General features: G+C 34.7%; 1 protein-coding gene, 1 long non-coding RNA gene and 2 pseudogenes across 2 annotated transcripts; 1 reads left to right on the top strand and 3 right to left on the bottom strand.

The window, feature by feature from the left end:
* Positions 1-8,934: 8,934 nt before the first annotated feature.
* On the bottom strand, positions 8,935-11,223 carry LOC122195199 (uncharacterized; annotated as a pseudogene).
* A 50,366-nt stretch (positions 11,224-61,589) lies between these two features.
* LOC122195200 (uncharacterized) lies at positions 61,590-62,332 on the bottom strand (annotated as a pseudogene).
* A 3,048-nt stretch (positions 62,333-65,380) lies between these two features.
* Positions 65,381-67,763, top strand: LOC111900852 (uncharacterized). The gene is made up of 2 exons (XR_002853292.2): positions 65,381-65,578; positions 67,377-67,763. It is a non-coding gene; the product is annotated as an uncharacterized LOC111900852 (long non-coding RNA).
* Positions 67,764-80,921: 13,158 nt separating this feature from the next.
* On the bottom strand, positions 80,922-93,430 carry LOC111900853 (cytochrome P450 CYP736A12). The gene is made up of 2 exons (XM_023896729.3): positions 92,614-93,430; positions 80,922-81,900 (listed from the first exon to the last, which is right to left on the bottom strand). Exons 1-2 carry the CDS (start codon positions 93,286-93,288, stop codon positions 81,073-81,075), a joined length of 1,503 nt encoding a protein of 500 aa, XP_023752497.1. The 5' UTR covers positions 93,289-93,430; the 3' UTR covers positions 80,922-81,072.
* Positions 93,431-144,179: the final 50,749 nt, after the last annotated feature.

Genomic DNA, 144,179 nt, shown 5'->3' with positions numbered 1-144,179 from the left:
ATCTTTTCAAAGCGACAAGCAGAACAGTCGGGTCTAGTACATTCAATAGAAAGGGACCATAATGCTAACCTTATGATTCCTTAGTGTATACATCAAGGAATATATATTAATAGGATCCGGCAAGTAATAGGATGTGTGTTTTCCACTTCATTTCGTGTTCCTTGTTTGGTTGTGGGCTTAGAGAAGATTCACCTAGCCTATTATCTATTCGATCTTAGTTATATATATGTTCCATATACATTAAGTCGTCATAAGGGGTACCAGGTATGGGTCAGGTCATAGGACACTAATTCAATGCACATTTTTCTAGTACAAAACATACTTTTTCAAATAGAACATTTGGTGTAAAAAAACTAGAAACTTACCGGTACAGGGTTTATCCATTTTATTAAAACAGTATAACTTAAAGGATCTTAGGTGATTAATTCTATAATACCTTAGTTTATACATTAGGGTTATATATAATTAACACCTGATAGATAGTTAGATGTGTGTCTTCCGCCTCATTTCCTGTTCCTTGTTTGGTTTTGGGCTTAGGGTAGATTCACACAATTAACTATCTATTCGTTATTAGATTATATATAGCTAGTATAACCTAAGAGATTATAGGAGAAATCACTGTGGTTACTATTTTATTATAAGAAATAAGGGTTTTCTTAAAAGAATATTTTCATCAAAAATAAAGGAACTATTGCAATTGACTCCGTGAGTACCAAGTGAATACACCAGGGTTATATACAACAATGATCTAACAACCAATGGGATGTGTGTCATCCGCCTTATTTCCTATTCCTTGTTTGGTTGTGGGCTTGGAGCAGATACACACAATCAATTGTTTGTTTACTCTGAGTTTTATATAACTTGTATCCATTTAGTAGTCATAGAAGGGATTGTAGAGTCATTTTTACTTATCTTTCATCAAAGCAGGAAATATAGGATTTTCTAGAGGAACAAGCGAACTTTTCTAAACGAAACATACAATTTACTACAACTTACTAAGCTTTCTACAACTTATTCACATCTCTAAAATCTTATGAACTCACCAGCTTAATTGTTGATCAACTCTTTCAAAATAACTTGTATTCTCAAGAAAATTGTAGACAGGTACGCGCGCTGGGAATTCAGAAGATGGAGCAATATAGCTTCAAGTCTTGTTTTGTTATTTGCTTATGTACTCTATGTTTTGTGAACACATACTTTGTAAACACTTTCTTTCTAATGAAACGGTTGTTTATTACTTTGATTACTATGATGCATGTCTTGTGATACTAAACACGACGTCCTCCGCCCCGAACGTTTCTGCCGTTCCGGTTTTGGGGTGTGACAGTTCAGCATAGTAAAGAACCGATCATGGTCCTGTACAACGTAAGTTCAACAACATGCTTGTCCAACGAAGGTCCTAAGTGTGTGCCGACTGCCATTAGTACTTTTATTTTTTAACTCTTCGTCGTGATAAATTTCTCAAGAAACTTACGAGAGTACTTTTCATGATTAATGAAAATCCCATCTCTGCTTTGATGAATATTCTTACCCAAAAAATTATTAATCTCACCCATCATACTCTTCTCGAGTTGACTTTTCATCATATTCTCAAATTCTCTACAAAATGAAGGGTCAGTCGAGCTAAAAATAACATCATCTATATAAATTTGAACTAGCATCAGATGATCCCCCACTTTCTTTCGAAATAGAGTGGTATCAATAGATATGTGTTTTAATTTAGAGAGTTTGAAGAAATTGGTAAGAGTTGCATACCAGACTCAACTTGCTTGTTTTAATCCATAAGCAGCTTTATCGAAAATATAGCAATGATCAGGGAATTTATCAATTACGAAACCTGGTGGTTATTCAACATACACAGTTACTTCTAATATGCCATTGAGAAAAGAGCACTTAACATCCATTTGATAAACATCGAAGTCCTTGTGTGCTGCATAAACAAGAAATATTTGAACAACCTTGAGTCTCGCGACAGGGGAAAGGATTCATCATAGTCAATACCTTCTTGTTGCGAATATCCTTTAACAACCAACCTTACTTTGTTTCGAACCACATTACCTTCTTTATCAGTTTTATTCTTAAAAATCCAATTTAAGCCTATGACTAAAACATCATCAAGTTTTGGAACTAATCTCTAAACCTTGTCTATTTCAAATTCAGCAAGTTCAGATTGCATGGAAACAATCTAATCACGATCTTCTAAAGTAACCTTTACTGTTTTCGGTTCTATATTCAAAATAAAAATATTAAACATCGAATATTCTTGGTGCACATTCAATACCTCATTTTTAACATGAATTTGAGCCCTTTTCAAAACTCCAGCTTGAGGATCACCATGAACTTGTTCTTGAGGATAAATTTTTGTCCATCGATCCAATGGTGGATATGCAGGATCAAAATCTATAGGTACATCTTCGAACATTTCAGCCGCCTCAGAACCTTCACCTGCATTGGACACATTATGTAACACCCGGAATCTAGAAGGTTAATCGTGGAATTATGCTAATTTCTAGTTGAACTCGATGAGTTGGAGGAGCCAACTCGGAGAGTTGAAGATGAAGAATCGTGGAATTAACGGGTCTACTCGACGAGTTGAGGAGCCTCAACTCAGCGAGTAGAAGTTGGCTTGACCGTGAAGTTTAATGAGGCAACTCAACGAGTTGAGGAGCCTCAACTTGGAGATGTTGGCCACTTAGATGTAAACCCTAAATTTTAGGGTCTTGCGCCTTATTTAAAGGCCTTAAGTCTTTCTTTTGGCCTCCTTATGAGTCTCCTTGTCCTCCTGAAACCCTAAATCGAATTGTGAGCCTCTTGTTGGGAAACTTGCAGGTTTGAGTGGATTTTTGTGTGCTTTTGGTGCTCGGTAAAGGTTTGAAAGAGCTTGAAGTTGTTTAGCTTGGAGGGAAGCTTTGGGATTCAGAATCTATCATACTTTTGGCAACCATTTGAGGTAAAAAGTCTAGAACTTGGTGATTAATAGCTTAGATCTTCTCATTTGGGTTTTATTGTGATTTTGGCCTCCTTTTAGAGTTTATGGATAAGATTGGTGGTGTAAGGTTCATCCTTTCAAATATGAGTTTGTTTTGCTACCCTTGAGCTTAAAGGTGTAAATTTTAGGAGGATCTTGATGTCATGCATGCATTAAATTGTGTGTTAAGTTCATTTGGAGCTTAAGAGCTTCAACTAGACATGGATGGACGTAAAGTTAGCAACTTTATGTGGTTTTCCAGCTCAAGGAAGTTAGACCTATGCTTTGTGGCCATGCCTTTATGGATTAGGTGTTTAATGAATTAAGTTGCTCGACTTTGAGCGAACTCGGCGAGTTTATGGATAAACTCGACGAGTTGACTTGGTTTTCCCTGATATTTTCATATTAGTAGAGGAACTCGACGAGTTGGTAAGTAAACTCGGCGATTTGAAATGGGTTTTCTCGATCTGTGCAGATTGATGGAGAAACTCGATGAGTTGAAGGACAACTCGGCGAGTTGGGTCAACTTGGACCGTTGACTTTGACTTTTGACTAATTTCTTTGACCAATTTTGTCCCAAGGGGTGTTTGTGGTAACCTGTTTTGGATTTCAGGAAAATATGGGCTTTAGATAAGACCCATATGGGGTTGGACCCAATTTGGAAAATTGGTCCATTAGTGGGCCTTTATGGATCTTGTGGTTTGGGCCTCAGTTTTGGTGCATGTTTGGTTGGGGGTAAAATGTTCATTTTACCCCTAGTATGGATTATAGATTATGGCATGGAACCCAATTGCCAATTGGGTGTGTTGATTGGTGTTGAAAGCTCGGAAGCCGGCAGGGCAGCAGCTAAGGACTTTCTTTCAGGTAGTTTCTGCATTCTAGGTGAGTTTTCCTCATTGTACTTTCGGGTCGAAGGCATCAAGGTCGGACCTTTTGGTTGATAGCCTGATATGGTTGATATGTCGAGTATGGAATAGATATGCACGCTAGTATGGTTATACTGGTCTTCATATGTTAGTCTGGTAGATCTGTAGGTCTACCTGTGACACCGTCTACTTATCTATATATGATAATTATCTGTTATATGACGAAATATAGTGCGGGTTAGGTTGAGGTAGTATTGCTTTGTGTTGTAGCCAACAAACCCTAGAGTATGCCAGATATGAGCTGAGGGCCAGGGAGGGCATGCCAGACTCATAATGAGGACTCATTAGCATTCCAGATATGAGCTGAGGGCCAGGGAGGGCATGCCAGACTCATACTCAGGGATACTCATTGGTATTTTAGTAAAAGGATTGAGGGAGCAAGCCAGACATAAGTTGTAGGCCCGAGGGTAATCCAGACATACGTTGTGGGCTCGGGAGCATGCCAGATATGAGTTGTGGGCCTGATAGGCAAGCCAGACTCACACTGTGGACTCAAGGGGTAATCCAGTCTTTTAGTTGTGGACCCAATACATGTTGTTATTTGAATAGTTTATCTGCTTGAGTCTTATACAACCGGTGACTCAACCATTCTCGGTGAACCGGTTCAACCGACTAGTTCTGTCCGATTTTCAAAACAGTGATTATATCTTCGACTTCAGCTTTCAAATTTAGAAACCAAAACCATAATTTCTCAACCAAAAAACCATGGAATGATATCTAGAATTCTAGTTCCATAAAGATTGAACAGACATAATCCAATACTCATACCTCAACCCAATATTAAGATTTATGGAATAAGTCAGGATTATTTATATCATTTTCAATAACTCTCACTATCACACATCATAATAAAGTGGAGCCAAAGCTGCATATCAAGAAAAATACATCGAAAAAACCTAGGAAACAACTCTTTTCACCACATAATAAAAGTATTGTATATTAGGTCATTATTTTAATCTCCATGAAGCTTACTAACTCGCCGAGGTAAACTTGAATAAACAACAATTTCATAAGCAGCCCCCAGTAACATGATCACCACAAACGATACAACCCAAACTTCCATGGGTTGGTGGCCCATATCTTCTATCGGGCACATGACCAAATAACCATACATCATATGAATCTAAATGCATTGACTGAGCTATTTCTTTTGTAGTCTTAAACATACAAGTAAAAATAACATATAGCAGTTTATTTATATCCAACACGTAACCAACATCTATCCATTTCACAGATAATACACAGAAACACCACGTCCCAAACGAATGAAATACAAAAACCAAGGCGAAGCGAACGAAGGAACAAATGTCAAAAAAGCAGTGAAACTATTTGATCTTTTCAGAACATACATAGACTTAAATTGCTCTCCCTTTGTTGTATCACTTTTCGTCCATACTACATACTACACAGACTACATTCAACACATTATCTTTATTAACAATAATCTTTAAATATTTCAGTAAAACTCTGCATCTTGGGACAAACATATACAAAACAGTTATTGCCATCTATTGTTGTATATATGAATTTCTTTGATATCAAATAATATTTACTTTTCAGTATGTTATCTTTAGTGTATTTACTGTTCATGAACTTTATAAAATAACCATTCTCGTCGGTGGAAGCAGTTAGCATATATTTAATAAGAAAAAAAAATAATTGAATGCATTTACAATTTACGAAATTATGGCAAAAAATAAGTAATTATTAACGTAACCCGTAATTCCCCACGAGTTAACACACTAGTTAAATTTAATTATCATTTATACATAAAAAAAATCCCTAGAAAAGGGTGTTACATAAGGTGGATGTAAGAGACTCGGTGATGTAAAAATGGAAAGGGAGATAAAAGGGAAAATGTGTGGTGAGTTTGTCAATTCTTTTTGTGTTCAATATAATAAAAATATAAATAATAAGAATAAGAAAAGTTGAAAGAAAATACGAAATCATACTATATTATAAAGGAAGCATTTTTCCTTTCACCATATTCATTTGAAACTCCCATGACTTTTCAATTTCTTTCAAATAATAATTATAAGTTTATTAATAAGGTTAAATAAATATCAAACCTAAAGTGTAATCATATATAAACTAAATTTCAATATTAAAAGAATATTCTTACTTCTACTTATAAAGTTATGTTTTTTAACTTTTAACATATTGTATTTAATTTATTAGTTTTAATATATTGTTGGATGTAAATCATTATCATTTTAAAGATACAAATTTGGAACAATTTGTATAAAATATTTAAATTATTAATTTGAATGTAACATTAAAGGGTCAACTTAAATATAAATTTTAGTTTAACTTAAACAACCCAAAGAATATTTTATAAATAGTTAAAAGTGATTAATTCTAGTGTTTTTCTAATAATGATTATAAGTTGGTTAATAAGGTTAAATAAATATCAAACCTAAAGTGTAATCATAAATATACTAAATTTCAATTTTAAAATAATATATTTACTTCTACGTATAAAGTTATGTTTTTAACTTTTAACATATTATACTTAATTTATTAGATTTAATATGTTGTTGTATGTAAACCATTATCAATTTAAAGTTACAACTTTTGAACGGTTTGGACAAAATACTAAATTGTTAATTTAAATATAAAATTACAATGTCAACTTAAATATAAATTTCAATTCCACTCAAAAAACCAAAGAATATTTTGCAAATAGTTAAAAGTGATAAATTGTTGTGATAAATGCAAAAAAAATTATAATCTCAATTTAACTAAAATATTTCCTAAAGATATTTTTATAATCGTTAAAAGTTTTCAAATAAATTGCTTAAAATAACTTACAATAACAATAGTTAAAAATAACTCTATATAAAGGATTATATTGTTGTCTTTAAAATCAAAAAACAATGTTTGATGTTTTAAATAATTATAATGATAGAAATTAAAACTTTAAGCAAATAAATTTTAAAAAATTAATTAACAATAACAAAAACTATAAATAACATTAAACCATATATTATATTTAATTTTATTCATGTGTAACTCGCGGATAGAAGTTATTCAAACGATTGAGATTATGCAGTTATAATAGATGTATATATCATCATATAACTCAAAAAAATCAATATATTATATTAATTTAGTATATGAAGACTTTAAAAAACATATATTTATAAAGACTTCAACTATATAGGTGTTTTTACGCAACGCGCGGGCATTCGCCTAGTTAAGGGTAAAGTAGTGATTTTCTAAGGACTTAATGGATCTTGGTTACTAGGGACCAAAATCCACAATGAAACGTAGAACTTTTTTTCAAGTCAAAACTACTTTGTATTTTATCAAAAGAAAAATGCAAACCATATGGATCATTTTTACAGTTTTATTTTATTATTATTATTATTATTATTATTATTATTATTATTATTATCATCTATTTTATTTTTAAATTTCAAACATCATTACTATTTATATGTAAATTTTAATTTCCCCTAAAAATAACTCTTTTTTTTTTATTTTCCCTAGGGATTTTCTCTATTTGGTCTTTTTCAAGCAAGTGCTCACTTTATGGGGGAAAGAAAACATTGTTTCTAGGTCCAATTAGTTCTCTTTATGTTATACTCTTCATCTATATTATTTTTCACCCTCACCATATTGCTACGAATGCTAATGTATGAGCCTTATTATATTTGTTTATCGCGTTTTATTTATTCTGCAATTTAAAGGACTCACATTTGTTTCTAATCACACCAGCTAGATGATATCATGCAGTTGTATATTCTTTATTCACTTCGGGGCATGTTATCATTTATGTTAGTGACTTCAGTTTTCTTCAGGTGTACCTTAGTTGATTAAGAACATATTCAGTTAGCAGTCAGTTTCTTCACGTTGATGTCCATTCATTCCAAAGAATCAATAACCTATGAGTGGACATAATAAAATAATAAGGCACTATTGTGTTTGATTTTCATGTTTTATTGACAGCGGAATTTTATTTAACCTCTTTATAATTGGATATTCCTTTTTAAATAAATATCCATACAATTGAATACTTGGTTTCATAGTCATAAAAATTTGAATTTATATATTTATATATCCACCTATTTCTCGGTGCATGATTTCCATATTGATCTTTAAATTAGGGATTTCATTTTTCGAATAAGATTGTGGCCTTATTGACATCAGAAACCATTATCCATAAATCACCCGACAAAGGAATGGTAGAGGCCAACTGAAGCGAACTGGTTATGTTATATATATATATATATATATATATATATATATATATATATATATATATATATATATATATATATATATATATATATATATATATATATATATATATATATATATATATATATACACACTAGCTGCTTACCCGCGTGATGCAGCGGGGCTATTAGTTTCATTCGTCAAATAGTTTCAAACGACTATTTTTTTTTTTTGGCACACTATTTCTAGTTTAAAATAAAAATACATTGCTTTAGGTTACAAGCAATTCCATTATGATGGGTTTTGGCATATACAACGAACAAATTATATTTGTTTGCAGTGAAGAACCGTTTTACCCTTGTGTGTGAAGCTACCTAAAAATTATTATTTCATTAGATAATTTTTAAATATCAAAATTCTCAATTACATAATTTCAAATAACATTTTGTTGTTACATAGTCTATTTAATTGGTTAACAAAATTTCCCATTCAAATTCTCAATTAGCAATCACCATAACTACACCAAACTAATAAACAGAGTGTATAACAGTTTTGCATCCAAACATATTTTATATTTAAAAAAATTGTGAGGACAAGATATAAAAGTTTTGGTCATAAACTAAAAGTCATTATAGATATCTCACTATTACTCATTAAATAATGTCATACTAAACGTGATATTTATTTGAATCATATTGACTATTACTCATTAAATAATATCATTTTTTTTCTAGTTCTTATGCATTGCAAGTCTCATTTAGTTATCGAACACATAATATCTGTTGAACTATCAATCTTTATAAATACACTTTCATCCTACAACTTGTGCTCATCGATCAACTTTCAGGACAGAAAGAAAGTAAAAATGGAGTCAAGAAATTTCAATCAAACTCCACAAAATTTCCAAGAATTGCAATAGCATTTGGTATCAAGAAACACCGAGCAAACAACCAAGCAAATAACTTGAATGAATATAAACAAACAAACAAATCAAGAAAGTGGAGAAGTTGCATCATCTTGGATAGGCGGCGGATCAAGGAGTCTGACTGTTCTTGGAAGCATGAATTCAACAAAGATTGGATAATGAGAATACGGATATTGACCATCCATATTATCATTCACAACTTCACATGAAACAGGCACCAATGATCTTCCTGTAAACAGGATCCAATCTACATGCAAATCTTGAGTTTGTCGATCCCAACACAGGCAAAGTGCACGAAAAATCAACTTAAAGAACTCAACAGCTCCTTGTTTGTTGCCTACAATATGAAGTTTTATATGTTTATAAAGATTGAAGGGTAAGATGGTCATTTTCTCACATTCATAGACTTCGTTCGGTCCAGACACAAAAGTCTTTGTGCGTACAAAAACGTACTCCTTGGGTTGACTTAGGTGTAGTTTCTTTTTTACTTTACGAGGACAGAAGGGTAAAATGGTCATTTTGCTCGCATCTAGATAGTTCATCCCCGTCCCAAAAAGAAACAGTCTTTGCATACAGGACTTACTCCACAAGTTGACTTAGGTGTTTGTTTCATTTTAATTTAATGGACTTAATGATGACAAAAGGGTAAAATGGTCATTTACTCACTTAATAGTAAAAAGAAAGAAAAATGGGAGTTGAGATTGATATAAATAATAAAGAAAAATATATGATACCATTAAATCCATGAAAGGTGTGTGCAAGTGACACATTTTTCCTCAATCGGGCATTATGCCATGCATCTCTCATATCACCTACCACACCATGTTCTCTAAACAAAGGGAAAAATGTTAGTTCTTTGACTTTTTTAAGGTCAAACTAAAAAGGTAATATGGATTTTCTTAAATATTTGAAGGGTTAAAGGCAAGAAATAGCAATGTACATTTTTTGATTGACTTATTATAGCTATCTATTTTCATTTTCTTTATAAGATTGTACTTTGAAGAATCTACATAGTTATAACAATGTCATCCAAATACAAAGCAATTTTCACAGCTAAATTGGTAGATTCTTCCATTAAATTCGTTATCCCATTACTCTACCTTTGCCATTCTGTTCCATTCCATTCCTTCGTCATTCCATTCCATTCCATCCAACCAAACAGACTTTAAATAAGGTATAATTACCTTGATCTCCCCAAAAGAAATCGTCATGTGGTTGACTCTTTTTGTGTATTAAAACCTCCACAATATACAACTGGCAAGCTAGGAGGTAATGAAGCAATATGTTGCCACGTCAGCAATGCACTTCGCCTACGAGCACGAGGGCTAAATTCGTCTATGTTTGTATTCACTATTTGGAATGAAAAACCAGGCGGCTCTACTCCTTTCATTTGAAAGGTGTAGAGATTTTTTTGTTAAAGAAACGAATGAAGTAAAAAAACATTTATTCAAATGTTTTTCAAGATTTAATCATCATTATAATATTTATATTATATGCTTGAAAAGGATATTGCCCATGTGGCTATGGAAGGAGATTCACTCCCCCATGACATGCTTCCAGGAACAGAAGGAGATTCTGATAACCAAAATGTTCCTCCTTCTAATAACTCCACCTTTTTGATAAAAGAAAATATGAGAGAAATTTTTTTGATAATAATAAACAAAAGTAGAGATATTAAGCAATTATGTGAAAGTAGTACACAAAGTATTACCTTTTACTTGTCATAGAAAATGGTGCAATACTGATCTGAAACATCTTCAGATCCTTTTCTTGAAATCCCAAATTGCTCATACCCTTGTATGTTTAACAACAATTTATGAGGGCAAATTTGTAAAAAGTTAGGGCTTAATGGAAAAAGTGTCATTTCTCTGGCTTTCTCTAATAAGCAAACACCACACTATCACAATCAATTTGGAAAAATCATAGTTAAAAGATTAGAGATTAGATTGATTAAAAAATTTAAGCTATAAATGGGGATTGATTTCAACTATATGCAAAAACTACAGAATTTAAAAATTTGTATAAATATCAAATTAAGATAAAACAGTAATCAAAATGTAACTGGAAGTATTACCTCGCAAGCATTGTTGAAGATACTCCAATTGAGATTTCACACCTACGAATTCAAAAAGAAACTATTTCAAAAAATTCGTAGAAACAAACCCCATTTCGAAATCGAAAATCAATCATATTTCAAAATCGAATGAATCAAGAACAGGCATTTTAAAGATCTGCAACATACATAAACAAACGAAGGAGCTCACCTCATAAAATAGTCCAATATCTTCCCCAAACTTTTCCTGATTTTAAGATTTGTTTGACCATCTACATTTGCAGTATGATACATAAAAGAATAAAAGAGATAAAGTTAGTAAATTATGGTTTCATGTATCATACAACATAAAGTTGATATTAAGAGACCTTGGTTTAACAGACACCAACAATTTTTATACTTTCAGGGAGTAGCAAATAAACTGGAATGAAGGTGTCATGCTTGACCTGAAACAAAATAAAAATTAAATTTGCATCGACTCTAATAACAAATGTGAGAAAAATATGATTTGTAAGTATCATAAAGAACCATTCCAAGGGGGCTCACTCTGTGAAGAAGGAACGACACCATTAATGTGGGATAACACTACTTTCGTTGACCTTTGAGACCCTATTACACAATCTTAACTGGTTCTAATTTCTCCTAATTTATTATTGTCTTTCAAGGAACAGGGTCTGGTTCAAGCATTTCATCAAGCAGCTGGGGTGCATAGTGAAACTCTCTTTTAAATCTTAATATCAAGTGGTTGGGGTATAATCGATCTTCTTCATGGGTGACTTGGACATACGGATCACATTCCCTACACAAATGAAGACAAAACAAAATATAGAAAAGTGAAAAAAGTTCACCAGGAATACGAACAACAAAAGCAGATGAAAAGAATTTGATGACAATATGTAAACCTGAGTTGGTACATGGAACGAATTTGATAAAAGGGTGCACGCCACCTATGTTTCAGAAAATAGGAATTACAAAACATATGTAAATCCGTTCACGAAAATAGTCCATTTTAAGTTAGAAACAGTAATTAGGGAGAAGTTGTAAATGAACCGAGAGAAAATTAGATAGATACACTTGTTATTCTTCAACATCTCGTTACATAATTAGGGTTAGGGAGATGTACATGTTTAAATTCATGAATAGAAATATGTAGATACTTAGATACATACAATAATCAATATGAAGTTAGTAGACTTACTAATAGTGACTGTGTCTCCCGGTGGTGCCATTAGTGGTTCCTGTTGATCGAATCTGTGTGAGCTCATCCATTGATTGAATCTGTGTGAGCTCATCCATGAATTCTGAAATTTGAAGACAAACATTGAGAGTAAGAAAGGAAAAAAAAACAACAACCTCAAAAACAAAGTAAATACCTGCAAATCGGAAGACTCCAAAGTTTAGGGTTTCCATCCAGAAAAAAGACATATAACATGAATCTTTCATAGAAATTGTGTTAACACCAGCTAAGAACGAAAATGACAAACAAAAACAAAAAATCATTCAAGTAAATTGGCAAAAAAAAAAAGACAGATAGAAAAATCCAAGAAAATAAAAAATCATAGGAAACAAATCCATCTAAAATCGACCATGTTACAAACCCTAGACTATAATCACCCTTACCAACAGTAAACAGGTTGAGAAAAAAGTTATAATTTTGTATTTCACCTAATCTATACATAGAATCATCGTTTCTTTGTTCCCTGTTCATTTTCTTCAAGTTAGGCAGCCCCTTTGATTTTCCATGTATGAGAACAATCTAACCTGACATCGATCAAAACAAAAGAGTTAGCCTGAGTGACGACGGTCTGTATTTATGTGTGGTGGTCGTCCTCTACATCTTCTGCAAGTGGGAGTTGCTCACCGATTGAGAAAATTTAGAATTTTAGGGTTTTAATTGGTTGGGAGAGGAGATGCGTTTATATAACATGTATCTCGTATGTATGAACACCCATGAGCAATGAAGAAAGAGAAACGGTGGTGGTACGCACGGCGTAACTGAGTGGTGTTAGAGTTTTTTTTTACTGAGAGAGGAAGAAAAATCGTTTAGTAGAAAGAGAAATGGGATTATTTCTGCGAAGGAGAAGAAGAACAGATATAGGGGAAGGGGGCCAAGAACTGAAAGATTTTTGCCGTGATCTCATACTTCTTCACAACTATCAGAAGACTAAAGAACTGGGTCAAACCCGCATAACAACTATCAGCAGACTAAAGAACTGGACCATTCTTCGGGCCTTCGGCCTGACTGGTACACCCCGCTGGCCTTTAGCCTATCCAGGCCACCCTGGGTCTGTTGGCCTCCAACACTAAGCAGGACCGCCTCAACCCAACGACACACAAACCATGTCGACATATACATAACATATAAGCATATATATATATATATATATATATATATATATATATATATATATATATATATATATATATATAGATATATAAAACATACCAATATAAATATTATCGGGTTTGCTTACTGGCAGCACAAAGCAGTACAGTCTCAACCCAACCACACTACATTAACACATGCAACCGGTAAACATATAGCAAAAACAGATAACAGACAAATCTAACAGTTCACTACTGTACTCAATCATACGATAAATCAGGATAACAATCCAAAGGGCCAGCCTTAGTGCCTTAGACCCTTAAGTACAGTGAGGAAAAACTAACCTTAATCCGCTAATATGAAAATGACTACTTAAACCGCCGAACCGAATAACCTTGCAGAAACTAACAACAAATAAAGCCCAATTAAGAATTATGGATTAATCCATTAACCGTGGTCTCAACTCATAAGTCCCGAATCCTAGGGTAAAAGACCATTTTACCCTTTCCTTAATGGACCCAACTCATACTTGGCCCAAGGCCAACTAATGGCCCAATAACACAACACAAGGCCCAAACCAAACCTAAGGCCTAGTCAAAGTCATGAGGCCCAACCAAAGCCCAAAGAGATAATTCATAGCCCAAAGAAACAACCCAACCAAATCAAAGCCCAATTCAAAGACTCCAAGTCCATAAAGCCCAATACCCATTTGATCAGATGAACGCATGGCGTTCATTGGCTTGACGCGCAACGTTCCCGTCAACTTCCAACATCTTAGTCCAATGGCTTAATCCCTTAAGCCAAACATCCAAAATCTCATAATATCTCAAAATAAGCGACTTAATCCATAAAGTGGAAGGATTTAAGCATTTGCATGACTTAATGATGCCCAACAGCAAAGATGAGCCCCAAAGGCCAAATATCACACCCCCAAACCAGACGGTGGAAAACGTACGAGGGTGGAGGACTTCATTTGTAGTATCAAAACACATGCATTATAGTAATCAGAGTACAAACAACCACTATAATTAAAAAGTAAAAGTATTTACATGTGTTTCATCATAGTATACTGAAACCAAATAGTTATTTAAAAGAAGAAGACAAGACATAAATAGCTCCATCTTCTCAAAAGCTCGGGGAGTACCTGCCTACTGCTTCACTGAGAATACAAGTAATTTGAAAAAAGAGTATCAACATAAATTTGACTGAGTGCATAAGTTTTATATGTTTAAAAGAATGTTTTTTGTTTCTTGAATATTTAAACTGTTCCAGAAAATTCTATATTTTTTGTTGTAGATGAAAAGTAGTTTTTGTTACATAAAATTGTTCTATTTGTAAAACAATGTTCTGTATTTGTAATCCTTTTGTAAGCTTGTATCTGAGAGTATGTCTGATTTCGTCAACTGTTATTGTATACTGTAATGTAATACTGTAAACTGTATCTTGTAAACTAGTACTTTGAAAATGTACTTAAGTTTAGTTAATTATACACTAACGTATTGTTAATATATATATATATATATATATATATATGAGTTATTATAACCACACTGACTAGATGGCCTGACCCAATGATATAAATGCGTTGAAAACATGCTGATAATAATTTTTAACTCATAGGCGTGTACACCTGACTGTAGCTAGCAGTCCGAGTGCAGGGTTGTCAATCCCAATATAGATCTATACACACATTGTTTCGATCCCGGGCTGGAGATTCTGGTTATAATGTCAGGACTTTACTATATTTTTTAAATGAATTAAACAACATGTACTACTTGAGTCATAAAATCATATAAACGTTACATGTATAATAATTATGAAAAACCCAATCATTCTGAAATAAATGACTGACTGTATGTTCTTGAATTAGTATCCTTAACATGTATCTGAAAGATGTATACTCTTGATTAGTTTTGAATCAAACCTTTGTTCTTGTAAAACAATGTACTTTAGTATATTTGAATCGTGAATTAATGTTCTGTGAATCATAAATTATACCTATTATAATTTATATGTACTTTTCGTATGGATACCGAGTATTCATGAATGCAACCCCTTGCTCAACATGTTACAAAGGGTAATTGAAACTTAATGAACTAACTTTTATACTTGTATACATATACAATATATATATATATATATATATATATATATATATATATATATATATATATATATATATATATATATATATATATATATATATATATAAGTAAAATTTAAATGACACTCGGACAAATAACTGATGCTTATAATCCCACATCCAAACAAGGAAAAGGAACCAAAGTATGTTATCAATCCTAAGTCTTTTAAATCTTATATATATATATATATATATATATATATATATATATATATATATATATATATATATATATATATATATATATATATATATATATATTTATACTAGTATGATTTTTGGGAGAAATATAAGTTTATAAAACAGTTAAAAGAAGTTTAATATTTGAAATTCATTTTAGTGACTTGATGTCATTTTGATACAATCATTGAAAACCATTTGATTTGATGATAGCTGAAATCCATTTTGATAATATATTTGAAACCATTTGTTTATAACACAAAATCTTTGTGTTAGACTTGTATCCCCCCTCCCCCCCCCCCCTCCCCTAAAACAGTAAAAACTATGAAAATACGAGGGTATGAACTCACATGTAGTAGGTTATTCAAATGTAGGATCAGTGTAGGATGCTAAGCGTCAAGTGAAATCTTGAGCACAAACAAATCCTAATAGCATATAATAACACATATATGAATATAATTAGTGTTTAAACAACTAATTATGCTAAGAAACCTTCTTAGGGACTAGGAATCACTTAGATTGAAATGTTACAATCACATGTGATTGAATCAAATGGAGTTTACGGCCACACCTTTGGTGTTTACGGCCAAGGGGAGTTTACATCCCTACAGAATGACTTTAAGTGGTGTTTAGGACCCTAACTATCATTCACTAAGTGTTCATGGTCCTAGGCTTAGACTTAAAATGAGTTTGTGGCCAAGGCATGCACCAACACAAGAGTTTACGGCCATGCAAGGGTTTACAGCCGTAAACTCTTGATGATCATGTATTTTGTGATGATTTAAGGCTAGAAATCAAGATTTTACAAGCTTAACTAGGAGATAGAAGAGATACTCACGTTTTTGAAGCTTGGGAGGCGGTTCATGATCTAAAGAAATAGTGTGTGTTCTTGGTGTTCTTGAAGATCTAACCAAAAGAGATGATTTCATGGATGAAATCATATGGTTTAACTAGATTAAGCAAGGTATCAACTAATAAATGGAAGAAACACTTACTTATTTGAAGATCAAGGTGTAAATCTAGATGATAGTTGAGAGATAATTGGATTTCTTGAAGTGAAAGTGTGAAAAATGGTGAAAAATAAAGGAAATCTATATATATGTGCGAGGGTTCACGGTCCGAGTGTTTACGGTCGTAAACCTCGTTTACGGCCCGAAGTCGGTTAGAGTCTACGGCTAAAGTAGTTTACGGTTGCGAGGAGTGTATGGTCCGAGGAGTGTACGATCCGAGGAGTGTACAGCCATAAACTCTTTGAGGTCCGAAGTGTTTGCGGTCCGAAGCGAAGGAATAATTGCGAAGTTTCTCGGTTTTCAAGCCTTTTCCTTCCAAATTCAATTGTAGATGTTTTAAGGGTTTTAACAAATAAAGGTTATTATTACAACCTAAATAAAAACCCAAACAATAAAAAGGACTTTATTTGACCTTTGTTTGACTTTGGTTTACTAGAGTTGACTTTACAAACAGAAAATAACGGGATGTTACCCCAAAATGTCTTAAAAACTTCTTAATACCTTAAAACCTCAATCCAAACTTCCAGATCTGGTTTCAAGGGACTTCTTAAGTCATAAAGTTTCCAACTTTATGACTTAACATAACTCAATATGACCCAAATCAAAACCCTTAGTCCCAAACATCATCAAATGACTACCAAATCATGCATGGAAGGTTTATACCCATCAAGATCCAAACTTTATGACTCCATAACCTCAACAAGGACCAAATATGAAGATCAAAGTTTCTGGAGTAACTTCTACTCACAAGAACCACCTCAAAGGGACCAAAACCATAACAAAATACCACTTAGCGAGATCTACATGAAAGAATTGTCAAGGTTGAGACTTTATACCTCCAGAAGATAGATCTAGGTGCACAAATCCTAGATCCAAAAGCTCCAAGTGAAGAAATTATTTTTCAAGAAGTTCCTTCCTCTTCCTCAAGCACCAAAAACACACATAAATCACTTTCAAGCTCAAGAATCATTCAAATGGAGGCTAGGGTTACGTTCTTAGGGTTAGAGAGGATGGATACCGAAGGAAATGAGGCTTAGAGGTTAGTTGAGGTCTTTAAATAGGTTCCAAGACCCTAAATTAGGGTTTTAATCTGGCCCGACGAACACAGGGCATTACCAAATGCACCCGCGTCCAAATTCCTATGTACGCCGTGCGTATCCGTTTTGGTCCAACACCCCTCTAACTTCAAATGGTCATAACTTTTGAATCCCTCATCCGTTTTCGACGTTCTTTATATCAACGAAAATGTAATGAGAAGCCCTATACTTCTATAAACTTTATTTAGTCTAAAAACCAACCGAATAAAATCCAAAATTCATAAAAGTCCCAAACCAACGCCATTGCCGATACCCTTGGGCTCCAAAACTCAAACCGAATACCCGAGTCATCCAAACTACATCATCCACCTCCAAATGAGCCCAAACTCAATTCTTCAAGGGTTCTAAGCCTGTTAATACCTACTCCTTGATCACCACCCCACAATGGAAACGACTCAAAACAGGGAGTTAGAACTCTCTCCCACTTAAATTAGATTTCTTCCTCGAAATCATTCCTTATCATGGTCGACACGCCAAACAACCTAAGCAACACGACAATGACCCGGGGCATACCATAGCCTTCCCACAGCAACCGAAACCAACCCTAACAGGGATCTCCAACCCAAATACGAACAAATCATCTCACCCTCAAACAGTCCCTTGCAAAATAACTACGTCTACTCAACCTAAAATCTAAAGTCTCGAATTAGTCTGACTCCCTAACAGACCGTCCAAACTGAACCAATGCTAAAACCATGACACTAATTTATCAAAATTTTTACTCAACTCCTGATGATAACAATTCCATGAACACAATGAGTTACGAGATATTGATTTCTTTAACTTTCGGATCGGTACATTAATAATATAATTCTGAAGTCCCCATAACTTGCCCGACCTTCCCACAAGTAGAACCATTCCAAAGTACAATCACATAAGCCTTTGCTACCAACCGAAATGAAACATCCCTTTTGACCCTGAATCCTCCAGCTGATGTCGTTAACCTATAGATTTTTGAACTCACATCCTACTAAAATACAGACCCTACACGAATACACTCGTAGTTCCCAACGCAAGTTCCACCAAAAGTGCATTCGAAAATTGCAATTCATAATATCTTCTCGTGAACCCTTCCCTAAGATCGATGAGCATCGCTTGTGAATCTTCCACCAGTCCCTGACTGGTGACATTACAACCACATGAAGACATGATCATCCCAACATATCAATTGCGAAATTTACCCAAATCCAAATCCTTATGATGTACTACAACCTTAATTAACCCTTGATTCTATGTCATGCCATTACCAACCACTGCTCCGACGAGTAGAGGTGATCAATCCAAGAATTTTTGCATTGCATCCCACTCCTAACAGCTCAGGTGCACCCCCATGAATGATCGGAATGAGACCCCAGACCTTGGTTGAGACTGAATCGATTCGACCAATATGTAACCATCTTATGGAGACTTCCAATGTGGTCCTGAATGCTACCAAGACCTAAGTCGGATACAAACTAGAATTCCAAACCACCGTCATTGAGGCTAAACATACCTAACGACCAAAGGAACATAGAACATATTAAACTTGATGATAGGCTGACCCATCCATTGAAATTCAACTAACACAACTTGAACTTTCGGAGCACCTCCGCTGAATGACGAATGAAAAGACCAATGATCGAAGACGCATTGTCATTGATCTAATGAACCAAAATTTGCACGAAACTGAATGCACTCAACTCCGAAGCTGAGTTCCTGACCGACCGCCTCCAAGCTAGACTATAATTAGAGATCCACACAGCAGGCTGACAAATTCCTCAACAATTTATAGTCAACTTGAGTGATTCCGGCGGTCCATCATCTATTCATTGGCACCTCCAAAAGGAACCAATGGCTGCTATGAGCCCTTGACCAAATCTTGAACCGAGATCCCACACACTTGCACTTCAGATCCCCGACAACCATCCTCCCAATACCACAAACCCAGACAGATTGATGATCATCCAAACAGAATACCCAGTTCTCCCCCACTTAGGGTTCAAACTGCCACCCACTGGTGCTAAATCCAAGCCATAACTCAAATTGGCTTAATCACGTACAACCATCCCTGATCCTAGAATAAATAATACACACAGGATGATCCTCCAAATACGAATCAAATAAATCCCAAGAGAATCCTGAATTTCAGCTGAAGACCTCTAAAGTCTCCAATAATAACAACTTAACATTAAGGATTTTCACAAAAGCATAAGGTAGTACCGACTTACGATCCACAACATGCCCTCCTTGACTGCAATCCCAACCATCATAAGTAGATATTTGTGTAAATGTATGCCATTCGAAAGTTTACGTTTGTTTTCTAGAAAATCCGATATTTTCTTTTAAAAAGAGTTATGAATCATTGTTTGTATGAAAGGAGTGTATCAAACCAGGAAAAACCTATATTTTCCTAAAAGTGATGAGCAGTCTTAAATGCCCAAGACTGTAACTTGTAAGTAAATATGTCATACTTAAAATAATGATGTATAGTTTTATTAGTAAACGAAATTTAAAGAAGTTTGTATTTTCACGTAAAAATAATTGTAATATTACTTTTCCCGCAAAAACATAATATCATAATAATTGTCTATCCTGTGAGTTTTCATAACCATACTATGATGGATTTGCTTGTAGCAACGTTCTTCAGGCGTCGAAGTGTTATGATATTTGTCACCCCGTGGACTATAGCTAACAGTCAGGGCGCGAAATCATCAGTCCCATATAGATCTGTACACACTTATCATGTTCTTCGGACAGAGACTCTGGTTATAAAACAGGGCTTTCTTGTATACCTTAATAGGTACGATGAAGACGAATGACTCACATATTCTCAATAGTATGAAAAGTATAGCAAAAGATTGATGTTTTCACACGACTTTAACCGTGTGTTTACTTGTATCTCCCCCCCCCCCCCCCCCTTAAAAGTGTTTAAAAGTATTTGAAAGTATAGTGATAGGGGTATGAACTCACTTGGTAGAAGTGACGATTTGATGAAAACGATACTTTGCTCGGGCAACACTTCGACCGGAAAGAAGTCGATTTCTCGGAATTCTTGGGGCTTCGAACTTCCGTAAGAGCTTAGATATGAAACCAGGATGTCGGGATAATCTCGAGAGGGTAGAAGCATGAAATTTGGGAGAGAATGTTTAGAATTAGCAACCAAAACCCAAAGCCTTCGCATCCTTTTTATACGGCTGGAAGAGGCCTCGAACGCAGGGCGTTCCCTCGTATGCACCACGCTCCGGAGCCTAGTGCATCACTGCTTACGAACCTTGGATTGGATGGCGTTGGGACTCGGTTCTGATCTGCGAACGTGGGGTGTTCCCTTCAGACCAGCCTCGAGATGTGTGCCCAGTTTTTTGAAATTCCATAACTTTTGCGTACGAGCTCTGTTTTCGACGTTCTTTATATACACGCGTAAGTGAGAATATACTCTACAACTCTCGTTTAGATTTCGTCGGCTAATTTTGAGTTTATTTTTAATATTATATTTTTAACAGGTCGAGACTGGAAAAGTCCGTTAAAAATCCATAACTTCTTCTCCGACGTCGTTTCCGTCTGTCTTGTTACCATTCTATCACTATTGCCGAGATCTTCGATTCTCATTTAGGTTGCTTTGGCTAAAATTTGCTCAATCTCTATTTCGAGTTTTTAGCTGTCTACTGTTATATCCGAAATTTAGAAAAATCATAACTTCCTCATACGAAGTCAGATTTAGACTTTCTCTTTATGTTTGTTTACGGTTTAATGATATCTACAACTTTCATTCAGATACCTAAGGCTAAAAAGTGTTCTGTTGAAATTTCGCATTTTATGCTTAATAGTGTTTTACCGGTTTTATTGCGGATCTTAGATTGGTCATAACTTCTTCGTTATAACTCGGATTTTAGTGTTCTGTATATTTCTGAAAACATTGTCACGATATCTACCACTTAGTACACTTACTTGAGATTATTGAACATTTCATTTTTGTGACAACCGTCAAATCCAAGTCAAAGTCAAAGTCAACAAGTCAAAGTCAAGTCAACAAGTCGAACCAGTTAATCTTGTATAATACTTGTATGATTAAAAGTTACTCTATGACAACGTACAATTATGTGTCAAGAATTCGAGTGTATCGGTAAATCTATGTGTTTATCAAAGTGAAACCCTAAGAAGTGAGTCGAACACATCAAAACACGTCTATGAACCCTTTTGGGGACTTAAACTAATCATAAACGAAGTATAACGGGGTCCACAGACCTTGCATTGCAAGATTAGTCAACGCAAATGGCTAAAAGTGAATATCTCTCAAATCTCTCCCAAATCTCTCTCAACTTTTTATAGTCATCCGGGTCACCCCGACCCTTAACTTCGCCAAAAATCCTCTTAGGAACCAAACCCTCTTAGAGGGAACCTCTCAGGGCTAAACCTCTCATAAGGACCAAAGTTGTCAGAGGCGAACTTGTTAGAAGCGAAGCCACCCTTCGGACCGAACCCTTCGGGCCCGAGCCTCCACCTTCGGTTCCTTCTCCTACCTTCGGTCCCTCCTAGTGCCACTCTCGGTCCGCTACCTTCTCCCGGTTTTCGACTACTTTCGCCTCCTAAGCCCGTTTTTGACGTTATTTATGGGATTTTTTTCACCAAATTCATATTTTTACTATTTTAAACTCCCAGAACTCATATTTTATTTATTTCTCAAGGATTTATTAATTTAAAATCATCATTTTATATTAAGAGGATGATTACCCCACAAGTGGGTCAAGTATGCCCACTTGCCTTCCATGTGTCACCCTCTCACTTGCCACCGTATCCACATCACAGAAACCAATGCACACATCACTTAAAACTCACAACTTGCTCCAGCAACTCTCCTATATAAAGAAATCCCTGGACGATTTCTTGATTCACTTGATCATTCTCACACTTTTACACATTTCTTACCTCACAAAGAAAGCTTAGTTTCTCTCAACTTCCAGCCACTTTTGGAAGTGTTCTTGGGCTATTACTTCACTTTTTGGTAATTATTTCCTCTAAACTCAAGTTTTATTCCATATTTTCATAACATCCTTGAATCATCTACACACACTCTAACGCCAAAGAATCGTTCTTAGGATCATTCAAGCTTTCACGTGTTCATCAAGTGTTCTTGACTTGATACTCCTCGTCTTGACCTTCCACTCTTCCAAGAATCACTAAAGGTGAGTTCATACCCCTACATTTTCTAGTTTTCTTTAGTTTTCAGGGGGAGGATACAAGTTAAAACACTAAAGCATATTTGAAACTTAACTTGACAGCTTACAATAGAAAAGTTGTGACCTGTTCACGAACTGTTTTACCCCACTTAAACTTAATATTTTTCAAAACTGTTTAATATTCAAATAGTTCAGGTTTATACCTTTAAAATGACTACTTGTACATCTCCATACTATTTTCCTACAAATTTTGGTGATTTTTACAAAACTGTCTATCACTGCAGCAACGAAATCAGACCAGGTTGTGAAAATGAACATTTTCACACTAGTTTGAGACCACCAAAAATTATAAGAAAATTTGTGAACATAGTAGACTCTTTTTCCAAACTCTTTGAGTTTACGGATTTAGTTTACTACTTACGATGATTTTTCTATAAATAATCTAAAACAGTGACAGTTAAGAATAAATGTTAAAAAAAGTTTAAGAGTTATTCACACCTTGTAACATGTTGAGCAAGGTGTGTAGGAGTTTATACTTAGCATTTCCAATGTCATTTTATTGAAATACAAAGTCATGCATAGTAAGGTTCCATTTACAACATAAAACATTTTGATAAAACTATAATAGGTATAGTTTGGATACCTCAAACGGTAATACTATCGAGTTATAAAGCGAGTATTTTATTACAAACTACGTGAACATGTTAATGAATAAATTTGTGAGACATTCATCTTCGGGGTACTCTTTAGTACTACTTAAAAGTCATGTAGTTATAGCCAGAATCTCTTGTAGAGAGAGCGTGATAGCTGTATATAGATCTATATTGGGTTTGACAACCCGCACCTAAGCTGCTTGCAACAGCTAGACCGGCAGGTCTGGGGTGACAAGTGTCATAACATTCCGACGCGTGAAGAACGTCAAGTACGAGGTCCTCAAGTCATAGTATGGTAATAACAACTCACATGGGAAAATTAACAAACACACCGTTCACGGGAATTTAATGATTTCACGAAAAGGGGTTTTATTTAATTATAAAACCACATACAAGTATGATGATTTACTTACATATACTAAGTCTTGGGTCAGTTAAGACTACACTAAACCTGTTAGAAAATATTGGATTTTCTGGAAACAAACTTATAACAAACTTTAAGTAACAACATGCATTTTTCATTCATAAATTTCTTATGAACTCACCAGCTTAAATGTTGATACTCTTTCAAAAACAACTTGTATCCTTAGTTAATCAGTAATACAGGTAACCACAAGACTTTTGAAGGCAAGACGCTAACGCGTAGATTTCTTTTGAACTATTTTGACATCATATGTAATTTATTTGGAAACATGTATTTTGCAACGATGTAACCTTTTAAATTATATTTATGATGGTTGTGTTTACTTTCTTCCCTATGGTTATGATATTGAACATGACGTCCTCCGCCCCCGAATGTTTCCGCCGTTCCGGTTTGGGGGTGTGACAATTTTTTACGCTATTTTTATTATCTCAAAAAGATGTTACAATATTTGACTTTAAATCAGTACGTTGACCTGAAATATCGGGTTGTTACAGAGAAGAATGAAATGAACTACCGCAATTTCTTGGGGCACTTGTAAGGATGGCTAACCTTGTTGGAATACAATATGAAGACTCGAGAAAGCTTCCCATGCATAGATTTTAGACTTACTAAGGTTTATTTTTTATTTTTTATTTTAAGACGGTTGTATTTTAAATATATTGAGATATTGTTTTTAGACAAGTTTGAATTTATGTAATGATATTTTTTTTTTGATCTTACTTGACCTTTTATTATTTTATATTCTATTTAAAAAAAAAAGAATAGACCTAATTTATTAGAATGTTTTTTGGATTAAAATATGCCCTAAATATATGAAAATAATAATTATATTTGCAGTTAAATAGTGTCATAAAAATAGTGCCACTAAAACTTAAAAGTGCTTTAGTGGCATAATCATAAAGTGCCCTAAAAACCCATTTAGGCTGCAGCTGCACAACCAAAAAGTGCCACTAAAAGTCTTTAGTGGCAGCATTTTTAGCGACACTATTTTTTTGTGCCGCTGATTGCCTGAGGGGTTTTTAGTGGCACTTTTTCTATGCCACTAAATGTCATTTTATTTGTAGTGACACCTTGACCCCCATAAGTTGGCCTCATTTACAGCCTCCATTGTCCCAAACCATGGCCACGAAACCCTAATCCACTTTTGAAAGTTTTGAGCCATTTTTGTGCATTCTTTGTGATTTTTAAGAAGATGATACTAGAAGAAGGAGCAAGGACGTGTAAGAGAAGAGTAGATCCAGAAGTTGAGCTTCATTTCTGGTTCATCTGAGGTATAAAGCTCCTACCTTGCTTATAATATGTTTAGATCTAGTTTTAGGAGGTTTTCTCCATATTATTCTACAAGGTTGTTTGTCTTTGGGACTTGGACGTCCCATGGAGGCAAACCTTTCAGATCTAGGGTCTATAGGGGACTTCATGGCATAAAGGTTCCAACATTATGGCCATGGAAGTCCCATGCAACTTGTGGACCATCTTTTTGGCCTTTTGAGAAAAGTAGTCTATGCATGCAAGTAAAGATAGGAACTTTATGTGACCAAACTGTCTCTAAAGTCCAGATCTATGACCCTATGGGTTATCTTGAAGTTTTGATGGTTTTTAAAGTTGGAATTAAGCTATTTTTAGGTAGGGTTAGGGCTCATTTCTTCTAGGATAGGTCTTAATGGGTAAAGTCGTAAACTTTACCCTCTTGGAGGTGTATTCGACCCAGATTTGGAATATGAGACTTAGACAAGAAGAATAATGGCTTAATACATTAAAAAATCTTAACAGACTGAAGAACTCGATGAGTTCATAGAGGAACTCGAATAGTTGGGTCGAAAAGTCCCGATTCTGTAAAAGGAAAAACTCGGCGAGTTGATTGGGGAAGTCCCGATTATGTGGATAGGGGGAACTCGACGAGTTGGATCGCGATTTCAAGGTTTTATGATTTATGAAACTCAGCGAGTTAATGGGCCAACTCAGCGATTTGAGTCAACCCAGAATGTTGACTTTGACCAAAATCTTAACTTTGACCAGGGTGTTGACCTTGATTTTGACTTTGACTAAAGTTGACCCTTAAGGGGTCACAAGTATGAAAGGGTAATTAAGGAAATCTTTTATGTATAGGACTTTGAGTTGGGTGGATTGTCAGAGCCGAGGATTTTTGTCACACCCCCAAACCGAAACGGCGGAAACGTTCGGGGCAGAGGACGTCATATGTAGTATCACAACACAATGCTCATAGTAATCAAAGTAACAAACAACCATTGTATTAATATTAAAGTGTTTACAAAGTATGTGATTCACAAAAGATTGACTCCAAAAGTAAATAACAAAACAAGACATGAAGCTACTATACTTCATCTTCTGAATCCCAGAGCGCGTACTTGTCTACTAGTTTCCTAAGAATTCAAGTTAGTTTGAAAGAGTAGATCGACATTTTAGCTGGTGAGTTCGTAAGTATTTTGGTGATGAAAAGTAAACTGTAAGTTCTTTAGAAAAGTTCCCCCGTTCCTCCAGAAAATCCTATACTTTTTGATGTGATGAATGAAAGTAAAAATGACTCTACAATTCTTTCTATGAGTACTAAATGGATACAAGTTATATAGAATTTAGAGTAAACAGACAATCGATTTAATCTTCCCTAAGCCCACAACCAAACAAGGAACAAGAAATGAGGCAGAAGCCACGCATCCCATTGTTTGTTAAATCTTCACTTTATATAACCCCGACGTATTCATTTGGTACTTACCGAGTTAATTGTAATAGTTCTTTATATTTATTGAAAACCTTCTTTAAGAAAATCATATATTTCCTTTAGTAAAAATGGTAACCACAATAGTTTCTTCTATAATCACTTAGTTTATACTAGCTATATATAATCTAATATGGAACGGACAGTTAAATGGGAGAATCTGCCCTAAGCCCACAACCAAACAAGGAACAGAAAGTAAGGTGGAAAGCACACATCCAACTGCCTATCAGTTATTAATTATATATAACCCCAATGTATAAACTAAGGTATTATAGAATTAACCACTAAAGGTCCTTTAAGTTGTACTGGTTTACTAAAATGAATTAAACCTTTTACTGATAAGTTTCTAGTTTAGCCTACTAAATGTTCTATCTGAAAAGTATGTTTCTGTACTAGAAAACGGTATATTAATTTTTTTTTCTATGACCTGACCCATACCTGGTACTCCTTATGATTACTTGGTCTATACCGGATATATATATATATATATATATATATATATATATATATATGTATGTATGTATATATATATATATATATATATATATATATATATATATATAGCTAAGATCGAGTAACTAGTAGATTGGGTGAATCTGCTCTAAGCCCACAACCAAACAAGGAACAGGAAATGAAGTGGAAAGCACACGTCCTATTGTCTGTCGGACCCGATTAATATATATCCCTAATGTATCTACCAAGGAATCATAAAGTTAGCATTATATGCCCCCTTCTAACTGAATGCACCAAGACCCGACTGTTCTGTTTGTTTGTCTTTTGTAATATTGTATGTTTTCCCAAGTTTAATGACTATCTTTACTAGAAAATAGTTTGCATTACCTTTTATGTGAGAAGGTCACTATATGAATGTAATGGGAAAATGTAAGTGTACAATAATGTTGTATAAAGTAATTACTGAAGCACTAACTACCTTAAAACCTATTGTTTAATTAAGGTAAAATATGATGAGATTATAACCATACTGATTGACGAGTGTTTAACACGACGACTTGCTGGCGCCGAAACTGATGTGACATTTGTCACCCCTTGGCCTGCCGGCCAAACTATAGCGAACAGTCGGGATGCGGGATCGTCAGTCCCGTATAGATCTATACACACAATGTCCGCTCTCCCTCCAGGAGGCTCTGGTTATAAAACGCAACATAACAAGTATATTTCTATGTCATGAAGTAGTGGATTCACATTATTGTTATCTTGTTCTTGTTATCATATGTTCCTTCTGTTCTTGTTATTGTATGTTTCTTTTGTTCTTGTTATTGTATGTTCTGAAACCCTAAACTATACCTATTATAGTTTACTAGTATGTTTGTTTTGTATTGTCCCTGATTTGCAGAAAAGACTCGGTTACCTACTGAGTTATGATTGTACTTTAAAACAGAGCTTTATAAACAACTATGTAACATAACTTAAAAGAGTTTTTGAATTGATTTGATTACTTATAAAATCATAAGAAATCATTTAATGTGATGGTTATCAAAGGTAAATATTAGCAGAATACAATTGTGTTCAACTTGTATCCTCCCTTAAAAGAATTTTAAAAACATTTAAAAGATTGATTATAAGGGTGTGAACTCACCTTATGTGGGTGATTCAATTGAAGATTCGAGTGAGGATGAGAAGTTCCACGAATGAAGTCTCAAGGCAAAAACGAGTCCTAATTGACATATGTTGATACATATATGTATATAATTAGTGTTTTAACACCACTAACATGAAGGGAAACAACCTTAGGGACTAGGAAACACTTGAAATAAAGTGTTACAATCACATGTGATTGATTAAAGGGAGTTCACGACCACACCAAGTGTGTTTACGGCCAAGGTAGAGTTTACGGCCAGAACACATGATGTGATTACGGCCCAAACTTGATTCTGTGAAGTGGTTGCGGTCATATTATTGGTCTTAAGAAGGTTCACATCCAAAATCATGATCTTATGAAGGGTTTACGGCCAAAGGAAGAGTTTACGGTCATAAACTCTTGAAGATTATGCACTAATTAGTTGTTTCATGGCTAGGAATCGAGTGTTTCTTATGGATAACTAGATTATAGAAGATATACTCACAATTTGGAGGTCTTTAGGGTGTTCACGGCCCAAGAACAAGTGTGTATTCTTGGTGTTCTTGGTGAAAAGATGAAGATTTGAAGATCGAACCCAAAAGAGTTGAATTCATGGATGAAATCAAAGGGGTTCACAAGATCAAGAAGGATATTAAGAAACAATGGAAGAATCACTTACAATGTTGAAGAGAAATGGAAGTGTTCTTGATGATACTTGAGAGAGAAATGAGTTTCAGCCTTGAATATGTGAGGAATGATAAAGAAATGAAGGAAATCGATATAAATAGGGGAGGGGTTCACGGCTGCCAAGAGTTTACGGACGTAAACTCTAGTTTGCAGCCATAAACTCCTTGTGATGGAGCTTTCGGCTCTTTTGCAACCCAATGAACTTTAGCTAACACATCCCTACACCCCTATCCTTGAAGGTTCCAGGCTTAGAACACTCAAACAGACCCTTTACTATGCTAAAAGATAGGAGAAAAAGTCTAACTTTTGATTGATTAGCTTGTCTTTACAGATAGGAATTTATGGGTTGTCATAATTTCCAGCTACTTTACAGCATTTGAGGTATGTTACCTTCTAGTAGAAATGGGTCGAAGGCACCAATGTCGGCTCACTAGGAGTTGTTTATAGTTGAGATGATTGTCTTTGTGATAATTGTTTGGTATGCCACTATTTGTTATGCTTTATGTGCTAGGTGTTGGGTTTTGAGCATTCTAACACTCCTAAGTGTACATGCAACCCTAAATACCTTGGATCTATGTTTTCTCTATTATACATGCAAATAAGAACTTCCAAGGTATTATCCTAATCTAGCATACAAAACAATGACTATAGCAAGATAGAATACATACCTCTTTGATGTAGAAAGTCTTCATGAAGCTTGAGTGCCTAGTGCCCCAAGTGTGACACCTCAAATGGAATCACAATCATCAAAACACTTGGAATGATTTGAGGGAATTCTACACTCTTCAAAATCGGCTAGCCCTTTCTTCACTATCTCTAGTGGCCGATTTTTCCTCAATAATAAGATGCTTATATAGTTACACAATTAGGGTAAACTCTTAATTGTCATGGCTTTCCATTTCCTTGGATCCATGGGTACAAATACACCATGGAGCATCCATGGACCATCCTATGGGTTTTAGCCCAACTTGATTATCCATGGAGCATTAGCCCACTATACAAGTATGGATGATTTACACAATCAACCCATATATTTAATTAGTCTTCTTTTGATCACTTAATTAATCCTAGATTAATTCTTGATCAATACTAATTAAATAATCTTATTATTCTTATTATTAATATACTAGAACTTATAATATATTAATAACCATAAGTGTCTTATTTCTCTCATTCAAGTGCATGATGGTATGCAACCCAAATGGACCATGCCGGGTCGGGTCAAGTCTTACCAAATATAGTTATGGACTTAGACATTAATCCAATAGTCTCCCACTTGGATAAGTCTAAAACTATTATTGCGTATGACTTCAGGAACCAACCGGCAATCGTAGCTCTCAAAAGCTTCTGTCGAACTCTGACCTTGTCGATGAACTCTGACCTTTGTCAATGACTTGTCCATTAGATAAGGGATCATATATTCCTCCATTCTAGATATCATATGGACTGAGACATGGATTATAATCATTCTCTCTGTCCATTTGTTGTTTCCCGATTTCCGATTTATGACAACTGACTAATTGAACAAATCAAATCAGTCCTGGCCCGGCCGAGCACTTCCATTTGTCATCATCAAATCATCGAGGGGCCCACAGATATCGCTTTTATCCCGAAGGTAAAAGGAACGGATAAACTTCGACTCATATGGCTTGTTCTACTACTTGTTGAATCATACACAAAGGCACGTTTTATAGCACCGAGTTACCAAATGCGTTTTCGTGCTATCAATGTACTATCAACTCATAGTAACAACTCATATCTCTAGGTTTGAAGAATATAAGATATTATCGTCTCATGATCACTCGTGATAAAATCCATGAAGTGATTCCAATGAGCGCAGGTTGAATCCAATACTCAGAACTTATGAGCACTCATGATTGTTGTAGCCTTGTCCAACACCTTAGACCTCTACAACCCATCATGACAGTCTTAATTCATATCTACTTCCAACATATGACCGACTGTGGATGGTTTGAATAACTTAGTCATTCCGGAAGAATAACCTAGTTTATTCGGGAAGTCAAAACATGCAAAGTGAAACACAATAATAATTGAATCTAATATGGTATCAACCCTTTGAACATAAATAAAACACCTTTTATTTATCACCATATGATTACACATTATTCATTGTATACTGTTTCAGCTATCAACTTTATTCTTGAATTTAAAACAATAGTTGTCCCATGCTCCAAGCATGTACACTATGTTTTCTTAAACACTAGTCATGCCACACACCAAGTATGCATACTATGTTTGTCTATGATCTTTACTTTGTGAACTAGATCAATTGAACATAACTTCAATGATTCTCTTTTCACACTCCCAAATCCTTACTGCAAATGCAAGAATTCCAAATTCATGCCATTTACTGAAATCTGTTAGATTCTAAACTTATATGCATTGATCCTCTTGTAACGATTATGCACAAAGTCAGAAAGACTTGCCAAAAATCATTACAGAGTATTCCAAAGGAGATCAACTCCTTGGAAACATCCTTCTTGCATTAAGTTTCCTAATCTTAAACAGATTGAAAATTCTAACTTTGAAACATTTCCAGATTCCATTTTGACTATCACTTCTGAACAAGAGTTGCCTCCTTACAGATTATGTCAATATGGTCCTTCTAGAATTATCACTATACTTCCAATTGTCCTTGAGCAACCAATCTTTGGTAAACCTTATATTGTTCTCGACAATTGTTTAATCCTTTTAGTCATATCCAGTTCTAAACCTTTTTCCCTTCTTAATGCCCTAGGCATTTGGAAAATTTTTAGAAAGGATGAATATAGCACATGTAATCGATCCTATATCCGAAGCATATGGGACACGATTCATGATGTCTCACATAAAGACTAAACCAGTCTTTTGCTATAACATTTCCATTTCTATTTGCCAAGTTCTCATATTTCAGATTATGAAAAGAGATGCCGTAATCATAATCGAATTTTAGAACGCAAATAATGGACCCGTATACAGAATTTCCTTATGTTGAGCCATTCCAACATGAAATTCATACATATCCTTGACTAAATGATTAAAACCTCACGATCTAAGCTTATAGATTTGAGATGAAGTATAATTTCCTCTCCCTTAATTATAGCAAAACAACTCTTTCCCAATTGAAACTTTTTGTTTTCTATAATTAACATTGCTAACTTGCAATACTTATCATAATTATCATGCTCCCACTAACATGATGATTATTAGCATAACACTTATGCTCCCACTAGCTTTGACATGTACTCAGAAATCAGCTGGACTTCTAGAAATCAATACTTCATTGACTTTCTTACCAAAGTTCAGATTTCTGATGCTAGATTGTTTTGATAAAGTTGTATCAAAATCATACACCTTCCCTTAGATAGCACACTTGTGAGTCTAAACAATTATGAAGAGGTATGCCGTAATCATAATGGTTAGACCTTTTTGCCACTTCTCACAAGTCCAGGTTAGTGTGCCGGTTAACCACACGCGCTCCACTAACGACTTTGAGAATGCAAATATCACAATTGCTATCTAGATAAAATCTACTTAGTGAAAGTGTTTCCTCACCATCATTTTCATGAATCGGAGAGAAACCTTATGACACTTATATTTATATGGTGTATGTGTTCTTATCCATGTGAATTGTCAAAAACCATAATCACAAGACAAAGATAATGACAAATCCAAACTCATATGGACCGAACTCAATCTTAACTTCTTGCCACCTGGCAGCTCAAGGGCCTGCCATTGCTTCCAAGTTGTTGTGCAACAAATTGAGAACTCTAAGAACTCATATGCAAAACCAACTTTAACTGGAATGGGCACAGAATATGTCAACACAATAGATTATAAACCTCAAATTGTGTGCTAGAGAAGAACTTTAGGTTTTATTCTTGATTAGTTCTTGAGACTTTCAAGACCTTTAAGACTCCCACTGTCCTCTTGACCTATAAGACTCCCTTGTCAAATATCCAAGAGATAGTGGGGATTCTAATCAAGACAAACACTTCACACAATTGGCCTAAGTTGGTCTTTGTTTTATCCAAAACATCACAACTTACCAATTTCAAATGTACAAGAGTAGAAAACTTTTACTCTTACATTTGACAAGTGTTTTAAACCTTCTTTTGAGACATGTCACTCAAGTTACAATCTTGGAGTATGACTCTAAGACTTGTATTGGAACGAAGTATGACTCATCTTCTTGATTTAACCATTTCAACAATTCAAGATCCCTCTTCTTAGTCATAAGAATGCACTAAGATTTCCTTAGAGAACTAATTGTGATATGGTTTCTTAATCATTAAGATGATCACAAAACTGATACTAAAGTACTCTCCTATCTTTTCAGATTTGAGAGACTTTTATCCTTCTGCCTAATTTGATTCTTCTTATTCGCTCTGCCTTACATTGGAACCTTTTTTCCAATGTCTCAGAGTTACACTTAAGCTTGTAAGTATAATCATATTTACTGAGCTTTAGTAAACTATGACGAATAGTCTTATCAAACTTTTGTGGTGGACTAAATCAGTGAACAAGACTATGTACTCGATCCCTTAGTCCATTAATTGACTCACACATCCATGTGAATAAGTAATTAATCTTAATTTTTCCAAAACTTGAAAGTTCTCATTCATCATGCTATACAACTTGCATGATTCCAAGTTCCGGTCCACTTGAAACTTGGGTGATGAGAATCTTTCCTTATTTGGTAAATTTAGACATTACCACAAATGAAAGAATCAATTTCATATTTCCACTCTTGCTCTTAATGGAATCATATAAGCAACAATTTTTCCTCAAATGCCATTGTAAGGATATTTTAAAATAAATAAAATAAAAAAATTTCTTTTATTTTAAAACTTTGCGGAAAAACTTATCCTTACAATCCATATGAAAACTTGTTGTTATCTATTCCTTAAGCAACATCTCATAACTCCTAAGAAGTAGCTCAAGAATCCGATCTTCAAACTACGCGATAGAAATCCATCTACGCCATCAGATTCCGCATATTCTTTCTTTAAGTTTCTTCACTTTTCTTTCATTCTTAAAACATCACCATATGACCCAGTCACATCATGTATCAAGAATCTCAGAATAGAAACTTAACAGAGTTAGATAGTGGACTTTACCTGAAGTAGAGTCAAACTTATTGACTTTAACATCCTTAGGTAAATTTTGGCAGCTTCGCAACCAATGCCCCTTTCTTTGGCAATATAAACATATGGACCCTTTGATAATGGTACACGGGACTATCACAGACTTAGTTTTTCTCTTTACCATTTGGTCAACCGAGTTGACTATGGCCGATCCCTATCCACTGGGAAGAGAATGCTTTACTGGATAACCAATGTCATCATTATCAATGTCCATAAAGTTTTAGGAAGTTGATCTTAGCAAATAGATAAGATCATTAAGGGTCTTGTCATAGTCTGTTTCATAGGTGTCCCAAAGGAACTCACTATGTGACTTAGAAAGTGATTGAACCACCAACTTTCTCAAGACTTTGACACCCAACTCTCCCGGCTTGTCAATATGTGACTACATCTCCAAGATGTGATCACACCTAGACCTTGCCTTGCCAATAGGGCTTGAGTGACCTTAAACTTTTCAAGAACTTGTGGGTTGGGGAGAATAATTGGAGGAGGTGAAAGAAGTATGATTTCCAAAGGACATCATCTTCATTTAGGAAATCTTGTTTCACTAGATTTGGGAAGATCATAGGTGTCCAAACCAGACATCTTTTGGGAGATATTCAAGATAGTTGATTTAAATTCCTTAATATGACACCCAATATGAAATATTAAGGCTAGGACCCAACAAACTATTTTATAACCTAGAGGAGGTATGCCGTAATCCAAGCTATAAAATATTTGAAGGTAGGTGAATGACGATTCACCAATTTCCACCAAGATAAACGAAATGTATTATTAGGTTTTAATTGGTTTTGAAACTCCTAGATCTTTGAGATTCATTGAACTTTTCAAAGGCATGTTTCAATCTCGAGTGTGCCCTTCAGGTTTTGTGACTGGGATGCCGAGGATCACAAAACAAGGTGTGAAGTAACCATGCAAATCACTTGGTACCCTTAATAAATTACCCCTCAATCGATGTGCCGGTTAACCACACACGCTCCATCGATACTATGATAAATATTAAGTCACCCTTTACCTACCTTGTTAAGTCCAAGTTAGTGTGCCGGTTAACCACACACGCTCCACTAACGACTTAGACAAAGTGTAAAGTGTAATTTCATGGATTAGCACCTTATTCACATTTTTCCTAAGTAACTAAGATTGGGTATTATTAAGAGTTTAGTTACTTAGTATTATCATTAATACTTTTAATGAAGGGAGAATTCTAGTCCTGTCAAACCCGTTCGGCTAACGACCCTCCACCAGTCAAGCAAGCGGTGGGTGAGAGTGGACACCCATTAAGTTGCCATTTTATAGGCAACAACCTTATACCCACCTTATAGACCGGCTTCGTGAATGAGGCGTACTAGCGGTAAGACTGACTTTACTCTTATACATATATATTATTAACTTATAATATTATAAAGTATAAGGGTTGAATTTTTAACTTTTAAAATTCTAAGGGCTAACTTGGAATTAAAGTATTCATAAGTGAAAACTTTACAAATTCCAAAACTTGAGGGCAAGTTTTGAAACTATTCAAAACTAATTAATTCCATAACTTATGTGTTTAAAGTAGTTTTAATCCAAAAACTCTTCAAGTTCCATAACTTGAGGACAAGTTATGGAAGACTTTAAACTAATAAAAGAATTAACTTTTCTTTATTTTATAACTTATGGAATTAATTAAGGTTACACCTTTTTTTTTATTTTATTTTATTTTATTAAATGAAGAGACTCTTGGTCCTCCATAACTTGAGGACAAGTTATGGAGTCATAAAACCATTTAATTAGAACTAGACTCTTTATTTTTGTAACCTTTGCCAATTTTTATGAGTTTTATGATTCTTAAATGTGACTTTTCATATAACTTGAGGACAAGTTACAAAAACACATTTTAGAATCAATTCTTAGATTAATTTGGATTTACACCAACTTTTGTAACTCCAAAAAAAAACTTTGAATCAATTTTTTTTTTAAAAACCTTTTCATATCCATAACTTATGGAGGTTTCAAAAAATAAAACTCTTTAGATCAAACTTTTAAAACTAATAAAATAATCATATTATTTTATCTTTTATTAAATTTGACCTAATTCAACTCATAAAGCAAATTATTCAAATTTTACAAATAATTAGTTTTTCACAAGAACAAGTAATTATCTTAAAATTTGACAAACTTCATGGTTTTTTTTTTCAACTTTGAAAATAAAATATTTGCATCAATATAATAGAAAACAACCCGTGGCTCTGATACCACTGTTGGGTTTTGAGCATTCTAACACTCCTAAGTGTACATGCAACCCTAAATACCTTGGATCTATGTTTTCTCTATTATACATGCAAATAAGAACTTCCAAGGTATTATCCTAATCTAGCATACAAAACAATGACTATAGCAAGATAGAATACATACCTCTTTGATGTAGAAAGTCTTCATGAAGCTTGAGTGCCTAGTGCCCCAAGTGTGACACCTCAAATGGAATCACAATCATCAAAACACTTGGAATGATTTGAGAGAATTCTACACTCTTCAAAATCGGCTAGCCCTTTCTTCACTATCTCTAGTGGCCGATTTTTCCTCAATAATAAGATGCTTATATAGTTACACAATTAGGGTAAACTCTTAATTGTCATGGCTTTCCATTTCCTTGGATCCATGGGTACAAATACACCATGGAGCATCCATGGACCATCCTATGGGTTTTAGCCCAACTTGATTATCCATGGAGCATTAGCCCACTATACAAGTATGGATGATTTACACAATCAACCCATATATTTAATTAGTCTTCTTTTGATCACTTAATTAATCCTAGATTAATTCTTGATCAATACTAATTAAATAATCTTATTATTCTTATTATTAATATACTAGAACTTATAATATATTAATAACCATAAGTGTCTTATTTCTCTCATTCAAGTGCATGATGGTATGCAACCCAAATGGACCATGCCGGGTCGGGTCAAGTCTTACCAAATATAGTTATGGACTTAGACATTAATCCAACACTAGGATGCTATGATAATATGTGATAGTGGTAGGAGGGGTGAAATAGTCCCCGGTTACCGGTTGAAAGAGACCGAAGGGCTAGACAGTACCCATATATGCCTAGCAGTACGGTTATGATATGTTATTATGTGGTAGTGGTAGGGGTGAAATAATCCCCATAACCGGTTGAGAAAAACTGGAGGGTAGGTCGGGCACCCAGATATGCCCGACCGGGGTAGGTCGGACACCCTGGTATGTCTGACACGGGTAGGTTGGGCACCTCGGTATGCCTAACATGGGTAGGTTGAGCACCCAGGTATGCTCAGCAGGGTTGGTCGAGCACCCAGATATGCCTGACAGTATGTGTTTATGTGGTATGATGGGGGAACTCACTAAGCTTCGTGCTTACGGTTTACAGTTTTGGTTTCAAGTACTTCTTCTTTGAAAGGAAAGGAGTTGGCATGAGTGCAGCGCATCACACCATGATTCTCTTCACTATGATGTTCTTGGGAGTTGTACTCTGACATTATTATCTTATGACATTTTTGATACATATGACTTATGGGTTTTTATGATATGAGATAAATTAATGATGTTTTCAATAATCTTTTTTATGAATTATTACATCAAAAATGAAATCTTTGGTCTTGGATTTTGGGATGTTACATCCATTTTGATAAAAGTTTGGAGGCTAATTAAAAATTTTATGCTGCTGGTATCCTCCAGTGGATTTCACTAGATCGACATCCTCTTTTAGTAGTGGACACATACCAGTTGGATGTTCGGTCTTCAGGAAGATTCCATATTGTCTCTTTGCAACTACATTTTCTTTTTTCAGTAATAAAACAACTTTTGTCAGCTCAAAAATCTAGGCGTCTAGGTGATGGGAGCTTACTTGTTTGACTCCTCTTCGTTTCCAGAGTGTTTTAACTTAATAACCTGCTTTTCTATCAGCTCCCGGATTTCAGTTGGTGTCATGTCGCCTAAGGAATCGCCACTTGAAGCATTTATCAGACATCTCTCCATGGGTGTTAGACCTTCATAGAAACAATTATACATCTGATAATCACTTATCTCATGTTGTGGGCACCGAACAAGCAGCTTTTTGAAGCGATCCCAGTAGGTGTGTAGAGCTTCTCTTCTACCTTGTTTGATACCAAGGATCTCTTTGCGAAGGCTCGAAACTCGCGTTTCCGGAAAATATTTTTCTAATAATAATTTTGCGAGTTCAGTCCACATGGTTATCAACCCAGATGGGAGCTCATACATCCATTCTCTCATTGAGTCTTGAAGTGAGAAGGAGAATGCCCTTGGCTTTATTTGTTCTTCAGTAATGGCGTGTGGCTTCATTCTAAAACATAGCACATGAATTTCCTCAAGGAATTTATGTGGGTCTTTGTTTTCTAAGCCTCTGAACGTATGAAGAAGATGTATCAGCCCAGATTTTAGCTCGAAGTTTTGTGCTTCTAGAAAAGTGATGCAAAGAAGTTATTGATTAACCTCTTATGCTACTCATTCTCTAAGAGTTTTCTCTGCTTCATCACTACTCATGGCTGAAATTTCAGATTCAGTTTCAGACATCATTGTGGTTTCAAAAAATTTAGAATTTGCTTGGGGGGGTATGTTTTTACTGGGTTTTGGGAAGGTGGGGATGGGGGTACTTTCGGGAAAGACAGAAAAGTTGGCTCTGGTTCGTTCCACAAGGGACTTACCTTATGGTATGGTGATGACTGGAGGTAGGGAAGGTGATGAACCAAAGAAACCAACTGATTGTTTTTGTTTTGTTGCTTCTTTCTTCCGTTTTCTTACAGTTTTCTCAATTTTTGGATCAAAAACTAGAGGTGTACGTGTATGAAAAGTTCTTGGCATACAAACTATTAGAAGCACCGTGTCACTGGAAACGACACAAATTTGTTAAACCGATGTCGCGTACGATTTAAGCAAATAATTTTTTCACTGCATGGTTGCACTAAAGGATAGTACAGGGAAGCAGGGTCGAATCCTTAGAGACACAACCTAATGGTCAATGTCTCTTTGCGTAAGGTACATACTAGTTATTTAACAGAAAATAATAAAGGTGGTTTTTGATTTAAAACTAAAACTAAAAATTACAATGAAATTAATTAAATGAAATCAGTAATAAAAACAAATTCAGTTCGGTTGCGACTTTCCTAATCATGCTATCAGCTCAGATATGGTTATTCAAAATGCGTTCTATCTGAGCTAGTACTATGAAAAACTAAAAAGCTCTAGTGTAATCTCTTTTACCTAGTTAAATTAACCAAAACAAGGTCTACAGTTAACCCTAACTTTTTACTGTCTAATTAACCAACCTCTTAATTCAGATCAAAAAAGTTGCATTAAGATCATTGTAAAATTCCCAACAATGCCCAATATTTTCTCACAATATTGGAAGCATAAAGTTATGAAATTTCAGTTTATATCATAGTTAAATCCCAACATGGAACCAATCTGATACTTGTTTCTTATTACAAGTTGAAAAAAAATTATGGATTCTATTAACTGATTAACTAGAATGATTAAGCCCTAGTTAGGTGATCAGACTAACAAGAATTAAAATTCAAACATACATTAAGCTCAACAATGAAACAACTAGATAGAAGCACACAATGAAAACCAAATCTGATAACTGATCACATGAAAAGTACTAGTCTTTTGCAGAACTGAAAACTAGGGTTTTAGTTAGACATGGCTAAACTTCGATTAAAACTAATAAAAAGAGATATTAAATGATTAATCTTGCTAAAGTAAGTGTAGGAGATGATTAACAACCTTTTGATCTTCAGAAAGTGATGAAAAGTAACAGAAATCGCCTTGAGAAGGGTTTTTCATCGTCTGGCATCGTATTTGATCAGAGAGGTCGTATTCATATGCAAGTTAGAAGCTTCCGAAGCAAGAAAAGCAATTCCACTATCCTATATATCCACAAATGTTATTGCATTTTTTGCCATTTTCTACTGACTTGTCGTTTAATGAAGTACGATGCTATTTTTGACCATTTTGAGACTTCGACATGAAAATGTGATTGCATATATAGGGAAATGCGATCGCATTTTTGACTTTTTTTCCTTCAGATTGGTATTTTTTTAACCTACATATGATTAAAATTTCTCGATTTAAGCTTTTAGATTTCAAAACAAAGTATAACATTCTCTCCCTTAATTATAGCAAAACAACTTTTCAACCCCTGCAACTTTGCAAAGTGAAACCTTTTGTTTTCTATAATTAATATTGTTAACTTGCAACACTTAAAATAATAATCATGCTCCCACTAACATGATGATTATATCCATTCCAGCATAACATTTATGCTCCCACTAGCTTTCACACGTATTCGGAAATCAGCTAAACTTCTTAGAAACAATACTTATTGACTTTATTTACAAAAGTTCAGATTTCTGAAACCGAGACGCTTCGATAAACCTTTATCTAAGCTTCTCAAACTCATACACCTTTCTTTAGATAACCTATATGTGTGTTTAAACAATTTTAGTACTTATAACAATAAGTCTAAAATGTTCAGACCCATTTTCCATTTCCCACAATTCGAACTATGTAGAGGGATGCCGTAATCATAATCGAATTTGAGAAATGCAAATTACATAATGCAATTGTGACATCCCCAAAATCACGGCCAAAAAAGACCGGTTTGTTTATGCTTTATAAAAATCAGAGTACTTCATTTTATAAAAATGTTGCGGAATTTGTTCCCAGAAAAACATGGTAAATACGTTATTAAAACATTTTCGAAGAAACGTATTTATTTCATTTTAAAACGTTTGGGATGTCATCGTTAATACAGAAACATAAGCATAAACAGAACTTACAATTATTTACACTAGGGATCTACATCTCTTTAAATCTCTTTGTGTAATATGACTTCATATCAACACATGTGATATAAATAAACTGAGTGGGTCAGGTTGGGAAACCTGGTGAGTACATAGGGTTTTCAACCCACAATAATATAATTATTATTTTTAAACATCAAACAATCAACCCAATTACCCATTCCCGTTATCCTCACATTACGTCCCTAAAACATCTAACACAAGGGACCTAGTCAAAGGACTATCATTGGGATGGAGTATACCTGGTGAGCACACAGTTCACACAGTTCGAATAAACACACAGTTCGAATAAACACACAGTTCGGTTAAACACACAGTTCGAATAAACACCTACAGGTTGCGAGCCTGCTAGTGTTCCACTGGACTGTCTAGAATAGTCCGTGGTTGTCATCTATACTCCGCTAGATGACTAGATCATCAAGAACAGCTATAACGAGGCCTCTCATTATTTTATTTTGTCACACAGCAACTATTATATCTACCCGTTTTTTACCCCGCACATTATGTAGATATAAAATACTTATACAGTTTGAATCACTGAAAACATGAATAAAACGTTCTTCCAATATAGATAGCAAGTATACAGATAATATACACACACAGCACGTAAAATACTTCATATCTATGTGTAAGCTGAAAGTAACTATGCACTCACCTGAGTAGGTGGTGACTCAGCACTCGGACAGCGCTTCGATACTCTCAAAACGATATTCCTTCGATAAAACCTAGTACCGATACCACTAGGGTTTAGTTTAACGATAACCGCGACAAATTAATTAGTCTGACTATTATTAAGCGTTAATAACGCTCAATATAACTCATAATAATAGCTCAAATAATTATTTTAAGGACCTAATAACATTCCTATAATTATTTGAAAGCTATATAAAAAAAATTGCGTAAGCGTAGCACACTTACAGCGAATTTTATCGAAAACTGAGACTTAATTGGAGCGGCGTTTCAAAACCGAAAAACTTCTTTTTCTCGGGACTCTGGGAGCCTCGGGGCTTCCCTAGGGTGCTAAGGGGTTTTTCTAGGGTTTAGGGGGGTTTAGATGAGCTAGAGATAGAAACTAGTGAGAGAAAGAAGTGGATTTGGAGTGAAAAACTCGGAATGGCTCGCATGCTATTTATAGCCCCAGCAGCCTCGGACTACGCGGCGCGTCCAGCAGCTATGTTGGGCGTAATCTCGGATTGGGTCGCCAGCTCGCACCAGCTGGCTCGCACTTCGGAAGAGGATAAGGACCGAGGGTACGCTGGGCGTACCGAACTCCGACGCGGGGCGTAAAGCGAAGCGAGGCGACGTGGCGAGATCCGAAGGGCGCTCTGTTGATCGACGATGGACGGCTGCGATGAGGCCACGTCATCAGATTTCGCAAATTGCATGCCCATCTTTAAAAATTCATAACTTTCGCGTACGACCTCCGTTTTCGACGTTCTTTATATCCACGCGAAGGTGGGAACGTACTCTACAACTTTCGTTTAGACTTCGTCGGCTAATTTTGGCTCGATTTTAAATTTTATATTATTAACGGGCCGAGACACGATTGGTCCGTTAAATCCTCATAACTTCTTCATCCGACACCCGTTTTCGCCCATCTTTTTCTCGTTACGCTACTCTCAACGAGATCTTTGATTCTCTTTTAGGTCGTGTCGGCTAAAAACCGCTTGATATAATATTCGAATTTCGGGCTGTACACTGCTAGTACGAAACTTCGAAAAATCATAACTTCTTCATACGAAGTCAGATTTGGGCGTTCTTTTTATCGATGTTCTTAGTTTAACATATTCTATGACTTTTGTTTAGATTGCTAAAGCTAAAACTCACTCTATCGTAAATTCACTATTTACGCTTCCCGGTATTGTGCCGGTTCCGTCGCGAAAATTCAACGGGTCATAACTTCTTCGTTATAACTCGAATTTCGGCGTTCCTTATATGTACGGAAACCTTGTGACATACTCTAAAACTTGGTTAAGATTATTTATTCTAAATAATCTTTTGTCGAAAAGTCGTTTTCGACCCCTATTGCCTCTAAATTGACTAGCCCGGATTCGCGGGCGTTACAATTATCTCCCCCTTAGGATGATTACGTCCCGGAATCATCAACGAAACATGGCCGTATAATGACTCCATACGTCGTCTCTTCATCCTAGGTAATAATTATAACTTCTACATTCCTTCAAGTCTATCTCTCAGACTTATTGACTGTATGTAGTACTCGATCGTGCACCTGCTCTCTACCTCAGGCTAGACTCCAAATTATGATCTTCAAGTCAAAATCTCGATCCTTACTGGATACGAACTTGAGATGACTTCTTTTATTACTACTATGGATCGATGTGTCATATTCTAATGACCTATCATCGTATGTTGCAACACTTAGACTTAGGTCTCTTAGAGTTAAATTCTAAAACAGACTATGCCTTCCTTCATGTTCTAATGTGATATAATCACACTTTAACATTAGGCATTTCTAGCTACCAACTTCTTTAACAACGAGCGCGATATTTCTATTGATCGCTCTGATTTCAATCGTTTGGTTTAATTCGGACGCTACATCAAACTTGGTTCTCTGAACCACACAACATACTCATCGTAGTCGGACTCGATTCGATATGGCCACTAGGGTCGGAATATCAACAATCTTCTTAGTCATTACCGAAACGATGGTAACAACACACTTAAAACGAAATCAATTACTAGCTTCTTGGTAACCTTGTGACTTTCCCTGATCCAAGTGTGAGTCCTGTGCTTCCGGTAGTATAGGCCTCTACTACCATTCACACCTACTCATACTCGTCCCAAGTATTGTCTCGCAGTTTCCCAAGTCACCATGCAGCGAATCAACTTAACACATCAGATAACGAAACAAAGGTTTTATATTATTTCTTGAAATGATTACATAGGTGTTCAAGTTCACCCTAGGCTATGCCTCTAATAGGCTACATCATACAATACTATGGCTACTGCATAACTTGATCTTCGGATATGAAGTCCTCATCCTTGATTCCTCGCACGGTTTTCTGCTTCGTCGAGGATCATGTGAAATGCCCTTGGTTTCGGCGGTGCATTTGGTCTTGCAGCTTCGTTTTTCTTTGGACAGTTCTTTGAAATATGCCCATCATTTCCACATTCGTAGCACTTCTTGTTGCCGAATGTACAATCTCTGGAATAGTGACCGGTCCTACCACACTTATAGCACGTCACTTCACCATCGCATCTTCCGAAGTGCTTCTTCTTGCACTTCTCACACCACTTGGCTTCATTCCTTCGGTCGTCCAGGTTAGACTTCGAGAACTTTCCCTTATTATCAGGTCTTGAGGATCCTTCCGACTTCCTCTTCTCACCAACTTCAACTTTCTCCAGTCCCTTTTCCCTTATTTGGGTCTCAACATTCTTGGCTGCCCAGATGGCGGCTTTCAAAGTGGTTGCTTGTTTGACCATTGGACCAAAGTCTGCTGGTAATCCATGGGCAAACTTATTGACCTTGGAGAGTTCAGTTGGAACTAGATAAGGAACAAGCTTCATTTTCTCCGTAAAACTTGCAGCATACTCGATGACACTCATCTTTCCCTTCTTTAGATTCTGAAACTCGTTGTTGATTTCCAGAAGATCCTGTTCAGAGCAGTACTGCATTTTTAGCTGCACCAGAAAATCCTCCCACGACATCTTGTTCGCTTCTCCTTTGGGCATCGAATCAGCTAGTAGCTTCCACCAGCTTAGTACTCCAGATTTCAACAGAGGAACCGCGAGAGCGGTCTTTTACCTGTTGCTACACTCACAACTCTCAAACATCGTCTCCATCTCAGAGATCCAGTTTATGACTTCCACCGGCGTCGGGCTTCCAGATAGACTCGGTGGTTTGGACGCCATGAAATCCTTGTATTTGCATCCACGTCCATCATTTCCTCCATCCTGGTGGTTTTGCTTAACCATTGGTGGGTTGGCTTGACCAACAGTCCCACTGTAGTTTCCTTCCTCAGTCTGCCCCTCGTTCAACTCGGGCCGTTCGATCTGAATGGTCGCTTCCTCTCGATTTTGCGGGAGCAAACGCCTGGTTTCCTCCATTTGACGATCCAACATCGCTTGGATCATCGCTTGCACTCCGGCCATTGTGACTGGCTCAGCAGTGGCTTCCATCACCGGTATTTGCTCAATCACTGGGGGTTGGTTTCTGTTCCCATTTGTATTCACGTTTCCGCTACGGGTTCTTACCATCTTGATCTATACACCTAATGAGGTGAATCTAGACCTTTACTTAGGATTGACGTTTAAATCATCCTTATCACTCCGAAACGTTTACATGCTAGTTCTAATATCGTAGTCGTACGTTTAGAATCCTAAACACATAAGGTTTCCAGATCCGGTCGGCAACAGACCATAGATCCGATCAAACTATAGCATAACAAATCATTTAGCACATAAAAGCAATTTAGGCATCATTCCTAAAATAAGCTAGTGCTCACACCTCACAATCATCGCTTAGCATTCTAAGTTTAAGTCTAGAAATAAATCCATATTCCTAGTTCGCTTAAACTAATGCTCTGATACCAACTGTGACATCCCCAAAATCACGGCCAAAAAAGACCGGTTTGTTTATGCTTTATAAAAATCAGAGTACTTCATTTTATAAAAATGTTGCGGAATTTGTTCCCAGAAAAACATGGTAAATACGTTATTAAAACATTTTCGAAGAAACGTATTTATTTCATTTTAAAACGTTTGGGATGTCATCGTTAATACAGAAACATAAGCATAAACAGAACTTACAATTATTTACACTAGTGATCTACATCTCTTTAAATCTCTTTGTGTAATGTGACTTCATATCAACACCTGTGATATAAATAAACTGAGTGGGTCAGGTTGGGAAACATGGTGAGTACATAGGGTTTTCAACCCACAATAATATAATTATTATTTTTAAACATCAAACAATCAACCCAATTACCCATTCCCGTTATCCTCACATTACGTCCCTAAAACATCTAACACAAGGGACCTAGTCAAAGGACTATCATTGGGATGGAGTATACCTGGTGAGCACACAGTTCACACAGTTCGAATAAACACACAGTTCGAATAAACACACAGTTCGGTTAAACACACAGTTCGAATAAACACCTACAGGTTGCGAGCCTGCTAGTGTTCCACTGGACTGTCTAGAATAGTCCGTGGTTGTCATCTATACTCCGCTAGATGACTAGATCATCAAGAACAGCTATAACGAGGCCTCTCATTATTTTATTTTGTCACACAGCAACTATTATATCTACCCGTGTTTTACCCCGCACATTATGTAGATATAAAATACTTATACAGTTTGAATCACTGAAAACATGAATAAAACGTTCTTCCAATATAGATAGCAAGTATACAGATAATATACACACACAGCACGTAAAATACTTCATATCTATGTGTAAGCTGAAAGTAACTATGCACTCACCTGAGTAGGTGGTGACTCAGCACTCGGACAGCGCTTTGATACTCTCAAAACGATATTCCTTCGATAAAACCTAGTACCGATACCACTAGGGTTTAGTTTAACGATAACCGCGACAAATTAATTAGTCTGACTATTATTAAGCGTTAATAACGCTCAATATAACTCATAATAATAGCTCAAATAATTATTTTAAGGACCTAATAACATTCCTATAATTTTTTGAAATCTATATAAAAAAAATTGCGTAAGCGTAGCACACTTACAGCGAATTTTATCGAAAACTGAGACTTAATTGGAGCGGCGTTTCAAAACCGAAAAACTTCTTTTTCTCGGGACTCTGGGAGCCTCGGGGCTTCCCTAGGGTGCTAAGGGGTTTTTCTAGGGTTTAGGGGGGTTTAGATGAGCTAGAGAGAGAAACTAGTGAGAGAAAGAAGTGGATTTGGAGTGAAAAACTCAGAATGGCTCGCATGCTATTTATAGCCCCAGCAGCCTCGGACTACGCGGCGCGTCCAGCAGCTACGCTGGGCGTAATCTCGGATTGGGTCGCCAGCTCGCACCAGCTGGCTCGCACTTCGGAAGAGGATAAGGACCGAGGGTACGCTGGGCGTACCGAACTCTGACGCGGGGCGTAAAGCGAAGCGAGGCGACGTGGCGAGATCCAAAGGGCGCTCTGTTGATCGACGATGGACGGCTGCGATGAGGCCACGTCATCAGATTTCGCAAATTGCATGCCCATCTTTAAAAATTCATAACTTTCGCGTACGACCTCCGTTTTCGACGTTCTTTATATCCACGCGAAGGTGGGAACGTACTCTACAACTTTCGTTTAGACTTCGTCAGCTAATTTTGGCTCGATTTTAAATTTTATATTATTAACGGGCCGAGACACGATTGGTCCGTTAAATCCTCATAACTTCTTCATCTGACACCCGTTTTCGCCCATCTTTTTCTCGTTACGCTACTCTCAACGAGATCTTTGATTCTCTTTTAGGTCGTGTCGGCTAAAAACCGCTTGATCTAATATTCGAATTTCGGGCTTTACACTGCTAGTACGAAACTTCGAAAAATCATAACTTCTTCATACGAAGTCAGATTTGGGCGTTCTTTTTATCGATGTTCTTAGTTTAACATATTCTATGACTTTCGTTTAGATTGCTAAAGCTAAATCTCACTCTATCGTAAATTCACTATTTACGCTTCCCGGTATTGTGCCGGTTCCGTCGCGAAAATTCAACGGGTCATAACTTCTTCGTTATAACTCGAATTTCGGCGTTCCTTATATGTACGGAAACCTTGTGACATACTCTAAAACTTGGTTAAGATTATTTATTCTAAATAATCTTTTGTCGAAAAGTCGTTTTCGACCCCTATTGCCTCTAAATTGACTAGCCCGGATTCGCGGGCGTTACAGCAATCTTCAAAATCTCTTTTAGTGAAGTCGTTTCCTCACAATCATTTTCTTGAAGGGGGGAAACCTTATGACACTCATATTTTGTGGTGTATATGTTCCTATCCATATGAATTTGTCATAACCATAATCAAAAGATAATGTTTGTGACAAATTCAAACTCTTATGGACATAACTTGTTCATTCTTAATTTCTTGCCATCAAGGGTCCCACCATTGCTTCCAGGTTATATACTAGCTCACATATGCCAGTCAATGTACTTTCACTGAATAAGGTGCTTGCCTTATGTAGTCTATTGAGAACTTGTAGAACTCATATGTATAATCACTTAATAGGATTGGCACAAAAGTAGAATTTTGTCAACACGATAGGTTACAAACCTCAAATCGTGTACTAGTGTTTAACAGGTTTACTCTTGATTAGTTCTTGAATCTTTTCAAGATCTTCAGACTCCCATTGACCTCTTGACATATTAGATTCTGTTATCAAGAAACATTTCTTGATAAACAAATATCCAATAGTTAGTATGTGTCTATATCAAGACAAAACATTACACACATTTGGTCTTAGTTGGTCCTTGTCTTCTCTAAAACATCACAACTTACCAATTTTAAACGTGCAAGAGTAAGAAAAATAATTTTCTACTTCACATTTCATGAGTGTGTGTCACTCAATTCACAATCTTGGAGTACGATTTTAAGACTTGATTTTGGAACGAAGTATGACTCATCCTTTTGATTTAACCATTTCAACAATTTTTTATTCCTATTCTTAGCCATACTAGTGCACTAATATGTCCTTAGAGGATTAATTGTGATATGGTTCTTAATCATTATGACGGTCATAAAACTGGTATAAAAGTACTCTCCCTTCTTCTTAGATTTGAGAAACCTTTTATCTTTCTGCCTTCATCGATTCTTCGTATTCGTTCTGCTATTCATTGAAACTTTTTAATGATTCATAATTACACTTAATTTTGTAAGTATAATCATATTTACCAGACTTTTGGTAAATTATGACGAATCTCATTGTTATTTGTGGTGGACTTGACTAGTGCACAACATTGTGTTCTAGTCCTTTAGTCCTTGACTTGACTCACATACTTGTGTGATCAAGGAATTAGTCTTAATTTCCTAAGTACCAAGATTTCCATATATCACATGATTCAAATCATAAGATTCCAAACTTCTGTCCAACTGAAACTTGGGCGATGGGAATCTTTCCTTACTTAGAGAAATTTGACGCTTCCATAAATAACATAACTAAGAATCACATCCATTTATAGAAATACACAAACATTAATTTTTCACAACTATTTCATTGCAAGGATATATATATATATATATATATATATATATATATATATATATATTTATATATATATATATATAAGACAAATCAAAATTTTATTTTATTCATAAAAGCAGCAGAAAACATGTCCTTACAATGCAAAATCAACTGAAAAACTATGTAATCAAATATTCCTAACAAATCTATCATAACTTTCTAAGCTCAAAATCTGATCTTCGAATCCATGCGATCGTGGTCCATTTCTTCGTGATCAGACTCATCTTGCTCTTCCATCAAGCTTCCTCTCTTTTCTCTAATCCTGCAAAACATTCAAATGAAATCTTATCACATTATGTATTAAGACTCAATGTATAGGAACTTAATGGAGTTAGATAGTGGATATCACCTGAAGTAGAGTCATACTCATTGACTCTCCCATATCTTAGATTTTTTAGGTCCTTTGGGCAGCTTCATAGCCAACACCCCTTCTCTTTTCAGCAGAAACAAGTGGCTTCTCCAGGAGCTACCACGGAAGCATGGTTGGTTGAGTTACCAGATAAATATGCTCCATTACTTTGCCAATTCATTTCTGATTCAACAGTAATAAGCACGTAAGTTAGGTCAATGAGGGTCGCATCAATGTCCATCATATAATACTGTCTTATGAACTTATCATATGATTTAGGTAGTGACTGAAGAACCAAGTCTACAACCAACTTCTTTGGAAAAGATGCACCCAACATTGTCAACCTATCGATGTGTGATATCATCTCTAGGACGTGAGCACTCACGGATTTTCCATCTTCATGTTTCGTTGCCAACAGGGCTTGAGTGATTTTGACCTTTTCAATTCTTCGATCTTGTGTGTTTAGGAGAACAACAGGAGGAGGTGGAGGAAGTGAAACCAAGCTAGTACACAATGTAGGGATCGATCTTTCACCTTCATTGTGTAACAGAATTTCACCTTGAGTAGGAAAACCTTATCCTTGGGATTCGGGAAGACCACGGTTAGATTCAAACATCTACAAATTGGGAGAAAAATCAAGTTAGTTGATTGATTGAGTCCTTAATAAATCACCCAAATGAGATATTAAGGCTGGACCTAACACAATACTCTACAACTTGGGAGAGGGATGTCGTAACCCAAATTACAGAACATTTGAAGGTAAGTGAATGACGATTCACTAATTTTCCACCATGAAAAACGAAAAAGAGATTAGGTTTTAAATGTATTGAAAAACTCCTAGATCCTTTGAGATTCATTGAACTCTTCAATGACATGTTTAAATCTCGATATGCCCCTCGATTTGTGACTAGAATGTCGAGGATCACAAAACAGGGTGTGAATAACCATGCAACTATACATGATGCCCCCAATGTTACAGTCACCTATTCGATGTGTCGGTTAACCACACACGCTCCACCGAACTATGACAAACATTGAGTCACCCTTTGCTACCTTCACTTAGAACCATTAAGTGTGCCTGTTAACCACACACGCTCCACTAACATCTTCGCAAGGGTACAAAGTGTAATCTCATGGAATTGCATCAATTCACTTTTACCTAAAGTAACTAGGATTGGGAATTTTGTAAAAACATTTAGTTACTTTATACTTCATTATACTTTTAATGGAAAGGGTTTGCCCTATCCTACCTGTTCGGCTAACGGCCCTCCACCAATCAATGAAACGGTGGGTGAGAGTGGACACCCATTAAACAACCATTTTATAGGCCATAACCTTATACCCACCTTATAGATCGGCTTCGTGAATGAGGCCTAGTAACGGTAAGACTAGCAGTTTAAGTTATACAAATATAATATTAGACCTTTAATGTTATATATAGTATAAGGGTGTATTTTACACTTTTAAAATACTAGGTTGTCTAATTTAATACATTACACTTTTAATTTAATTAAATGTAAACCATATCACTATGGATTTATTAACTATCTTTTAATTATACACTTAATTAATTTAATAAAACCATAAGGGTGCAATTTGAACTTTTTCAAAAATTTGGGTTTTAGAATTTAAAATTTCAAAAATTAAACTTTTAATCAAACAATTTTAAATTCCAAAACTGAGAGCAAGTCTTGAAACATTTCAAAACATTAGGGATTAGAATTTAAATATTTCAAAATTAAACTTTTAATCAAAAATTTAAATTCCAAAACTTGAGGTTGAAACTTTTCAAAACATTATCAAGAATATTCTAGATCAACAATTCAAATAAGGCAATTAACAATTAATTATGGTTATCTAATTTTGACCTAGTCCAATTACTTGCTCTAATTTACCAAATAACTTAAATAATTAAACATTATCTTATAAGGCAACAAATATTTGATTAATTGGCAATTATCTACTATTTTGGCAAGGATAATCACCCAATGTCATAAAAATCCAAATCTTATCAATAAAAATCGTTTTGGTAATTATCCCACAACAAAAGAGCATAAAATCCCGATATTCCCTCTGTCTGACCCCGGGACTCACCGAGTTCATCCACTGACTCGCTGAGTCAGTCAGGCAGAGAGCAAAAAATTCGGTTTTCAGGCCATAAACGATCAAATATGCATCAAATTTATTAACAAATAGCCCTAGGCTCTAATACCACTGATGGTTTTTGAACACTACATCATTCCTATGGTGTACATGCAAACCCTAAAGCTTTGGATCTAGTTTGTCTAATGAACATGCAATAATCATCCAAAGCCATAAACCCTAGATCTATCATGCTATGAACTGAATTAAGGGTTTAGAAATTACCTTTGATTGTTATGTAGTAATAACAATCTATTCCTCGTTGTAATTAGCTTTTGAAAGCTTAGTGTCACAAATGTCACACCTCTAATGGCTCACAAACACCAAGAGCATGAGGATGAAGAAGGAGAAGAGGAGAGGCACCCAAAAACGTCCAGAAACCCTAAGGAAACTCTTAGCCACGTTTTTGGTGCCCTAGGGGTCCTTATATATAGTTAGGATATTAGGGTTATCTAACAAGGAAACCCTAATTTGACTGCTTAGGCCCTAAACAACCCATAGACTCCCTCCTTAGAGGCCTTGGACGATTTCTAATGGGTTTCCACATAGAATTCGTCCACTCCTCTAATATGGAGTCCATTAGCCTTGTATTCAACTATCACACAATTGATAGTTCTAGTCCCCTAAGTTTAATTAATCTCTTTTAGCCACAAAATTAACTCTCAATTAATTATTGACTAATATTAATTAAACAATATGATTTCTCCATTAATATATTATTCTCATAATATATTAATAAATCATAATTAATCTCCTCTCTCCATAATTCATCCTATCAAGTTGCTTTGGTGAAGGCAACCCAAAAGGACCATGCACCATCGGGTCAAGTACATACCAAAATAGTTATGGACTTAGACACTAATCGAACAGTCTCCCACTTGGATAAGTCTAATAACTATTCTGCATATGACTTCAGATCCTGATCCGCAATCGTAGCTTTCAAAAGCCGATGTCAACTCTGATCTTATCAGATAGTGTGTCCTTTAGATAAGGGATCATATATTCCTCCATTCTAGATATCGTATAGACGTGAGACATAGATTGAAATCATTCTCTCTGTCCATATATTGTTTCCCGGCTTCCGATGTATGACAACTAACAAAACACTACAATTGAACACATCAACTTAGTCTCGAATTGGCCAAGCGCTTAGGGTGTCATCACTAAATCATTGAGGGGCCCACAGATATCGCTTGTATCCCACTTTAGGTAAAATGAACGGATAAACTGCGATTCAATTATCGCTTGTAGTCACTCACCGAATCACACACAACAATACGTTTTATGACACCAAGTTACTCATGCGTTTACATATTATCAATGTGTAACCGACTCGCAAGATACAACTCACACATCTTGGTTTCAAGAATATAAGATATTATCGTCTCACCAATCACTCATGATAAAATCCATGAAGCGATCCAAGTGAGCGTGGGTTTAATCCAATACTCTAATCTTATAGGAGCACTCATGTACCCTACAACAAACTTTTGTTATGTCTAAAACACTTCAGACAATCTACAGTCAGATTCATGACAGTCTTCTTTTATACCTACTTCCAAAGAATGAGCGACTGTGGAGGGTTTAAATAATCTTATTATTCGGGAAGTCAAAACATGCAAAGTGAAACACAAGAATAATACTACTAGTATATGGTCCCAAACCTTTGAGAATAAATAAAGCATTTTATTTAATCACCATATTGATTACTCATTATTTGTTGTTTTGGGTACTCAACTTCTTACTTGAATTATAACAACAGTTGTCCAATGCTCCAAGCATGCACACTATGTTTACCTATGATCCTTACTTTGTGAAATAGATCAATTGAACACATTTCCAATGATTCTCATTTCACAATTCCTAATCACTAGTGTAAGAATACAAAATTCTCGCCACTACTAGAATATGTTAGATCCTAACATTTTATGTAACGGTCCTTTCGTAATGTCGCGGCACAAAAGTCACCAAGACTCGGCCAATGAAATTACAAAATGCTCTATTGGAGATTGTTACAAGACAATTCCACAGATGTGAAGTCTCGCATTCAAAGTACATTCCTTTGAACATCCTTCTTGCATAAAAGTTTCTAATCTAGACATAAATTTTTAACGTCCAACTCCCAATATGGAAACATTTCCATATTTGCCATATGACAACTTATTCTAAATAGAGTCTTATCTATTCATAATAAAGTCAATATGGTCCATCCATTAGTATACTTTCAACTGTCCACAAGCGACCAATCTTTGGCAAACCTTAGATTGTCCTTGACAGTTGTTTGATTATTTTAATCAAATCCGGTTCTAGTCCATTTTCCCTTTTAATGCCCTAGGCATTTGGAGAATTTTAGAACGGTCAAATATTACAGAATATGCAATCGATCCTATGCCAGAAGCGTATGGGACACGATACATAACGTCTTACATAAAAGCATGATACTTTATCATCCATCTGCCATAACACTTCTATTTGCCACGTTCTCATAATTCGAACTATGAAAAGGATGCCATAATCATAATCGAATTTTGAGAACGCAATTAATATATCCTTGACTAAATATGATTAAAATTTCTCGATCTAAGCTTTTAGATTTCAAAACAAAGTATAACATTCTCTCCCTTAATTATAGCAAAACAACTTTTCAACCCCTGCAACTTTGCAAAGTGAAACCTTTTGTTTTCTATAAATAATATTGTTAACTTGCAACACTTAAAATAATAATCATGCTCCCACTAACATGATGATTATATCCATTCCAACATAACATTTATGCTCCCCTAGCTTTGACACATATTCAGAAATCAGCTAAACTTCTTAGAAACAATACTTATTGACTTTATTTACAAAAGTTCAGATTTCTGAAACCGAGACACTTCGATAAACCTTTATCTAAGCTTCTCAAACTCATACACCTTTCCTTAGATAACCTATATGCGTGTTTAAACAATTTTAGTACTTATAACAATAAGTCTAAAATGTTCAGACCCATTTGCCATTTCCCACAATTCGAACTATGTAGAGGGATGCCGTAATCATAATCGAATTTGAGAAATGCAAATTACATAATGCAATCTTTAAAATCTCTTTTACTGAAATCGTTTCCTCACAATCATTTTCTTGAAGGGGAGAAACCTTATGACACTCGGATTTTGTGGTGTATATGTTCCTATCCATATGAATTTGTCATAACCATTATCAAAAGATAATGTTTGTGACAAATTCAAACTCTTATGGACATAACTCGTTCATTCTTAATTTCTTTCCATCAAGGTTCCCACGATTGCTTCTAGGTTATCTAGTAGCTCACCTATGCCAGTCAATGTACTTTCATTGAATAAGGTGCTTGCCTTATGTAGTCTATTGAGAACTTGTAGAACTCATATGCATAATCACTTAACAGGATTGGCACAAAAATACAATTTAGTCAACACGATAGGTTACAAACCTCAAGTTGTGTACTAGTGTTTAACAGGTTTACTCTTAATTAGTTCTTGAATCTTTTCAAGATCTTCAGACTCCCATTGACCTTTTGACATATTAGATTCTGTTATCAAGAAATATTTCTTGATAAACAAATATACAATAGTTAGTATGTGTCTATATTAAGACAAAACATTACACACATTTGGTCTTAGTTGGTCCTTGTCTTCTCCAAAACATCACAACTTATCAATTTCAAACATGCAAGAGTAAGAAAAATAATTTTCTACTTCACATTTGATGAGTGTGTGTCACTCAATTCACAATCTTGGAGTATGATTTTAAGACTTGATTTTGGAACGAAGTATGACTCATCCTTTTGATTTAACCATTTCAACAATTTCTGATTCCTCTTCTTAGCCATACTAGTGCACTAATATGTCCTTAGAGGATCAATTGTGATATGGTTCTTAATCATTATGACGGTCATAAAACTGGTATAAAAGTACTCTCCCTTCTTCTTAGATTTGAGAAACCTTTTATCTTTCTGCCTTCATTGATTCTTCGTATTCGTTCTGCTATTCATTGAAACTGTTTAATGATTCAGAATTACACTTAATCTTGTAAGTATAACCATATTTACCAGACTTTTGGTAAATTATGACGAATCTCATTGTTATTTGTGGTGGACTTGACTGGTGCACAACATTGTGTTCTAGTCCTTTAGTCCTTCGCTTGACTCACATACTTGTGTGATCTAGGAATTAGTCTTAATTTCCTAAGTACCAAGATTTCCATATATCACATGATTCAAATCATAAGATTCCAAGTTTCTGTCCAACTGAAACTTGGGCGATGGGAATCTTTCCTTACTTAGAGAAATTTGACGCTTCCATAAATAACATAACTAAGAATCACACCCATTTATAGAAATACACAAACATCAATTTTTCACAATGATTTCATTGCAAGGATATATATAAATAAGACAAATCAAAATTTTATTTTATTCATAAAAGCAGCAGAAAACATGTCCTTACAATGCAAAATCAACTGAAAAACTATGTAATCAAATATTCCTAACAAATCTATCATAACTTTCTAAGCTCAAAATCTGATCTTCGAATCCATGCGATCGTGGTCCATTTCTTCGTGATCAGACTCATCTTGCTCTTCCATCAAGCTTCCTCTCTTTTCTCTAATCCTGCAAAACATTCAAATGAAATCTTATCACATTATGTATTAAGACTCAATGTATAGGAACTTAATGGAGTTAGATAGTGGATATCACCTAAAGTAGAGTCATACTCATTGACTCTCCCATATCTTAGATTTTTTAGGTCCTTTGGGCAGCTTCATAGCCGACACCCCTTCTCTTTTCAGCAGAAACAAGTGGCTTCTCCAGGAGCTACCACGGAAGCATGGTTGGTTGAGTTACCAGACAAATATGCTCCATTACTTTGCCAAATCATTTTTGATTTAGCAGCAATAAGCACGCAAGTTAGGTTAATGAGGGTCGCATCAATGTCCATCATATAATACTCTCTTATGAACTTATCATATTATTTAGGGAGTGAATGAAGAACCTAGTCTACAACCAACTTCTTTGGAAAAGATGAACCCAACATTGCCAACCTATCGATGTGTGATTTCATCTCTAGGACGTGAGCACACACGGATTTTCCATCTTCATGTTTCATTGCCAACAGGGCTTGAGTGATTTTGAACTTTTTAATTCTTCGATCTTGTGGGTTTGGGAGAACAACAGGAGGAGGTGGAGGAAGTGAAACCAAGCTAGTCCACAATGTAGGGATCTATCGTTCACCCTCATTGTGTAACAGACTTTCACTTTGAGCAGGAAAACCTTTTCCTTGGGATTCGAGAAGACAATGGTTAGATTCAGATATCTACAAAATGGGAGAAAAATCAAGTTAGTTGATTGATTGAGTCCTTAATAAATCACCCAAATGAGATATTAAGGCTAGGACCCAATACAATACTCTACAACTTGGGAGAGGGATGTCGTAACCCAAATTACAGAACATTTGAAGGTAAGTGAATGACGATTCACTGATTTTCCAGCATGAAAAATGAAAAAGAGATTAGGTTTTAAATGTATTGAAAATCTCCTAGATCCTTTGAGATTCATTGAACTCTTCAATGGCATGTTTAAATCTCGATATGCCCCTTTGTCTGACCCCGGGACTCGCCGAGTCAGGGACTGGACTCGCCGAGTCGACCTGGCTCGCCGAGTTCATCCACTGAATCGCCGAGTCAGTCAGGCAAAAAAAATCGATTTTCAGGCCAAAAACGATCAAATATGAATTTAATTTATTAACAAACAGCCCTAGGCTCTGATACCACTGATGGTTTTTGAACACTACATCATTCCTATGGTGTACTTGCAAACCCTAGAGCTTTGGATCTAGTTTGTCTAATGAACATGCAATAATCATCCAAATCAATAAACCCTAGATCTATCATGCTATGAACTGAATTAAGGGTTTAGAAATTACCTTTGATTGTTATGTAGTAATAACAATCTATTCCTCGTTGTAATTAGCTTTTGAAAGCTTAGTGTCACAAATGTCACACCTCTAATGGCTCACAAACACCAAGAGCATGAGGATGAAGAAGGAGAAGAGGAGAGGCACCCAAAAACGTCCAGAAACCCTAAGGAAACTCTTAGCCACGTTTTTGGTGCCCTAGGGGTCCTTATATATAGTTAGGATATTAGGGTTATCTAACAAGGAAACCCTAATTTGACTGCTTAGGCCCTAAACAACCCATAGACTCCCTCCTTAGAGGCCTTGGACGATTTCTAATGGGTTTCCACATAGAATTCGTCCACTCCTCTAATATGGAGTCCATTAGCCTTGTATTCAACTATCACACAATTGATAGTTCTAGTCCCCTAAGTTTAATTAATCTCTTTTAGCCACAAAATTAACTCTCAATTAATTATTGACTAATATTAATTAAACAATATGATTTCTCCATTAATATATTATTCTCATAATATATTAATAAATCATAATTAATCTCCTCTCTCCATAATTCATCCTATCAAGTTGCTTTGGTGAAGGCAACCCAAAAGGACCATGCACCATCGGGTCAAGTACATACCAAAATAGTTATGGACTTAGACACTAATCCAACAATGATTACGTATCTTCGAAGGCCAAGTAAGCTTTTTCATATAGTTTCTCTCTTTAAGTGTTTTCAGATCTTTCCAAGAGATGTTCGAGTTGTGGCGGGTAATGTAAGAAATAACTATGTAACTGCACATATTTTTGTATTATAGGCTTCCAAAATCTTATTTTTACTTGTTTTTTTCATAACATTGCACATTTGATTTATTTTTTTCTAGTAAAGGAATGGCGCATCGAAAAACCTAACTAATTATGGCATTTTACTAGGAATGTGTGATATCCCTTTAATCTCAAAACTATAAGTATCTAAATCCCTAAAGTAAATGACTTTAGATCTAAAAACTTGTTTGAGTTTTAGTTAGTAATAGAATTCTTCAAATATATTTCATCACTGTATTAAAATGTCGCTCCAAGTACTTTATATTTGGAAAATGAAAAATTCATTATGAAGTTGTTCAAAGTCTTAATTTTTATATTTTATGTGTCCAAAGAAGAAATCCATCTAGAGAAATAAAAGACACAGAAGCATAAGACGTGACGAAAAAATGCTACCAATCTACATTATCAGGCCCGGCCCAAGGGCATGGCGAGCCGGGCCAAGGCCCAGGGCAGCAATGGACATGAGGGCGTCATATTTTGTTTTGGTCTTATGGGTAGACATCTTATTTTGGCTCAAAAAATATGATGAGTTAACTAGGGCACGATTTTGAGGTTCTAAGAATGCAACGGGAAAAAAAGCACGCCTCAATATTTTGATAAATGTACCTCGCACTTATAAATCAAAGATTCAGTGAGAACCGAAGAAGATGAGGAGATGGGGGAGCAATATTTAATCACAAAGACAGATATGGCAGCTTCGAAGATGAGGATCCAGTTGATAATCATGGCTTGAGAGTTAAGAAGGCAACAACGACCTTACATGATGAAGGAATGCCTCATAGAAGATGGATGCACAAAATCCCTACCTGTATCGATCAATCCAATCAATTAGAAATGGTAACTTGTTGATTTTTTAAATGGAAGTGTATAAATTCGCCCGTGTATGATTCTATCTGTAAGCTTCTTAATCACTAGTGAATCAGTGAACCTTTTTTTCAATTCGAATTCTCAATATCTATATTGATTTTCGCCATATTAATTGGTAAATTAGAAACTTAGAATCAATTTTTGTTAATATCTAAATGTGGGCAATTCGAATTAAATCACTAAATTGCTAATTTGTTTCTGAGTTGATTAATTTCATTTTAGTAGTTGCTAAATATTTGTTTCTATAATTTAAAAAGAAGAATCTAAAATTATTGATAAATTAATATTTTTTAGTTTGGAATTGCTAATTTGATTTTAATTACAGTTTATTAGAGTTAACTGAGAAATTTTGTTTTGAAATATTTATGGTGTTTTCTTGATTTGAATCTTGTAGTCAAAATGAGATGGATTTAGATATCAATGGAGAATAAGCATCGGATGGTTGATCAATGCACAATACAAATAAACTTTTCTATTTGTTATTGTTTATAAGGTTTATATATTATTTCATAATCTTTCTTCAAATTTTGGCGATTGTTAGTTTGTTGGTATATACTATTTTTTTCATTCCATTTATGAAATGGTTGAAGTTGGGCTACTAAGTATTATTTTGTTTGGGATTCCTTGGGATCGGTTGTTTTTTGTTATTCTCTAAGTCCTAGATGTGTTTGTTTTTTTATATAATATAGTTACTAATTTAGCTTATCTTCTAGGTTTTTGTTGGTTATATTATATTGTACTCCCTCCATCTCAAAATTATAGTCCATCTTTCCTTTTTGGTTTGTCCCAAAATAATAGTCCACTTCTAAAAATAAATAACATTTTTACCAAAATACTCCCTCATTATTACTTAACCAACTAAGTATTTAATGGAACATTAAATACAAAGTAAGGACAAAACTGTCATTTTATTATATAAAGTTAGTGGTAAATAATTGTTTTCTTAATTTGTGTGTTTTTTGTCTGTGGACAATAATATTTGGACGGAGGGAGTAATATAATCAAAAACTTTGTATCAGCTAATTTTCTACTGGTAATTTTTATTGTTTATTAAAGTTTATAGTTCACAAAAAAAAAGGAAGAATTGAATTTTTTTTCTAAGAATTAAAGATTTACTAGATTATTGCATTTGATTACAGTTTGATGAGTGTTAAATTGTAAGTGTTATCTGTAAGATTTAGTTTTATATGGATATATGGATCAAGGCTTTATAAAATATATTATATTTTAGTATTATAAAAATGAAGTTGTATATAGATAATATGTGCAATGAGTAATGTATATCTTTTAGTCTTTTCGCCCGGGGCATGAGAAACCAATGGATAGGTAAGGGCATTTTTTAGTCTTTTCGCCCGGGGCATGAGAAACCAATGGACCGTGCCATGTACATTATTAAAATAAAAAATTACCATTTCTGGAATTTATAGTTTTAATTTTTATCTACATATTGCCAAAAATTTATATATATTTATGTAAATTTGATTTTTTTTCCAATAATATAAAACCATTGTACATAGCCACTTTAAAAGATTATTGTCACTAAAAGATATATAACAGTCACTATAAGAAATAATTATGTGTTGGAATGAAAACAAACGTCATGGTACGTAATAAAAAAATTCATGTGACTAGAGAGTAAACGTCAGTCACGACGACTGATGAAATTTTGCGTCCATAAAATACATATGGCCACAGTTTATTTAATTCTAAATGTCCAAAATATAATTAATAGCCACATTGAATGATATACGTGTTTAAGAAAGATAGCAAATTTTCAGGTGAAAACAAGTTTATGCGGTTAAAAGGTAAAAATAACTATGATTGAAAAAACAGAAATTAAATTGTTTATTACTTTGATTTGATGCCTATAAATATTTCTATCTATTCAAATTATCAGGTTAAAACTCGTGGAACCCACGGATGTTGATTTTGAATTGAATTTAAAAATCAATTATTTAATAAAATAATATTTCATTAATTCTGATAACTTATGAATTGTAATATTGCATTTTTCAATAAATTTTTTTATTTGTAAGTATTTAATTACAAAGTAAATGGGAAGTATTTAATTAGGAATGAAGATTTTTGAAAACTCTTATTTTTGATGCATGATTCTTGTTGCACATATGCAGATGATGCATTACCAATATGTGTAATGAAATTAACATAAAATACAACAATACGTAGTTATAAAAAAATACAGTAATACGATGGATTAACTGTGATTTGCTAAAAATGAATAAAATATGCTACAAAAAAGTTGGTTACAAATTTCGAAAAACTTCCTTCTAAACAACATTTGAAGTTTTATTTGTGAGTTTGTCATCTTTATCTAAAATTAATAATTTTAATCCTTCTCTGTTCTGAACTCTAGATAAGGCAACATATAATTGTCCATGTGAAAAAACTGGATCTTTCAGAAACAAACCAACCTTTGATAACGATTGTCTTTGACTTTTATTAATAATCATTGCAAAACATACGGCCAAAGGAAACTGTCTTCTTGTGAATTTGAAGAGAATTTTTTTTTCTGATGCAGTTAAAGTCATTCTTGGAATAAAAGTCCGATTTCCAATATTAGTTACAGTTATTATACATGCCTCAATAACACGTTTGCCCAATGATAACGCCTGTAGTCTTGTGCCATTATATAAGCCGTTTTTCTGATCAATATTTCTCAATAACATTACTGGAACACCAATTTTTAAAACTAACTTATGATTTGGTAAACCGGATACTTTGAGACCATTTAATACATCAGGAGAGTGTAAATTTGCATCAAATTGATCATGGAGAAATTCAGATTCACATATGTTGTCTGAATTTTTTTATTATATAGATTAAAAAATATTAGATGTTAACAAAATAAAAAGCAATGTATTTCAGATTGAAAATCTTTATCTAAAATTAATAACTTTAATCATTATCTGCTATTTATTCTAGATAAAACAACATATAACTTACCGCATTTCGTAAAAACAAATCAACCTTTGACAATGATTGACATTGACTTTTATTTATGATAATAGCAAAACAAACAGCCATAAGAAATTTTGACGTCTAAAAGTTTTAAAGACAATCTTCAAATAAAAATTTGATGTCGATATTGCTTCCAGTATGACGATTGATATTATCCTCCGCGTTGTTTATAGTGTAACGACCGAAAAATTTCAACCAATTTAAATTTTTCAAAAACAACCCGATTCCATTAAAGTTATTACAAAAAGGTTTTCAATACAATTTATTTAAAGTATTCCCAGAATCACATCACATATAAACATGAGGAGCGGTACGATCACGCCTTCGCCTTGCCACGGTCTCCTGAAGAACCTGAAAAACATAAAACCACAACTGTAAGCCCGAAAGCTTAGTGAGATATCCCCAAAATACCAACCACATATACCATACACGCAAAACATGTCATAACATATCCGATCACCGAACAGCCATGCACTTCGGGTCTACTGTGTGACTGGTCCGCCGCACCGGCCAACAGTCCACCTGGTCCACCCTCCGAGTCTAGCTATATACATCGAGTCTGCAGAGTGATTGGTCCGCCTGCACCGGGCCTTCAATCCACCCGGTCCACTCTCCGAGTCTACAATATAGCTGGTCCGCCCGCACCGGGCCTTCAGTCGGCCTGATCCACTCTCCGAGCCTCGGCACGTCTGGTCCGCCCTCTTGGGGCCTACAGCCTATCCGGACCGCTCGCTGGGCCTTCGGGACAACCGGTCCGCCCTGGGTATCTTGGCCTACAGCACAAAGCAGGACCCGCCTCAACCCAACTCCATTCCAAACAACCATGTGCACATAAACATACAATCATATAACAATTCACAATTAACAAACCGATCAACAGATCACATAACATATCATCATCCTAACCAGGATACCGACCTAACAGGTCACTAGCATAGCATCACCCTACATCTCAGAATACCGATCTCAACCAGGTCTCTAACATATACCATCCTAGTTACCAGGATGCAACATATCAAAGTAATAACATACAACAAATACCCGGATCTCAATCCGATAAAGGGCCGGCCTTGGTGCCTTAGACCCTGTTGATATAGTGAGGATAACTCACCTCGAAACTACCGACTGAACAGTTAACCCAAGCTGCTCCGATCACTGATACGATCTCCACCACTGGACAACCACCAAGGCACTGAACTCAAAACAATATCGAATAATTACCAAAATGCCCCTGGAAATCACTGGTCGACCCTTGGTCAAAGTCAAAGTCAAAGTCAACCCCTGACTGACTCTACTCGCCGAGTCAACCTGATGACTCGCCGAGTCCCCATGCTCAGAATTTCCCCAATCCGCGACTCAACTTGCCGAGTCACCCCGAAACTCGCCAAGTCCAACAACTCTGAGTCCACTCGCACATAACACACCGAGTCATCCCTTGACTCATCGATTCTCAACTCAACCAGAAAAGATTGGGACTCTTCGACAAGACTCGCTGAGTCCAAGAACAGACTCGCCGAGTCTAAGGCTATCTTCAACCTACTCGCCAAGTTGTTCTTCCAACTCGCCGAGTTCCAGGCCATCTTCATCCAACTCGCCGAGTTGTTCTTCCAACTCGCCGAGTTCCAGCCTATCTTCAAGCAACTCGCCGAGTCCACCCATGTGACTCGCCGAGTTCCACCTGGTCTGAATCCATACAGAGGCTTTTCAAGCCATGCAGATGATCCAAACCATAGATCTACCCTTCCTAAGGCCATTGATCACGTAAAGTGGCAAACTTTACATGAATCCAAGGAGATCTAGGCATTTTCACTCTAGGGTTTGGGTTTGGGACAAGATAGCTCCATCAATCACCCACAAACAGGGACTTTCATGCATTCCAACCCTTCTCCATTCCAAATCTGAGGTAGCAACCTCAGATCTAACCTCTAAACTCCAATACATCAAAAGATAAGATCTCTAACACCTCCAAAAATGATGAATCAAGATAAAAGCAGCTCAAACAATGAAATAATACCTCAAAAGGAAGCTCCAAGAGAAGATTAACCCGAATCCTTGCAAAGCCCTTTGATCCAAGCCTCTTCTCCTTCAAGATTTCTTCAACAACCACCTCTCCAAGCCTCCAAATGCACTTTGATCCTCTCACACACAATAACTAGGGTTTCTGGACTTATCAGAGAGTAGAGAGGCTGGGGGAAAGGATGTTATGTTCTTTATATAGGGCTCATCCTCCGGATTTAGGGTTTTCTCCACTCAGCGCTTACTCGCCGAGTCCATCCACTGACTCGCCGAGTCGGCCACTTAACACGCGACCAAGTCGCGACCCTACTCGCCGAGTCCACACATGGACTCGCCGAGTTTCCCCCTTCCAAAATTACTCTTTAGCCCTTCAACTTAATTCTTGATATTCCGGGATGTTACATATAGAATCTGCAAAAGAGGACTACTTACTTAAACAAAAAGAAAATAAAATTAAAATGTATTATTTTGAGATTTTTTTTAAGGAAGTGTTCAATTGAACTAAATAGCTTATATGTCGGTAATGAAAGTTTAATGAAATAAAATAATGAACGTTAAACAAAAAACTACATTTTAAAATATATGATTCATATTAATATTATAATTTATAAATAGTATGTTATAAAGTGATTGTGATTGTTTATTTCAACTAAGGAGTTTGTATTTATTATAAATTAAATATAACGATTATAAAATTTCGATTGTTTTTGTAGCATGTAAAAGTACATATTTACATTTATAAATATGTATTTAGGATAATTTTTGTGTTTTTATTTTACAATACAAAGTATATTTTGTTACAATTGATATTATTTTTGCCCATGTAATAATTTTAAAAAATACCAAACATTGTATACATTGTATCCACTGTTAATGAACTTGTGTATCATATAAATTTTGTACATTAATATTCATATTTACAAAATGTTTTTGTTAAATGAATGTTATAAACCTATCTATGATTTAAAAATACAATATATAATTTTTAAACATGATTTCAAGAAAATAGGAGAACGAAATCAGTTGGTATTATTTTAAAGTATGGGGACTAAATTAAAATTTTATCTTATTCTTGAAAAGAATCACATATCAGAACATGGAATAGAGAAAAAGGGGAAATACCTTCACAATCCACATGATGGAAGTTCTTGTGCAGCTTTGGAAGAAAAATGGTCAAAGGAGGTTCGATTTGCTGCGATTTCAAAAAGAAAGTGAGGAATTTCTGGCTAATATTGAACCGACTATGCGATTTTAATTGGTAAGTAATCAGGGCTTTTTTTAGGAAGCTGCAAATTGTTTGCAATCAGGTCGAATACTTTCTACCGGTTCAATCTTCGTATATAACATTTGATTGTAGTGAATAAAGAAATCCTGAATTTTTCTCTATATATCCTGAAAAAAACTTAGTTCCAGCTAGTGTAAATGAATTTTCAGATTTGAGATTTCCCGCTTGGTTTGATTAAATCACGATTCAATTAAATGATTATAATTTGTTGCTTAACCACTTACACTATCAATCTCAAATACTTTGAATGTAAGGTTGGGCAAGCAAATTGATTTTGATTATGATTAGGTTTATATATCAAACAGACTAAGAAAAATGTAACTTTTTTATGGGGTTTGTTTTTTTCACAAAATTAAACTGTGTACATTCCATTTAAAAGAAAACTTGTATCATTAACAAAACTGTGACAAAAGAACTAAATAGGGGAAATATAGTAATTTGGTAGAAAACATATCAAGAAGATATACTACACACATTCAAAGTTACATTTATTTCAAGCAATCGAAATTGACACTCATCCTCCTGTCTCATTGTTTAAGAAAGATGCAAATTACATAATAATAATCCATAACTGCAAATGATCAGTTTTTATTAGGATGTTTGAGAAATCAATCTTGAAAGAAGTACCACTATATTGCTCACTGACTTTTAGCAATTTACTTTCCAAGATCTAATAAAATGCTCTTATTTTTTAAAATATTATAAATTAGCAACTTACTTTTGTTTTATACACTTACAAAGTAAAATGTTATATAGACTTAAAGTTAGAAAGTACAATGCGTTTTAATGCATCTACCATCCAATGGTGTAAAAATGCTCAAATAGCAATGTGTGTATATGTATAAAAAAGTTACAGGAATGGTCTGTCAAAAAAATGAACAAAAATAGTTCCTGAATTAAAGGTTTAAAGCAAATGTATAATTTTTTTTCCCACAAATTATACAAAAAATAAAGAATTTTAGGTTCTTATTGTTTGATTTTATGTCATTAATTGTTAACCATTATGTTGTTTTTTTAAAAAAAGACCGTTATACCCCTGTGACATCCCATTTCACTTCCATCCAACCCTAGTGAATTCAAATGTACAATCTTTTAACCTTTTTTTTGCATTTACCAGTGTTCTGCATTTTCCCTAAATTGACCTTTTAACCTTTTTATACAAATGTACAATCTTTTAATCTTTTAACCTTTTTATACAGTTTGAAAAAAGATGGCATTTTCCCTAAATTAAAAATCACACCAAAACAATATATTTAACATGTAGATATATTTAAATATAAAATTAACATGAAAACGACAATTATACCGACAATGCCCCTGCAACTTACTAATAGATAACATAACAATTAGTAATGGTAATGTAGATATCTTGAATTTGTACTGCTAAATGCTCATTTATTCATCTACATTCATACGTAAATAGACAAAGTAATAATAATTGACATCATAAATTAGGTTTACAGTAACAGCAAATCAAAGTAAATGTAACAGCAAAACAAAAAAAAACATACTGTAATAGTTAAAGCTTCAGATCTGAAGAAGACTATTTTTTTTAAAGAAAATCAAGTTCTCATGTTCATTAGTTTTTTCGTCTTTTTAACTGAAAAGGTAGAAGAAGAAGATGATTAAGAAGAATTAGGAAAAAGAAGAAGAAGAAGATCACTCATATAATGACAACATGATAGAAACTAATAAATCAGACCATGAAGAGCATAGAAATATTAGTAATCCTGATATTTGAATACACTAACCTGATATTTGATTATTGAAGCGTTGCAGAATCAAGAAGAATGAAGAAGAATACGTTTGCAAAGATTTCTATGGAGCAGAATTTCTATGTAGCAGAATGGTAAAAACAAAAGAACCGTATAAATGGTATTTACGTTTGCAAAGATTTCTATGAATCAAGAAGAATACGTTTGCAAAGAAGAATACTACAGATTTTTAGGGATTTAATGATTGCAAATTATTTAATTTGCAATCAAAATAAACAAACTTTCAAATTTAATCGGGAATTTCGAATCTGAATTTTGATTAACCTATTTTTTCAAATTATTTCCATAACTTTTATTCATTTAAAATTATTGGTTGAATATTTTGAATACAGTTGTTTGCTCAATTTTCCGGATTTATTGCATCAGTTTGAAGTTTGATTTCATTTGGATTGAATGACATTTAAGTAAATATAGATGAATAAATGAGCGGGAAAACTCGATTTTGGGGGTTTTATAGATTGACACGTGGCAGACTTATACTTATTTATTAGGATTAGGATTACAAATATCAGTATTCTATATATTTTTAACTGTCTAATTAAGAGTATATTAGGAATATATCAAATCAAATTAAATTGAATGATGGAATGATAATACGTGTCATAATGTTAGTGGGTAGAAATATATTTGTAGGCATAAAAAGTAGGAGACATTTTAATTTCTCTAGAAAAAATATGTTTCTTATTGTGTCTAATTTTATGGGCATGTTTTAATTTAGTATTTGTTATTGAAAGTCAAACAATAAAAGTTAAACAATAACATAATTGAAAAATATATGTGTATTTATTGTGTGACAACCCGAAATTTATTCCGTCATTTTAACTCATTTTTCCGTTAATAAGTCTCGCTTTATTAAATTGTCCGTTAACCTTTTGGATTGGTTAATTAATTTGGGACTTTTTAAAAGGACTTAGTAAAGGTTGAAACAAATTAGAAACACTCTCAATAATCCCTTGAAAAGTTTTAGTTTCAACCAAGTCAAAATGCGACCATTTAATCGGGTGCGACCAAAAGCCCCGTTTAACGTCAGTATCGGGTAGATTTCCACCGAGCCACTAACTCAAACCCCTATATAAGGGTGAGTGGAGTCCATTTGAGACTTTCCACTCTCCCTCTACACTCTCTCCCTACAACTTGCTTTCGATCTAAAACGCCCGTTTCGAGCCCCAAACTAGTAAGTAATCTATCCTAACTTGTTGTGTAGCTTAGTTAACATGCAAATTCGTGTTTAAGACATCAAATAGGGGCCAAATCATGTGTTTACGGCCCAAGAACACCCTTGGACCGTAAACACCCATAAGTGGGGTTTTTAAGCCCCAAAACCCTTCCAAATCACCCCTAGGGCTTAGATATGACTCGTGGACTTACACCTTCGAGCTTAGAACACCAAAACCTTATGATATGGAGAGTAAACATGAGTTTACGGCCCAAGAACACTCTTGGACCGTAAACCCCTCTTCAAGGGCCGTGAACACCTTTTAAGGTTTTAGAATTGCCCTCAAACACCTCTTATGGCTTGGGAAAATGTCTAGAAGAAACCCCCATTGAAGTAAAGGCATTAAACATCAAAGAAACCAAGGACATAGGAGTTTACGACCGTAAACCCCCCCTAGGATTGGTCCATGGGCCGTAAACTCCCAAAAAGTAGCCAAATGATGCCCTAACTTCTTCATTTGACTTGGAAAAATGCATAGAACTTTATTCCCTACCATTTAAGACCTTAATACACCAAAGGATAGAGCATGTAAGAGTTTACGACCGTAAAATCCTTGTTCAGGGCCGTGAACTCCTTAAATGGTCCATTTGGAGCCTTAAACCCCTTCATATGCCTTATATTTGGACCTAGCCTAATTCTACGAGTGAGATAAGACCTTAAAGCATCCTAGAACACCCCCACCATGAGTTTACGGCTGTAAACTCATGGGGATATGGTCTTAGGGCCGTAAACTCTATAAAGAGTTTACTCTTGAAGAGTAAACTCCCTATCTAGGCCATACACTCCCCTATTTGCAACCCAATAGTCTCCTAGCACTTGACCAAAGTGTTTTCCGCACATTAGGATGCGTTTACGTGTTTAATTAGTATTTACTAATTGTATGTAAACATATGTCATCATATGTTAATAGGTCACTAAGTGTGTTCAAGTCTTCACTTGACACCGAGCACCCAACCAGCACCTCCGTCCGATCCACTTACAACAGGTGAGTTCATACCCCTGAATTAACCTTTTAAATGTTTTTACATGCTTTTATGGGGGGGGGGGGGGGGGGGGAATACAAGTTAAAACATGCTAGTTATCATATCAATCATATGTGATTGATAACCCGCATGCAAAAGGATTTATCACACTTTCAGCTGTTTTACCAAGTATAATACTATAGGTGGTTTTTCCAAAACGTGTTTACTTGTTTAAATCTTTTTTCAAATTGTCTCTCGTGCGGTATGTTTTACTTCAAAACCAGTTACAACAGTATTTTAAACAAAGGTTTTCTTTACTTATATTGTTTTATCAAAAATATATTCAAAACTTGTTTATGAAAGGTTTTCAAAGGATTTCCAAAGGTCGTCAAGCTTATTTTACAAAAGGATATCAAGTCACGATTTTCTTAAGTATAAATATTTTCCAAAGTTTCTGTCAAAGTTTTCTTCTATGCTTATATGCTTCTACTTCGTTAAATGCATGCCTGTACTTGTATAGTTATATAAATAATGTTTAAAGGACTTAGGAAGGCTAGTTCGCCCTATTTCCTTTTCCTCGTTGGGATGTGGTCTGGTGGGTATCAGATATCCGTCCGAAGGTCGTTTAAACATTAATTATATATCATGTATACATGTATAAACATAAAGGTTTACATCGACCAGTTCATTTCCCTTGGGTAGAAAGGGCATCCTTCCATTCATCATTCATAGATCAGAGACACTAGTAACTATTATAGGAATAGTTAGGACCCTCTATTTACTCTTTCTAGTACGAGAATTCCAAAAGAGTCCGTTCATTCGTGAGTCAACATCATTATTCCAGTACTTACAATAGATTTCAGAATCTGAAATGCATCTTCAAGACACGGATCTCCCCGTTGTCGAGTTGGTAACCAGAGTCTCCTGTAGGGAGAGCGGGCATTGTGTGTATAGATCTATACGGTACTGACACTCCCGCACCCTGACTGCTAGCTACAGTCCACGGCCTACCAAGCCAAGGGGTGACAAATGTCATAATTATTCCGACGCTTTCAGGGCGTCAAGTTCTCTAGTGTCAAACAGTATGGTTACGAGTATCTCCTTGTTTACCTTATAATTCATGGCCTTAAGGTAACGAGAATCTAACACTATATTCTTGAAACAACCCACTTAGGATTTTCCCTTTGTTTTAGACCTTGCTAACTGTATCTTTCATTTGATACTGTCTAGGGTCTGTGTTTCTTGGTTTTAGACCTTGCTAGCTGTATCTTTCATTTGATACTGTCTGGGGTCTGTGTTTCTTTGTTTTAGACCTTGCTAGCCGTATCGTTCATTCGATACCGTCTGGGGTCTGTGTTTCCTTTTGTTAGACTGAGCCAGGCGTATCATTCATTCGATACTCTCCTGGAGTCTATGATTTCTTTTGCCTTGGTCAGCAGTATTTCTGCTGAGGCATATGTTATTTTCCACTAGCATTTTACTAGTGATAGTCTCCTACTTTCTTTAAAGTCAAATACCGTATTTTGGTAATGATAGTATTTTAGGGAAAATTTCTCTTTAAAACATAACACTATCGAGTTGGTAGTTGTCGAGGCCAACACAAATAATAACCCTAAATATTACACACTAAAATAGTGTATAGTGGTAAAGGGATCGAATCCACGGAGATTGGTTCAATTTATAACTCTATGAAAAATCTCTTTGTAAAAATACTTGTAAAATGACAATAAAAATAAAATGGGGGATTTTGGTGTTTTGAAATACTTGAAACAAACTAGAATTAACTATGATTTAAATAGACAAATGCAACAAAAATAAGAGTTTGATGTAAAATCAATAAGGGAGAGATGGTTGACTTAAAGTTTCCTCACTTTGACTTTTGATGAACATATCATTAGAATCCAATGGTGCAATACTTTGATTTAAATCCTTAATTTGGCTATAGTAATCCAAGGAGCTTGAGATTACCTAGACTTTTCTTAATTGTTGAAATGGCTAGAGAAGCTCATAACAATTTCCTTAGTAAAAGTCACTAATTCTGAATAGCATGTAATTAGTGAAAGTCAACTAGCATTAAGAACCAAAAAGTTACCAAATTCAAGAGGAGTCAAATGCTTTCACCACCATGTTGGAGGAAATGTTTTTATGATTGTGTGAAGCAAAAACAACACAAAAATCATTTGTTGCTTGCTAATTTGAGGATCAATTACTTAATCAAGAAATTAGCCAACTAATCACCACAAACACATTTAAACTCATGAATAAAAATATACTAGTAGTGATAATATGATAAAACACAAAATATTTCCATAAAGATTTAAGAACAAGTTCATGGATTCTTCAACATTCAACAAAAGTTCAAAGGATGCAACAAAAAGTCAACCAAGATTAGTTTAGTCAAGCATGGCTAAACTCAAAGAAACAAAGTTAGAGGAAATTGTACCGAACATTTTACAATAATCAAGAGGTGAAATCAAGATGTTCTTGAGGTGTTCTTGGCCTTCAAAAGCACTCCAAACTCTAGAGAGAACAAGTCAAACTCGGACCTTCAAGATCAGGCTAAAGAGGCACACCCACCTTCTCAATATAGAGATCTTAGCAAAATCCCGAAATTGCCCTTGTCAGGAATCCATGCGGGCTGCGGGCTCTGACGGGTATTTTAGGCTTCTTCAAGTCTTGGGCCCCCACAGCTAATCCATTGGCCCAGTTCGAGTCCAATCAGCTTCTAGTCTATTTTTCTTCAATATTTCTCCAATTAAAGCCCAATTTGTCTTTCCACATCACTCAAAACTTCCGCAAACACTTAAACATCGATCTAGCACACTCAAGAATTCTCTCGTGCCCTTTCAAATTTAAAGTTCAAAGCTTCTGCGCCTTCAAGCAATCGACAATCCTACTCCTTGGATCACCTCCAAAGCTATCAAGCACGACATCCCCACTGCTCTTCAAGTCCAATCGCCTTCCAAAAGATCCCGTACACTCCCGCTCCTCTAGTTTCCTTAAAATCTGCAATAATGCTCAGGAAACTAGAAAGTACCCGAAATGGTCATAAAAATAACAAAAAGGAAAATATGCATGGAAATTAACTAAAATGCGAATGGAATGCGCTAAAAAAACTATAAAAAGAAGTAAATAAAATGAAGCTATCAAATCACCCCAAGCTTAAGTCTTACTTGTCCTCAAGTAAGACAAGACTAAAATGAATTTGGGACGAACTACCCTAGAAATAAAAAGAATGGATAGAACCATGGAACCTGTTCGATGTTAGTCAACATGGTCAGAATTGATCTCGCTGCTATCTCACAACTTTTTCATCCGATGACAATGGAACCATAAACCACAGCCAGAACAACTCCTTTAGGTGAGTAAGGAGGGATGAACAGTCGCAGTCTCAATGGAACATGCATACAATGAAGAACATCTGTAGTAGGGAGAAAGCAACTGGATGGGCTCGGGTGGAGCTCTTCTTTAAGTGCACACTTTGATCTCACGTTTGCCGGTTTCTCTCATGTGTAACTAGGTTTAATCGCTCAGGTACCATTGTAGGAATCAGTTCACTTAGTGTTGGCCCAAACCTTCCGTACTATCCGACTCGACAGTCTCCCTAACATCACCAATTTGCGAGAGAAAAAAAACAACTCGATCTATATACAATAAAACAGACCTATACAAATGAATATCAAGCACCGGGTGACCAAGATGTTGGGAAATTTGTTCAATAATTGAACCGGCCACCTATCTAAGATAGTTGCAACTGAAAATTTGCATGCTTCTTTTTGCTTTGTTTTTTTTTTGATTTTTTTTAAACACATGAAGGTAATGTATTAACTATCGAAATTTTTAACAAGAAAACTCTTTGACTCAAAATTTGGTTCCCAAAGGTGTGTAAGTGGAACCGAAAGGGTAATGATATAATCCGAATGACCTAAGTGTGAAAATGACCATGTGTGGAGCATAAAGATGTAATGTAAGCTCCTTTTCAAACTTGTGGTTTTTCAAAGATAATGAAAATATCCAAATGTGGACTAAAAGACTCTCTAAAATTCTAAGAAAATCGCAAAAAGATATGGTGATGTAAAGAGACTGGATATGGATTATACTCGGGGACAAGCACCAATGCTTCATCCTAACAGTTCAAACATGATCAAGTGTGATCCTCTCAGCGGTAGTGACCGCAAGGCTAAGAACATCCATTTCTATAGTATATTCTATAGTTGTTAGTATTGTATGCATAATTTTTCATGAAACTACCTGGCCATGATCACTTACCCCTTTAAGCTACCAGCATCTGATCCCAAGTATGAAATCCCAAACTGCAGCTAGTGGTCCCGGTTCGATGGGTGAGGTAGCAACAAGATCCTGGACCAATAATGATGCAATAACTGTGAACCTATTCCATGGCATCCAAGAGAGGTGAGAATAAACAGACAACAAAAATGCAAGAATGTTAATGCCTTAAGCTCAATGTTATGCAAAAATAAAAAGTGGAAAAGAAGAAAATAAAATCTTTTTGAAATTTTATAAATTAAAAAATGAAAGCAAATTAACTTAAACTAATATGTTATGCAACCTAGCTAAAGAAAAATGCATGAAAAATTAAAAAGAAAGGGAAATGCCCCACCCCAAGCTTAAGAACAAGCATTGTCCTCAATGCTTAAGGAAAGGGCGGAAATGACCTAAATCGGAGGGTTGGGTAGAGCATAAGGGTTTGTAGAGGAGGAAAAATGGTGAATAATGGTGGTGGTCTCGCGGGATTCCGACCGGTAGATCTCCAGGAAATCGAGTTTTTGTGTGGAGCGCGGGCGGGGCGCGGGCCGCGTAGAGGCCGCGTGTAACATTCTTGGTTTCCTCTTGAGTTCACAGAAGGTTCAGAAGAATTTTGGGTCAAAACATGTGGGCCGCGTAAAGGCCGCGTGAACTGAAGCTCAAAAAAATACTAAGTGTTGAAACCACCCCGCGGGCCGTGTGGAACCCGCATGCTGGCCGCGTGAGCTGAACAGGGCTAGAGGTGATTGTTTTACGCGGGCAAGGAATGGGCCGCACATGACCTTACGCGGGCCTCGTGGATTTTCCCGCGGACCGCGTGACTTCCTGCACCTTAAAATTTGAAATTTTACAAAAATCTTGATTTTTGGCCTAAATGATTCCCACGAAGTCCCGGTTTCAAAAACACAATAAAAGGTTTGGACCAAAGGTGAGAATAAAGCTTAAAATTTTTCAAAAATGAACATTTTCAAAACAAAAAAATTTTCAAAATCATTTTATTCGGTTTATAAAGACGAAAGCACAATGCTTCCCAAAAATGCCATTCTTTAACGTCTTTGGCGAGACGCCTCCAAACTTCACTTTAACACTTTGGGGCATCCAAATGGACAACATCTTGAACATTTGAATCAAAACCTTCATAGAAAGGTTTCAACCGATGTCCATTAACATTGAAAATTTGTCCCGTGTCGACAGTTTTTAGTTTCCACACCTCCATTGGGACTCTTTTCTTGTATTTGACTTTCTTTTTACGGGAGAACCATACCGGACTTAGACCTTTGATAATAGCAAGCATCCAACCATATTCTTTATTGTACTTGTTTAGTAAGGTGACTAACTCGTCCATCTTTGACATGGTGGTCAAGTTGGTGACCGGTTAGGCGTCTTCATTCTCGACATATGTATCCTTTAAAGGGTCCGACATATTTATCATTCCCGGCTCTTGTGGTTCATCTACCACTGGAGTTAGTTTCTCAATGGTAGTGGGTGGCTCAACCTCTCTTTTGTTAACCCCCAACATGTCCTCTATAGTTTCATTGACATCTTTCTCAATTTCTTCTTCCTCCTTGATAGCCTCTTCCACATCTGCTCCTTCTTCCTCTTCTTCACATAACACTCTTGAGCCATCAAAAATTTTCTCATCTTTCAAAGGAATGGCACATGTGCTATGACATGGGCTCTCTTCAGATGGTACTTTGTCTTGAGCTTCCATTATACTTATTGTTTGAGAAAGTTGTGTTATTTGTTTCTCTAAGCTTTTGAGGCTAGCTTGCGTTGTTTCCTGGAAATTTTGGGTAGATGTGGCAATGCTCTTCACAATGTCCTCTAAGGACATGCTTGGCATTTTAGGTTGTTGAGAAGGTGGAGGATATGGATGTTTAAACATAACACTGTCGAGTTGGTGGCTGTCGAGGCCAACACAAATAATAACCCTAAATATTACACACTAAAATAGTGTATAGTGGTAAAAGGATCAAATCCACGGATATTGGTTCAATTTATAACTCTATGAAAAATTTCTTTGTAAAAATACTTGTAAAATGACAATAAAAATAAAATGGGGGGTTTTCGTGTTTTGAAATACTTGAAACAAACTAGAATTAACTATGATTTAAATAGACAAATGCAACAAAAATAAGAGTTTGATGTAAAATCAATAAGGGAGAGATGGTTGACTTAAAGTTTCCTCACTTTGACTTTTGATGAACATATCATTAGAATCCAATGGTGCAATACTTTGATTTAAATCCTTAATTTGGCTATAGTAATCCAAGGAGCTTGAGATTACCTAGACTTTTCTTAATTGTTGAAATGGCTAGAGAAGCTCATAACAATTTCCTTAGTCAAAGTCATTAATTCTGAATAGCATGTAATTAGTGAAAGTCAACTAGCATTAAGAACCTAAAAGTCACCAAATCTAATAGGAGTCAAATGCTTTCACCACCATGTTGGAGGAAATGTTTTTATGATTGTGTGAAGCAAAAACAACACAAAAATCATTTGTTGCTTGCTAATTTGAGGATCAATTACTTAATCAAGAAATTAGCCAACTAATCACCACAAACACATTTAAACTCATGAATAAAAACATACTAGTAGTGATAATATGATAAAACACAAAATATTTCCATAAAGATTTAAGAACAAGTTCATGGATTCTTCAACATTCAACAAAAGTTCAAAGGATTCAACAAAAAGTCAACCAAGATTAGTTTAGTCAAGCATGGCTAAACTCAAAGAAACAAAGTTAGAGGAAATTGTACCAAACATGTTACAATAATCAAGAGGTGAAATCAAGATGTTCTTGAGGTGTTCTTGGCCTTCAAAAGCACTCCAAACTCCAGAGAGAACAAGTCAAACTCGGACCTTCAAGATCAGGCTAAAGAGGCACACCCACCTTCTCAATATAGAGCTCTTAGCAAAATCCCGAAATTGCCCTTGTCAGGAATCCACGCGGGCCGCGGGGAATCTTACGCGGGCCGCGGGCTCTGACGGGTATTTTTGGCTTCTTCAAGTCTTGGGCCCCCACAGCTAATCCATTGGCCCAGTTCGAGTCCAATCAGCTTCTAGTCCATTTTTCTTCAATATTTCTCCAATTAAAGCCCAATTTGTCTTTCCACATCACTCAAAACTTCCGCAAACTCTTAAACATCGATCTAGCACACTCAAGAATTCTCTCGCGCCCTTTCAAATTTAAAGTTCAAAACTTCTGCGCCTTCAAGCAATCGACAATCCTACTCCCTGGATCACCTCTAAAGCTATCAAGCATGACATCCCCACTGCTCTTCAAGTCCAATCGCCTTCCAAAAGATCCTGCACACTCCCGCTCCTCTAGTTTCCTTAAAATCTGTAATAATGCTCAGGAAACTAGAAAGTACCCGAAATGGTCATAAAAATAACAAAAAGGAAAATATGCATGGAAATTAACTAAAATGCGAATGGGATGCGCTAAAAAAACTATAAAAAGAAGTAAATAAAATGAAGTTATGACGAGTCTTGGTAGAAGACTGCTTTAATTGGAAAATATAGGATTTTCGGGAAAGGATGCTAGTACACCGTAGATTCTAAACTACTACTTTTTATAAAGTTATTTTGAATAAAATACTTACTTACACAAATGACACTAAATACTTATGAACTCACCAGCATTTATAAAAATGTTGATACTCGCTTTCAAAATAACTTGTATTCTCATGTCAGAAATAGACAGGTACACCCGGGAGCGTTTGTGAAGCCAGCCTAGAATCGAGCTGCATCTATACTAGTTTCTGTGTTATTTTGATGTCTCTATAAAATGTAACTTATGTAAAACTATTACTATTAATGCAATGGTTGTGTACTTTGATTACTATACTGCATATGTTGTGATACTTGACATGACGTCATCCACCCCAGAACGTTTCCGCCGTTTCGGTTTTGGGGTGTGACATATTGGTTATAACGTGTGTACATCAGTTCTCATGAATCGATTTTTGTTTGTTTTAATCCAAGATCATATTTTTCATTGATTTTCTCATTTGTATTCTTACAATCGATTTGATTTCATGCTTATTAATTTGATTCGTGTTAAACTTGAAAATTTCTGATGATCTGTGAATGAAATCAATCTTTGGAAAATCGATTGGGTGTTTGTTGAATGCAAACTTTGAAGACTTATGACAAACAGATGACGAATGGATGAACTGGATAAAATCTCAATTTGGATGGTCAAACCAGAAAAGTCAAAATTAGAACCATTTGAAATTGGGATGATGTAATCGATGTGGAAGTGTTCGGTAATAGAACCATATTATGAATTATTGTCGAGTCAGAATTTATTTTGGACTCAGAAGTTGTTTCTAATTCTGAATTTGGAATTCATTGTGTTCGGAATTGATTTGAAGACTGTTCGCAACTGGAACTTAAAGTGTTCAGAACTCGATCTCGGAATCGGAACTAATACCCGTTCTCGGAATTCGGTTTCGAAATTGTGATGGTGGTTAGTATCGAATTTAGAACCATTTTCGGCGTTACTGTCTGCTTGGAATCAAAATTATGAATGGGCTCGGAATCGTAACTCACATCTACTATCGGAAAAGATCGTGTGCTCGGAACGTTAGGGTTGATAGGAGTTCGGAATTTTGTTTGATCTCGGATTCGGTCTTCATATTACGAGTGGATTTAGGGGGTGTTTGGATAAATACTTTTTAGCTTATTTGCTTATTGTGGTGGGAATAAACATTTTTTTTTTTAAAATGTGTTTGGATTAGCTTATTGCGGTGGGAATAAGCAATAAGAATTTGAAGTGTTTGGCAAAGAAAACAGCTTATATGAGTAAAATGATCAATAAGCAATAAGTATCTCCCCTTGCTTATTAAAATCAATTTATTTAGCTTATTCTTACCGCAATAAGCTGATTTTTAAAGACTCCTATCCAAACACTTAAATTTGCTTATTGCGGTGGGATTAAGCAATATGCAATAAGCAATAAGCAACCTATTTTTTTCCTATCCAAACACCCCCTTAGAATCGATTTTCATGATTACGAGTTGTTGTGTTCGTTTAATCAGAACAAATGGGGAAGATGACTGCAATTTACACATTTGGTCCCTGTAACTTCATAACATGGCAGTTATAGTTTCATTTCCGAAATTGTTACAAATAAAGGGGAAAATGATGAAGTTTTAACATTTCAGTCCCCTGACTTTCAGCACAGTGACAGTTTCAGTCCAATATTCCAAAATGTTTACAAATTTAAGGGCTGATGAACAAATTTGGATTTTTCATGAACAGATTTTTTTCGTGAACAATACACATGAGATTCCAACAAGTCTTGGCGGTTCGGAAGGTTGTATTTCATAAAAACGTCAAATTTTTCCGACTATTTCGGATTTTAAACTTCATTGTTTATTCCATTTTGTCGTGGGGGAGCATAACAATTGTTTACCCAATTCAAGATCATTCTCATGACCATTTGGAGGTTTTATAATCACATTTTTTATTATAAAAAGGGGGAGAATTTTATATGGTCATTCGAAATTGGATTGTAACTTTTCAAATTTGAAGATTTTTTTTATGAAGGTTATGGTAGCGATATGAAGGTAGCTTTTACAAAGAAGTTCTCGTTGAACTCTTCTAAAGCTTTTACAGAGAAGTAGCGTTTACAGAGAAGTTCACATCGAACTACTCTAAAGCTTTTTAATATATCTGACTTTTAGTGATTTCTCGATCAAGTGGCATTATGAATCTTAAATTTGGTTTGTTACATGATATTTTTGGTGGCTTATATCATTAGCTTATTTGAAGAACATTGTGACTTGGAGGGGGAGTTCTTCAAAGACAAGAAGTGATTTTGTTTCTTAATTCCGAAATGGGTTTTTATGGCGGGTTTGGCTTTCTTGAAGATCTTTGGGATTACATTAGAAGATGAAGTTTAAAAACATTACTTCGGTACTTGGTTTCGTATTTGTATATCCTAGAACCCGGATTGAAAACTATTGAAGAATCAAGATTCGTGGATCGCTTTTGATATTCTTCGTTACAAGATCTTTCTTATTTGCTAGATGCTTGTTTTGGAAGTTGAAGCCTTGTCATACATTCCATACTTTGAGGGGGAGAATGTAGCGTTCAAATTATTCCATAGATTATGACAGTGGGCCCCCTTGATGAAGTGTAGGTTATTAGGCCCAAGACTTGTTTTATTCCCTATATATTGTCATGTATTACTCATTATTAGGTTTAAGAGTGAGGCAAGATGTAGCCGCCAATAATATTGAGGTTTCTTAGGTAGAATAGATTTACTTTAATATTTTCTTATAGTGTAATTTCCTCATGTTCTTGAATAAAATATTTTGTTCATCAATCACATCTTCATTATTGTGTGCGTTCTTATATTCCGCATTATAATCATCAAATCGTTCTTGAGTTTTCACCCAACACTATCCTAGAGGACATTTTAGACATTCGTTAACCTTTCGGAAGGTTGGGCCGGAAAGTTAGAGTAGTTGATTAAATGGAAAGACATTTCTGCCTTTAAAGCCTCATGGGAAGACTTTAAATAAATGATGATATAATTTACAGATTGCAATCTTGAGAACAAGGTATGATTTTTTCATATGGGTATGGGTATACACTTGAATAAACCTCCTTTGTGATTCACTTTTCAAACAGAACAAACAGATTAAAAGATGAAGTCTTTCTCTGTTTTGTTATAAGGATGTTATAAGGATAGTTGTTTCATGTTATTGTAGTCTTTTATTCGTTATGTCGGTTAGCCATGTTATAATTAAGAGGTCATCGAATTAGTAGGTTATGCTTTGATTGTAACTGATTTTCAGTTAGAGCGAGGGCTCTGGGTGATACTAGCATCTCAAAGGCTAGAGGTTCTGATTTTTATTGTAATCATTCGATTTAGTTTGTGATTCTTAATAAACATACAATTCTAGCCAACTTTGTTCTCACACAATCTGCTCTCACTTCTCCTCCTAATACACCCTCACGATCATGTCAATTGTTTGCTTGAAACCTACACGATAGTTCAATTATGTGTACAATTAAACAACTCTTTGGAATAACGGTTCCATGTTAAAACACAGTATAATTTTTGATGAGCCAAGACATTAGTTTAGCTTGTGCTTTTTCATGGGCAGAAACAAATAACAAACTTTACATAAATACACACATGAAATATTATAAAATGATATGGTAAAGTTACATCATGATCAAGTGTTGTCTGCCAAATATTTTTAACAAATGTTGAGTCCATCTTCCTCAGTTGTGGTATATAGGATTGGCTAATAAGGGATTAGCCCTAGGGGTAGTTAATCCAAATTTTTCTTTCATATCTAGGTCACTTGGTGACATCCCACTCGGTAGCTCCCAATCAAAGAAATGTACCATGTTGGAAACCACCAAGCCAGTGTTTAGTAATCCTAAATTCATTCCAGGACATCCTCTTCTACCAATTCCAAATTGTATAAGTTGATAATCATGTCCACGAAAATCAACTTCTGTGTCTAGAAACCTCTCTGGAAGAAACTCTTCCCAATTTTCAGACCAAACTTTTGAGTCACGTCCAAATGCCCAATAATTTACAAGAAGTCGTGTATTCTTGGGTATATTGTAACCATTAATCACTATATCCTCCACTGATTGATGTGGAACCAATAGTGGAGCAATGGGATAAAGCCTTAAAGTCTCCTTAACTACCATATGCAAGTAACTTAAGTTTGTCAAATCTGTTTCTTCAACCACATGTTTATCTCCAATCACAACTTTCAACTCTTGTTGTAGCTTCTTCATCACTCTAGGATGTTTTATAAGTGCAGCTAAAATCCATTCAACAGAAGTTTTAACAGTGTCAATGGATCCAGCTATCAAATCCACTAAAATGCATTTCATACCAGACCTATCAATTGTAAAGGATAGGTCATCATGGGTATTTGAATACCGGTGCTTTAGTGAAAGCAATATGTCGATGAAATCCATTTCCTCAGGGCTTTGAGATTTAATGATTATTTGTTCTTCGTGCTCATTTATCAATGTCTCCAAAATTTCATCAAGTTCCTTGCTTAACAACTTAAAGCGTTTAGTCAAGCCCTACAAATCCGAATCAGAAAAAAAGGACACATAATATTAGATTTATCGTGACAAAAGAGTAAAGGAGTCATCAAAACTACCAAATCCCAATCAATCGGTCTACAATATATGATGTACACGATTTTGCAATATTATATGGGAATCTTGTTATAATTTTCATATTAATAAATTATTTGGTACTGTTAGGGTCTATGAAAGTAGAAGTAACTAGGAATGTTTGCTATGCTCACATTTAACCAAGTACCTCACTTCTCTAACTTAATAGAACGTTATTTTTGAATTTTATATAATTTGAACTTTTTTACAAATTTATTATCATTTAAGTATACGTCTTATTTAGGGTTTTACCAACCACATATTTTTCACTCATTATATAATTATATATTTATATAGGGACATTGCCCTAATAGTATTAGATGGTTGAATTCTCTTATTGCATATCTAAGTCCCATGGTAGAAAAAATGTCGTTAAGAAGTAGGTTATTAGAAATTATTATCTACTAAAAAAAATATAATCATTTATTTGTTTCACACAATATATATATATATATATATATATATATATATATATATATATATATATATATATATATATATATATATATAAAGAGAGAGAGAGAGGAATGTTATTTTGAGAACTTAAAGATTTGCAAGAATTCAAAAAATTTTAATCTACTCATCATTTTTCAAAACCAAGATCACCAATATTCATAAAGGTTTCATCTAAGAGGGATCAATGCCTAAAAAAAAGAGTTGATGAACCTTTTCTTGTTTTTTTTGAAGTATGCATATATGCACATCTAAATATGCATGCACGAATCTTTATGTTTTCTATTTTTTTTTGGACGTTTTCAATTTGTGATTATCTTAAACACTTCTATTAGAGTCTCATTTTAGTGTTGGATTTGAAAAATATTGAAAAAAAAAACACAAATATACATGCATATATATATATATATATATATATATATATATATATATATATACATATATATATATATATATATATATATATATATATATATATATATATATATATATATATATATATATATATATATATATATATATAGGGAAGGGTTATTTGGAAAACAAAAAACCCTAAAAATGCATAAAAAAATACTTAGCGATCACAAAACTTTTTTTTTAATTTTTTTTTTGGAAAAATCGCAGCTTTCTATACTACTTGGCTGGAAAAAATTTTGAAAAAATAAAATTATAAAAAAATTGATTTTTTATTTTTTCTCAGTGAATTTTAAGAAAAAGCTGTGATATTTTATTAAAAAAAAGTCAAAGAAAAGTTTTGTGATCTCTAAATATTTTTTATTAATTTTTATTATTTTTAGGGTTTTTTTTAAGATTTTTTGTTTTCCATAGAACCTAAAACTATATATATATATATATATATATATATATATATATATATATATATATATATATATATATATATATATTCAAATTTGCATACAGGAACATTTCAAAAAAAATTAATTTTTTTTAAGTCTAGACATGAATTTGACGCACCATTTTGAGAATATATTAGTTGTCTTGGTTTTGAAAATTAATGAGCGTATTAGGAGTTATCGAGTTCTTGCAAATCTTTAAGTTTTGAAAATAACTCACATATTTATATAAAGGAAAATAACTCACATTTATATAAAAGGTAAATTACACGGATGGTCCCTGTGGTTTAGGAGAACTTGCGTGCTTAGTACCTGAGCAAAAGTTTTAACACGGACGACCCCTAATATTAAAATTTGTAACCCACCTGGTCCGTCACTCAACATCATGTCTGTTTTGTGGTTACAAACCCCCCACGTGACAAGTACGTTGAGAGTATTTTTGTTATTTCATATCTATCAGGCTTTAAACATGGTTTGTCCTTTCGGAATCTCAAGACATTGTTAATAAGCAGTTGGTTTTGTTTTTTGTGATAATTGTTTACAAGTTGTAATGTCAGGTTCAAGATCATGTCATGTAACCGCAGTTGTTTAGATTGCATTGTAATGAATATGATTTGTATCAAGGATACCATTTTATCAATGAAAATGATATTGTATTGAACTTTATTGTATTTTACAATTTCTAAAGTATATTGTGTAACACCCGAAATCAGAAAGGTCAAGAAAGAAAAGGAAAAACCCTAAGTTAAAGAGGGTTGACTCGTCGAGTCCAGGGAGGAACTCGGCGAGTCGGAGCGGGACCCGGGTGTAAAGCAAGTGACCGACTCGGCGGGTCGGCAAGTGGACTCGGCGAGTCAGGTCTGGGTTGGGAAACCCTAATTTCGGGACTTGGTACCCTATTTAAGCATCTTAATCTCTTCCCTAGGGCTCATTTGCGGCCCTATAGTCCAGAACCAGAAACCCTAAGCCTCCATTGTTGCTCAATCAAGCTTTCTTGCCAATTTGGGTGATTTGAAGGAAGAAGGAGGAAGGCACACATTGGGGATTCAAGAATTGGCAGTAGATCCAGAGTTTGTGAGGTCTTCCAGAGCTTTTGAAGGTAATGAGTCGCTACCTTCCCTCTTTTGCATATAGATCAACCTTTATCTTGGGATTTGGGACTTTTAGGACAAGTTTATGACCTATTTCGAGTTAGAAGCCCAGATCTTAAGTTGCTACTTCAGATCTATGTGTATCTTGGCCTAGAGAATCATAAAGCATCAGTCTATGGGTTGATTGTTGAGCCCCTTTGTCTTAAACCCTAGTTTATAGTGATTTGAGCCTAGATCTCGTTAGCTATACGTAAAGTTTGCCACTTTATGTAAGGAATAGGCTTTAGAAGAGTGGATCTACAGTTTGGAGTCCATGCATGACTCAAAAGTCCTCTGCATGTATGTAGATCTGAATGGACTCGCCGAGTCCTTCGAGTGGACTCGGCGAGTAGCATGAAGACGAGAAGGAACTCGACGAGTGGGATGAACAACTCGTCGAGTCGGATGAAGTTAAGCATGAACTTGGCGAGTTGGAAGAACAACTCGATGAGTTGGTTGAAGATTGCCTTGGACTCGGCGAGTCTATTAGTGGACTCAGCGAGTCAGGTCGCGAAACCCCAATCCTTTCGTGTTGAGATTCGAATCAGTGAGTCGGGTGGAGACTCAGCGAGTTGGACAGGTCAGGACTCAGAAATAGTTGGACTCGGCGAGTCATGGACTAACTCGGCGAGTCGAGTCGCGAATAGAAAGACCCTGAGCATATGAACTCGGCGAGTCATTAGGTGGACTCGGCGAGTAAGGTTGACCTAGAAGGTTGACTTTAACCAGGACTTTGACTTTGACCAGAGTTGACCTTGTTGACTTTTAGAGGACTGTCAGACTAAGTATCATATTGATATTGGTAGCTCGGAGAGCTGGAGGAGCAGCGACTCAGGGGATTGTCGATCAGCAGCCAGAGGATTATCGGTGGAGCTCAGCAGTTCAGGTGAGTTTCCTTCCAGTAGGAACGGGTCTAAGGCCACAATGCCGGCCCGTTTAGCTAGCAGTAGTTTCCAGATTTTGATCTGATGCAGTAGTTAGTATGTTTGATGCCTTCGTGGCTCAGACAGGATTTATGTGTTATGTGTTCCGGGCTACGGCCCGATGCAGTATGCAGTATATGTGTGTTCATGCTAGTTGATATGTTCATGTTATGTGATGTTCAGTTAGTTCCGGACTTCGGTCCGATGCAGGGGCAAGGCCCCAGTTAGTCCGGACATCGGTCCGATGCAGGGGACAAGGTCCCAGTCAGTTAGTCCGGACTTCGGTCCGATGCAGGGGACAAGATCCCAGTCAGTTTCCGGACTTCGGTTCGATGCAGGGGGAAAGGCCCCAGTTAGTCCGGACTTCGGTCCGATGCAGGGGACAAGGTCCCAGTCAGTCTTCGGACTTCGGTCCGATACAGGGGGCAAGGCCCCAGTTAGTTCGGACCTCGGTCCGATGCAGTGGGCAAGGCCCAATATGTGCTTTATATGTTATTGCATGGTATGTGGTAGATTGGGGGAGCTCACTAAGCTTCGTGCTTACGGTTTTCAATTTTGGTTTCAGGTACTCAGTTTTCAAAGGAGGAGCTCGGGAAGATTGCAGTGCACACACCATAGTCAGTTAACCTGGGAATGTTTGACTCTGATAATGATAATATGTTTTGAATTTATACTCGAAGATTATGTTATAACTTATGATACAGTTTTTATAAATATGATTTAGTAATGTTTTTAAAGAAATTTTTAGTTGTGATTTTTGGGTCGTTACATATTGAGATTATATTATGGGGATGAGAAGAACAAATGATAAAAAAAAAACATAATATATAACCTTCCTTCAAACCAATAACCAAAACTTTAGGTATCGTCCGAGTTAAAAATCTTGTTAGGGACTAAGCGTGCAAGTTCCCCCAAACAACAGTGGACCGTCCGTGTAATTTACCATATAGTTAAATTCTAAAGATTATATAGATAATATGTTATTCAAAATAACCCATGAGCATTTGGTTTGTATCTTGTTGTGCAATTTAATAGAAATTGAAATTTAACTTCCCTAAAAATTATAAATCGGTTGAAATATAAATTATATATATATATATATATATATATATATATATATATATATATATATATATATATAGGAAAAGAGAATATACATCACAGCCCCACCTAAGCTTAGGTATTAAACCTCTTGAAAATACATTGTTTTACTATATAAAGATTACGATTAATGGATTCACGATTAATACTTTAAGATGTAAATTCAAGATCGACACAATAGGGTTTAGAGTTTAGCGTTTAGGATTTAGGGTTTAGGGTTTAGGGTTTAGGGTTTAGGTTTAGGGTTTAGGGTTTATGGTTTAGGTTTAGGGTTTAGGGTTTAGGGTTTAGGGTTTAGGTTTAGGTTTAGGGTTTACTAATGTTCACTTGGGTGAAGTAATAAACGATAATGGAGGGAAGAAAACGGAGTTGGTAAAACAATAATAAAAGAAAGAAATGTTATGGAGGATGATATATTTACCAAGTGAAACCAAACCGGGTATATTTACCAAGTTATAATGACATATTTTAGAGGTTTAGTATCTAAGTTTAGGTGGGGCTGTAATGTATATTCTTATCCCATATATATATATATATATATATATATATATATATATATATATATATATATATATATATATATGGTTAAATTTAAAATAATGGATTAATTTTAAAATACCTAAAACTTTAATTACTTTTTTCTGTTTTAACCAAAAAAATTTTCTCCAAAAAAATCTTAAACTAGAAAGTATATATATATATATATATATATATATATATATATATATATATATATATATATATATATATATATATATATGGTTAAATTTAAAATACCTAAAACTTTAATTACTTTTTTCTATTTTAACCAAAAAAATTGTCTCCAAAAAAATCTTAAACTAGTAATTATATATATATATATATATATATATATATATATATATATATATATATATATATATATATATATATATATATATATATATATATATATGGTTAAATTTAAAATAATGGGTTAGTTTTAAAATACCTAAAACTTTAATTACTTTTTTCTGTTTTAACCAAAAAATTTGTCTCCAAAAAAATCTTAAACTAGTAAGTATTTATTAATTATGTGGGACGGATACACTTTGGTTGTCTATGGTTTTTTAGATGCGTAACTTGTTTGTTGTTTTTGAATTAGCCCAAATTTTATGTGGATGACGTGAAGAGGGTGTGAAACATTTTGGGCCTAGATTATCGTGAAATATAGAGTAGAGACACAATAATACAATATTGTTCTACTTATCATGAGTTCAAGTAGTATCATCAGGTGAGATAGTCATGCTTCAGGATTCATCACTAACAGTTTCATATATCAATGAAGCAACAATGCTATTTATAATCCATTCAGCTTCATCATTGTTATGATATTCGCACCATCAAGATAACCAAAAATCCTAACACTGATTTATATATGTAAAGTGGCCTACATTTTGTATCTAGAAGTACTAAAATGCTAAGAAGAATGGATAACTACAATAAAGTTCTTACATATTTTCCTCATAATCGATTTAGTCCTTATATATTTTTTTTATTCAATTAAGTCTCAAATACCGGTAATCGTATTCAATTTAACCCTTTGACCCAATCAACAGGTCATCCAATTTTCAAAAATTACATTTTTGCCCCAGATTTTAAAATTTATTACAAATTTGGTCCAAAATTTATACTTTTGGCCCAGATTTTATTTTTTTTTTACAAATTGACCATTTTCGCCCAAATTTTAGAATTTTATTATGAATTCATCTTAACTTTAGTTGTTTTTACAACTTTTTTTCTCAAAAAATTATTTCTAATATGTTTTTTCTTTATAAACTCATATTTATACAAAAAAAAAACATATTTTCATATAAAAATCTTATTTTTTCTATATAAAAAAATGTTGTATATGAAATATCTACTTATAAAAATAGGTTTGGATTATTTGTGTGATTTCTCTTAAAAAATCATTTAAGAAATTAAAAGTAACCCTAAATTATACTATCAAATTCTTGTTTGTCAAAAACTAATTACACTCATTTTAATATTATTTATTTGTTCTTTAATCACATTTATAAGACAAATAATGTTAGCTCTTAATTGTAGTTCATAGAAATAAAAAACCATTTTATTAAAAAATTTCGACAGCATGTTTTTGAGTAGGTTGTGATACTTTCCTTGTGAAGTTCAACTAAAGCATGTTTTTGAGTAATTTTTTTAACCAAACTCATATGTAAATTCTTTAGAACTTTAGTTAAAGTATTCTATTGTGTTATTGATAGTTATAATATTTTATATATTTATGTTGTTATTGTATTTTTGGTCATTTCTCACTCCCCTAAAAACATGTTTATCAATAATAAATTGCAACAGGTATTCCATATAATAGACATTAAAAAATAAAGGAAATACAAGATTATAAATAATCCAAGTAAGAAGAGGTTGATTGGCAATAAAAATTCACAACTTAGATCGGACACGTGCCATGAATAGATATGTTTTATTTAGATAATATATTTATTAAAAAGTTATAAAAAAATATATCAAAATTATGATTTTAACTTTTTTCTTAAAAAATTCTTACGAATAAAATATAATATAATTATAGTATATATATATATATATATATATATATATATATATATATATATATATATATATATATATATATTAAACTTTCATATAACTAGTTTAAACTTTCATATAAATGTGATTAAAGAACAAATAATCCAAACTTGTTTTTATAATTTATGGTTACTTTTAATTTCTTAATTGATATTTTAAGAGATATCACACAAATAATCCAAAACTATTTTTATAACTAGATATTTTATATACAAAAAACTTTTTATATAGAAAAAATAAGATTTTTATGTGAAAATATGTTTTTTTTTTGTATAAATATGAGTTTATAAAAAAAAACATATTAGAAACAAATTTTTGAGAAAAAAAGTTGTAAAAAACAACTAAAGTTATGATGATTTCATAATAAAATTCTAAAATTTAGGCAAAAAGGGTAAATTTTGGACCAAATTTGTAAAAAAATTTAAAATTTAGGCCAAAAGTGTAAATTTTGTATCGAGTTTGTAATAAATTTTGATATCTGGGCCAAAAATGTAATTTTTGAAAGTTGGATGACATGTTGACCGGATCAAAGGGTTAAATTGAATACGATTATTGGTATTTGGGACTTAATTGAATAAAAAAAATATATAATGACTAAATCGATTATGAGGCCAATATGTAGGGACTTTATTGCAGTTTTTCCGGGTAAATATTTATGCGGTTAATTATGGGGAGTACCACTTTAGGAATTGTCATCATAAGTAGATGTTTGGTACCATATTAAAGCCTTTTAATGAAAAAGAACACAAAATTGAAGGGTTCGAAGGACAACTATTAAGTAGTGAAGAAGACCAAAGTGTATTCACTCAAACCAAATAAGAGCAAAATTATGATTAGAACAATTGTGCGCTATATTATTAACTTGGCTATCATTATATCATCACCAAATATATTAATCTACATCGATAAATAAATGTAATCACATGAAAATATGTATTAATCGAAATAAGGTTAATTAACGGTACTAGAAAACAAAATTTGAGTTTGTTAAAGATACTATTTTTGAAAGCTCGTGTTTTTTTCGTTCGTTAAGGATATAAGAAGTGGTAACATGTTTAGAATTGCTTCCACATAGGATTTTTTAAACCACATAGGATAAGATGATGATAGTATGAAGTTGTAAATTTGTAGGGAGTGGTAGCAACTAAATATTATGATATTTTATTTTGAAAAAAAAAAAGAAAATAAAAAGGAGCAGACATTTAGATCCTATTTCTCCTCTCTTTATCTTCTCTTTCATCTCGCTACTAAGTAGCACACCGATCCAAATGAATAGTCTAACATGTTTGATGGGAGTGGGTTTGGCGTTTATAGCGAGCTCGTGGCTAGTCCCACTCCCTCTAGTCTAATAGAAACCACGAACTAAAAATTACCACGGTATCTTGGTTGCAATGCTATTTTATTGCTTGTGATTTGTAATCATTTTTAATGTTTAGCTAGCTTCAAGTTTCTAATGCTAATTCAGTTGTTCCAAAATTGTGAACAATAATTATATTTGATTATAGTGTTTCAAGAAGAAGTAAGTTTTTGATATGACAACTTATGATTCGATGAAACTCTTATTAAATAATAATAATTTATTTATTTTCTTAAAACATGACATATGATAATAGGGTGCAATGTCTTAGAGCATTTTCAATGGGTTTTTTTTTTATAATTTATTATTGTTGACTTTTTATAAACGAGCATTTATTTTCATTGGAGCGCACCATTTTTTTTGTTTATTTTTATTGACCACTCAATATATATTGAGTGGTCAATATAGTTTAACATTTTGTATATTTTACCCCATCATCTTCTAATTATATTTTAATTTACCCATTTATTATATTTTAGTTTTCAAATATTTTATTTATTTAGTAGTTAATTTGATTTGTCATTTTATTTAATTTATCTATCAAATATTTTGTGACATCTTATGAACTTTTAAAGGTATTATAAAAATACGTTTAATACAATGTGTGTTTAAAAATGACTAACTAAATTGAGGGGGTTATATAAAACATTTCAAATAAATTAGGATAGATTAGTTAAATTTAAAGCAAAAGCAAGTGGAAGAGGTTAACCATTGAAGAGATAATTTACTTAGAGGTAAAAATTAATGAAATGATGAAGTGACACTAATTTAAAGCAATAGCATAGCTCAACCATTGATGATGATCTTAATGGAAAAGTAAAAGATAATTAATGCATATATGTCTATGAAGATTCAACCCATAAATATTAGACACATTGTTGTGTGTCAGATCAACCCATATATATATATATATATATATATATATATATATATATATATATATATATATATATATATATATATATATATATATATATATATATATATATATATAAAAGAAGCATTTCTATTTGCACCATATGTATTTGAAATCTCATACTTTTCAATCTCTTTTTAATAATTATTATAAATTTGTTAATAATGTTAAATTAATGCAAAAACTAAATTCTAATAAGAAATTAACTAAACCACAATATTAAAATATCATATTTTACTTATATTTATAAAATTATAACTTTAACTTTTTAACATATTATAGTTAACTTATTAGTTTAGATATGTTGTCATATGTGAGCAATTATCATTTTAAAGTCACAACTTTTATACAATTTATGATTTTATGCAAAATAGTTAAATTATTAATTCCAATATAATGTTAAACGGTTAATTTAAATCAAAATTTCAGTACTTGAAAAAAATCAAGAGACTATTTTATAAATAGTTAAAAGTTATAAGTTATAGTGCTAAATCTAAATTGTAGTCCTAAATTAACAAAAACAAAAACATGAAACTATTTTTTTATAATCATTAAAAATTTTTCAAATAAGTAGCTTAAAAATAACTTACAATAAGAATAGTTAAAAGTAATATTATATAAAAAAATTATAATGTTATCTTTAAAACCAAAAACAATGTTGTTTTAAATAATTACAATAAAAGAAACTAACAATATTCATCAAATAAATTATTAAAAAATTAAATTTATAAAACAAAACATAAATAAACGATTCCAAATACGTTATTGTAAATAACTTACAACAACAATAGTTAAAAGTAACATTATATACAATAATTATATTGTTACCTTTAAAAACAAAAAACAGTATTTCATAATTACAATGATAGAATTCAAAATCTTATGAAAATAAATTTTTTAAAATTAATTAATCATAAAAACAACTATAAATATCATTAAACCATATATTATATTTAATTTTATTCATTAGTAACCCACAAGTATATGTCATTGATACAAATAAGATTATACAATTTTAAAAAATGTCTACATTATGATATAATTTAAAACAAATAATGTTTATACCAACTTATTATAAGATTTATTATATAAGAGCTAACAACAACATCATTGATATATTTAAAAAACATATATCTGTAAAAATTCTAAATATATTATTGTATTCTACGCAACATGCGGGTATTTGCATGGTAAGCCTATAAGGTTCGATTAAATTACTATGCCTTTTTTTTTCACAAAAACAAAACTATATCAAAATCGACCTTTATAAAACTTGAGGTAAAAATTATGAAATTACCTGAAGATCAAACGGAGCTAACATGGGCACATAGTCGGCCAAATTGAAGATGCCTATTGCTTCCATGCTCTCGTCCATTACGCTTTTGAAAAGGAACTTGTCATTGTTTTTCTTGCCAAATATCATCCTACACGTCATGCCTTCAATCAGCGCACCTACAGTCTCACTTAAATTCACCACCTTACGTCCCATGGACGCAACCCTAATCTCTTCCAACATCAACCTGATCTCCTCCCTTCTTATCCCTGCAAAACTATTAATTTTCTTAGCACTAAGCAGTTCCAATGTACAAAACTTCCTTACACTTCGCCAATATGATCCATATTCCGTAAAAGTCAATCCCTTTCCACTATAAGCAAAGTACTTTGTTGCTTGGATATTGGGACGAGAAGCAAAAACAACATCATGAGTCCCGAGGAAGAGTTTGGCGGCTTCCGGCGAAGAGACTATCACAAATTGGATGGACCCTAGGCGGATCGACATGATAGGACCATACTTTTGGGAGAGCTTGTGGAGGGCACGATGTGGGAGGTTTCCTAGTAAGTGGAGGCTTCCGATGATTGGTAAGGGCGTGGGGCCAGGTGGTAGTTTCTTGAGGCGAAGATGAGCTGATCGCACTCGCCAAAACAAGATTCCGGTGAAAACTAATAATATTGCAAGTATAACAGAATACATAGTTGCCGCCTGTTGAAGCTTTTGTCGTAGTAATTTTCGTCGTGATGAAGATATATAGATATCTTGGGTCGACCAATGTCATTGTTTCCATTTTGTTTTCTTCTAATTTGTTTAGGAGTAAATGCTTCTTTCGTTGTAACTTTTGTTTGTATCACTTGTTCGAGTTTTTTTCTGTAAAAGGGTTGTTTTCAAAAAGAGCTATAAAAAGGTGTTGTTTGAAATTCATTTTAAAAATGGGACTATAGTCCCGCCTCTTTGCGTATACATTTAAATTACATAAATGGTCCATTTAGTTTTATGCAGTTATCATTTTCAATTGTATATTTGACTTTAACAATTTTCATTTCCATTTCCACCTTGATTTATAAGTCATACTTTTTGATAAATATGTTTTTAAATTTTATACATAGACCTTAATAATTTATATAATTAAAAAAAAATATTTTACCTTCGGTCAATATAAATATTAAGCTTATTAAAATTATATGTATTAAATAGTTATATAAATATTATTAGAAGTAGATATAAAATAATTAATATACACATTTTATATATGAATTGTCCAATCAATAATAATGTCTGTAAAAGCAATTTCAAAATAATTGAAGAATCCAAAAATGTCATTGTACATTTGATATTCTATTATTGATGAATTGTCATTTCAATTCTTTATAATCGAGTATATTTTACTTTTAGATGTTATGGATTCTAATCACCGAATTGATTTTTTTTTCATATTTGCATCCTCAGTTTCCATATTTCTCTCATCTTTGTATTATTAGTTCTTTTTCTATCTCAAACATAAGGTGTGTATTTATTTATATATATCTTGCATATATAAACAATGTCAACATTAAATTTAAGATATTATTTTATGTTATTTGTCATATGATTTGCAGTTAAAGTCTCTTATATATGGTGTTATGGCTCTAAACTATCCCTTTATGATTATTTTATATTGGGAAGGTAATATTGAATATGAAAATGGATTCAACAACAGTGACCAAGCAACTTTTTCTGCTTCAGATATTCTTAGGCACAAAATATGGTATAAACAATTTAAAGATTTGATTTATACCCATGATAGAGTTGAAAAGCCTGTCTATAAGTTGAATTTGTCACTATGTTACCAATATTGTGGGAGATCTAACATGGTACCCCTCATAAATGATTCATCCTTAGACATGATGTATTATTTAACTGAGAATGATGAAAATTATTGTGGCCAAATTTATGTTGACACCAAAGGGCTTCTAGCCCAGCGATATCGGGTGTTGCCCTCCCTCCTAGAGGTTGAGGGTTCAAGTCTCATTGGAGACATAAGTGGTATTAGGAGTAGTTTAGGAGTAGTGTAGATTTTACATTCTAAAAAAAATTTATGATGACATAGAACAAAAAACACCACCAATAAATACTAGTTTTACAGTTCTCCTCCATAATTTTGAAGCACCATTTCCTTTGCCTAATGATGATAGATGTGAGACACATAATGACTTTGGAGAGTTCAAAGTACCAAATGGGTAGCAAAATGTAAGAATGTAGCATGTACGAGATGAAGGAGAAAGCTCTAGTTCTATGCATCATGCATCACCTTGTCAATGGTATATTCATGCAATTAAGAAGAAAAGTCATAATATATGGCAGATTACACGTCAGGTAGATGCATATAATTGTTTTGGATCTTGTATTGGCAATGATAAAGGAAATTTGAACTCAAAAATAATTGCTTCATATATCATCCACTCGATTGAAAAAGATGTTGCTTATCTGGTGAAACATATACAAGCAGATATTAAAACTATTTAGCAGGTTGATGTTTCTTATAATAAGGCATGGCATGGTAGGAGAAAATCCATAGAAAAGATTTATGGAACTTGGGAGAGTAACTCTGTTGAGTTACCTAAGTATATTGCAGCCTTGTAGTCTTTAAACCCTGATACAATTGTCACTTGGTTTCATAAACCAAATGGCACATCACATGTAGCAACATTCAAATATATATTTTGGGCTTTTATCCCATCTATTACGACATTTCATTTTTGTCGGCCTATTATTTATGTTAATGGTACTCATTTGAAGGATTTGTACAAAGGAAAAATGCTTGTTGTTGTTGCAAAAGATGCTAATAATCATATATTACCAATTTTTTATGTTATTCTTGATGAGGAGATTGTGCACAGTTGGAGTTGGTTTTTTTATCAGTTTAGACAATTTGTTGCTACAAATAGACAAATATGTGTTATTTTAGACATGAATCAAGGAATAATTCATGCATTGGCGAATTTATAGGAATGGAAAGAGCCATTAGCATACCATTGCTTTTGTCTTCGACACATCATACGTAATATCATGAAAGGTACAAGAATGTGCGCCTTAAAAGATTGTGTTGGTCTATTGGTAGCACAACACAAAAAAGAAAAGTCATTAAGTAAAAGAAAGTGATAAAAGAACTCGATGTTGAAGCTTGACTATATCTAATTCAAATTTACAAAAGTCAATGGTGTCTTTTATATGATAAAGAACACAGGTGGGGTTCCTTAACAACAAATATCTCTAAGTGTATGAACAATGTGTTGCGAGGAGCAATACAATTACCGATTAGGGTATGTATTGACCTTACATTCAATATAATTGTGCAACTTTTCATAAAGCATAGTGATGTTGCATAGAAATGTAATACACCTCTACCATCGTGTATGTTGTGTCTCTTTGTTAAACATGATACTCATACACAAAGTCATGTTGTAACGCCCGTGTTTCTAGGCCAGGCATTATTGATGATGTGATAGTCTATGTTGACATTTGTAATCCATTTTGAAATAATAGAAGTGTTTTATTTGAGTATTATCTGTTTTGTGCTTAATTGTGTGTCTTAATTTAATTAAGAATAAAAATAAGCGTGAAAATGAAATGTTAGATAAACCCAATATTGATACACGAAAACGTAGTGGTCGTGACGAGGTTTCCGAATATATAAAGAATGCCGAAATCCGAGTTATAATGAAGAAGTTATGACCTGTCGAAGTTTCACTACAGAACCGACACGACACTGAATGACGTAAAATACGAATTTAAGATAGAGCGATATTTAGCCTTAGTGATCTACACGAAAGTCATAGAATACGTTAAACCGCGAGCATGCATAAAAAGAACGTCTAAATCTGACTTTGTATGAGGAAGTTATGATTTTTTGAAGTTACGACTTAGCGGTATGCAGCCTAAATACTCGAAATAGAGATCGAGTGATATTTAGCCAAAACTTTCTAAATGAAAATTGAAGATCTCATCGATAGTATTCCAACAATAAAAAGACAGACGAAAACGGAGTTCAGATGAAGGAGTTATGAATTTCGAACGGAGATTTCCTGTCCCGGCCTACTAAAAATAATATATTAATAATATATTAAAAAATAAATTCAAATTTAGCCAACGATGTCTAAACGAGAGTTCTAGATCATAATGTCACCTACGCGTGCATATATAGAACGTCGAAAACGGAGTTAGTACACGGAAGTTACAGATTTTACAAGTTCGAGACACAAAATCTGAGGCTGTCAGGCTGGCCACGACATGGCACCAAAAGGCCATGATGTGGTACTGTGACTGATGGGTGTCAGGGTTGTTAGCAAACGTCTCGTCCATGAAAGAGGAAAGGATCAACACCACGACGTGGTTAAGAAGACCACAACGTTGCGCCCAAAATAGGGATATAAATAGAAGCCGACGGTTTCATGTTTAGGTGCTCATTTTCTTCTCTTTATCGTGACGAATCTCTGTGAACCCTCGAAGCCATCCTGAAGCCCCGATATCATCCCGAGACCCAAAGCAAGTCCCGAAGCCCGAAGATCCCGAGAAGAAAAGAGTTTCCGAGCCGAATCTCTGCCGCGAGAAGCCCGGTGTGTGAAGATCTTCTAGTTTCACCGAAGAATACTACTTTTAAAGCCGTAGTGGTGTCTGATCATCTTCTGATCAAGTGAGTGTATATTCCTTTTCTTCTAACACATAGATATAAAGTATCTCCTAGTGAATACGTGCTATGTGTATATAGATATATATTATGTGTTACCTGGAATGAATCTGTATATTTGGAATGAGTATTAAATGAATATCTTATCAATTTTTAAGTTGCATATGTATGCATATGTATATTGTTATCTACAAAATGTTGGGTAGAACTTGGGTAGATACTTGTCATGTGATAAACTGATGAGAGGTCTGGATGTTGTTGTTGTTGATCTAGTCATCTAGCGGAGTATGGATGACAACCACATACTCTTTCTAGACAGTCCCGTGGAACGCTAGCAGGCTCATAACCTGTAGGTGTTGTGAACGATGTGTTCACCAGTGTACTCTATCCCCCCTCATGGTTGCCTTTAGGAAATCTATTGTTGTGGAAACGCCTTGCAGTAATGTTCGTCCCGATGAAAAAAATCCTAGATTAGGTCCCTTGATGTAGATGTTGTTTTAGGGACGTAAAGTGAGGATAACGGGAATGGGTAATCGAGTTATTGTTGGTTGGTGAAATTAAATATAATTATTTATTGTGGGTTGAAAACCCTGTATGCTCACCAGGCTCCCAAGCTTGACCCACTCAGTTTTGTTGTATTACAGGTAGTGGCGCGAGAGCATAAGTTGGATGACTTATCAAGATCTTTTGATATTAGACCAGTTGTTATATGCAACTGTTGTATGATCTATTTTTTGTTGTTTATGCTTTTCGTGTGTTTATCGGAACATGACATCCCGAATATTGTTATATAATGAAAATGCATCTCTTGATGAAATGCTTTGATAAACTTTATTTTATCACATTTTGTTTTGGGAACAAATTCCGCAACTCTTTTAAATCAATGGATTTACTCTGAAATCTATATTAAAAGCATAAATGAAACCGGTCTTTTCTGGCCGTGATTTTTGGGATGTCACACATGCTTTATCCGAGTTTTACTACAATGAATGTGTATACAAAATCATTACTAGGCCACGGATAAATGGAATGGGTGGAATTACGCATACTGTCCATTATTTCCAACACACATGCACATGTGGTAAGTGGCAAATTGAAAGATTTCCATGTTTGCATGCTCTTGCAGTCGAAATAGAGCGGATAATCATATTTCAATTGTGAATGATGTATATGTTAGGAAAATATAACCCAAAATTATACGAAAAAACAAAAGCATAAAGTTCTTGACTGAGGCATGTATTTAACACAGTTTCCTTAAAACAAATTCTCCCTATATGGGTGTTTGTTTCCCAGGATACAACAGTGGAAAACAATTATTCTAGATTGCCCGAACCCTCACTTGGCCCGGATTATACCTTGGTTGCAGCAAGAGAGAAAAGATGAAGCAGAAGCGTAGGAGAGGATATAACGCCTGTGTTTCTGGGCTTGTCATTAATGTTGATATAATAGTCTAGGTTAACCTTTGTAACCCATTTTGAAATAATAGAAGTGTATTATTTGAGTATTATGTGTTTTGTGCTTAATTGTGTGTCTTAATTTAATTAAGAATAAAAATAAGCGTCAAAATGAAATATTAGATAAAGCCGGTATCTATGGATAATGTTGTAGTAGTTGAAACGAGTTTTCCGAATATATAAAGAATGCCGAAATCCAAGTTATAACGAAGAAGATATGACCTGTCGAAGTTTCGCGACAGAACCGGCACGACGTTGAATGACGTAAAAAGTGAATTTACGTTAGAGCGATATTTATCCCTAGTGATCTAAACGAATGTAGTAGATTTCGTTAAACTGAGAGGGTGCATAAAAAGAATGCCCAAATCTGACTTCGTATGAGGAAGTTATAATTTTTCTAAGTTTCAGCTTAGCAGTATGCAGCCCGAAACTCGAATTCGAGATCGAGTGATTGTTGGTCGAAACAATCAAAACGAGAATCGAGGATCTCGTTGATAGTAATGCAATAGTGAAAACACAGACGAAAACGGACGTGAGATGAAGAAGTATGAATTTATAAAGGAGTTTTCCTGTCCCGACCTACTAAAAATAAATAATAAAAAATAAAATCAAAATTAGCCAACAGAGTCTAAACGAAAGTTGTAGAGCCTAGTCTCACCTACGCATGGATATAAAGAACGTCGAAAATGGAGTTCGTATGAAGAAGATATGAATTTCTGAAGTTTTTAAATAATTAATATTTATTATTTAATCTTTAATTCGGATGGATATCCGAAGGAATCACCGATCTGATCCGAACTACGCCCAGCATACCCCGATACATGCACCGCCTCGCACTCAAGTGCTCCGATGATGTAAGCGATGACGAATCCGAAGTGTACGCCCTTAATACTAAGCATTACGCCCAACGTAATGCGAGGCTTCAGCCTCTATAAAAGGCATGCGAGGGCAGCCGATCCTTTTGCTCAATTTCTCTTCTCTCTCTCAGGTTTTGCATCGTTTTGCATGCAACTTATACCCCGAAGCCCCGGTATCATTCCCGAGCCCCGAAGCAAATCCCGAAGCCCCGAAGATCCCGAGAAGTGAGATTCCCGAGCCGAAGCTGTGCCCGCGAGAAGCCAATTTTTGTGAAGATCTTCCAGATCTACCGAAGAATACTACTTCTACAAGTCGTAGTGATGTCCGATCATCTTCTAATCAAGTGAGTGTGTAGTTACATTCTTCTAACGCATAATTATGAAACATTTTATACAAAATACGTGTTATGTGTATATTTTTTTGTTATATGTGTGAATGTATATTCATTTTCTTCTATCTCATAGATATGATTTATTCTCTATGAAATACGTGTTATGTGTATGTGTCTCATCTGTTGTTTGGAATATGTATTGAATGAGAATTCTATACAGGTTTTAAACTATGTATAAAAATATATATCTTTATCTACTAATATGTTGGGTAGAACATGGGTAGATAATTGATGTGTGATAAATAGATGAGAGGCCTCGATGTTGTTGTGGTTGATCTAGTTATTCAGCGGGGTATGGATAACGACCTCATACTCTTTCTAGACAGTCCTGTGGAACGCTAGCAGGCTCATAACCTGTAGGTGTTGTGAATGATGTGTTCACCGGTGTACTATATCCCCTCATGGTTGCCTTTAGGACATCTACTGTTGAGGAAACCCCTTTGCAGTAAGGTCCATCCCGATGAAACTCCTAGATTAGATCCCTTATAATAGATGTTGTTTTAGAGACGTAAAGTGAGGATAACGGGAATGGTAATCGAGTTATTGTTGGATTGTTGGTGAAATTAAATATAATTCTTTATTGTGGGTTGAAAACCCTATATGCTCACCAAGCTCCCAAGCCTGACCCACTCAGTTTTGTTGTATTACAGGTAGTGGCGCGAGAGCATAAGTTAGATGACTTATCAAGATCTTTTGATATAAGACCAGTTGTTATATGTAACTGTTGTATGGTCTATCTTTTGTTGTTTATGCTTTTCGTGTGTTTATCGGAACATGACAACCCGAATATTGTTATATAATGAAAATGCATCTCTTGATGAAATGCTTTGATAAACTTTATTTTATCATATTTTGTTTTGGGAGCAAATTGCACAACTCTTTTAAATCAAAGGATTTACTCTGAAATTATTTTAAAAGCGTAAATGAAACCGGTCTTTTTTGGCTGTGATTTTGGGTATGTCACAGAGGAAGAGATTGATTTCGTTTCATTCGGTGTGTTTAACCCGTCACAAAGGGATTGTATATATACTACCAAATGTAACCGATGTCATTAAAACGGAATCATAACTGTCACAATTAAATAAGAGAATTAATCAAAGAATCAAAACTGAAATCTATGATTAATAGCTCTTAATTCGTTTTTGTAACAGTTAACCAAAAAGAAAAAAATGCAAAAGGTCCTTGAACTTTTCTTGTCGACCGGTGGTGTATTCGTGTCCGCAGGACGCGCGCTCGCACACAAGTTCAGTGGCCCGAAGCCAATTTGGCTTGCACTTGCACCCCCCTGCGTGCGCGCGAGAGAGAGAGAGTCTTGGTTCTAATTAGTATTACAAAGGTAGCTAGTATTTGTAGTTATAAACCAATTTTTTTCCTTCTTCCACCAATGTGGGATGAGTTTTAAAAACCCACTTAACTCCTTTATCTTCTCTTCAATTGCCTTACTTTGACAAGTAATTTCTCATTCATTTTTTTATCTGTTTTGGACGTGTGATATATTGAAACGTAGATATCACGGAGGAGAACACCAATATATAATAAATAACTCATTTTGATTATATTTAGAGTATTAAATTTGTGCTCAAAAATGGATAAAATCCATTTTTGGAAATTAATAAAATTAATTTTCCAATAATCCCCCACATGAATGAAAATTGCTTCAGCATTTGCAATTGCTAGCTGCTTTAGGTAAAATCCAGCTGTTAAATCATGCACATGATTGGTAGGTTTGACCCTTTGAACCTTCCCTAAAGATACATATTTATTTTACTAGCGGACCAGTAGACTTGATGTCCTTGAACTGTTCTGCCATTTGTGTAAATAATCAATACATGTCTCACATGATTCTTCCTAACCTAGTTAGGTTCTCATGGACGTGTTTGTTTTGGTCATATACACTTGCCTGGTTCTGTAAGAGCTCTTAGGAACTTGCCCATTCAATTCCCTTTGAAGGGACCCCACATCTCTCTCACATAGGTGATTATATCCTAATCATTAAAAGCTATAACTTGATGATTTCCAACTTATCACCAGCTACTATAGGCTTAAACTGCATCACTGTTATTTATAGGAACGGGTTGAGGTTGACACCCACTGTGATCCACATATGTTATATGCAAGTTGGTTGTCCCATTGAACCTAGATCTTAGGATCTCTAGTCAACTAGGTTGGGTTTTCCTTCGTAATAACTTATTCGTTCATGGATTTTAATCCCGTTCCTTTTGACGATTGTGCAACTAACTCCCTGTTTAACCCTTTGGTTAGCGGATCTGCAATGTTATCCTTGGACCTTATGTAGTCAATTGAGATAACTCCTGTTGAGAGTAGTTGTCGAATGGTGTTGTGTCTTCGACGGATGTGTCTAGACTTACCATTGTACATAGCACTTTGCGCTCATCCAATTGCTGATTGACTATCGCAAAGGATTGAGATTGGAGAAACTAGTTTAGGCCAACCTGGTATATCTTCCAAAAATTGTCGTAGCCATTCAGCTTCTTCTCCACTTTTATCAAGTGCTATAAATTCAGATTCCATGGTGGATCTAGCTATAACTATTTGTTTTGAAGATTTACATGATATAGCTCCACCTCCAAGTATGAAAAAAAACTCGCTGGTTGACTTGGAGTCTTTAATGTCAGATATCTAATTTACATCACTATACCCTTCTATGACCTCGAGATATCTTGTATAGTGCAACCCATAATTGCGAGTGTACCTTAAGTATTGTAATACTCTTCCAGTGTTCAGCACTTGGATTATTGGTATATCTACTTAGTCTACTTATTGCAAAAGCTAAGTCAGGTCGGGTACAACTCATAAGGTACATCAAACTACCAATGATTCTTGCATTTTTCGACTTGTACAAGCCCTTCACCTCTATTTTTACTTAGATGATGACTTGTATCAATTGGTGTCCTAGCTACAGTAGTATCATCAGAGTTGAACTTCTCAAGAATTTTATCCACATAATGAGTTTGATTCAAAGTAAGTTCTTTTTCATTCCTTGTGATATTCACACCAAGGATGACGTCTGCTAGACCCATATCTTTCATGTCGAATCTTTCCTTTAGCATGTTCTTTGTTGATTGAACCATTTTGTCGTTGCTACCAACAATAAGCATATCATCAACATAAAGGCACAAGATAACGTAGCCCTCACTTGTGTTTTTAACATAAACACAATTGTCACATTCATTAGTCTTGTATCCATTTTCCAATATCACATGGTCAAACTTTTGATGCCATTGTTTTGGGGCTTGTTTCAACCCATATAATGACTTCACTAGTTTGCAAACATTTGATTCTTTTCCTGGGGCAACATACCCATCTGGTTGTTCCATGTAGATTTCTTCTTCTAAATCCCCATTTAAAAAAGTTGTTTTAACATCCATTTGATGTACTTCAAGATTTCCTATAGAAGCAATTGCAAGTACCAATCTATTGGATGTAATACGTGTGACAGGAGAGTACGTATCAAAATAATCAAGGCCACTTTTTTGTCTATAGCCTTTAATTACTAGTCTTGCCTTGTACTTGTCAATGGTTTCATCCGCTTTCATTGTCTTCTTAAAAATCCATTTATAGCCTAGTGGTTTGCAACCTTGAGGTAAATCCACTAGCTCCCATGTATGGTTTTGCAAGATTGAATCCATTTCGCTTTTAACTGCCTTTTTCCATTGAGGTCCTTCTGAGGAGGTGACTGCCTCTTTGAAAGTTTGAGGCTCTCTTTCAACCATGTAAGTGTAGAAATCATCTCCAAACGACTTCTCCACTCATGCCCTTTTACTTCTACGGGGCTCTGTTTCTTCCTCTATTTCTTGTTCATAAGAGGATTCATTGTGCTCAATTAACTTCGAAGCATTTATCTCAACTGTGAAGACATGGAAACATATTCTCAAAGAACGATGCCTTTCTTGACTCCATTATTGTGCCTTTGTGAATTTCTGAAATTTTTGAGTCATGTACAAGAAATCGATATGCACTACTGTTTTTTGCATATCCAACAAATATGCAATCAACAGTCTTGGGTCCTATCTTAACCACCTTGGGTGCAGGTACCACCACCTTTGCAAGGCACCCCACACTCGAATGTATTTGTAGGATGGTTTTAGGCCTGGCCATAACTCGTATGGTGTTTTATCCGATTTCTTTCTTGGGACCTTATTTAAAAGGTAGTTAGTGGAAAATATAGCTTCCCCCCACATTGAGGGTGGCAACCCAAAACTTAACAACATGGCATTCATCATTTCCTTTAAGGTCCGAGTTTTCCTTTCTGCCATGCCATTTTGTTGTGGTGAATAAGGTGCAGTAAGCTCATGTATGATACCATGAGTTGTACAAAATTCCTCAAATGGTGATACATATTCACTCACTTCTTAGTACTTTAATTTTCTTTTTAAGTTGATTCTCAACTTCACTTTTATACACTTTAAACTTCTCTATAGCCTCATCATTACTTTTAAGTAAATAGACATAGCATAATTTAGTGCAATCATCAATAAAAATAATAAAGTACTTATTTCCACATTTAGATGGAATTGATTTCATGTCACACACATCAGTGTGAATTAATCCAAGTGGTTCGGTTGTCCTTTGAATGGACTTGAAAGATTGTTGTGTTAATTTCGATTCAACACAAGTGTTGCATTTGTATTTTGAGTCAATGTGAAAGTGTGGTATGTGATTGAGTTTAATTAAACGACGAAGAGTATCAAAATTAACATGTCCTAATCTAGCATGCCATATATTTGAAGACTCGAGCAAGTAAGTAGAAGAGTTATTCATTTCATTATCATTGTCACTTGGCTTAAGAGCCATTACACAAAGTTTGAACATACCCCTATAAGCATACCCCTTACCCACATACACACCATTTTTGGTTAACACAAATTTATCTGACTCAAACACCAAGTGAAAACCAGGCTTGTTCAACAACCAACCCGATACAAGATTCTTACGAATTTCGGGTACGTACAACACATCATTAAACGTCAGCTCTCTTCCCGACGTCATCTTCAACACAATCTTTCCAACACCTTGGATATCAGAAGTGGCCGAGTTTCCTATGAACAGCTTGTCACCATTATCCACAACCTTGAAGTTTCTGAACCATTCTTTATTTGAGCAAACATGACGGGTAGCTCCCGTATCAATTCACCACTCCCTTGGATTGGACTCCACAAGATTAACTTCAGAAATAACTGTTGCAAGATCGATGTCAGACACATCTTTGGTTATCTTCTCCACAACATTTGCCTCCTTAGCCTTCTTTGGAAGCTTGCAATTTGCAGCCCTATGACCCCATTGGTCACAGTTATGGCAGTTTCCTTGAAACTTTTTTTAAAAAGTTCCACCTTTTGCTCCCAAGTTTGAACCCATGCCTTTCTTTTGGAATTTGCCCTTTCTAGATTTATTCTTCCGAGAAGTTTTACCATGCTCCACCACATTAGCTTTCTCAGAAGTAGGGGTATAATTACTCTTTTGAGCTATCTTATTGTCCTCTTCAATTCGAAGGCGAACAATAAGGTCCTCAATGGAAATTTCCTTTCTGTTATGTTTCAAGTAATTCTTGAAATCAACCCAGCTAGGGGGTAGCTTCTCAATCATGGAAGCAACAGAAAAAGGCTCATCAACCTCATACCCTCGGCATGTATGTCATGTAGGAGGACTTGTAGTTCTTGGACTTGGGACATCACAGTTTTGCTATCCACCATTTTATAGTCAAGAAATCGGGCAACCACAAATTTCTTTGTCCCGACATCTTCAGTTTTATACATTTTGTCCAGTGAGTCCCATAGTTCTTTGGCTGTCTTTGTTACACAATACACATTATAAAGTGAATCAATAAGGCCATTAAGAACATAATTCCTACACAAGAAATCAGAATGTTTCCAAGCATCAATAACAGGTAAAGCTTGCACATCTCCTTCTCCTTCGGGCATCCGAGGAGCCTCTTCAGTTAAGAATCTAGCAAGATTCAATGTGGTAAGATAGAAGAGCATCTTCTGTTGCCACCTCTTAAAGTTCAGTTCAGAGAACTTCTAAGGTTTCTCAGCATGATTGACCGGCATGGTCATCATTGGAGCTTCTTGAGCATTAGGAGTACCATTAGGCTTTGGTGGTTGGGAACCTTCACCAGTAGTCATGCTACAAAAGAAGCAAATGTAAAACTGTTAAAGATTAAAATCAATAACAACTAATACTGTGAAGTATTGTCTATTTCCAGAAAACAAGTTCTGAAAAGCTTTGAAACAAAGAAAGAATCTGAAAACTATTTTAGAAAGCAATTTCTGAAACCAGTAACAAATTATGGATGCAATAAACTTAAACAGATAGATATAAACAGCAAATGTCTTAGAAAACGAATTCTAAAAACAGATTATGCAAGTCTGAGGGAAGGAAAAAAAATCGCTTTTATAAGTACTGTAAGACGAAACAAAAAATTAATTTTTTTTCCACAAGTTCATTTTGCACAAACGATTTGTTTTAAGACAGTTAGGAAACATAACCCAAAATTATATGAAAGAACAAAAGCATAAAGTTACTGAGGCCTGTGTTTAACATAGTTTCCTTAGAACAAATTCGCCCTATATGGGTGTTTGTTTCCCAAGATACAACAGTGGAAAGTAATTCTTCTAGATTGCCCGAACCCTCACTTGGCCCGGATTATACATTGGTTGCAGCAAGAGAGAAAAGATGAAGCAGAAGCATAAGAGAGGAAGAGATTGATTTCGTTTCATTCGGTGTGTTTAACCAGTCACATAGGGATTGTATATATACTACCCAATGTAACCGATGTCATTAAAATGGAGTCGTAACTGTCACAATTAAATAAGAGAATTAATCGAAGAATCAAAACCGAAATCTATGATTAATAGCTCTTAATTCGTTTTTGTAACAGTTAACCAAAAAGAAAAAAATGCAAAAAGGTCCTTGAACTTTTTTGGTCGACCGGTGGTGCATTTGTGTCCGCAGGACACGCGCTCGCACACAAGTTCGGTGGCCCGAAGCCAATTTGGCTCGCATTTGCACCCCCCTTGCGTGCGTGCGCAAGAGAGAGCCTTGGTTATAGCTAGTCTTACAAAGGTTGCTAGTCTTTTTAGTTATAAACCAATTTTCTTTTCCTTCTTCCACCAATGTGAGATGAGTTTTAAAAACTCACTTAACTCCTTTATCTTCTCTTCAATTGTCTTACTTTGACAAGTAATTTCTCATTCATTTTTAATCCAATTTGGACGTGTGATATATCGAAACATAGATATCACGGAGGAGAACACAAATATATAATTAATAAGTCGTTTTGATTATATTTAGAGTATTAAATTTGTGCTCAAAAATGGAGAAAATCCATTTTTGGAAATTAATAAAATTAATTTTCCAACAGTATACACTAGAGTTACCTATAAACTACAATATAATGGTACTTTTGCACCACTTCCCCATGTTGATTATTCGTTGGATTCAAATTGGGTGATTGAAGCGGATTACTCAAAACTTTCTATTGCTCGAGGTAGGAGGCGTGCAAACTTAATACATAACGAGATCGACATGCATCTTCTTAGTGAACCTCGCAGATGTGAATTATGCCACCAACCAGGTCATAATCAAAAAAGTTGTCCAAATTCTCAACCACGCTTTAATGCGATATAAGCAATGTATTTTATAGATTTAGTAATTTCAAGTTTAGTGATCTTGTAAATTCATGTTTACTTGATTTTTTTAATTTAATGTTGAATTGGTCTTGTGATTTCTTAATGTTATAAATATGATGTGAAATATGTGTTTTATTTATTATATATAATTTCCATAATATTTAAAATTGGTATTGGTTTGAAGGTGTTAGTGATGTATTTTTAGTTGTATAAATTAGTAAGGTCTATGTATCAAATTTAATAAGATGTTTATAGTTAAAAAATATCACATTAATAATATATTTATAACAAAAGAATTATTATTAATAAAGTTCATAAAGATATAAAATAAAAATAAAATATAGAAGGTAAATATGTAATTGAAAATTTTTATAATATAAAACTGAAAATTCTAATAAAATATAGGATTGACAACCCCACACCTGAGTTGTTCGCTACAGCTAGACGGGCCAATCTAGGGTGACAAATATCTACCAATTCTGACGCCTGAAGAACGTCGTACAGGCATTAAAGTCAGACTAAGCATGGTTATAATAATTCACATAGGGATTAACAGTACTATCTTGCTTTACATGAAGCTTACACTTCACCGGTTTTATAAAAATATAAAACTACATACCATTTTACAGTACACAATTTGCTACATTTCTAGTCTTAGGGTTTAAGACTACAATTTACTTATAAGAAAATATTGAATTTTCTTGGAACATACATACACTTTTATTTTACAAGGAAAGATACAAGAGTCATACATACATTTTTCTTAGTTTTGGATATAAGACTAACAACACATTTTATAGAAAATATCGAATTTTCTGAAAGTATACAAAATCGTTTTAAACAATTACAAATCCATTTTCATACAAAAATATTTATGAACTCACCAACTTTATAATTGAAGTTTTCAAAATGACTTGTATTCTCAAGGAGCCAGTAATAGGTATGACTCTTTTGACCCTTGGCCACTCATCATCTCTCTCAGTCGATAAACACTCATGAAAACCTTGGAAATTCTTCAACTTCATTTATGGAAGATGATTAGTCTTTTGATATAAATGTTGAAGTGGGTTTTATATTTATTAAAAAGATTTTATTGTTTTTTTGTTATGGTTAAATACTTTCTGGAAGGTCTTCCATTATTTATCTTCAAGATTTTGATTTTTTAAATTATTTTCAAGATTTATATGGAAAGTTTTTCACCATTTGCAAGATTAATAGTACAATATTTAGTTCGTGATATTAGGGAAGAATAAGCTATAATGATTACCCTTATGTCTCCATCTTTTTGCTTTTAGGGAATACGAGATTTGAGGTCGCATTATTAATAAGATGGTATGTATGTTTAATGATGGTGACATGGTGTCATTTAACTTTTTAATGTTAATCGCTGCATTTTCTTCATTTATTTGACCCAAAATGTTTAAACAATTCATTTTGGTTGTGCATAAATTATGACATGTTTACCAGGTGGATGAAGAAGATACATTTTTGAAAGGGATAATGATTTGAAAGGATAACGAGCTTTCGATTTTGTTTACATTTAGTTACTAAATTTTTTTTCGTTATCTATTTGTCATTGAACTATTGAAATTGTTCACATTTTACCCTTATGACCGGCTGTTACCGGTCATAAGGGTAAAATGTGAACAGCTTCAATAATTTAGTGGCAAATAAATAACGGAAAAAAGTTTAGTGACTAAATGTGAACAAAATCGAAAGTTCGTTTCCCTCTAAAAAGTTCAATGACTAAGGGGGTGTTTGTTTTAGCTTTTTACACTCCAAAAGTCCTTTTCGGAAAAGAAAAAAAGCAAAAGATGTTTGACAAACCAATTTTAAAAGCTGCTTTTGGTGTTTTTATACAAGGAAAAGAGACTTTGTGGAAAAGTCAGGAAATCCTGACTTTTTGTAACTTTTCCAAAAAGGACTTTTGGGTTTTGAAAAGTTAAGCCAAACACCCCCTAAATGTGAACAAATTTCCTATTGTACTTTGTTTTAGCAAATTATTTATTTTTGTTTAATTGTAGCAACATTTGTTGATGAAGAAATCTATGAAATAAAAAAACAAAATGTAACATCCGGATTTCCAGGTATCATAATTTAAGTATTTTTCTTTTGAGTTAAGAAGAAAGACTCGACGAGTTGACGCCTCAACTCGTCGAGTAAGGTCGCAACTGATGACTCAGATAAATGAATGGACTCGACGAGTCGGTGAGGCGACTCGACGAGTCCGCGCTGTTGGCAGAAACCCTAAATCTTTTGGCCCGAGCCATATTTAAAGGCACTTATGGCCTTCAATTGCGACTACATTTGCCATAAGTGAGAACCCTAGCGAGCTTGAGTGTGTAGAGTGAGAGGAAGAGCTATCTTGAGCTTTTTGGTGTCATTTTGCAAGAAAGGAGAAGAGTTCCAGCAAGAGGGACCAAGTAAGGTTATTGTTCTGAGTTATTCAAGCAAGGAGCTTCATTCTGAGGTACAAATATGAACCCCTTTTCCTTCCCTATTGTGTAGATTCCATTTTGGGGTTAGGGCTTGAATCACTTCATCTTTGGGGTTTTGAATGCCTCAAACCCCTCTTGCAAGTTTGTGTTATAGATTTGGACCCTTCTAGGTCCAGAGAGCCGAGAATATGAAGCTTTAGTAAAGTAAACCTTGGGGGTTTGAAGTTAGGAAGCATTTATGGGATTTTTATGGAATATATAGTTACTTTCATCTTACACATAGATATGAAGTATTTTATATAAATTACGTGCTATGTGTGCATATTATTTGAATACTTGCTGTCTGTGCTGGATGAACGATTTTATACATGTTTTAAAAGATTTAAACGATATATTTATTTTATATCTACAAATATGTTGCGGATGAAACATGGGTAGATGAAATAGTTGGTGTGTGATGAAATAAAATGATAAGAGATAGGTGATGATAGAAAGGTGATGATAATTAGGTAAATAGATGATGATGAATAGGTGATATAAGATGAAAGGAGATACCATAACCTTAACCGGCAATGTGGCGATGTAGTCATCTACCAGAGTATAGATGGCGACCACGGAGTATTCTAGACAACCCAGTGGAAACACTAGCAGGCCCATAACATGTAGGTGATGAATTACGAGTTCATGCGATGTTGTAACTACGTATTCATGTGATGATACTCTAACCCCGTACTATGAATTACGAGTTCAGACGATATTGTAATTACGTATTCATGGGACGTCACAAATTCCGCATGCCAAACCAATGGTCATAATTCACATCAGTGAGAATGGTTCATTTTTTTGTAAAATTAAAATCAGAATGGAAAGTTTGATTTTTTATTTTGGAAAATGTCAAACCATTGGTTTTTTATTTTGGTTCGGTTTTTTGTTTTTTTTTTAAAATATAATTTCAGGTTTTTTTTTTATTTCATAGATTTCTTCATCAACAAATGTTGCTACAATTTAACAAAAACAAATAATTTGCTAAAACATAATACAAGAGGAAGTTTGTTCACATTTAGTCATTGAACTTTTTAGAGGGAAACGAACTTTCGATTTTGTTCATATTTAGTCACTAAACTTTTTTTCGTTATCTATTTGCCACTAAACTATTGAACCTGTTCACATTTTACCCTTATGACCGGTAACAGCCGGTCATAAGGGTAAAATGTGAACAGTTTCAATAGTTCAATGGCAAACAGATAACGAAAAAAAATTTAGTGACTAAATATGAAAAAAATCGAAAATTCATTACCCTTTCAAGTCATTATCCCTTTTTGAAAAGGGAACGGGGGAAAGGAAACCGGAAATATGCGTCAGAAACAAAAACCAAGAGCAAAAAAACACAAAGATTCACTGCGCTTTTTGTTTCAATTTTTAGGCCTTTTAAGAACATGATGTAAATTGAGGTTGATTTTTTTATTGCAGTACATAAATTAAAAAAATTCTTATAAAAGCACTTATAAATCGATGAAATCTTTTATTGTTTAAAATCAAATGATGGATTTGCTTCTAAGAATGAATTATAATTATATAATTTTTGTGTATAATAAAATTTTATATGCAGATGCATGAGTTGCCAATATTTGTTAAAAATTATATATTTTTTTAAACATTGAATCGTTTAAAAATTAAGAGTAAAAATTAGAAAAACATAGATTTATTTATCAGATTTTAAACTCACAGTTAAGTAATATGTTTTTATTTTTTTTCTCAATTCTTTTGTGATAAAGGGTGGCGCAAGAATCAAGTAGACATTTGTCTATTTTATGTAATAAGTTTTCTTTTTGACTTTTATATATCAAAAATCTAGAAAATTTATTTTTACATTTTCAATTCAAATATGCTAATATATATGAAAATTGTTACGAAATTCAAATTTAGTAGTATGAAGATTTTTATACACCATTTTAAATAAATTTTATATGTTATAATCTAGAGCATTTATTCTTGTATTTATTTGAATGCATACATTCATAGATAAACCTTTAGTCAAATATAAATATAAATATTTATAATTTAAGAAAATAGAAAACATAACAAAATGACAAGTGGAAAAAAAAAGAAAAATTAAAAACATAAGAAAAAGTCATATGACATATTAAATAATAAAATGACAAGTGGAAAAAAAAAACTTCATTTATTAGGTAGGATTGTAACTTTCGTTTCATATGTTTTCTTTAATATATAACTTTAATTCATATTCCCAAAATTTTAATATCTTTAATAAATTATATTTAATAACAAATCTTTTGAAAATGTTTAAACTATATCGGATGTGACTTTCTACTTCGTCATACCACCATTAAAAAAAAATAGTTTGATAAATTTAAAATTTAATAAAAATATGTAATATTAAAGAACGAAGTATTACAAAAATTAATGAATTTATTACTATCTTATAATTAAGTATCTTAAGTAACTTTTCAATTTATCACACATCTAACACTTTAAAAATACATAATTTGAATAGTTTAAATATTTGAAAGCTGTTAATTGATATAATATTGATAAAGATTTATAATTTATATAAAAGAAAATGATAAAATTAGCCAAATACGCTAATTACTTTACAAATTTAGCCAAAAAATTGGAATTACAAAACTAACCACGAAAATCGCAGATGGAAAAGACCCATTTGCGATTTGGCACCTTCCAATTGCGAATGTACAAGCGTCTAAAGCACAATTATGCTTTAGACACTTGTACATTTGCAAATGGAATAGTCTATCTGCAATTTTTCATGGAAAAACCTATAAAAACGTTTTTTTCTTCATTTTTCATTCTTCAAGATAGAGAAACCCTCTCTCTGGGTGATTCCCTGTGATGATTTTTTAAAGAAACTTGACATTTTTTCAACAATCCCGAAAATGTTAGATTTTAACATTTTTTATGTTTTAATTAATATTTATTTAGTATATGCCTTTATTATTTTATTATTTATTGTATTAGTTAGTGTAAAAAAAATGAAATTATATTTATTGTGATTGGGTATTTTTGTTGCTTATAGTTTTAATATTATTTATTAATAAACTTGAAGTTTAAATGATATTTTGTTAGTGGTTGTATGAATATACAAGTATAGACTGCGTATAATATGCATTAGGTAGTTGTACATTTAGTAAAATGGTTAGAATATGTCAACAAAATGTATGGTTAGTTGTTGTATAAATTGATATAGTTGTTGTATGTATAACTTGAAAATAAATTGTTACCATAGTTTTTACAAAATGTATGGTTAGTGTGTTAAGTTGATAAAATGATATAGTTGTTGTATGTATAACTTGAAAAACTGTATATATTTATCATATAAGTGGTTATTTAAGTTGTTAGTTAGAATATGTTATTTAAGTTGTTAGTCAGAATATGTTATTTGTATATTTGTTGTATGTATAAATTGAAAAATTGTATATAGTTATTGTATAAGTTGTTTTATAAGTTGAAAAATGGTTAAAATTATGTTTACAATATGTTTCCAATAGTCGTTTGTATATTTGTCGTATAGCTTTAAAATTTGTATATATTTGTTGTTTAAGTTGAGAAATTGTTATAGTATGGTTAGAATATGTTATTGTATATAGTTGTCGTTTGTATACTTGTCATATAACATAGAAAGTTGTTTATACAGTTGTCGTTTATATAGTATGTTCTTGTTTTTCATCGTAAATATATAATATAAATTATTGATTAAATGTTGGTATTTGCATATTTATTATTGTTTGTCTTTGTAATTTAAATATTCGATTCTTATTGCATTTAACAGTTTGATATTTTAAAAATGAAATAGTTGTTTAGTTTTCTAATATGTTATTGTTTTTTGTGCAACATGATTATAATAATTTCAATGTTAAAGCTATTGTCAACTTAAAAGTATCAGGATGTAATATATAGGAAGTATCTGATGTCATAGATTGTGGCAGACATGATACTTTTAGAGATACGGTATTTGGTTTCTTGTTGGATGTCTCTCGTTTACAAGGGGACGGATTGCTGTTTCACAAGATGTTTCTTCATCAGATACGGTCGGATACTGTTTTATCTCCAGATGAGATAAAACAGTTATAATTTAGAGTTGGTGATACGAAAATGGTATATGGCCTGGAAGAGTTTTGTTTGATAATCGGGTTGAATTTTGGGGAGTATCCAAAAAAATCGAGAAAAAAGTGTCAGAAAAAATAGATAGTAGTAAAAAAATATGTTTATTGCATGAACGACTATATCCGAGCTATACAAATAGTTCGGTGAAAATCGGTGACCTGAAAAGTTTTATTTTAAATCAACCATTCTTAGAAGTTGGCGACGCTGATGCAGTTAGAGTATGTTTGATATATATTTTGTGTGAAAGTTTTTTGAGAAAATAAATAAATGATCGGGTGCCACAAGATTGATTTTTTTTTTTGCTGAGAATTTGGATGTTTGGAATAGGTATTTTTTTGTTTACTTTGAAAGTTTTTTTATTATTAATGTTAATTTATATTATAACTAATATTTATTTCTTTTGTTAGTTTTGCTTGGGGTAGCTACTTATGGGATTTTACCTATGAGGACCTTGAGGATACATGGAACAAAATAAATAAATATTTATCACTGTCTGAGCGTCGTCAAACTTTAAAATACTCCGTATCAGGATTTACGGCTCCATTCAGGGTATAAAAATTATTTATATTTAAATGATTTTATTGTTATGTTAGTTATTTTAATTTTAACTTTTATTATTATAATTGTAAAAATTGTAGATATGGATATATGAGATGCTTCCGGCTGTTCGTGCATATGGATTTGTATTGAAAAAAAACAGAGACATGCCTCGGATAAAACGATGGAGTGGCACAAAAAAAATTGAAATGAGTTGATGTGAACAAGATTTTTCGAAGTCACATGTTTAATTTTTAATAAAATTCATTATTATAGTTTTATATGCATTTTTAATATGTTCAATTTTTTAGGTGGGACAACCACCAAGAAATAGAATATGTCACCGAGTGATGATGAGATGACATCTTGTTATTATATGTCATTTCAAGAGTATGTATATGGTGAACGGAATTCAGTTCCATCCCCAATGCGGGACCATTTTAGGAGACAAGACGAATCTACGTCTAGTATGTCGTCTAGTGGTCGGTCTCACGGTAGAGGTGGACATAGTGAGAAACCCAGCTTAAAGGAGGTGTTGAAACGGCTACATGCACTAGAGCAACAGGTCTTTATGAACCGAGAACCTACAGATGTGTTTGTTGAAGAAGTGAATAATGAAGATCTATGGAATAACATTAGTTTTGAGGAGCCAACAGTATTCCAAACAAATTTTGATGAACCGGTTAGTTACATGCTACTTTTTTTTAAAACTTTATTAACATATTTGTAAATTTGTTTTCATATTTTATATTTGAAAATGTAGGTTGTAAATGAAGAAGGGATGAATAAAAATAATAAAAATGAAAATGTTTTTGGTGATATTAAAGACGACAAGGTTATTATATATATATATATATATATATATATATATATATATATATATATATATATATATATATATATATATATATATATATATATATATATTACAGTTACGATTTTAATAATTAAATTTTAAGGTGTCTGGAGTTAATAACTATAATGTGTTATTTTTAATGTAAGAGTTGGAGGAGAGGAATGACAATGCGGGTTGTACTAGGAACAAATTTGATGATGATGTGTTTGATGTAAATGATTATAATGAAGCTAAAGAGGTTGTTATACTTACATTTATTTTAATTTTGTTTTTAGTAGATTGAAACATTTTTTTAATAAGAGATTATTGCTTATTAAATTAGGTGTCGGAGGAAGATGAAGTAATAATTACATGAAATGTAGATTATTATGATGTTTATGGTTTTGATGGCAAAGAAGTTAGACCCAATAAACCGAGGACTCGAAAACCATCACAATATTTGTGCCCTCCTTACAGCGAGGTATTCGTTTAATTTATAAACTTATATCGTAATAATAGAATTTTATGTTTATGTGAATTATTTGAAAGATAGAGATTTAAACATTTGAATATTGTTTTTAGTTGCACACAACACCGAAGCAAAAAAGAGGACCAAAAAAGAAGGTTGATATCAAATCAACAAGCCCCGTTCCTCCTCCAGCTTTTGCTGATGTTCACGACTTCTCCGTGTTGCGCCTGTAACCTTACGTAGCAGGCGATGAGGTTGTCATCCAGAATTATTTATTTCATTCATATGATGTCCAACATCGTTGTTTAATTTCGTGTTAGATAGAGATTTTTGGAGCGCCTTGTTTGGGCATACACACGACGGATGGTTGGAGTTATCGGTAAAATAATTGTTAATTTATTATTTTAAAAGTATTTTGTTTTTTAGTCAATAACAAAAGTAATATAATTTTGTGTAGCATATAACCATTTGGTATTGACTACTGATGGAGAGACGTTTTGATGGCGACCGACATACAATAATGCCTCCAAATTTTTTTTGCCATGCTGTGGAGGAAGGGCAGGATTGGAGGGCGTTTATGGCTGGTATTGCTACATACCCCAACTTCATGGTTGCTTGGTGGGATGTCGATACAGTAAACTGAATTGTTTATATTGAAAATATTATCGTTATTATCGTTATGTTTTCTTATTCTGATATAAAAAGCATAATTTTATTTTTTTGATCCTTATACAGGTCCAATTGCCGATTCATTCATCCCCCAATCACTGGTTATTTGGGGAACTACGATTGGCGTCAATGGAAGTCCATATTTATGACAGTCTCGGCAAAGGGGCTTATGAAAAATTCAACTCTGATGGAACCTTTACCAAATTTGAATCTCGGGTGGCAAATTATTTAGACAAGATTAGCTATTGGGCCCGAAGGAACATCCCAAGGATTCCATTGAATATGCAATTCATTTTCGAAAAAAATGTTCCCCAACAAAGTAGTCATTTGGGAGATTGCGGTGTTTTTGTTTGTATGTTTATGGAACAATTAGTTTCAAGTCAACCAATACGTGAACTTATTGACCCAAGGAACACAGCTTTAGAGTTTCGCCAACGGATGACAAAAATTTATTGGGGGTTGAGTGTTGGTCCTATGTAGTTTGATTATATATTTGTATATGTAATTGAATGTTGGATTTGATTATTAACTATTTAATGTTACAACTACAAACGAGTACACCATTAGTCTATTTTTAGTTTTAACGTTACAAATACAAAATTTTAAACATAACAACAATTACAACAATTTAATGACTTACTAATAACTTCAATACTTACAACATAACAACCACATCAACATTTGTTTTAACGTTACAAGTACACTGTTCTAAACATAACAACAAATACAACAAGTTATTGACCTAACAACTTCAAAACTATCAAAACAATATTAAAAAGCTTACAACTTGTAAACAAGAACTACCAAAAACAACACCCAACTACAAACCAACGGTATCTCTAACTTCTTATTTTCTGATTGAAAGAGATTATTAGAGTTAGCTACTTTAGCTATTACCATAGATGATTGGTCCTTCTCTTCATCAACCCAACTGATAAACCCACATTTTGGTCCCCGTAAATTTAAACATTGACAGTAAGAATTGTTGCCATGTAAACATGATGGTGTAAATATGAATAATGTTAAGAACATGATACCAAATATGGGCAAGCGTAAAATAATCTTCCTGGGTTTTTAGCTGTACCTGAAATCCTAACGATACGTTTACCTCCACAATTACAGTATGTCATTCGCCTTATTTTTTTCTATTAAATAGGAGTTACTTTCTCAGATAAATTTCATGGAATGACTTTACACCCATTTATAGAAGAAATTTTATTACAGACAATTATGTTTGACTATGAATTCAAAAAGTTGAACTATGAAGTGCAGACAAGTACATTGTCTTGTCTTGTCGATCAATGATGTTTGACTATGAAATGAATTGGTTTGACTATGAATTCAAAAAGTTAAACTATGAACTGCAGACAAGTACATTGTCTTGTCTTGTCTTGTCTTGTCGGTCAGTGATTTTTGACTATGAAATGAACTGATTTGACTATGAATTTAAAAAGTTGAACTATGAAGTATGAACTGTACAGAAACACCAATTTCAATATAGTTATAGTTGGATTTGTGTGTTGATTGTAAAACACTTTCATTGGTTGTGAAAATGAGTACTTACACTGAAAGAAGCTTTTCTCAGCTACCAATATTCTTGCATAATCTTCAAAGAACAAATCCTAATACTTTCACAACCATTAAGAAAACGGATACCAACCGCTTTCAATTATGTTTTGTGGCTTTAGGTTGCGTGGTATAACATATTTGTTTTATTGAGTTATATAATATTTCTTGGTAATGTATCTCGTTTACTCTTTACTTATCACTAATATATGTTTGTTTTTTATGCAGATTCGTACCTTCCTTAGGTGCATGATATCGTTAATATATGTGGGTTATTTACCCCTTCTTGGCAACTATCTGACAACAATGTACTTCGCAGTGGATTTGGATGGAAACCATGAACCCCTACACTTAGCAATTGGTTTGGGAACCTTAGAGCGTGAAGAATCATGGAGATGGTTCATGATGAAGTTAAATGAGTGTTTAGGTGAGGATACAGAGGTTGGTTTCATAAGCAACATATGTGCTAAAATAGACTTTGCTGTTCAGAGTGTCTACCCGGATTCGTATCATGGATATTGTCCTAAAGATATAGCCAGAAAAATATGGGATTCTGTCGGACTTAATGATACAGAAGTTGAAACGTTGTTTTAGAAGTCATGCAATGCATATAGTATTCATGATTTTTACTTGTGTCTGGAAAGGTTGCAAAGTGCATGTAGGAAACCACCTTTCTGCACCTTGCTTAGGAGTCCAATTTTCTGGCTTGACGATATAGCAATTTCAAAATGGACACGAGCATTTTTTCCAAAAGTACGTTACAATGTTAAATCGATTGATGTCCTTGAACGGGCTTAAGTGACAGGTAACTTTATACTTATATTTAGTTTTTTCTTGTATTATTATTTTAAAATTAACAAATATTGCAGGGAGGTTGTCTGGTTGGGTGACCCCATATGTTGAGATTAAGGTTCAAAAGTATGTAAACAAGTCTTATAATTGGGTGGCAAGACGTTTGTATGCGGATACATTTGAAGTCGATGACAATTTTTCCACCAACAAAGTACAATTTGAATGTAGGGTATGTGGTTGTGGGAAATGGCAAAAAAGCGGTATACCATGTGGCAACGCTATAGCATCTCTAAGAACCCGTATGTCTGAAGCCATTCACGAAATGGTTGATTATAAGTTTTCTGTTGTCATGTACCGAGTTGCATTTGGATCTGAATCGGTGAATTCTTTACCATCACATGTGCACTGGGAAATTCCAAATGAATTCCAAATGAAAGGGTGGTCCTGTTACCTCCCTAAAAGAAGTAGTTATTCATGTACCCCGTTTGCATTTTATGTCCTATTATGTATTAGTTATTTATGTACAACGTTTCATTTTATGTTATGTTATGTACTAGTTATGGGTTAATGTTTTAATGAATTGATTATGGATGTGTTATCTTAATTCATTTGCTATTGTCATTGAGGAAACAATATACATTAAAAGTAAGGGAGAAACACACGTACAAAAACAAGCAATGAAACTAACGAAAAACAAACAACCTAACCAACATGCATATTAAAAGTGAGGGACATTCTTTAAAAGATTCCATGCATCTCCATGGGTAAACTCTCTACCATCATATTCGAAACGGTATAGTACTAAATCCACCTGTATGAGAATGTCTTCATCCATATCTGCATGTTCATTATCTATCTCGTTATAAATACATTGAAAATGCTTGACCTTTTTTTTTCAAATCCATAAACTTCGCTTTGACATCTCTTCTTCTTCGATATTGAGTACGCCCCATTTGATGGTGAAACAAATGACAGACACGAGACCAAAATGATCCAGCGCGAACTTCTGGCGGACCTGGTGGGAAATCGTCCTCTACAGTTACAATCCAAGCTTGAACCAAAGCGACCTCCTCTTCGTTGCTCCATCTAAGTGGTACAGGTGAGTCCATAGTTGCAAGGGGAAAAATTAATGCGATACAATTAAAAAGGGCATGAACAACTATTTATAGCGACTCGTTATTTTCCCACTGCAATGGCTTGTCAACTCAAGTAGCAATGTATTGTGTTGTCATTCGATGCAATGGCTTGTCAACTCAAGTAGCAGTGTATTGTGTTGTCATCCCGGTGCAATGGCTTGTCGACTAGAAAAGAGATCTCTTGTGTTCTCAGTTAGTACATTGCGTTCTTCAGTTAAGTTGGACTATGAATTGCAGACATAATTAGAAGATTGGGCTGTGATATTGTGTATAAAATACTATAAATAGAATTTTAGTTAAAAAAAACAATTTAATAACCGATGTTACAATTATTCATATATTATTTTTGAATATATACTCTCTCTGTTTCACTAAATATGAGTTCAATACAATGGAGCAATGAGGAGTTCTTGGTTCTTACATGTGCATATATTCATGTGTATGAGACTAGCAAGTTGAACAATCCAATGTTTTGGACTCGTTTAACCAATATCTTCAATGCTGAATACCGAATGACTACAACAAACGATCGTGACGAACTGGACATCTTAGCAAGATGGTATGAAATGAAAACTGAAGTTCTATTATTCAACGATCTTTATACCAAAATTGACGACGCTCGTTTAAATGCTACTGAGGACGTCATCTTGGAAGCTGCTAAGGAGGAGTACAAGTCATTAAGTGACGGATCCGAATTCCAGTTTGAAGCCCCTTGGAATATTTTGAAATATGTCCCGTTTATTAAATATATGTTTCTATTTAATAGGTGTGTACTAGGTTATTTTTGTGTATTACGTTTGTATTGGATACACCTCCTCTGTTTAATTTTAATAAATAAATGTTGGTTGCATTAGTGTTAACGACACTATAGAATACATTACTAACAACATTTCCATGAACCATTAAACTTACAACATTACAAATATTCCAACTCTACGCCTTAAACTTAAAACATTAAACTAACAACCATTATATGAAACACTAAACTTAAAACATTACTACAAACAAAGCATTTAAATAAAAAACAGGTCCATGGGTTATTTATAACGGAAAATAGAGCGGACTACATGAAATACTGATTATTTTTAACAACCTTCCAAACGTCTTCATATTCAAAGTCTTTGCCTTCACGCTCCAAGATGTAAAAATCATTAACAACTTCCAAGAACTCTTCCTCGTCTCGACAACGAACTCTGGTACTTTTCGCATAATTACACGCTCGATTGAACCATGTGACTTCTTCCTTTACATCCATCCATTTACTAACAACATCTGATTGTTGTCGTTGTTTTCCTTCTCCCATCTTATGGTTGAACAAAGCTGTTATGTGGGTCTATTCATCACCTACTAGGAAATGTGGGGGAGCAAGTAACAGTACACCCTCCTTAACATGCACTTAGCTAACATCGTGTTAGAACCAACACCTCGTTTGTCGTCCATGGTCGTTCAGAGTTGGAACCAGGTACTTCATTCGAAGAAGTTGCTGCATTCGACGATATTTCTAAATATGGGAGTTGATTTCGTTTAGATGATATGGATGTTTGGTTAGTAGAGGTTAAACATCTATTTATAATAATAAATACAGGACTATGATTTGCAGGTTACTGCAGTGACTTATCATGTCAAACAGTCATTTATGTCTTGTCACTTAAGAGTTTGACTACGATTTGCAGGTTACTACAGTGACTTGTCATTAATGTGTAGTCTTTTCAAAGTTTGACTATGAATTACAACCCTATCTGCGAAATGGTTGCATTTAGACTATGATTTGCAGATGGAGTAGTATGTATAAATACCACTTATAGCACCAGTTTATTATAATCGCGACTTTATTATGAGTTCCTCAAAAAATTTCGAAATTTGCTCATGCAACGAAGTAGATTGTTACGACTTTGATTCATTCGACCCTTTTTTTACACCCTCTTCAGCAGGCACATATATGTCAGATGAACATTTTGAAGAATTGAAGAAGGTTGAAGAACAACAAGAACATGACAAAGAGTCATCCCGACTTCTCACTCATCGTGGTAATGAAATTGCATCGGAATGCAAACAAGCTCAAGAATGGATAGACCTAAAAAAACGAAATCAAAGAGCATGAAGAATGGATAGAAAAACTAAGAAGACAATCAAAACGACCGAAAAATGGGTTGCTGAGAAGGACGCGCAGATGATACACCTTAGGGTGCAAAAGGATCGTTTGGAAGATAAAATTAAAATTATGGATGACTATATAACAATCGAGAAAGAGAAGTATCCATTGCAGTTCCATGGGTTTAATAATTAGTTACAAAAATGTTGTAACATTATCATGAGTTCGGTTCAGTTTGTTGTTTTTTTAAGTAACTTTTTTTTGCCGTTAAGCTTCATTTCTTGTTATAATCCACAAACTAAATATTATAATATAAATGCTTAATTAATTGTTATAATCTGCAAACTAAACTAAAATATGAAAGCATAACAATGTCTTGTAAGATTTAATAAAAAAATTACAATACATAAAAAGCTAACAACTCTTCATTTCAAGGTTATTTTATATCAAAATCAGCGTCATAGGTTTGTGAGCAACTCGTTGAACCACCAATATTAAATGCTATTTCTATAGTAGAAATTGTCGTGCGGCGTGCTCCGCTACCGGACACGCTTCCAGTACAATTGTTTCTCGTGTGTCCTACTTGACCACATGTAGAACACTCTTTTCTAATTGGGCCATCGCCTTGGGATGGAATGCGGTCTGTGTTTCTTGGCCTGCCTGGCTGACGTTTATCCATTATAGGTGGCTTAACAATCGTCAAATCATCGGGGATCTCCCATTCAGATGGCTTTGGCAGAGGGTTTATTGATTCCTCATATGTTTTCCTCAGTGTTTCGGTAAAATAAGCATTTAATGCATAACTCGAGCAGTCTTAGTAATTGTTGACTGTTAAACATCTTATGATATGACCACAATGTATCACATCAAGTTGCCAATGCCTACATCTACATGTCATTTGTTGGAAATCAACTATCATGTTTTGTGCCCCCATTTTGACCTCGCATTTCGTATTTGAGATCATGCGAACATCCCACTTACTAAATGTTTTTTTTGTTTTCTTTAACATTTTCATCAGCCCAAGGGGTAAGTGTTGTTGTTGCTCCCGCTTAAAAAAGACACAAAATAAAGAAGTTAAGATCAATAAGATTTATTAAAACATTAATATTAAAAATTAAAAATTAACTTAATACCTGCAAAGTTACGTCTTTGAAACCACCACTGTTGCATTGTTGCACGAAAAAAATCGATCAACATAAGTATCGGTACCTTACGTGTGTGTCTAGATAATGCATTTATAGACTCCGCACTGTTAGACGACATAAGATTATATTGGTTCCCTCTAAAATGTGCCCTAGACCAAGTTTCTGGATTTATACTTCTTAAGTACTCCCATACTGGTTGTTTTGTCTTTCTCATAACTTCCATGGCAGCGTCAAAACCATCAACTGTGTACGCCCTACAAGCCTCCTAAAAAATTCCTTTAACTGTCTTGCTCTTCCCGAATCTAGATACTATGTTGAAATACAAATGGACACCACATATTTCGTAATGAGCGTGAGGAAAAATGTTGGCAACGGATGATGCTATAGATGGAGACCTATCAGATATAATCGTAAGCTCCTGCATATTGCCTATGCAATCATGTAGTTTTTGAAAAAACTATGTCCTAGAATCTGTACACTCATTTTTGCAGATACAATATACAACCGGTAATATTTGGTTTTGTCCATCCTTAGTAACTGCAAGTAACATGGTTCCTTTGAGCTTGCCCTTTAGGGGGTTCCATCTACTACAAGGTTCGGTTTACAGAAATTGACAAAAGCGTGTACCTACAATACATTGTATATCTATTCAAATACACAAAAAATGGAAAAAATAATAAAATATTAAAATACTAACCGAACAACCAAGTGCGACGTACAAAAACTCAAAGCGATCATCACCATCTGTTTTAATATGTGTCACCGTACCCGGATTATATTTGACCAAGTTGTGGAATTAAGTCGGAAGTTTGGTAAAAGAATCCTCTTTCGTACCCCTTAACGACAACAATACATATTGCTTCGCACGCCATGCCTGATGGTATGAGATATTGATATTCAATTGAGCAATCATATCATTAACAATATCTTTTCCCTGATAAACTCTACTATAATCTTCAATCAAAACATCAGCAAGATATTCACCCAAAACATATTTGTTTGCTTGTTGATGATTAGGTTGCAACATTGTTGAAGAACACGTGTGTACATCAACAAATTTATTCACTTGGAAAAGTCCATCAGAATTTTTAATTGCTTTTGCTCTTAGTAACCAAGAACAATTTTTCGAAACACACACAGCCTCATACCTTGATTTGGTGGATCTACCTGTCCTCGTCTGAAAACCTTCTAGAAGACATTTTTTTACCAATACACCGCTTTAAAAGTTCTTTGTTCTTAAATATACTCTCACATTCAATCTTTTGAAGATTGATGTCTACCATCTGTGTTGGGATATCTTCATTAATATCAACTGGACATTCTGGTAGAGGGGGCATACCGTAAAAAAGGTTATCGGAAAACTTAGCTTTGACCTCATCACCCAACTCATCTCCATCTGAATTGCTTTTTAAGTCAGTTATATCTAAACATACATCAGCAACATCAACATAATCCTCGTAAAGATGCTTTTTAGCATCTTTTTTACGCATAAATTTTTTCTTTTTACTTTTATCTACTACAGGCTTATTCATAACTTGAACTTCTTGTTTAGGAGCAGCAACACAACGACGACCCATGTCATTAAGATATGTACCAACATCATCATCACCAAAATACTTGTAATTCTCAGGATCCACATAGTTAATAGGTGAATAACTAACATTAACATTTTCAGCAACACTATGAAATTGAGGTACACTGGGAGTATTGAAAGTACCTATCGGATCGTTGCTCCCTTTATAGCTGCATACAGTACCAACCGACTGATTTCCACTATCACCAGCCTCATTAATTTCATCTCCTTCATCAACCACCACAAACACTTTCACAACCCTTCCTCCGCTACATTTGATTACATTTATCAACATTCTATCATCCATATCTTCACCTCATTAATTTCATCTCCTTCATCAACCACCACAAACACTTTCACAACCCTTCCTCCGCTACATTTGATTACATTTATCAACATTCTATCATCCATATCTTCAACTATAGCTATATAATATTTCAATTCAGGAAGATGGAAACGAAAACTAATTCTATATTTGTCTAACAAACCAATTTTGCTTCTTACCAAAGATACAAATTCACTATAACTAATATACTCAGAAAATATCACGTGAATTCAGAAATACCTCCCTGTAGACATACGTATTCCAGATTTGTTTTAATAACTTCCCATCTCCCACCGGTTACAAGACAAACCAGATATTCAATCATTTTTTAGAGAGATTTTAAAGAAATTTCCTAAAGAAATAACAACTAAACTGATAATTTTCTACAAAAGTTTATATATAGTAAAGTTATTTCGTAGTCAAACCAATTGATTTCATAGTCAAAATTTAAAAAAAAATAATAATAACAATTTCGCAGATGAAATGGAGAGGAAATCGTAGATGGACAGTGTCCATCTGCGATTTAAGCCTGGTAAAACCCTATATATACACAAAAAAAATGAAAAAAAACCCACCTACGAATGTACAAGTGGCTAAAGCACAATTGTGCTCTAGCCACTTGTACATTCGCAGATGGGGTGTCAAAATCGCAGATGGACCATTCCCATCTGCGATTTTCGTGGCCAAATTTGTAATTCCTATTTTTTGGCTAAATTTGTAAAGTAATTAGTGTATTTGGTTAATTTTGTCATTTTCTCTTTATATAATCTTAATAAAGTTAAATTTAATAATGAAAGGAGTGAGTGAGTGATAGATCGCTTACTCTTATGTATTGATATACACGGCTATGTTGATTTCAAATTTCAAATTTCAAATTTGAATTCAAAATTTTAAATTTGTAAATGAGACATTTAATAAGAAATTTTAATACAATAGAATGTATAGATAAATAAAGTCAAAGTGAAAATTAAATGATTTGAGTTTTTTATAAAATTGGATATGTTTTTGAAAATTAAATTGTAATTTTTTTATATTTTTCTTTTTGATATAATTCAAATTTAAATATATTTGATTTTAAATAATGATAAAAACAAGTTTGATTCTAACTATTATTTGGAGAGTTCTTTTTTAAAAATCAAATTATTAGTTTAGATATAAATATAAAGTATTAATAGTCATTTGTTGAGTTTAATTTTTTTAGTGCAATATGAATTAATTATAAATATATTATTTACACACTTTTCTGTAAATATTTATATAAATCATTATAATAAGCCTTATTAATGCAAATATAAAAGAAATGAATTTTAAAATACCAGAAACAAAACCAAAAGAATGTAAAAAATGATATATAATTTAATATTTAACTTTTTACATGTTTATGTCATATGTAGTTTCGCAAAAAATATAATATTTTTTTAAACGTAATATTTTGTATATTTAATATAATATATTTTTACCTTTTCAATTCGAAATGAAACAAATAAAATTGAAATTTATCATCATCTTAATATTTTTCGTTGAAATAAAATTAATAGTTGTCTGCTCCTAGATTAAGAGTAATAGACGAAAATTACTATTTGTTGTCCGTCTAGAGATAGTTGATTGCCAAAAAGAACAAATCATGGGAATGAAACAAATCGAAAGGAAACAATTTGACGACCGGCTAAATGACACTAACTTTCGTTTGAAAACTAATCGTCGAAATGAACCAAATCGTCGCCGCTGCATCGCGCGGGTACGCTACTCGTATATATATATATATATATATATATATATATATATATATATATATATATATATATATATATATATATATATATATATATATATATATATCAAATACCAAACGCTCATTTCATCGAAGTTTACAAATATAATTTACAAAACTTTAACCCCTTTGTAACCCATGTAGCAAAGGGTAAAAATGATATAAAGTATATATATATATATATATATATATATATATATATATATATATATATATATATATATATATCGTTGTTTTACGACATTTTCGACGTTATCCTAGAATATGGGATACCATCATTTACAAACGTTTCATTTCAAAAACACGTACACTCGTTGAATAAATTTGTTAGACACTGTCTTCGTCGTACCTAACTAAGGTATACATAAAGTCCTGTATTTATAACCTGAATCGCTGATACGAGAGCGTGATACCTATGTATAGATCTATACAGGACTGATGATCCCACACCCTGATTACTAGCTATAGTGAGACCATCAGGTTATGGGTGACAAATGTCATAAATAACTCGGCGCCTGAAGAATGACGAGGTAGGCACTGCATCTTAAAAGCACGATTATGAAAACTCACATGGGAAAAACGACTATTCGTACATTTTATTCGAAAGCACTTTTCTTCAAACAGTTTTATACATGATTAAAACTACATATTACTATTTTAAGTAAGCAAAAACACTGGTACATTCGATCTGGAAACATTTAAGACTACAACTCATTTCTACGGAAAATACTGGATTTTCTAGAATAAACATCATCATTTTTCAAGTAAACGACTTACATCTCATTTATTAGAAAATATCGGATTTTCTGGAAACAAAACAATATCTTTTCACGGAAAGGCTTACTATCATTGATAACAAAACTCTTATGAACTCACCAACTTAATTGTTGACACACTTTTTCAAATAACTTGTATTCTCAGGAAACCAGTAAAACAGGTAACCACAACTTTTAAGGATGGGGCGCTAAGGCGTCAAACAAGTCTTTTGTCATTATATTGCAATTGGATTTTGAAACATGTAACTTTTACAATGATGTAACTTTTCCAATTATATATATGATGGCCATGTTTGCTTTCTTTACTATTATTCAACTGTTATGATACAATACATGAAATTCAACAACCCCCGGACGTTTTCGCCATCCTGGTTTAGGGTGTGACAGAAACCGGTGAAAATTCCTTTTCCCATTAAATTGAAAACCATTCCTTTGAAAACCATTTCTTTGAAAATAATTTTATGAAAACCTTGCATTTTGTTGATTAGAAACCTAATTCATTGATTGTTGGTTTTTAATAAAATTTTTATTTCTTGGTTTTTGAACATTCGGTTTTGGAGGTGGGTTTGAGACATTTGAATTTTTCTTTGACAAATCTTTCGTTTCAGAATGGGTTTTGGAATGGATTTGTTTTCAACAAACGACTTATTTTGAGAACTGGTCTGTATGTGTCCAGTCTTTTCTTTTTCAGACGATTTTGTTGACAAAAGTGTTGTTTCTTACAAGACTCAATATTTTGCCAATAAACCTTCTTTTGTGCTTTAGAAATCGAAATACCGTATTCTTTTGAAATCATTTGAATTTGTTCTTTGAAATTTTGAGCATTTTGATTTGGTTTTTGAGAAACTGTTTCATTAGATTGTTTGACATCAGTTGACTTTTCAGATTTAATCTCCCAATTTCGTTTTGGTTGTTGTCTTGGAATATTTGTTTCATTCGAAACCTCTTCATCATCATCGCTATATGTTTGACTATCGTCCATAGCCACATGTTCAGGGTCATGAACTTTTGAAGTAGATGGTAGGTCAGTGTCAACTTTAACCAAAGAATCATCACAAATTCCTTTACCCTTAGCCAAATAAGTGACATTAATGACAGATAACTTTGAACAGTCAATAACTAACTCTTCCTCAATTTCATTGATATTATCAGAACTATCTGCGATATCAGCAAAATTAGTTTGTGAGTCAGAGGTCAAAGTCTCAGCTCTTTTCAAAATTTTCATTTGTTCGTTTTTGTTCAATGTCTTATTCACAATATCAACAAGATCATTTGCATCTAGACATTCATCAATATTAACAAGACCATATGCATATCTATCGTTTGGGACCTTGTGAAACTTAGAGATCTTTTTTCTCACAATCATAGCAAGTCACCTCAATTTTCTCCTTTTCGAAAGTCAAAAAGGGTAAAATTTTCCTATGTTGTTCTTTGCTTATGTCCGAAAAATGATGCAAATCAGTTAATTTGGCATCAAGTCATTTTGCTTAGTTATTGTGACATCCCCTAATTTCTCTGCCAGAAAAGACCGATTTAATTTATGCTTTTTAAAATAAAATCAGAGAAATCCTTTTAAAAGATGTTGCGGAATTAGTCCCTAAAACAAAAAATGATAAAAGTTTAGCAAAACCTTTCTTTAAGAAATGTATAGTTTCATTTCATATCCAAACCTCGGGATGTCATGTTCCGATACAGATCAAAAGCATAAACAAGACATTATAAGCATTTCAACAGTTATTTACAACTAGTGGCCTATAATCCAAAAATCTCTCATCGTCCTCCGATTATGCTAGGGGTCCACTACCTGTAACATATAAAGCTGAGTGGGTTAGGCTTGAGAGCTTGATGAGCATATAGGGTTTTCAACCCACAATAATAATAAACTTATTAAGTTCACCAATCAACAATAACCCTGATTACTCGTTCCCGTTATCCTCACTTTACGTCCCTAAACACTTATCACAAGGGACCTAGCCTAAAGAATATCATTGGGATGGACACTACTACTAAGGGGTTTCCTCAGCCATACATGTCCTAAAGGCAACCATGAGGGGGATGGAGTACGCCAATGAATATTTAATTCATCAACACCTACAAGTTGCGAACCTGCTAGTGTTCCAATGGACTGTCTAGAAAGGCCTGTGGTCGTCATCTATACTCCGCTAGATGACAACAACAACAACAACAACAACAACATCGAGGCCTCTCACCATTTTAACACACATCAACTATTTCATCTACCCATGTTCTACCCAACATATTTTGTAGATAAAATACATATACAGTTTAAAACTTCTATAAAACATTTATTCAACAGTCACCTCAAATAAACACTTAATATAATTACACATAGCATGTATTTTATAGAAATTACTTCATATCTAGGTGTAAGATGCAAGTGACAACACACTCACTTGATTTGATGATAATCGGGCAGCAATGCGTTGCTTAAAACGATCGTTTCTAATAAAACCAGGAGTTTTATTGAGAAACCGGGCTTTGCGAAGGTTGGGCTGCGAAACCGAAAAGATAAAATTTTTCAGGCTTCTCGGGCACTTCGTGGAGTATTCCGGGCTTTGGAATAAGTACCGGGGCTTCGGGGGATGTGAAACTTCGAAAAATCATAACTTCCTCACACAAAGTCAGATTTGGGCGTTCTTTTTATCGAACTTCTCGGTTTAACGAATACTACGACTTTCATTTAGATCACTAAGGCTAAAAAGTAGTTTATCAAAAACTCACTTTTTACGACATTCAGCACCGTGCCGGTTTTGTCGCGAAACTTCGATAGGTCATAACTTCTTCGTTATAACTCGGATTTTGGTATTCTTTATATCCCCGAAATCCTATTTTCGACCACTACAACTTTATGTAAAGATATCGGACTTATCTCACATTGTAATTTTGACGCTTATTTTTCTTTTTAATTAATTAATTAAACCGCAATAATTAAGCATAAAACACATAATTCACTTAATATTCACATAATTCATTTTCATTTCTTCAAAATGAGCTACATAGGTTAACCTAGACTATAATGTCAATATTAATGCCTAGCCTAGAAACACGAGTGTCAGAATTCTCTCCCCCTTAGGATGATTTCGTCCCCGAAATCACATATCACCAAACAACTGCGGGTAGCGACTCATCATGTCACTCTCCGTTTCCCAGGTGATATTTGGCCCATTCGTATGTTTCCAACGCACAGGCACTAAATCGAACTTCTTGTGTCTCAGCTTCATAGTCTTACGGTCAACGATTGCCTCAGGTTCTTCGATCAACCTCTTGTTTTCATCCAACCTTAACTCAGAAATCGGAATTATGTCGGGCACATCTCCCGTGAACTTTCTCAAATAACACACATGAAAGGTGTTATGAATACCCTCCAGTTCTTCCGGTAATTCTAGCTTGTAAGCTTGATTCTCGATCTTCTGAAGACCTTTAAATGGTCCAATAAACATTGGACTCAACTTTCCCCTTTTACTAAATCTTATAAGTCCCTTCCACGGAGAGAATTTAAGTAAAACTGAATCTCCAACTTCAAAGGTTATCGGTTGTCTTTTCTTGTCAGCATAACTCTTTTTGTCGATCTTGAGCAGCTAACATCCTTTCCCTTATCACTTTCAACTTTACAGCAGTCTGATGGACTATTTCATGTCCCATAAACTGCTCTTCCCCAGCTTCCAGCCAACATGATGGCGTTTGACACTTTTCCCCATACAAAGCGTGATAAGGTGCCATCTTGATGCTTGAATGGAAACTATTATTATAGGAGAATTCTACTAGAGGTAAGTGTTCATCCCAGTTACCTTGGAATTCTAGGGTACATGCTCTCAACATATCCTCCAATGTTTGAATCGTTCGTTCGCTCTGACCATCGGTTTGCGGATGGTAAGTTGTACTCAAACACAACTTGGTACCCAATTCCTCTTGTAGACTCCTCCAAAACCTTGAGGTAAAACGGTTGTCACGATCGGATACAATCGTTAACGGAACACCGTGAAGCCTCACAATTTCCTTCACGTAAGAATTCACAAGTTTATCCATAGACCGTTTTTCTTTGGCTAGTATGAAATGCGCACTCTTAGTGAAGAGATCAACGACCACCCAAATCATGTCATGACCGTTCCTTGTTCTGGGCAATTTAGTCACAAAATCCATGGTGATGTCTTCCCAATTACCTATGGATACGGGTAAAGGTTCCATCAGAAGATCTCTTACTCCTCCCGTCTTAGGTACCCAAATCCTATCTTGGAATACCATCAACCATTGGTTGTTTGTACCGAATACTAACGTTTTTCCCAAACGTTCTTCCTTTCGGTCATTTTTCTCTAAAGCTTCCTCTTGAGCTTTCTTTATACTTTCCACAATTGTCGAGACAACTTCAATTCTCAACGCTCTTGGCCTTTTCTTTTCAAGGTTTACCTTCCTACTGAGAGCATCAGCAACAACATTTGCTTTACCAGGGTGGTAAAAGTCCTAGAGTAACTCTAGCCAGCGTCGTTGCCTCATGTTCAATTCCTTCTGATTAAAGAGATATTGAAGACTCTTATGATCAGTGAAAATTTTACACTTTGTGCCATAAAGATAATGCCTCCATATCTTTAGGGCGAATACTACCGCTGCCAACTCCAAATCATGAGTGGGGTAGTTCTTTTCATGCTCCTTCAATTGCCTCGATGCATACGTTATCACTTTATCCCTTTAGGTCAGAACACAACCTAACCCAACTCCAGATGCATCGCTATAAAATGCGAAGTCATCAACTCCTTCAGGAAACGAAAGAATCGGTGCTTCACACAATCTCTTTTTCAACTTCTCAAAGGCTTCCTTATGTTTCTCATTCCAAGCATAAGTAGCTCCTTTGTGGGTCAAAGTTGTTAATGGAGTAGCAATCAAAGATAAACCTTCGGTAATATCCACCTAATCCTAAAAATCTTCGAATCTCCGTAGGACTTTTTGGTTGTTCCCACTTCATTACAGCTTCAATCTTCGTTGGGTTAACCATTATCCCTTCTTGGTTAACCACATGACCCATAAATTGGACTTCTTGAATCCAAAAATCACATTTGGAGAGCTTTGCATACAGCTTCTCCTTCTTTAATACCTCTAACACTTCTCTCAAGTGTTTTCCATGCTCCTCCTGGCTTTTCGAGTAAATTAGATTGTCATTTATGAACACTATCACGGATTTATCTAGGAATGGTTTACAAACCCTATTCATCAAATCCATGAAAGTTGTTGGGGCATTGGTTAATCCGAACGACATGACAAAAAATTCATAGTGTCCATATCATGTTCTAAACGCAGTCTTTTCAATATCCTGCTCTCTCACCTTTAGTTGATGGTATCCCGACCTAAGATCGATCTTCGAGAAATAGCTCGAACCTTGAAACTGGTCGAACAGGTCATCGACCCTCGGCAACGGGTACTTGTTCTGTATTGTTGCTTTATTCAGCTCTCTGTAATCGGTGCACATTCTCATGCTCCTGTCTTTCTTCTTCACAAATAACACAGGGGCTCCCCTGGGTGATGAACTAGGTCGAATGAAACCTTTGTCTAATAACTCCTAAAGTTGTGTCATAAGTTATTTCATCTCTGTTAGTGCTAATCGATACGGTGCTTTTCCTATCGGCGTCGTTCCTGGTAACAAGTCGATACGAAATTCTACTTGTCGATCAGGGGGCAATCCGGAAAGATCTTCGGGAAAGACTTCCGGATAATCACACACCACCAGAATATTCTGCACCTCCTTCTTTTCCTTCTTAGTATCGATCATGAACGCTAAATATGATATACACCCCTTGGCCAAACACTTTCTGTCTTTCATTAGAGAAATGATTCCAGAATTTACTCTACGTTTGTCTCCATACACCATAAACGACTCTTTCCCGGGCGGGTTTACTTTTAATATCTTCTTTCTACATAATATTTCTGCATCATTGGCGCTAAGCCAATCCATTCCTGGAGCTATGTCGAAACCATTTAACTTGATAGGTAATAATTCCTCGTGGAACTTATTCCCATCCAAGTCAATGAGGATGTTTTTCATTCGATGGCTAACAGGTACAAACTTGCCACTAGCAATCTTGACTATTATAGCATTAACTAGTCTATCTACAGGCAAAGCTAGTTTTCTACCAAAATCATGCGAAATAAAGGAGTAATTAGCTCCAGAATCAAACAAAATTTGGGCTGGCAATTCGTTTACGAGAAAGGTACATGAAGCGAATCGGCTTCTTCTTTTGCAGCTTCAAGTGTCATCTGAAAGGCTCTAGCCTTCGACTTTGGTGGAAGATTGGGTTTTGCTGCGTCCTTCTTCTTCGGGCAATCCCTTAAAATATGCCCTTCTTCATTGCACCCAAAACATACATTCTTATTGAAGGTGCATTCATTGGCATAATGCCCAGGCTTTCCACATTTGTAACAAGTGACTTCCACGCTGCACTTCCCAACATCTTTCTTCTTACACTTGTCACACCACTTGGCTTCGGCTCCTCCTCCAAATTTTGTCAAACCAGTCTTCGAGAATTGTTCTTTTTATTGGAACCTGAAGTACCTTCAAACTTTCTCTTTTCACCAACTTCAACCTTGTTGGCGACTCTCCCTTTTATCATATCTTCAACAGACTTGGCAACCTAGATAGCTGCCTCCAAAGTAAGTGCCTGACGTACTGGCACCGCGTACTCCCATGGAAGTCCCTTTACGTACCTGTCAATTTTTTGCAACTCATCTGGGACAATACGCAAAGCAAACTCCATTTTGTCTGTGAAGTTATTCATATATTCGTCAACGGTCATACTTCCCTTCTTCAACGTTAGAAATTGGTTTTCTAACTCAAGCACATTTTGGGCCGAGCAGTACTTGCGCTTGAAGTGAACCAAGAACTCTGCCCAAGTTAGTTGTAGTGGCTCATTAGGGCTTAGGGTTTTCCCCAAAGTGCTCCACCATCGAGCAGCACTACCCCTGAACTGACGTACTGCAAACGTGATTTGTAACTTGCCTTGGAAATCACAAGTCATGAAAGCCAACTCCATTTCTGAGATCCAGTCCATTACTCCAACAGGATCTTCTTTTCCAGTGAAGGTCGATGGCTTGCAAGTCATAAAATCCTTATACTTGCACCCATTTCTCTCCATTCTACCCTCGTGGTTATTTCTCCCAACCACAAGCGGTTCACTATGACCAACCGATCTACTATTGTTACCTTCCTTAGATTGATCGTCATTTAGTTCACGTTGTTCAACAGGAACTGAAGGTTCATCCCTGTTATTCAACAACATTTGCCTTAATTCCTCCCTTTGTTCAGCCAACATGGCCTGAATCATAGTTCGTACTCCAGCCATGGTGATGGGTTCGGGTGCAGCTCCTACTATCGGCACCTGTTCCACCACTTGAGGTTGAGGTTGTTGGTTTCTGTTTGCATTTCCCGCTCCACTTCGAGTTCTTGCCATTACAATCTATATACCAAATAAGGTGAATTTAGGTCTTTATCCTTGTTAGACATGTCAATTCCCTTATCACTCCGAAACATTTACATGTTAGTTCTAATCTTGTAATCATACGCTTAGAATCCTACACACATAAGGTTTCCAGATCCGGTCGACAACAGACCATAGATCTGAACAAATAATGGCATATATGGCAACATATAGAATTTAGCACATAAAGGCATTTTAGGCACCTTTCCTAAAATAAACTAGTGCTCGTGTCTAAAATATGGTAGACACTCACCTCACAATCATCACCTAGCATTCTAAGTTCAAGTCTAAAAATTCTATAATTTCTTAGTTCGCTTAAACTAATGCTCTGATACCAACTGTGACATCCTCTAATTTCTCTGCCAAAAAAGACCGATTTAATTTATGCTTTTTTAAAATAAAATCAGAGAAATCCTTTTAAAAGATGTTGTGGAATTAGTCCCGAAAACAAAACATGATAAAAGTTTAGCAAAACCTTTCTTTAAGAAATGTATAGTTTCATTTCATATCAAAACCTCGGGATGTCATGTTCCGATACAGATCAAAAGCATAAACAAGACATTATAAGCCTTTCAACAGTTATTTACAACTACTGGCCTATAATCCAAAAAATCTCTCATCTTCCTCCGATTATGCTAGGGGTCCACTACCTGTAACATAAAAAGCTGAGTGGATCAGGCTTGGGAGCCTGGTGAGCATACAGGGTTTTCAACCCACAATAATAATAAACTTATTAAGTTCACCAATCAACAATAACCCTGATTACCCGTTCCCGTTATCCTCACTTTACGTCCCTAAACACTTATCACAAGGGACCTAGCCTAAAGAATATCATCAGGATGCACACTACTGCTAAGGGGTTTCCTCAGCCATACATGTCCTAAAGGCAACCATGAGGGGGATGGAGTACGCCAATGAACATTTAATTCATCAACACCTACAAGTTGCGAACCTGCTAGTGTTCCACTGGACTGTCTAGAAAGGTCTGTGGTTGTCATCTATACTCCGCTAGATGACTACAACAACAACAACAACATCGAGGCCTCTCACCATTTTAACACACATCAACTATTTCATCTACCCATGTTCTACCCAACATATTTTGTAGATAAAATACATATATACAGTTTAAAACTTGTATAAAACATTTATTCAACAGTCACCTCAAATAAACACTTAATATAATTACACATAGCACGTATTTTATAGAAAATGCTTCATATCTAGGTGTAAGATGAAAGTGACTACACACTCACTTGATTTGATGATAATAGGGCAGCAATTCGTTGCTTAAAACGATCGTTTCTAATAAAACCGGGAGTTTTATTAAGAAACCGGGCTTTGCGAAGGTCGGGCTTTGAAACCGAAAAGATAAATTTTCCGGTCTTCTCGCGCACTTCGTGGGTTTCGGGGGATGTGAAAATAGCCAAAATAGTGAAAAAGGGGCAAAAATTGCCAATTTCTAAATTCTAGCCGGGAGGGTTCGCACCCTCCTATTTATAGGCTGCAAGCTGCTGATCGGACGGTCAGGTGAGAAGCCACGCGACAACAGATCCGAAGGAGGCAGCACCTACTCGCACGTGGGGTGCGCATGTGAGGGCCTCGCTGGAGGGCTCTGATTGGACCGAACTTCGAATCTAAGGTGGGTGGCTCGTGGCTCATGCGAAGGCTTCGGATGCGATGAGTCACTATACACGCGTCGGATGTGCGAGGGACGAGATTTCGGTCGAATTCGGAAGTGACACGCGACTGCCAGTTGCTCGGATGACTCAACCATTTCAGACACGTGGCAAGCATGCAGCGAGGGTGACGTGGCATTTCCGGGTTAAGCTTATCTATGCGAAATTTCTCGAATTTTGTGCTAAAATCTTCTAAAATTCATAACTTTCACATACGAGCTCCGTTTTTGACGTTCTTTATATGCATGCGTAGGTACAATTACGCTCTACAACTTTCGTTTAGACTTTGTCGGCTAATTTTGACTTTGATTTTTATATTATTATTTTTAACAGATCGGGACAGGAAATCCGTTAAAAATTAATAACTTCTTCATCCGACGTTCGTTTTCGTCAGACTTTTTACCGTTGTGCTACTAATGATGAGACCTTCGATTCTCGTTTAGGTCGTGTCAGCTAAAAATCACTCGACCTAAAATTCGAGTTTTTAGTTGTCTACTGCTAAGCTGAAACTTCGAAAAATCATAACTTCCTCATACAAAGTCAGATTTGGGCGTTCTTTTTATCGAACTTCTCGGTTTAACGAATACTACGACTTTCGTTTAGATCACTAAGGCTAAAAAGTAGTTTATCAAAAACTCACTTTTTAAGACATTCAACACCGTGCCGGTTTTGTCGCGAAACTTCGACAGGTCATAACTTCTTCGTTATAACTCGGATTTTGGTATTCTTTATATCCCCGAAATCCTATTTTCGACCACTAAAACTTTATGTAAAGATATCGTTCTTATCTCACACTTTAATTTTGATGCTTATTTTTATTCTTAATTAATTAAACCCTAATAATGAAGTATAAAACACATAATTCACATAATATTCACATAATTCCTTTTCATTTCTTCAAAATGAATTACATAGGTTAACCTAGACTATAATGTCAATATTAATGCCTAGCCTAGAAACACGAGTGTTACAGTTATAATATATATTTCGCTGTTTTAACAAAACTTGAACTTCTAAACACAAATAGTATCTATCACCATTAACATTCCTAAGCTCCAATTCTAACTTGTCTATTCTAGACTTCTTGAACTCCGAATTCCTCTGTGTTTCTAGCATTAATGATTTTGACCTTTCAGCACCACTACTAGCAGAGATTAGCAAATCATTAACATACATAACAGCTCCATTAAACTCATATAGAATTGAATGATATGAACTAGAAGGAATATTAAAGGATTCGAGAAGATTACGTACCTTAGAAGTCATGGGAGACTTGTCAGCATCGGTAGTAACAAAGCATTTTCCAGTAGCTATCTCTTCCTCCTCACTTCCCTCTTCGAAATTCGCATATAAAGCACCATGCGTGGGATTTCACATCTCCTTATCGTCTGATCCAGATGACCAGATATGATATGTGACATCCCCTTTACTACTCCTTTTAGCAACCTAAGACAAACCCTTCTTCATTACTCTAACTTCATTAAGCCTCTCCACATAGTAGGCTTCGTCTTTCAGTCTATTCTTTTTCTCGTCTCTCTTTCGTAAAATATAGTCACTAGCTATGTCGTTTTCTCCATTTTAATAATCACAATCGAACCCAGAGTTACGCTTTAGCTTTTTCTCTTACTTTGCATCCTCAGACTAAACTTCCTTTTTCTCCATTTTCTTCTCCTCTTTCACACCCTTCACAAACGAACTTCCTTTCAAATCACTTGTTTTAGACTTCGAATTGAATGGCTTTTTGAAGAATTTCTTCCCTTTATTGTTTGAGTAAAAAGCCATAGCCTCATCAGCAGAACTGACAATCATGCCTTCATCTTTTGATCCTTCATTGTCCGTTGACTCAATTTTACATTCTGTATTTGTCACCTTCGACATCAAGGCTAAAGGACCACCCAAACTTATTATCATTTCATCATATGTCTCATTGAATTCGCTTTCATGAGCCTTTAACTTATTGTAAAGATCACTAAGAGAAAAGTTGTCGAAGCATTGTTGAGTTTTTATCATCAACCCGATATTGTGCCACTCCTTATGAAGCCCCATTAACAAAGTCAAGTTGTACTCCATTGTTGATGTGTTGACTCCATATCTGCTACACTTGAAGATTAATTGTGACATCCCCATTTTCACGGCCAGAAAAGACCGATTTTGTTTATGCTTGTTTGAAAATCAGAGTAATATATTTCATAAAAGTGTTGCGGAATTTGTTCCCAAAATAAAATATGATAAAGATTTATCAAAGCATTTCCGTAGAAATGTATTTCATTAAAAAGACTCGAGATGTCATGTTCGATATAGATCAAAAGCATAAACAGTACAATATAAGCCTTACTACATTATTTCATATCTATAGGCCTATATCCCTAATCCCTCATCCAAAACATCACATTTATGCTCGAGCGCCACTACCTGTAATACATGAAACTGAGTGGGTCAGACTTGGGAGCCTGGTGAGCACATAGGGTTTTCAACACACAATAAATAAGTTATTTAATTTCATCAACCAACAATAACCCGATTACCCGTTCCCGTTATCCTCACTTTACGTCCCTAAACACCTATCATAAGGGACCTAGCCTAAGGATCATCATCGGGATGGACACTATTGCTAAGGGGATTCTTCGGCAATAAACGTCCTTAAGGCAACCATGTGGGGGATGGAGTACACCGGTGAACACATTGTTCACAAACACCTATAGGTTGCGAGCCTGCTAGTGTTCCACTGGACTGTATAGAAGATTGCGTGGTCGTCATCCATACTCCGCTAGATGACAGAATCAACAACAACAACATCGAGGCCTCTCATCATTTTATCACACATCGTCTTAGTACACCTACCCATGTTTACCCCAACATTTTTGTAGATATAAAATACATATACAGTTTAAATCATTTAAAACATGTATAAAATCATTCATCCAACATAGACAGCAAGTATTCAGATAATATGCACACTTAGCATATAATTTATATATAATACTTCATATCTATGTGTAAGATGAAAGTAACTATGCACTCATCTGAGAAGGTGGTGACTCGACACTCGGACAGCACTTTGTTACTTTTAACACAATTTTCCTTCGGCAAAACCTAGTACCATTACCACTAGGGTTTAGTCTAATATTCATCGAGACTTATTAATAGTCTAGCTATTATTACTATTATATAAGCGTTAAAAAAATACTTATATAACACATAATAGTAGCCCAAGTACTTATTATAAGGTCCTAATAACATTACTATAATAAAACATAAGCTATACTAAAGATAGGTTAGGCGTAGCTCACTTACAACGGGTTTTTCTCAAAAACCGGGCTTCATTGGAGCAGCTTTTCGAGCCGGAAGGCTCTTTTCTCGGGGCTTCGGGAGCCTCGGGGCTTCCTTCGGGTGCTAGGGGGTTTACCTAGACTTTAGGGGGGCTTAGGGAGCTTAGAGAAAGAGTTTAGAACGAGAAAGAAGGCTTGAGAGGTGTGAAGAAATGGCAAGACCCGACACCTCTATTTATAGTGAAAATATCTAATGGACTCTCCGAGTTTGTGCATGTGGCAGCCTTCTGGTGGTGCCACGTGTGCTCTTTTTGGTGGTGCCACGTCACCCAGACTCGCGTATCAGCCTCCCGACTTAGAAAAATCATAACTCTCGCATACAAGCTGCGTTTTCGACGTTCTTTTTTTCCACGTGTAGGTAAAATCAAGATCTACAACTTTCATTTAGACTCCGTCGGCTAATTCTCGACCGATCTTAAATTTAACAGTGGGAAGAGTTTAGATTGTTAAATGACCGCGAAGAATTCGTAACTCCTTTATACTGACTCCGTTTTCATTTGTCTTTTTACCGTTAAGTTCCTATTAATGAGATCTTCAACTATCATTTAGGTTGCGTAAGCCAAAAACTGCTCGAACTAAAATTCGAGTTTCGGGTCGTGCATTGTTAAGCCGAATCTTAGAAAAATCATAACTTCCTCATACGAAGTCAGATTTAGGCGTTGTTTTTTTTGTATGTTCTCGGTTTAACATATACTACAACTTTTGTTTAGATCACTAAGGCTAAAAGTCGCTCCATCATAAATTCACTATTTACGCTTCCCGGTGTCGTGCCGGTTCCATCGCAAAACTTCGACGGATCATAACTTCTTCGTTATAACTCGGATTTTGACGTTCTTTATATCACCGGAATCCTTGTTTCGACCACTATAACTTTATGTAAAGATATCGGGCTTATCTCACAATTTAATTTTGACACTTATTTTTATTCTTTATTTATTATAAGTTTATAAATAAGTAATAAGCATACAAATTCACATAATACTCAAATATTTCATCTTTATTACTTCAAAAAGAGTTACAATAGTTGACCTATACTATTACAACGTCTAAAATGCTTAGCCCTGAAACTCAGGCATTACAATTCTTTCCCCCTTAGGATGATTCCGTCCCGGAATCATGCATCGGCAAACAGATGTGGGTAGCGACTCATCATGTCACTTTTTGTTTCCCAAGTGAGATTCGGCCCACTCGAATGTTTCCATCGGACTAGCACTAAGTTGACCATCTTGCGTTGTAACTTCTTAGTCTTACGGTCAACAATTGCCTCAGACTCTTCGATTAGCCTCTTATTCTCATCCATTCTTAACTCTGAGATTGGAATTATGTCCGGAACTTCTCCCGTGAACTTCCTCAAATAACACACATGGAAAGTGTTATGAATACCATCTAGTTCTTCGAGTAATTCGAGCTTGTAAGCTCGGTTCCCAATCCTTTAAAGAACTTTGAACGACCCAATAAACCTTGGACTCAGCTTTCCTCGTTTCCCGAATCTTATAAGTCCCTTCCACGGCGAGACTTTAAGCAAAACCGGATCCCCAACTTCGAAGGTCATCGGTCGTCTTTTCTTGTCAGCATAGCTCTTCTGACGATCCTGAGCTGCTAGCATCCTTTCCCTAATCACTTTCAACTTCTCAGCAGGCTCATGGATTATCTTGGGGCCTATAAATTGCTTCTCTCCTGCCTCAAGCCAACAAGACGGCGTACGACACTTCTGTCCATACAAAGCTTGGTAGGGCGCGATCTTGATGCTCAAGTGGAAACTATTGTTGTAGGAAAATTCTACCAAAGGTAAGTGCTCATCCCAGTTACCTTGGAAATCCAGGGTACATGCTCTCAGCATATCTTCAAGTGTTTGAATCGGTCTTTCACTCTGGTCATCGGTCTGCGGATGGTAAGTTGTACTCAAACACAACTTCGTACCCAATTCCTCTTGTAAACTTCTAAAGAACCTTGACGTGAAATGACTATCACGATCTGATACAATCGTAAGAAGAACACCGTGAAGTCTTACTATCTCCTTCACGTAAGCATTTGAGAGCTTATCCATGGACCACCTTTTGTTGGTTGCTATGAAGTGTGCACTCTTAGTGGAACGATCCATGACCACCCAAATCATGTCATGACCATTCTTCGTCCTGGGCAGTTTAGTCACAAAATCCATGGTGATGTCTTCCCATTTATCCATGGGTACATGTAAAGGTTCTAAACTCCCATATGGTTTCTGATGTTGTGCCTTAACTCTCGCACATGTCACACACTCGGCCACATACTTCGCAACATCAAGCTTCATCGTCGGCCACCAGTAGTAGGGTTTTAGGTCCCTATACATTTTAGTACCACCAGGATGAATTGAGTACATGGTCGTGTGCGCTTCTTCCATCAAAATTTCTCTTATTCCTCCCATCTTAGGTACCCAAATCCGATCTTAGAATACCTTCATTCCTTGACTGTTTGTACCGATGACTAACGTTTTGCCCTATCATTCTTCCTTTCGGTCATTCTTCTCTGAAGCTTCTTCTTGGGCTTTCCCGATACTTTCCACAATCATCGAGACTACTTCTATTCTCAACGCTCTTGGCCTTTTCCTTTCAAGATTGACTTTCCGACTGAGAGCATCAACGACAACATTTGCTTTACCAGGGTGGTAAAGTATCTCACAGTTGTAGTCCTTGAGTAATTCTAGCCAGCGCCGTTGCCTCTTATTCAATTCTTTCTGATTAAAGAGATATTGGAGACTCTTATGATCAGTGAAAAGTTTGCACTTCATGCCATAGAGGTAATGTCTCCATATCTTTAAGGCAAAAACTACCACTGCCAACTCCAGATCATGAGTGAGGTAGTTCTTTTCATGCTCCATCAATTGTCGAGAAGCGTATTCTATCACATTTTCTCTTTGGGTCAGAACACAACCCAACCCGACTCCAGATGCATCACTATAGACCGTGAAGTCTTCAACTCCATCGGGTAAAGAAAGAATCGGTGCTTCACATAACTTCTTCTTTAACTTCTCGAATGCTTCTTCATGCTTCTCACCCCACGTATATGTAGCTCCTTTGTGGGTCAAAGCTGTTAATGGAGCAGCTATCGAAGAAAAGCCTTAGATAAATCGTCGGTAATATCCGGCTAATCCCAAAAAGCTTCAAATCTTTGTGGGACTTTTTGGTTGTTCCCAATTCATTATAGCTTCAATCTTTGTTGGGTCAACCATTATCCCTTCTTGGTTAACCACATGACCCAAGAATTGGACTTCTCGGATCCAAAAATCGCATTTGGAGAACTTTGCATAAAGTTTCTACCTCTTCAACACTTCTAAAACTTCTCGTAGATGCTGGCCATGCTCCTCCTGGCTTTTCGAGTAGATGAGAATGTCATCTATGAACACTATCACGGATTTGTCAAGGAATGGTTTACAAACCCTGTTCATCAAATCCATGAACATTTATGGAGCATTGGTCAGTCCAAACGACATAATCAAGAACTCGTAATGTCCATATCTCGTTCTGAACGCAATTTTCTCAATATCCTGCTCTCTTACCTTCAGTTGATGATATCCTGACCTGAGATCGATCTTTGAGAAGTAGCTCGAACCTTGCAGCTGATCGAATAGTTCATCAATCCTCGGTAATGGATACATGTTCTTCATTGTTGCCTTGTTCAGATCTCGGTAGTCTATACACCTTCGCATGCTTCCGTCCTTCTTCTTCATGAATAACACCGGAGCTCCCCAGGGTGATGAACTAGGTTGAATGAAACTGTTGTCCAATAGCTCCTGAAGTTGCGTCATAAGCTCCTTCATCTCCTTCGGTGCTAATCGGTAAG

The sequence above is a fragment of the Lactuca sativa genome, chromosome 7 (genome assembly GCF_002870075.4).
Source record: "Lactuca sativa cultivar Salinas chromosome 7, Lsat_Salinas_v11, whole genome shotgun sequence".
In the NCBI taxonomy this organism is placed as follows: domain Eukaryota; kingdom Viridiplantae; phylum Streptophyta; class Magnoliopsida; order Asterales; family Asteraceae; genus Lactuca; species Lactuca sativa.
The sequence above is the reverse complement of the archived record's forward strand: the minus strand, read 5'-3'. Positions and strand labels throughout refer to the sequence as shown.

What these genes read in the sequence shown, in the direction of transcription:
- LOC111900853 (XM_023896729.3), bottom strand. Translation starts at nt 93,288, where the DNA reads ATGTATTCTGTTATACTTGCAATATTATTAGTTTTCACCGGAATCTTG. An exon ending in TAGCTCCGTTTGATCTTCAG is followed by an intron (nt 81,901 to 92,613) that starts GTAATTTCATAA and finishes TCGGATTTGTAG; the next exon opens with GGCTTGACTAAACGCTTTAA.